This window comes from Talpa europaea (assembly GCF_964194135.1).
Source record: "Talpa europaea genome assembly, chromosome: 2".
Lineage (NCBI taxonomy): Eukaryota > Metazoa > Chordata > Mammalia > Eulipotyphla > Talpidae > Talpa > Talpa europaea.
The window spans coordinates 77,902,216-78,046,394 of NC_140068.1; the positions used below are offsets into that span (position 1 = coordinate 77,902,216).

At 34.9% G+C, this 144,179-nt stretch overlaps 1 protein-coding gene across 2 annotated transcripts; it reads left to right on the top strand.

Annotated features, from left to right (window-relative positions):
* Window positions 1-19,057: 19,057 nt before the first annotated feature.
* On the top strand, window positions 19,058-106,928 carry COL21A1 (collagen type XXI alpha 1 chain; the record flags this gene model as incomplete). 2 transcript variants are annotated; one of them, XM_084257451.1, is made up of 29 exons in its annotated part: window positions 19,058-19,145; window positions 22,361-22,912; window positions 24,350-24,518; window positions 24,605-24,821; window positions 26,834-27,007; window positions 28,188-28,265; window positions 28,706-28,714; window positions 29,286-29,369; window positions 36,508-36,570; window positions 50,638-50,691; window positions 50,782-50,835; window positions 55,824-55,877; window positions 56,631-56,684; window positions 57,281-57,334; window positions 57,439-57,492; window positions 69,458-69,511; window positions 86,368-86,412; window positions 88,223-88,276; window positions 90,015-90,068; window positions 92,607-92,660; window positions 94,330-94,401; window positions 96,919-96,954; window positions 99,945-99,989; window positions 103,093-103,125; window positions 103,614-103,760; window positions 103,841-103,895; window positions 104,391-104,591; window positions 105,365-105,442; window positions 106,741-106,928. In XM_084257451.1, the coding sequence occupies 29 exons, from the start codon at window positions 19,058-19,060 to the stop codon at window positions 106,926-106,928; spliced, it is 2,874 nt and encodes a 957-aa protein (XP_084113577.1). The 2 variants fall into 2 exon arrangements, with proteins under 2 accessions (XP_084113577.1, XP_084113576.1); XM_084257450.1 differs by lacking the exon at window positions 28,706-28,714.
* Window positions 106,929-144,179: the final 37,251 nt, after the last annotated feature.

Genomic DNA, 144,179 nt, shown 5'->3' on the forward strand with positions numbered 1-144,179 from the left:
TAAATTAAATAATGTATGTAATTGCTTCGTCCTTTGCCTGATTCCAGTAGGATCTAAATTAAAAAAAATATTATTCAGGATACTATCAGAAAGAACTTTGTAGCAGTTAGAGTACAGTTGACTTTTACTGTACTCCACAACCACAGTCTGTATTCTTTGTTCAGGCCAATCATTCCACTTAGGTGTGGCACAAAAAGAAGTTACCTCAGAAAGTGCACATGGATTTGCATGCATCTATCACTATTGTAAAAGAAAAAAGTGAGGCAAACTATTTTACAAATGGTGGGTCAACCATTCAAATATTAAACTGATTGACTATAACATGAAAGGCATGAGTGTTTTGGAAGTCAGTGGTTTTAAGCTGTGCCCTCTAGGAACTCATAGCTGATTAGGTGACTACCGGGTGAGTGTATATTACCTAGAGGAAAGTGATTGATCAGATGATATACTATGTGTGTTCAGGAAAGGGGGATTCTTTTCAACTAAAATAATCAGTTGTTTTTCTATTCATATTTTTGTAAATCTTGATGTTAAAATTTTTTAAGGAGAAGGGGAGGAATTATTGAGTTATTTCAGTGAATGAGGTATACTTCAAGGTTGCTTTCATGCCATTTCATGTAGCATTCATCACCATCCACATAGATTTGGTAGATTTATTCCTGATTTTAGAGAGGAGGAATATAAGATTCAGAGAGACTTAGAAATTTGTTTTAATTTATACAATAGGTGGTGCTTCTGTACTTTTATGCATGCTTACACATGTATACTGCCAAAAAACTTATTATTTTATAAATTTTAAAATTTATATAGATGGCATCAAAGTGTTAATTTCCTCCTGGGACTTAGTCTCTTCATCTATTGACATATATAGCTCTGCAGTTTCATTATTAGTCTTGGAATAGGTATGGTTTATTTGTTCTCTTATTGATGGACCATTATGCTATTTTCATTTTTTCCTTGTTATTCATAACCTGTGTGATACAAGTATACACATAATATATGTATATAAAGTCTCCTTGTATACATAGTAATATTTCTCAGAGTGTACTTCTAAAGTAGAAAAATGGGATTATAGGATATGCTTTTTACAACTTAACTAAGCATTGTAAATTGCCATTCAAACTCATACCACTGTATTTTCTATTTAGAAGCCCGAATTTCTATTTTCTTATATATTCTTTTACTTCTGTTAACATATTCTTATTTAAATGATTTCCCCTAATAATGTATATAATTTTGTTCCTTTCTTAATCTTACATCTTATTTTTATTGCCTTATTTTCTTACAATGCTAAATAGAAGTGGTGTTTGCAGGCATCCTTGTATTATTTCTGGCTTTATTCAAAGAATTGTTCTAATGTTTCACCATTACTATGTTTACTAAAGTTTTTGATTTTATTATATTAAAAAAGCTTGTCTTTTTATTTTGAAATGACTGGATGTTGCACATTTCAAAATAATGAATCAATGTTGAAATCTGTATTTTCTGAATCTGTTTAAAATGTTTCTTTTGTATCTGTAGTATGATGGGTATGAGATGATGAAATCCCAGTCTATGACAGAGGCATTGGATATAAAACAAATACATAGAATCTTAGGGATTTTGTTACTAGTTGTGAGAGAGAATGATCAGAAAGAGAGTTTGGAAGACTTTCATGGTTCTGATTTAAGAGAGCTGAAATGGTAGAATCATTACTTGAAAAGTATTAGAAAGAATAGCAACGCTTTAGTACTAAGTAGATTTTGAGCCCACTTAAAGATTTGTTGAAATGATTAGAATGTTGACTGTTTAAAGTTGATGTTCAGCAGACATTTTGATATGGTTATTTAAAAATGGACTCACAAATAAGAGTCAAGTATTTCCTGGAGATAGATTTGTGATTTAATGATATCAAATTAATATTAAAACCATAGGGAAGGATGAGATTGCCCATTGAGAATTTGCATTGGAATAATAAAGGTGAGGCGCTGGCTAACCCCTGAAACCTAAAATCATCAAGGACAGTAAGAGGAACTTAAAGAGGATTCTGAAAGTGTCACTCAAAGAAGAATGGTGTCCAGAACCTCAGGACGAAAATTTCAATCTAAAAGTGCAACCTATATAAGTCAAATGCAAGGAGGCAAAATATGTTGAACAGAAAGGTGATATGATTTGGTACTTAGGAAGTTACTTGTGCCCTTAACAGGGTGGTTTCAATGGGATGCTGAAGTCAAACATTGGATTGTAGTGGGATCAAACTTCAGTGAAAGATGAGGAGGAAAACAAGTGAAGACTCCTCTGAGGAAGCTTAGCCATGAAGAAAAAGAGAGAGGGCGAGGGCCTCCCCGGTGGCGCAGCTGTTGAGCGCTGGGTTGCGAAGCTGCCTGCAGCCTCTGCGGCGCCGGTTTGATCCCCGGCTCCTCCCCGGCCACCGGAGGAGGGTCCCACATGGCGTGCAGGCCTCTCCTGCCGCCCGCTGCTCCCCTCAGCAGTGTACTTCGGTCCTTCTGCCTGCTTAATCTTACATCTTATCTTACATTCACCGCTCTGGCTCTGGTGAATTCTCTCGCCCTCCCGCGCTTCTGAATGTACCCAGTGCTTGTATAAATAAATAAATAAATAAATCTTTAAAAAAAAAAAAAAGAAAAAGAGAGAATGAAAAATACAAGTAAAGAGAAATTATCCTTTAAGAATTAATTGTAAGTTTCTCAGTTTTAGAATTTCCTTTTGACACATATGTCAAAAGTGTCGATTACATTTTACTTTAATATGACTATGAGAGAGTCACTTTAAGTGGTGGAGATCTAGTCAAGTTGTATGATTTTATTCTGAGTTGATTTCTTCAGGCCTATATTTACCTGTCCCCTTGGCACTTTTTACTTGTGGCTAAAATCTCAGTCATGCAAATGAAATTCATATGAAGCAAATTCAAAGCCTAGAATCAATCCCTGTATAACAATGAAGTCCTTAAATAATAGTAAAACTATGAAAAAAATGTAAAATATAGTATATGATAATTTAAAAGTCATTAATATGAAATATAAACTTTTTGATATCTTATTTGTGGCCTAAAAACCATATGGCAATGATCAAATGGATCTCTAACTTGGGAAAAAAAAATGAAATGAAAAAATAATAGCTTTGCCAGTTTGGGATAAGCTGTGGAGTCTATTTTGGTTGTCATGATTCAGTAAAGCTATTAAACCCATGGACTCTGTTAGCCTGAAACAGAGGAAGTCCTTGTCCCTGTTCTTGCTCCAACATTAGAATCAGAGGACAACCATATTCTAGATTCTGTTTATTCTGGCACAACTTCGTTCATTGGATTTATTTCCATTTTAAATGATATCTTTGCCAGGTGATGTTGGTAATGATTACAAAAATATAAAAATATGTCTTTAATTCTGTGAGATATTTTCCATATGTTTAGCTATCATTTGAAAATTATGTTCGTGATACGATGAACATTTTAAGTTGCCAAATTTATTTTTATAATTTTGTGAAAACTACTAACTTAAGTTGGGTTGTAACAAACCAGTTCAGTGTTCCCATGGAAGCATGATTTCATCCCATCTATGAAAACTGGTTTTGTTTTTTCTCCTTTATCATGGAACTTGAATCTCAGCAATGTTTTTCCTGTAATTCCTGCTCCAAGAAAAAGAATACAGGTTTCCAATTAGATGAATATTCACTTTTAACCCTAGGGACATTTTCATTCAAGGAGATAAACAAACAATGGCCATTGTCTGACATATTTATGATTTAGGTATTTTTATTTTAAATTTTTTTTAAAATACTGCGGTCAATCTTCTGTCATGGTTATTCCAAATTATGTTTAAATTACTTAATACTTGCTTGTTCCTTATTTTATGTATCAAACTGATTTAGAACTCTTAAGTGAAAGACTTGTGACATTTTCTTCATTTTTATTTTCTCCCCATGCCTACCCCAAAACCTATTAGAAGCTGCTTCTCAATAACTTTTTATTGAAGCAATAATGATATAAATATTTTAGTGTCCCTAGGGTAAATGGTTTTCAGGCTTTTCTGCCCCTCTGCCAGTAGGATTGCCCTGCCTCATCGGGTACCTGCATTTGTTACATTGTTATAAGTTATGTTGTTTACTTCTGTGGGCCATTGCAGCGGTATTGAGATATCTGCCCAGAGACCAAGAAGCAAGAGAGAGACAGAGGAGAGAGAAGGGGAGAAAGAAGCCAGAGAAGCCCAGAGTGAAGACTTGCAGGGGGCTTAGAGGCACCCTTGCCTGCTGTGTAGCCTGAGAAAGCCACCGAGGGCTCCAGGACTTTCCTTTACCCGGTCTGCTCGAATCATAGAACCTGCTCAGTGCCCATCCTGGCCCTACAGTGCCTCTGTGGAGCCAGCTTTCTCAAGGTTCTGTGGCTACAAAGACATATAAGATAGTTTCCCATTTGTAATTAGGCATCTTGGAAGGGTAAAGAATGAAATGTATGTGCATGCTACTTACTGTTTAACCCCAGGGAAGACTGAACTTCACTATCTTAGTCTTTACAAAAGTCCTAGAAGATTGTACTATTATACTGATTTTTCAGGTGAAAAAAAACTAAACAAGGTTTGAGAACTTTTGATTGGTAGATCAGGGTTTGAATATCAGTTCTGAACTGACAAATGACAAATTTATTAGTTGGAGAAAGAATTCATCTGCACATAAAGCAAGTAGTAAAAAATAAACATGGTTTGTGAGGAGTTCTGGTAAGGAAAAAGTTATGTGGAGTAACCGTGGATAATGTAAATGAAAGCATTATTTATGACATGATAGATTCTTCAGTATGTCTAATTAGCACTGCATTTCTGTTTTTTATCTACTGGAATAAATATTTTGTCTCTATACTTGCTTTTTAAATGTCTGTTTTTTTTAAAGCACACTACACAATGGTATATATTTTGATTTTAACAAACAGCAACAAAAGGAATACATGTAAATTGATTTTGCTCATTACCATGACTTTACAAAATGTCAGCACGCTCAGCCTTTCTTTTATAAAAAAGAATACCAAGTCCCAGGAAACAATCCAGTTGACTTTTTCTTTCTCTCTTAAATTCTTGATAGCAGAGTTAGATTAAATATAGTCTTCCATTTTCCAATCTAATATACTTTAAGCCAAATAATGCTTTTACTCATTGATTTGTAACTTATAAGGTATACATTTTTTATAAATGCTAAAATAATTATTTCATTTTTTTTTCATTTTTGCACAATGTATGCATTCTCATTTTGGTTATATTCCCCATCAGGTATATATTATTAATGAATAAATATGATTCAAAAATGTTTAAGTCTATGCTACTCATTTTCTCGTGCTTCAATAGCTATTATGAAAATAGGTTTCTGTGGAAACTATGCAATTCACATCCATGTGCAAAGTTTTCTTAGAGATCACCGAACACTTTAAATTAATTATTAAATTTGGTAGTAAATTTCTCTGTCTCCTTTGCCTGTATTTTTGTGCCTTTACCTTGGGGATGCTTTCTTCCTGTTATCATTGACTCCAAGTATTAGTTTATATCTTAGTGATCTGGGCTCCTTGTATGTGCCAGGCATTTTTATTTTCTTTGATTATTTGATTTCCTTGGAAGGGAAAAGTTGTATGTTTAGAAAGATAATTGTAAGAATTATTCTGTTTAAATGCTAAGTCTTTATCAACATGATAACATCGTGATAAATCTAGAATTTCTCCTATAAACAGACTACATTAGAGTAGAACTTTTACTATATTGCAAAAACATGTTATAAAATCACTTATTTACTGGTTTATGTTCTCTTTAGGATTATTGTTATTTGGGATAGGGCTCTACTGCTGACCAGCAGTTAATATTAAATAATATAAATCAGTGGTTGTTTGTCAGTAATAGTCATAGATGTGATAATTGCAAGTAGAAAAAATAATGATCCAAATATTTTAAAGTGAAGCTAAGTATATATCAATTATGAGAAGCTCCAAGTTACCCTGAAGCATTTCCAGGAAACCCTCTAGTATATCATAACCACAGTTTGACTGAAGAAACATATTTAGAATTGCTGATGTAGGTTTAGAGATTCATTGGGTTTTTGTAAATGTGGCTCAGATTAAGGGATTTTATTGATTAGTCAGCTTTAATTAGTTTAATTTGAAACTGGAAGTGGACAATCTCATGAAGAAAATAAGTAGTATGAATTTTTGGGGAATAATTCAGTGAAATAATGTTTGCTTAAAAAGGGTAATTTCACTTATGTATATCGCACAGATATTTAAGCTACATTACCTCCTCCCACATTGGATTAATCAGTCTAGAAACATTGCAAACAAGATGAGTTGTTGTCTTCTTTGAACACAGTAAATAATTTAATGTAGTGTTTTCTTCCTACTGTAGCCTATCAGGCATTTGCTGTGAGTGTACTGTTGTAATTAACTGCAACTAGGAATTTTGTTTGTGATATATTTTTCTAGTAAATCCTGATAACTAAAAAGGGTTAAAGTAAGAAAATGACAAAACACTTCGTAGGAAAAATTTTGAATAGAAAATTTCTGATCAGGATATAATCTTTTATTTATCTTATATGTTACTTATTTTCTCCCATTGTGTACTTTGCACTTTTATTATTTTCTTTTATTAAATATTTATGCATACAAGAGCTGGGGTACAGGCCAAAGTTGTGGGGTTGGGTGAGAGGATTCACCAGAGACAGAGTGGGGAACAGAACAGGCAGACTGACTGAAATACACTGCTGAGGGGAGCAGCGGATGAGACAGGAGAGGTCTGCTGCGCCATGTGGGTTTCTCTCTGTCCAGCCGGGGATTGAACTCGTGCTGCAGAGGCTGCAGATTGCTTCATAGTATGGTGCTTAACCCCTTGTACCACCTGGAAGGCCCGCACTTTTATTATTTTATATCATTATTCTTTGAGTAGTTTATAATCTAAAGAAAAATACTATACTGTATCACATCCAAAAGTTGTTTAAAGGGTGAATATCATCAAATACCCAATCCATGTTCAGTTTTCTCCGATTGTCTCAAAAATATCTGTGTACAGGTTGATTTTTTTTTTTAAATCAGGATCCCAACAAAATCCACAATTGTGTTTAATTGATGTGTCGCTTAAATTTCCTTTTATTTTTATAGCTTTTCTTTATTGAGTGATTGTACAATATTCCACTTTCTAGATTTTGCTGATGTCATCTTCTTGGTGTCATTTGACACATGCTTGAATTTCTGTAGTCAGGCTTTATTTTTTATTGACCAAAAACGACTTACAGATGGAAGTATGCTCTTCCTAGAATGTCCTGTAAGTGGCACATAAATCTTATTTGACTTTAGTAACAGGAAGGTAGGTGAGTGGGTTCAGGTATAGTTGAATCTAATGCATCTCCTAACTCCTCTGTAACCTCTCACCTAATAATATTAGCAGCACTGGTGATCCATGACAAGGTCCATTATTTTGTTAAGGGCTGGAAAATATGATTTTCTAATTCTATTATTTTTCTGGCTTTTATTAACTTTTGCCTACTCAACTGTTTTATTACCCTGAAATATCGTCTATATACTTGGCTAAATATTGTACCATAAATATATTCCTTTTTTGAAGAGCTATTTTCTTTTGAATTAATGGTTGCGTTTTTTCTCTTGCTATTTTTGCCACCCACAGATTCTTAGTATTTTTCCAAATGCTCTATTGTATTGTATAGTCTATTGTGTCATCCTCAAGTTTTTTTTCCCCGCTGGAAGTAATCTTTCTGGAGTCCTCTATGCTGTTTCCTTTGAGGTCAGCTCTTTTCTGCACTTGTTTGTAGTCATTTTTCTTTGTATCCTGGAGCATCCTTTTTTGTTCTTCTAGCTTGGTTTACTGTGCTTCTGGGTGCCATGACTTTCTCTTCCTTGATTTACATAAGTATTTTTAATAGGAACATATCTTCAGGGATCTTTTAAAGGTCTGTTTTTATAGATTTTTGTGTTTCTGAGTCATATGTGATGAATTTGTCTTATTTGATTTGGAACATAGGGTAGTGTGTTTTCAGAAAGTATGTTGCCAAAGGCTTCTCTCCCCCATCAAACTTTCCAGGGCCAGGGTGGGAAGACTTTTAGGGTCCTTGGTGTTTAGGATGATGCTAAAGCAATAGCTTCTTTGAATCTTTTTTTTTTTTTTTTAAGATTTATTAATCTATACAAGTACTGGGTACAGTCAGAAGCGTGGGAGGGTGAGAGAATTCACCAGAGCCAGAGCTGGGAGCAGAACATGCAGACTGATGAAGTGCACTGCTGAGGAGAGCATAGGGCATGGCAGGAGAGGTCTGCGTGCCATGTGGGACCCTCACCAGCAGCCGAGGATTGAACTGGCGCTGCAGAGACTGCGGGCAGCTTTGCAGCCCAGCGCTCCACTGCTGCGCCACTGGGGAAGCCCACTTCTTTGAATCTTTAACCTGTCTATCAAATAAGGGTTTTAATGATCAATCTACTTACCATACCAGATTGTTGTAGAGAAATAGGATAACAAATATCAGTTGTTTAGTTACCACAAATGCCATACGCTATCCAGGTAGCAATAATTAATTCATATTTTGGGGGCCGTGATGTGGTCTGTGGAATTCCAAAAGTTCTAACTGTAGTACAGTTGTTTTAATGATAACGCAAATAAACCAACCTCTAAGGTACTTCTATACATGAATTAATTCTTTATTTTTACCAGTTTGCCATCAATCTGTCGTAATTGATGCTTCCTTCTACTACATTAGTAATGGAAATATAGAATACAGTAGGGGTGTGTGTGTGTGTGTAAAAGCTAGAAGAGCAGAGATTAGTATTTCAGTTTCCCAGTTTTTTCTGTTTCACAAATTTTGTTCAAAGGCAGAGCCTATAAATAAGCATGAGGGTTAGTGTCTCATGAGAGGACTATTTTTAGTCTTCACTTTTATTTGAAGGTTTTACAGCCAAGTACAGCAACCACATTTTGAGATGGCTTCTTTCCTGATAGTCTCTCATTTTGAAAACTTTTGTTACATTCCTCTTACCAATTTCCATGCCTTTTCCCCAGCCCCACTGAAAGATACACTAACTGCAAGGAGACAAGGAAATTTCCTTTATTGTTGTCTTCCCAGAAATTTACTCATGAGTATTTTGATTTCAGTAAACTATTATAACAACAACAGTGGAAGATCATATAACATAAGGTAAGGAAATGGGAAATATGAAGAGTAAAAGAGGATAATGATTAATTTCTCACTTGATTTCCATGAAAATCAATTCTTAAATCTCGCAGGGCTTGTTGATTTTAAAAGTGGAGTGATCTACTAATGAGAACCAAATTATGGACTCATACTTAAAAACCACCATTAGATTCACTTTGCATTTAGGAAAAACATTTTTAAATTTAATATATTCCACGTGGTGCTTGCAGTTTCATTTTATCTCCTGCCATTTTTTCTGCCTGCTCTCACCCTTGTGCAGACCTTCCTTCTGTACCTAGAATAAGACAAATTCACTTCCTAGGAAGAAAACGTTTGTCCTCAGTTCTGGACAAGGGTGGCTCCTGCATATCGCTCAAGTGTGAGCTCAAATGGCACCATTTCAGAGACAACTTCCTTGACTTCCAAATCTTACGGTTCCCCTCACCTCTTTCGGGCCCCAAGTTTGCATTATCCTAGTTCCCCTTATCTTTGGCTTTGCTTTCCATGGTTTCAGTGATCTGTGATGAACTATAGTCTAAAAGTAAAACATACAATATTTTTGGGAGACTAACCATATTCACACAACTTATCATAGTATTATTATAATTATTCTGTTATTATTATTGTTAATCACTTACTGTGCCTAATTTATGAATTCAATTTTATCATAGGTATATATTCATGGGAAATAGTATTTGTAGGGTTTGGTACTATCTGTTATTTCAGGCATTTGTGGGGATATTAGAACATGTCCCCATGGATAAGGGGGAACTGTTGTGCGGTTTTCACTTGTTTATGGCATTTACTGTTATCTGAAATTGTCTTGCCCAATTATTTAATCTCTGAAACATAAACTGCATAAAAGCAGACCACTTCTGAATTCCGAGCACCTATAGTAGTGTCTGTCATATGGCAGGCATTCAATGTATATTTGTTGTTTAGTGAATATTTTGGGAAGAGTTCTGGAGTCAGAACCTTAGTTTAAGTTTTGGGTCTCTGCCTATTACAGTAGATGTGGCAGGTAAGCCATGTTAGCTAAAGAAACCTTATTTTCCTAACTCTTCCTATGATTAAATGATTAGTGTTATCTCAGATAACACTGGGTAGAATCTATGAGTGGAAATCCTGGGTCGCGTGGTACATATACTTTTAATATTTTGAGAAACTTCCATACTGTTTTCCATAGGAAAACATTCACAACAACAGTGTACAAGGGTATACCATGTATGCCAATGATTTTTCTGGTTCTTAAGTTGGTGAGCTGGAATCTCATTTTGGTTTTGATTTGCATTTCCCTCATTTTCAGTGACAAAGAGCATTTTTTTTTACATGACTTGGCCATATCTATATCTTTTTTGGAGAGGTGTCTATTTCGATTTTCTGCTCAATTTTTTATTGGCTATTTATTTTCTTTTCGTTGAGTTGCCTGAGTTCTTTGTAGATTTTGAATGTTAGTCCCTTGCCTGATGTATGATGTGAAAATTTTTTTCCATTCTGTAGGGTATCTTTTTATTTTAATAATAGTTCTTTTACTGTGCAGAAGCTTCTCAATTTACTGTAGTTTCATTTGTTTATTTTGTTTTTGTATCCCTTGCTGTTAGAACCAAGCTAAAACGTCCCTGAAGCCGATTTTGTACCGTGTTTTGCCTGTTTTCTTCTATGAATTATATGGTTTCAGGATTTAGAGCAAAGTCTGGAATCTATTCTGGTTGATTTTTGTGTATTTTGCCAGATGGTGGCATAGGTTCATTCTTCTGCATGTGACTGTCCAGTTTTCCCAGAACTATTTATTAAAGAGATTCCCTTTCCCCATTGTATGCTCTTTGACTCCTTTGTGGTGGATAAACTGTCCATATAAGTGTGGGTTTATTTCTGGCCTCACAATCCTATTCCATTGATCTGTGTATTTATTTTTATTACAATAGTGTGCTGTTTTGATTGTGATAGCTTTACAGTATAATTTGAAGCCTGGGAGTGGTTCTTTTTTTTTTTAAGTCAGAATTGATTTAGCTATTCACATTCACTTATGGGTCCATATACATTCTAGCAACATTTGCTCTATCTCTTTTAAGAATGCCATTTAAACTTTGATTGGGATTGTGTTGGATCTATATATAGCTTTGAGCAAGATTGCTATTTTAACAATGTTAATTTTTTCAATCCATCAGCAAGGACTATCTTTCCAATGCTTCATGTCTTCTTTTTTTTTTCAATAATATCTTAATGGTTTTCATTGTAAAGGTCTTTTACTTCTCTTGTTATTTGTAAGTATTCTGTTGTTTTTGATGCAATTATAAATGGGATCTCAGTGAGAAAGTAGAGAAGCTGTGATATCACTGAATGTCTTAAAAATAGATCTAATGGCTTGACCACCTTGGTTTCCCTTTTTGCGCCCTTTTACATGCCTTTAGTCTATTGCTTGCACTATCGGCAGTGGAGGTTTGTATTTTTAGTGAGCTATTGATAAATAGATTTTAAAATGTCTTGGTACATGTTCTTAGGATCAGAGTCTTGTCTCCCACCCTGTCCTCTGCATTTGTTTCAGAAAGACACAGACACTAAGCCGCAGGTCGTTAACAGTAGCAATACTCTTTCTGGTATTGTAGAAATGTCAGCATTATATTTATATCTGGATAAAGCAACAAAATAAAAGCCAAAAACTGGAGTGTCTTTTAAAGCCAGTTATTCAAATTGTGACCTGTGGTTCAACACTAACAGTATCAACATCAACAGGGAGCTTGTTAGAAATGAAAAATCTCAAGTCATTAACTGAACCAACTTAATCAAAATGTGCATTTTATGGCAGGTAGTAACTGGCAAACAGAAAAGATTGTTTTGAATTTGCAAGTGTAGGGGGGGAGCGGTCAATGTTCAAAGAACTGTTGGATTTTAAAAACCCCTAGTAAAGAATTCAGCTGTCATATTATTATGAAAATTAATCCTAGTGTCAAAACTAGCTGAGCACTGAATATCAGATAGGTAAATAAGAGCTCTTGTTGATTCGTATCAATGATAACAATTGAGAAATGAAGATGTTAAAGGTTCCTTGCCTCTCTATTGAGAAATGAAGATGTTAAAGGTTCCTTGCCTCTCTCAGTGGCAAACCTTTAGAAATGTCTGCATGAAGAAATTCTCTTTATGCTTTCCTATTTGGGATAGCTAAATTCTCTACCATAAGAACCATTCTTATCATTTTTTGCATCGCCTTATACAAGGTTCTAGAAATTTGATGTACATTAGCATATGAGAAGTTTTTAAAAAGTATTTGGTCATTTGCCCTACAATCTAAAGCTAGGATAGGACTGGGACATCCCTATGTCTAATGAGCACCCCATCTATATGTTTAACTAGATTGAAGTAGATACTAGCACTTGATATGTGTTTATATGTGGTATATAAGAGTATGTATGGTGGGCCTCCCTGGTGGTGCAGGCGGTTGAGCGCAGTGCTGTGACGCTGTCCGGAGCCTCTGCAGTGCCAGTTTGATCCCTGCTGGCCTCAGAGCAACCCACATGGCTAGCAGACCTCTCCTGTCTCACCCGCTGCTCCCCTCAGCAGTGTATTTCAGTCAATATGCCTGTTCTGTTCCCCACTCTGTCTGTGGCGACTCCTCACACCTTCCTGCACATCTGGCCTGTACCCCAACTCTTGTATAAACAAAATAAATCTTAAAAACAAAACAAAACAAAGTAAAGGAGTATGTATGGTGAGATAGCCATAAACATTTTAACATACCAGTTATGTTTCAATGATTAAGTAACATAGCAGTAATATGAACTTTATACCCTTTTTGTAACTTCTACTGTTTATCAATCTAGAAGAAAATAAAGTTAGACAATTAGATTTAGCCCAAGAATTCTGAATGAATTAGATACTACATAGAAAAAAAATTAAATTTTTTTTTTTTTTTTTTGGTGGAAGGACAAAATAAATTAATCTTGGCGTTTTTGGAGATGAAGTTAGTATTTATTAGTACACATTGTTGCCATAAAACAGCACATCCTGGTGATGACTCACCCAAATATGACTTTCTCTGATATTTTTTGGCTTTTATGGCTCTTTGTTTAGAAGGACCAGCTGCATTTGAGAAACAACAGTGATATTATTGGAGCATTTCTTGCTGAGTTTCAATATATGTGACAACTTACATAGTTGTCGGTCATTCAGTTTAATGGCCTTAGACAAATTTACGTACCCAAATGTAAGTATTTCTACCATCCAGCAGGTTTATTTGTGTTACTTTCCAGTTATCTTCTCCCATGAAAGGCAAATGTTTTCCGATTTAGCACCATAGGTTAGTTTTGCCTGTTTTGGACTTTATATATCTGGAATTGTGTTGAATCCAGATAGAACCTTTTGTGTTTGGCTTCTTTAATAGAATATATTTAAAATTTATTCATGTTGGGTATAGCAACAGTTTAGTATTATTTTGTTGCTATGAGATATTTCATTTTGTAAATATAATACACAATTTATCATTTTCTTGTTAATATTTGAATTGTCTTTACTTTGGGACTATTATGAATAAAACTTCTATAGACATAGTTAAAGTCTTTATTGGCCCATGCATTCATTGTTCTAAGTTATATAAGTAGGACAATTGCTGGTCATAGTTTAACTTTATAACAAAGTGAATCTAACAGTTTCCGAAGTGATTACATTTTTCACTTTCACCAACAATGTATGAATTCTGATTTCTGTAATTAGCCATGTTAAACATTTGACATTGTCAGTCTTCTTAATGTCACACCAATTTTAATGGATGTGAAGTGATATCTTATTGTGTGGTATCAGTTTACATTTCTCTGATGACTAATGGTGAGTACCATTTCATAAGCTTACCGGACATTTCTATGTATTCTCTCGTAATGTATCTGCTTGAGACTTACCTATTAAAAATTGGATTGTTTTCATTTTTATTATTGATTTCTAGCAGTTTTGAAAATGTATTTGATATATGACAATTTTTTAAAAAAAGATTTATTTATGCATACAAGAACTGGGGTACAGGCCAGAGGGTGTGGGCGTGAGAGGATTCACCAGAGACAGAGTAGGGAACAGATCAGGTGGATTGACTGAAGTACATTGCTGAGGGGAGCAGCAGCTGAGACAGGAGAGGTCTGCTGCACCATGTGGCTTGCTCCCTGGCAGGCCGGGGCTTGAACTCGTGCTGCAGTGGTTGCAGATAGCTTCATAGGTTGCGTCTTAACCCCTTGCGCCACCAGGGAGGCCCTGATGTATGACAATTTAAAGAAGTATTTTATTCTTTTTTTTTTTAATTGTAGGTCTTTTTTTTAATATTTTATTTTATATAATTCTTACATTATTTTTCATTTTTGCACAATGGATGCATTTCATTTTGGTTATCTTCCCCATACAATTGCACCCCCCCATTATTTTGATCCTATTCCTTCCTCTCCCCACCTACCCCCCTGTAGTGTGTCTCTGGTTTATAGTTGCTTATTGATTTTGATTTTTACTTTGTATTAATTAATAAAACCCTTATTTAGGTTTTCTAAATTCCTGCTATGAGTGAGACCATCCAGTATTTTTCTTTTTCTTTCTGACTTACAAGAAGGATTTTATTCTTAATAATACAAGAAGTATTTTATTCTTAATAATAATAATACAAGAAGTATTTTATTCTTAATATCAGCATGTATGTTCTGTAGTACAAATTTTATTTTTGTTCTGTTTAGTTTATCTGTTTTCTCTGTATACCACGCATGAATGAAATCATACAGTGTTTGTCTTTGTCTGGCTTATTTCACTGAACACAATACCCTCTAGGTCCATTCATGTTGTTTAAACTTGGTAAGATTTCATCTTTTTTTTTTTTTTAATCCCTAAATAGTATACCATGGTATAGAATACATATTCTTCACCCATACATTAATTGATGGGCACTTCCTTTGTCTTGTTTTGTACACTGTAAATAGTGCTACAATAAACATGGGGGTGCATCTATATCTTTGAATTAATGTTTTTATAATTTCTAGATAAATATCCAATAGTGAAAGAACTAGATCATACCGAATTTCTATTTTTAACTTTTTGTGGAATATCTATCCTGATTTCCATAATAGCTGCACCAATTTAAATTCCCAGCAGCTGTGTATAAGTATTCTCTTCTCTCCACATCCTCTTCAACATTCATTCCTTCTTTTCTTTTGGCAAATAACCATTCTCATAGGTGTGAGGTACATTTCTCTAGTAAGAGATGAGAAGTTATCTTTTCATGTGCCTATTGGTCAACTTTGTGCCTTCTTTGGAGAAGTCTCTATTCAGGTCCTCTGCCCATTTATTGACTGAATAATTTGTAATTATATTTATTTATTTTTAAAAAAGATTTATTTATTTATACGAGAACCGGGGTACAGGCCAGATGCACGGGAGGATGAGAGGATTCGCCAGAGACAGAGTGGGGAACAGATCAGGCAGACTGATGAAATACACTGCTGAGGGGAGCAGCGGGCATGGCAGGAGAGGTCTGTCGCGCCATGTGGGACCCTCGCCTGGTGGCCAGGGATTGAACTGGTGCTGCAGAGGCTGCAGGCAGCTTCTCAGCCCAGCGCTCAACCGCTGCGCCACCAGGGGAGGCCCCCTAATATATGCTTTTTAAACAGAGCTTCCTATTCACTAATATAACTGCATTATAAAATTTTTATTTTTTAAAAATATTGTTGATCAGTTTGAAATATTTTAAAATACTTTAAAATTTCCCCTCTGATTTCTTTTTTTTTTTAAACTGGATTATTTAGAAGTATGTTGTTTAATTTCCAAGTATTTTGGAAATTTCTTCTTTCTTTTTTCTAAATGAATGTCAAATAGGTTAAAAACATAATCTGTGTAATTTCATTTCTTTGGAATTTGAGGCTTATTTTCCCCCTTCAGTATGTGGTCTGCTCTGGTGACTATTCAAAATGTATTACAAAAGAATATATCTTCTGCTATTAGTAGGTGGAATGTCTGTAAAGGTCAACGAGGCAAAGCTGGTTGGTAGTGTTTTTTAAACCTTTTGTTACCATTATTAGATTTTATGTCTAATTCAATAATTACTGAAAATTGGATATTAAAATTTCACATTTAATGATAATTCGCCTATTTTTTTATTTTTTGCTTTGTGTATTCTTAACCTTTATTTTTTGATGTTTACACATTTAAGGTTTTTAATATCCTGGTGTGTTTCCCATTTTATTATTATAAATTTCATAATAATTCTTTTTTGTTGCCTTTCTCTATGTAATATGTCCTTTTTCTCTGCCTAGTTTATATTGATTTTCAACTGATTGAGTATGATGCTTTTTATCTTGCTTGGGACTTGTTGAACAAGGGGGGATTTTTCTGCTTGTAAAAATATGCTCATTTTCTCGGTAAATATTTTTCTTTCATTTTTTCTACTTGAAAATTTAACTACTTTTATGTGGAATCAAGATCATTTGATATTGTCATGTAGATTTCACACGTTTTGCTTTGTTTCTATTGATTTGTCGTCACATTTATTGATCTTTTCCTCTCATGTATAAAGGTAAACCCACTGCATGAAATCTTTTTTTTTTAAGATTTATTTTATTTATTTGTGCATATAAGAACTGAAGTGTAGGCTATAGGTGCGGGGGTATATGTGTATGTCTGTCTGTGTCTATGTGTGAGTGAGAGGATTCACCAGAGACAGAGTAGGGAGCAGAATAGTTAGATCTACTGAAATACATTGCTAAGGGGAGCAGCGGGGCAAGACAAGAGAGGTCTGCTGCACCACGTGGGTTAGCTCCCTGTCTGGGGATGGAACTCTTGCAGCTGTGGCTGTTGATAGCTTGATAGCACTGAGACTTAACCCCTGTGCCACCAGGGAGGCCCTGCGTGACATCTTTTCTGATATAGTTCTTATTACATGCATTACAGTTTGTATTTTTTAAAATAGTTTTTTTCCTCTCTTTTCAGAAGTTGCCAATATTTTTATACATCATTTTCCATCTTATTCAAGATATCTTTTAACATATTGATCATAGACATTTTGTAGGCCCTATTTGATGTTTCAGTTATTTAGATCATTGCTGCATGTGCTTATATTGAGTGCTTTTCTCTTATTTAAAGTTTGTTTTCTTCTTATATGTTAGGATATATCTTCCAGGGTTTTGTATTTCCCAATTCTATTTTCCTCTCTTGTTCTTTTTATTTTCTTTCTGCTTTTTGCTATTTCTTGCTCCATTATTGTGAAGGACTGGAGTGTTTGGAGACACTTCTCTCAGTATTTTTGCTTCTCCCCAAGCTTCCAGCAAGCCACTTCTTTGTATTTGAGGAATTCCTGCAGACTTGAACAGGGAAGGGGAGGGAGATGTCTCTCTAGGCTGTTACACACTTTTCTCAATTTTCTCTGTATATTTACTCCATGGGCTCAGTTAAGGCTGGTGGGGAAGTGTTGCTGAGTGGGGGTCTTATTCACTCTTTAGCTAGAACCCCTCAGCATTCTAATTTGTCACATCAGCTTTAATTGGTTTCTTGGATGTTAAGGCATGTTATGGTAATTGCTTTCTTACATAAATGCTATGGTTTCTTGTATTTATTTCTTCTGAGGAATGCTTAATTTCTGCTAGGAATAAAAACAACCTTGAACCTCTTCTATCTTTAATCCTTTATAAGATATGAGGAGTTAATACTCCATTAAAATCTCTCTTCTCTACTGGGTTTGAAAAAAGGCTTTGGTTTTGTGGTTTATACGACATGTTTTCATTCTTGGGAGTGATGGCTTCTTACAATTTACCACATACTAACCAGAAGTGAAGATCTACGGTTCATTTAAAACACATTAATGTCCAATGACTTGAATGTTTATGTATCAAATAAAATAGATCTTAGTATTTATAGTTACACATTATTGAAAAATTAAATCCTATAACTTGCTTTTGTCATATAAACATTTTCACCTGCTACTCAGTATTTCTTAAACATAAATCCATATTTACAAGATTTGCTAACTCATTATTAAAAATAATTTGATAAGACTCAAAAGGGACACGAAAAGGAGGAATTCTAGTAAATATTTTGAGCAAAGTTCAATAGTTGAGAAAAGTTATACTTTTTTCAGGAAAATAATACAAGATTATCCAGAGTCATCTTCAAAATTTAAATTATTTTAATTCAGGTAACATTAGGATCTTCCCCATCAAGTATCACCATTGTAGTACACCCAGTACCAAATCACCCATAGTCCTCACCATAGTTGGTTGTGCTTCTTTTTTTTTTTTTTTTAAATAGAGGCATGTTTTATTTATTTATTTGTTTGTTTGTTTGTTTTGTTTATACATGCACTGGGTATAGTCAGAAGCGCGGGAGGGTGAGAGAATTCACCAGAGCCAGAGCGGGGAGCAGAGCAGGCAGAAGGACCGAAGTACACTGCTGAGGGGAGCAGCGGGCGGCAGGAGAGGTCTGCGCGCCATGTGGGACCCTCCTCCAGTGGCCGGGGAGCAACCGGGGATCGAACCCGCGTCGCAGAGGCTGCGGGCAGCTTCGCAACCCAGCGCTCAACCGCTGCGCCACCGGGGAGGCCCTGGTTGTGCTTCTTTTTCTTTGTTCTTGCCGCTCCCCTTCATGCTCACCCCACCTGGATACTTACATTCTGTAGTCAGTGCTCAAGGGTTACTTTTGAAACTCGTATATCTAACCCTTAGTTTGGTTTCCCTTTATGCCACATATTTGCTGGCTCTTAAAATTTGGCTATTTAAGAGATAGCTAAATTAATTCTAAGGATTGTCAAATTTGATGGTACACTATTGGGTAATAGTTAAAAATTAAATTTATAATGCCTTGGTGTTTGTCTTTATTTTTAAAATATAGTTAAGTTTACTTTTTTCTTTTTTCTTTTAGAAATCCTGAAACCAACATATTAGAACAAAAACAAAACATGGCTCACCATATTATATTTCTTTGGATCGTTTTGGTCCTGCTGCTTCAGCATTCTGTATTAGCCGAAGATGGGGAAATAAGATCAAGTAAGAACTATCAGAACTGTCCATTTTTGCTGTCTACAAATTGTTTGTGGAAATCAATTTAGGGGAGTACAAGCAGTGGCCATAAGGATCTTACTGTCTTTGGTGCTGTACTTCCCTAAATAAATGGTTATATTATGCACTAACAGAGGAAAAACTTCATTCGAGATATTGGGAGAAAATGCCATGGTAATTGTTTATTCTGTTAGCTCACCAGATTTTGGAATAAATCATCTGGTATAAAATCCATGTTCAACCATTTATGAAGTTCCTGATATGAAGAGAAAGGAAGCATCTGTCGCCTCATAGAATGGTTTTCAAGGTTATCACATTTGGTTATCTCATAGAGATAATTAGATAACCCATGTAAATGAGATGATGTATAAATATGGCTTGGCACAGTGACATTTCTCAATAGGTAAATGGTGACATTAATTCAGATTGCCTGTAGAAAGTTGGCACTGGAGAATGAGAGCAGGGTTAAATGTAGTTCTGCTACCCAGGCCATCCTTTACAGATATACTGCTTTTTAAAAAGTTTGCTTATCTCCATATTTATAACTAACAAAGGCAAATACCTTAATATAAATTAAATATGGTTTCTATAAAAATAGTCATTTGGTTTGAAAACTTGATTTAACCAGCATAAAATTTATTAAATTTATTTAAAATTTGCACACTTCTTTAGTTTCATCTACCCAAGCACCTTTCTGATTTTGTCATTGGCAAGAGATTCACAAAATTTAGGGGCTTATAGCTGGTTAGTGTCATATAGCTGGTTAAAGCTGGAGCTAGTATTTAAACTATTCTTTTGATCATCAATACATTCCTTCTGCATGACACCAGCAATTCATCTCACTAAGGAGGAAGTCCCTTGGAGTGGTATTTTGTCTGGGGTTTATAAATGGCAGTACTTGCTTTTGTATCCATGCTCTTGGCTAACCTTGCAGTTATGAAATATATGAGCAATGGCTCTGGAAAGGGGTTGGAAGAGCCAAGAATAACCTTGTGAGAATTTATAACCACTGAATTAAGTGGCATACAAACATGAGCAGGTTCAGACAATACTGATTCTCATAGCATTTAGGAAGGACAACATTTCAAAGTTCTTCAAATATAACTTTCATGTCCTTTCTTCTTCCCACAAAAACCCCAATAAAAGCATATCTCAGCCTAGTTTCCAAAAATAATAAAATAACTCTATTCCCTTGAGTTAGAAAATCTACCTCTGGGCATAATTCCATTCTCCTGTCCCTGCCCTGAACCCTGGCCCTGTCACCATGGCATGGTTGTTGGAACAGTGTCTCTCACCCTTTTGGATTTTACCACCACCTGCTCTATGCTCTATGACACTTTAGAAGTAATGTCATAATTATCGTTACAGTTTTGAGACAAATTCTTGTTTTGGGTAACTTCTTGAGTTTTATACTTGTTCACATGACAGTAGTGTTCACTTTTGCTGATCACTCTAATGAGTGAGTTGAAATCACTCAAAAATTGAGACCTTTTCATGTGAACCTTGTCATTATCCCAGCTTTATAAGAAGGTAAAGATGAGGAAAAGAATGGAAGGAAAGGAGGGAATGAGGAAGGGAAGGGAAGCGAGTGAAGGAAAAATGGAACTGTTATGGAGATGCAAAAGAATGGTAATATTGTCACTAAACCCTTTTGCAGTACCATCCCTTATAATTATTATATATTATTTGCAACATGTACAGGAAATAAATCATAACTAATTATAATTTCAAAGTGGGCACCTGATCACTACTTAAGGAGAACTTTAATATGAATAAAAACAGAATACCTAAATTTATTATAATATTACCTTGCTTCATCTCATAGTCTTCCAACTTATCTCCAGGGAGATGTGGGTCTTAAACAATAGTAATCTTACTGCTTTGACTGCTGAACTTAAAGAAGAAGAAGGCAGGTGCATCTCTTCCTGCTGTGGATCAATTTGTCATTTCAAACTTTTGGAAAGTACCCAAACCAGTTTGTTATTTGGTCTGTGTCAGTCTCTCATCTTTGAACTTTTGACTTGGCTCTTCCGTATGATGAAAATATCCTCCTCCTCATTTGGCTAAACCTTTCCTCTCAGATTTCAGATTGCCTGACGGTTTTCCAACAAAACCTTCCCTGACTTTCCACATTTGAGTTTTAAATGTTCTCATAATACTTTGTATTTTCTCTAACCAGAGAGTCATATGTCTCACTAGGCACTGAGCTTTTTGAAATATCTCATGCATCTTAGAAACTAGTACATAGTATGGCATCAGGCACACGTTAGCTTATTCAACATAGACAATGAAAGAATAAAATAGGGTTAGAGAGTTGCTAATACTACAGAAAAGAGAGTGAAGATTGTTTTCTTTTTCTTTCTGCAGATAGAACTTGTCTAGGTAGACCTTGCACTAGAAGATAGTCTTTTCCCTTGATAATTTAAAACAATGATATTAGTGTATAATGAAAATTGTGCATTTATTTTTTTTGTGTTTTCATTTATTCAATGGAGAAATAAAATAAAATGTTACTTAATGGTAATATTGCAGCTACAAAGAGATATTTGGATACCATATTCCTATACAGCCTGCATTTGTTATTTCCTGTTTTAAAGATGAACCATTGATCCTTAAATGATTAAAAAAAAGAAAAATATCAGGGGCCTCCCTGGTGGTGCAAGTGGTTAAGCACCACACTATGAAGCAATCTGCAGCCTCTGCAGCACGAGTTTGCTCCCCCGCCCACCAGGGAGCAACCCACGTGGCGAGGAAGACCTCTCCTGACTCACCCACTGCTCCCCTCAGTCTGCTTGTTCTGTTCCCCACTCTCTCTGGTAAATCCTCTCACCGCCCGCATCTCTGGCCTGTACCCCAGGTTTTGTATGCAAAAATAAATAAATCTTTTTTTAAAAAAGAGAAATATCAGCAAAAACAAAGCCCTTATTTATGAAGAATTGTTACTGAGCAAGACAGCATGTCTTATATAATCCTTGCAAACCTGTTGTGAAATGGTTACTGTTGTCTTTTTTTAGTTTCAGCTTTATTGAAGTACAATTGGCACATCAAATTTTAAAATATTTAAAATATATACTGTGATGATTTGATGCATGTGTATATTGTGAAAGGATTTCATCCATCCAGTTAATTTGAAAAGACCATGCGTTGAAAACCTTTTGCTTTGTATATAACACATGTGCTTTGATGCTTTCTTTTTTACCCAGGTTGTCGTACTGCTCCAACAGACTTAGTTTTCATCTTAGATGGCTCTTACAGTGTTGGTCCAGAAAACTTTGAAATAGTGAAAAAGTGGCTTGTTAATATCACAAAAAACTTTGACATAGGACCCAAGTTTATTCAAGTTGGAGTGGTCCAGTATAGTGACTACCCTATACTCGAGATTCCCCTTGGAAGTCATGATTCTGGAGAGAGTTTGCTGACAGCCATGGAATCCATTAACTACTTAGGAGGAAACACCAGAACTGGAAAGGCCATCCAGTTTGCACTTGATAACCTCTTTGCCAAGTCCTCGCGATTTCTGACTAAGATAGCAGTCGTACTAACAGATGGTAAATCTCAAGATGAAGTCAGGGATGCAGCAGAAGCCGCAAGAGACAATAAAATAACATTATTTGCTATTGGTGTTGGCGCAGAAACAGAAGAAGCAGAGCTTAAAGCTATTGCCAACAAGCCTTCATCTACTTATGTGTTTTATGTGGAAGACTATATTACAATATCCAAAATAAGGGAAGTGATGAAGCAGAAGCTTTGTGAAGGTAAGCCTTAATATAATTTGGAAACAATTGGACTTTCTTACATTTTAGGATAACCATTCCTTTACACTGGTATAAATATATTTAATGCAAGTTATTTATAATAATTGAAGAAAGCACAAATTTTTGTATTATAATTAGTGCATATAACTTTTTTAAAAAATCACTTTCTTATGAAACCTATAATTGGAAAATAATAATTTTGTTATGTCTGTTGTTTTTTCTCTCCTTAAATTACAAAATACTTACTGTGGGCATAGTAGAAAATAAAAGTTGTAAGAATGAAAATATATGTAACATATGATCATATACTATTGTTGATGAGTTTTTACTGTTTTAGTTCAAAACTCAAAATCTTAGGGACTGAAGAGAAAAATACCTCTTTTTAGCAAAACATACAATTTATTCATATTAAAATTTAATTTCATTTCTACTATGGTACAAGTATGGCTGTACTTTTTATTAAATTACAAGTGTGATACCTTTACATTTCCATCATGTTATATAAGAGGGTGATTATCTTAAAATAAGTTTGGTAGAATTTGCCCTTATTTATTCTGTTAATTGCTCTGTAAAATATAAGCTGTGTTTCTCAATGTGAAAATTACGTGAAAGACCTTGGAAAAATCTGAAAATTGCAATATTTCTATAGTATAACAACTTAATAGGATTTCAACCCTATAAAAATTTTTCATGTAATTTGAGACACTAGTTTCTTAGAGAAATGAAAAACAAATCATGTTTTTGCATATTGGCTGTATAATGCAAATCTTAATGATTGTTAGGGAATAGTCTTTACTTGTTTATAAATATTATATATAACATAATTAGTCATAGGTGATACAATATAGGCATTTGAAGAATTTCCATTAACAGAAAAGACCCAGGTTAGGTTTTCCAAAATGATAGAATCAAGGATATTTGAACTGTAGAAAATATAAACTGCTAAAACAGGCAAGAATATCAAGAACAATATATATATTTTACACTTCAAATGCTGGAAATGCATGAAAGGAATCTTAGTTTTCATCTAAAGTTACTTAAGATCATGTGATGAATTAGCAGCAAATACTGCTTTAGGATAATAAATCCTATGCCAGTGTTCATCTATCTTCTAGATGTTGGGTAGGCTCATATTCAAAGTAGGGAATTATAAACCTCATACTAGTGTTGCCCTTAAAACAATCCATTTACAAATGCTCCTCTTATATATTTGCTTTACTTTTTAATCACCTCTTAGGGGAAAAACAGACATTGAGACTTGACACTCAGATGCCAGAAACACTCTCACATATTTTCTTGGAAAATGTATTTTCATTTGTGTACATACATAGATTTTGTCTTTCTTATGTTCATGAATATTTACACCTTGGTTTTTCATTCCTTGTTGAAGTAAATAATGATTTACTGACTTTTACTGCTTTTGTGTTTCCTTTGTAGAATCTGTCTGTCCAACAAGAATTCCTGTGGCAGCTCGGGATGAGAAGGGATTTGATATTCTTTTAGGCTTGGGGGTTAAGAAAAAGGTTAGGAAAAGAATCCAGCTCTCACCAACAAAAATAAAAGGATATGAAGTAACATCAGCAGTTGATTTATCAGAATTCACAAGGTAAACATTTTATGTTGCTACATGAAGTTTTACGTCTAAAATGTGTTGACAGTACTTTAAGCTTACAAATGTTCTTCTTTTCCTAGCAATGTTTTCCCAGAAGGACTTCCTCCTTCATATGTATTTGTCTCCACTCAAAGATTTAAGGTCAAAAAAATTTGGGATTTATGGAGAATTTTAACCATTGATGGAAGACCACAAATAGCAGTTACCTTGAATGGTGTGGAAAAAACTTTACTATTTACAACAACCAGTGTAATGAATGGCTCACAAATTGTCACTTTTGCTGACCCACAAGTTAAGGTACAAATGCCTGGGAATGATCATTGTATTCTTTGGGAAACACCTCTTCTTGTGTATGTTGGCGAAAGAGAGCCACAGTTTTAATATGACTGAGAGGATGTTGACTTCATCTTTTAATGGTGCGTTATTGAACAAAAGCAACAAAGGAAGGAAATATGACATTAAGGTATGGGGGAATTAAACATCTTTTTAGTGCCTGCTCTTAGGTGCCAGGTAGATTTAATTATAATCATCCACAAAAAGAAGATACTGCTCTCATTTCAAGAACAACGCCACCAAAAAAGTTCAAGTATTAATATCCCCTCGAAGTATTATAGCTAGTAAGTGGAAATGTCAGAAAATGAATTTAAATCTCATCCAAATGTCAGAAAATGAATTTAAATCTCATCCATATGAAATTATGCATTTATGAAATGTCTTTATTTGGTAAGGTGATTACGTGAAAAATAATTTATTTTCTGTTATAATTAAAGACAATATGCTAGATTCTGTAAGAAATGGTAAATAAATAAGGTTTGTTTCTTGTCTTTAATGAACTTATTGTTTAAGATGAGGGAGTCAAGATTTCTGGTATCTAGCAGAGGTACAATGTGTTGGTGGAGTATGGAGAGAAAAATGGATTGTAGTAAAAGCTATAGGGAGTTCTTCAAAATGAGATGGTTTTTGAATTGGATTTTGAAGAAAGTATGGGATTTTGATGGAGAGGGATACAACTTTATTAAGTCAGGGGTTCTGTATTAAGCAGTCATACATAACAAAATACAAGGTTTTTGTTTAGGGAATGAAAAGTGGTATCCTCTGGAGCATAGATTGATGAATGAATAAGTATGAGCTCAATTTGTGGAACCTAGAAACCTTTGCAAGGAGATTTGGACTTCATCTAGTAGATGACAGGATTCCCATCTTCATCATAGACTTGTCATGGTCAAAATTGCGCTCGCGCCCCCCCCCCTTTTTTTTTCCTTTCAAAAACAATAGTAACAATACTTTCACCTAGATTGTGGAGTTTGTGCTAGGTAATATGAATACAGAAATTAATGAGATGATGCATCCTCTCTGACAAAAGTTTAATGAGATAGATTAGTGGCATTATGAAGGCACTCTCAGAGAAGGAGGAGTTGTAGATATGTCTGAAAATTACTTGAATTTTTTCAAGATATTCATGATCCCTAATTATGGCAATGAGAATGGAAATGGATCATTTTTAAGAGATGTTTAATAGAACTTTAAATATAGATGTTATTGCAACTGAGAGAAAGGTAGGAGTTAATGAAACTTACTATGGTTTAGGAACTTAGGATACTATTATTCAAGGGAAATAGGAGAGAAAGAAATTTTGGGTTATAGTTCAAGTTCATTTTATCACATATTATGCCAGGCTGATTGTGAGTCATCCTGCCAAAGTTATTTTAGCCAGTGTTAGAAAATTAGGTACTATATCTAGGCAAAAGGTCCAAGTAGTTGATGTAGCTATGGAAATTGTTTCATAGAAGTAATTTTTGACCTGTAGATATTGGTGGTATAATAAAAGGGCAGAATGAAAGAAGTCATGCACAGATTTCTAAGGAATGCCCTTGACTGAGGGAGGGCAAAGAATTATAGAAGGAGAAGCTATGGAAGAAAATAAGTGATGATTTTGAAGATTGTTTGAATCATGGAAACTGAGTAAGAATATCAAGAAGGATGGACTAGTTGCAGGTCCAAAGTTGCAAATAGATGAGGAATGGGAGGTCATTTGGATTCAGAGGTTAGAAATTTATTTATGACTTTCAGGGAGTTGTTATGATAAATTATTTAACACAACTACTGGTGGATATTGAATGGAAACTAAAGTGGGTATTAATGCACTGATGGGTAGCATTTGAGGTCCTTCCTGGGTGAGGTAAATTATATTATAAAACAACCAGTCTGTATAGTGTGAATTTTCTTAGCAATGGTTGCTGGCAAAGGAATGGAACAAAGAAATAAGATCATTAGAAATTAAATTTGTGATTCTTTCATACTTTCTATAGACACTATTTGATGAAAACTGGCATCAAATTCGCCTTTTAGTAACAGAAGAGGATGTTACACTATATATTGATGATCAACAAATTGAAAACAAGCCCTTACATCCAGTTTTAGGGATCTTTATCAGTGGGCAAACACAAATTGGAAAATACTCCGGGAAAGAAGAAACTGTTCAGGTAGGTAAATAATGATTTGCTTTTTGCATTCTATAAAATGGAGGTTTTGTTGTCCTTTGTAATAGTATTTACTTATTTTGGCTGTACTTACTTAGCTGTGTTTTCCTCTAAGATACTTAATAAGAATGCATTAACTTCATTAATAAAGTTGAGGCTAAATTAAGTGATACATATAGATAAAAAATGTGATTAGTTTCAGAGTAGGAAGTTATAAAGGATTCTTAGCAGCTGTAAGGATAAAATCAGATTAACTCACTGCAGTTCCTCATAAGAAATATGATATTTTTGTTATCTCTTTAAACTGTTGAATATATGTATAGTTTGAGAAGTGTGTAAGAGATGATTAGTTCTTGAAAAACCTGTATTTGAAAAGTATGTTTTTCCTTTTTTGTTTCTATTAAAGCAAAGACTGTGACATTGAATTGTATGATTACATATGTAGTCACTATATGTTAATAGCACATGTCAAATTGTGGTAAATAAATAGTAACAGATGCTGGGCCTCACTCATCACACAGCAATCATTCCAGCAACTAAATCTCTGAAACTAAACATGGCTTTTTTGCACCCACCCTATACAATCAGGAATGTAATAGAGTTTTAGAATAATCACTGAGAGCCTGGGAAAGCTTTTCAGTGATGTAAAATGCTCTTTAGAATAGTTGTTATGCTGTGGAAGCTTCAATAGTTTCCTGAAGGAAATCAGAGATATCTTTTTGGTTTTAGGGAATGTTACTAAATTTGAGGAGCTAGGTGAGCTTGTATCTTTGTACTTTATGACAACATTCAAATACTGCATTTTTATTCCTATGATGTAAACCTCACATGATTACTACTATAGTGACTCTATGTATCTGAGTTGCTCTTATAAAAGAATTAGCTTGTGCTTCAACTTGAGATTTTTTTTATTTATGTGTAGAAGATCTGGGGTATAGGCTGGAACTTTGGTGGGTGAGAATATTCACCAGAGACAGAGTGGGGAGCAGAATGGGTGGATTTACTGAAATACACTGCTGAGGGGAGCAGTGGGCAAGGCCGGAGAGGTGTGCTGCGCCTGTGGGTTAGCTTCCTAGCCGGGGATCAAACTCAGGCCGTAGGGGTGATAGTGCTGAGACTTAACCCAGAGGCCATGATTGAGGCCCTGTGTATCAACTTTGACATGTTGGGTTTATATTCTTAGTTTGATGTCCAAAAGTTGCGCATCTACTGTGACCCAGAACAGAACAACCGGGAGACAGCATGTGAGATTCCTGGATTTGTGAGTAGGACTGATTATTTTTTCCAAGTGTTGCCTAAATACTTATAGAAAAATACATAACAATCAGATAATATGTGAGCCTTATTTAAAATATAAAGTTAATTTGTTCTTTAATTTTTAATGAAAGCAAACTATCATGTGTTCCATTACTAAAATAAAATTATAGTGTCATTGTGTACATTTGAATGACAGACTCCAAGATAATGTTTTTCCCACATCAATCTCTGATTGTGACTTTTCCTATTATAAATTTGGTAATTACATGTATAAGAAATTTTTTAGAATGGTTGGAAACAAATATTTTAGCTTTTGCTGGTTTAGATTTTTTGGTATTTTGTACATCTTTAACCTGGACAATGAAGTAGCTCTACCTTAAGAAAATAATTTAGACATTTAATTAAATGCATGTTTTAATGCAGATTTGTTTTTGATTCTTTCAGAATGGCGAGGTAGGCATGGATGCTATTATTCTTAAGGTAATCTATGCCTTGTGGAAATGTTTCATTTCCTTCCATCAACTGTAAGTATATTAGACAAATAGAACCCATATTTTATGTGACTTAAGTGTAATTGATATTCACGGCTCTTTGTGATTTGGAATTTCTTTTTTAAATAAAAACTAGAAAGCAATGGTAGGCTATCTTACTGTTTCAACCAACCTGCAGACCCATACACATGTACATAAACACATATGTGCATTTTCTTTTTTTTTAAGATCTATTTATTTATTTATACAAGAATCAGGGTACAGGCCAGATGTGTGGGAGGGTGAGAGGATTCACCAGAGACAGAGCGGGAAACAGAACAGGCAGACTGAAGAAATACACTACTGAGGGGAGCAGCGGGCCTGAGAGGAGAAGTCTGTGTGCCGTGTGGGACCCTCGCCGGCTGGGATTGAACCTGTGCTGCAGAGGCTGCAGACAGCTTCACAGCGCGGTGCTCAACCGCCTGCACCACCAGGGGAGGCCCCATATATGTGTAGTTTCATGTTCATTGTTTATTTCCATTTTGTCTTTGTAGTGCCTGAATGGTCCCAGTGACGTAGGTTCAACTCCAGCTCCCTGTATTTGTCCTCCTGGAAAACCAGGACAACAAGGTCCCAAAGTGAGTAATACCCAACTTGCTATTTTTGTTAAAACATACAATCTGAACTAAACAAAGGCTTACCGTTCTTAATCACCTTTGGGTCTATTGTGATATTTCCACCTAACTCCTTAGGACACTAAAAACTTGAGTTTTAATGATTTTTCTGAAGTGTATATTTGAATCTCTAATCTTGGAACTTAAAAATAATACCCCCAGCCCACAACCAAGTAACAGAGAGTTATTAATTTGTTGATTTGTCTATTTTTTTCCCCAAATACTACTGCTTGAGTCCAAGAATTATACTTCCTTGCAACCTGTAAAAAATGAAAGCACATTTGTTTTAAATTTTTAAATGTCTAAATTCTTAAATTGTCAAAATAATTTTCAGATGAAAAAATGAAGTAAAAAGCTTGGGGTGAATTAAATAAAATACTCATAGACACAAGCACAAGACAGACATGCACATGCAACTCTAATGAATGGCATTATTCTGGAATAGTTTATCACCCAAACTCAACAGCAATTTAGGCTAAGGATACAACTCAGATTCGACTGTTAGCTCGGTACTGACAAAGTCTCCTTATCCGTGATCCACAGAAGGTGAGCCCAGAACTCCTAAGCAGACTACACTGTTTTAGCAGATCCTATAAGAATCTGTGAGTTGGGGAGGAGATGTTCTAGAGTTTTTTTCTCAGAGTCAGGTGAAAGAAAAGTTACACTGAATATCCAGACCAAAAGAAGCTAGGCAGAATCTCTCTAACCCTGCTGTCATCAAGTATGTCCTCAAGAAGTGCTGAGTGTATATTGTGTGGGACATGAGGCTGACTTCTCTGATCTCATACTTTTCCTGAAGATAATGGAAAAGGTGAATAGATCCTTTCTTTTTTTTTCTTTTTAATTTCGTTTATTTTTTGCAATGTTTCAGAGATGGTTTAATATCCTTTTAGATCTCACAGTTTTTTGTTTTAAGAAGGAAAGAGAAAAGGAAAAATATATAAAAATGATTTTAATGTCAGGAGTTTGATGTTTAATTCTTTGAGGCAAATATATTTATTTAGTTCACTTAATCATGTAATAATAACTTAGAAGAATATATGCTTTTAGGTGTATTCATAAATGCAGATATGTGTATATAATATGTGTAATCATTTGTATATGGGGAACCATAACAAGTATACTACATTGTAACCAGTAATGGCTTATATAATGCAATGTTCTGAATATATTTCTGTGCTATTATGTATGAATTAGTTTGCTATTATGTAAATTGATACTAGCTATGGCATCACTTAAGACACTGTCTGAGATACTAAACCGTTCAGTGGTTTGTCTGTTACAGGTAAATCTCAGGGGGGTGGGGAGCTCAATGGATTATGATGGAGGCCTGTGGGTGCTTCAGTGTGGAAAGGCTATGGTGACCACACCGGAGAGGGGAAATCCTATACTTTCAAAATACTAGCCAGGATGTAAAACAGAGGTACTTCAATAACAATTAAAAAAATCTTGTTGATTTAATTTTATTTTAAAATATTAAATAGAAATAATGGCTAACTTAAAAGAAAATATGATTTTCTACCTGAGAGGAATGGTTTGTATATTGATCTTCTATTATTTGAAGTAATCATAGTAATTTTTGTTAAATATGAATTGTATTGTTCATGACTTGGAATTTTCTTAGTGTTTCTGTCACCACAGCTGAAATTTTTAGATTTTGGAGTTCAGGGCAAACATAATTTACTCTTTGTCTATTTTGTGGATGTTTCTCTATTCATTTTCATGTGCTTGTACATGAGGTACTTCAAATCTAGCCATTAAAATCAGAAAAGAAACGTAATATAAGAGGGGCCTCTCCAGTGGTGCAGCGGTTGAACGCTGGGCTGAGAAGCTGCCCGCAGCCTCTGCAGTGCCGGCTCGATCCCCGGCTGCTCCCTGGCTGCTATAGGGGAGGGTCCCACATGGCGCGCAGACCTCTCCTGCCGCCCGCTGCTCCCCTCAGCAGTGTACCTGGTCCTTCTGCCTGCTCTGCTCCCCACTCTGGCTCTGGTGAATTCTTTCACCCTCCTGCACTTCTGACTGCACCCAGTGCTTGCATAAATAAATAAATAAATCTTAAAAAAAATGAAATGTAATATAAGAAATACAAGCATTGACTCAATATTTCATTTCAAGTAATTCTACGTGGCTTGGAATTTGAGTTTAGCACATGATAGTAAATTTATTTTGTAAACTATTTTGAGATTACGTTTAGAAAAGTGAACCCAAGCCTTCTTAAGTAACCATGTTTTTCAGGATGCCTTGACATACAGGAGAAATATCTATATGGTATAGGAGAAAACATGTAAGTCAGCTTGGTGTGACCTCCCAGAGGACTTAAAAAATATTTATACAGTTTATTTAACTCAGAATGTAATATATAAAAGGACTTGATCTGAAAGAGATACATGTGGAAATCAGTCCGTTGATGTGTGACCTGTCACTGCCCAGGTGTTTTTCTGACTCTCAGTGAGGTTCCGCTACCCCTAGTGTCCCTAAGGAACTGTCCATTTTGGGGGGGAGGCACCAGATGCCTCTGGTGTTTTCTAATTCATTAGTGATTCACAAGTAGTCCCGTAGTGATACCAATTTTCATTCACATGTTTCTGCGGCAAATTTTTAGCACACCCTTTATCTTATCTGGCAAAGCCCCTGATTTCCAATATTTCCAAGCTTCATGTGTTCCTCATCTTTTTCTTCTTTTCTTAGTCATATTCTAGCCCCACAGCCACCTACTACTTTAAGTGAAATTGCAGTTTTCCACCAATCTTCAAATTGGCATGCCTTCTTGATCTGCTTTCCATTTTCTTCAGAAAATCTGGCAGGAGGACAGGAACACACACACACTATTCCATCCTTTTAGGGCTCTTTCCCCTGGAGGTGGTTCCTTACCCAGATCAGGGACCTGTATGTGAAAAACAGAATCCTTAGCAACAAACTAAGTTGTACTTTCTTTAGAGAATGTTCTGGCTTGGAAAATTGATAGGGTTTTAATTGGCTCTACAGAAGTTGGACTAAAACAGACAGTGATTTTACTACAGAGCCAGCCAAGACTTATTGCTCATTTTTGTTTGATGCTCTCTGGAATGTTTTGCAGGTATCTGTCAGCTACCTGTAAAGAACAGATCTAGTCTATTAACCAGAAATAGAGTTTGGGATGCTCAGTGTTGAGTCATGAGACGATCACAGTGGACAGATGAGTATGAAAGTACTTCACAGTGAATGTTAATACAATCTAATTTTTTCTTTGTTAGTTCAGTGTCTAGCTTATTGCTTAGTAGTAATTTTTTTATGTAAAAAATAATGAAATCTCTGAAAAAATAAGATTGAAGATTGACTTTTCTTCCCACTTATGCTATATGAAATGTCTTTGTTCTATATGAAAGATCCATTCAATCCCAAAATAAGAACCCCCTTTCAAATGACTTGTGCGTGCAAATGGCAGCTTCCTCTCTTCATCCCACTTCAGCAACCATATGAAATATTTGTGGGGACAAACTCCCAACATTTGATCTAACCTTGAATGTTAGCTCTATTAGTTTAGAAGTAGAAAGAAAACATTCTTTTTTCTTTTTTTAGGCAGGAACATTCTTAAATAACCTTTTTTTGCTCTGAAATACCACTCTTTCTATGTCCATATCCCTGCTGATTGCCTTTGTTTCACCCCAATAATTCTACCAATTAGATATTTGAGCTATCAAATATTTTTTGATAATTTGATTTTATAATACCTCTATTTGTAATATAAAAAACTTTGGAAAATTTTAGGGGTCTCTCAGCATTTGCATTTTTATGCTTATTTTCCTAGACTAAGTAGATTATTCTAGCATAAGAGAGTGACTGTTTGAGTTTTGAAGAGATTGGTTTTGTAATCTGGACAAGGTCAGATATTTACATCAGATAATGCTGTGGAGGCTGGAGTGGCATGAAGGTGCAAGGATTTTGTGAAGAGGACTTACAAATATGCTTTGAACTCATGCTGCAGTGTCTATGGATGGCTTCATAGGTTGCATCTTAACCCCTTGCACCATAGGCATAATAAAATAAATCTTCAAAAAATATATATGCTTTGAGCATAAGAATTCCACAGACATTTGTTTTCAATGAGCAACTTAAAATTTTACTTTTGTAAATACAACTGTTTCTTACTTTAATCATTCATATTTACATTACCAAATGAGTTAAGAGGACACATTCAGAGGTGGTTTAGTTTCATCCATGAAATTTCCAATCTTGTCAACAACTCAAAAAATACTGTGGCACAAATCAGCTCAACATAAATAAGTATTGCTTTTAAGCTGAATATTTTTAAAAATTCAAAAAAGTATAAATGGTTCAATTAGAATATATTGGATTGGCAATTTAGTCATGGATGTATAGTAATGTCATATGCCCAGTTTAATGTGTTTGGAAATCTTTTTCTATGTTAAATTTGTTAGCCATCACCATGTCTGGTTTTGATGAGTGTAAGCATTTAACTTGGGCAGAGATATAGTAGTATTTAAGAGCACAGACTCTGAATTGATGAATTTCTGTTCCCATCTCCACCAGTGTTGTGCGAACTTGGGCAAGTTATCTTACCTTCCAGGGCCTCAGTTTTCCCATGTATAAAATGGGAGTAATGAAAGTACCTGCTTCACAGGTATTAACTAACTTAATATATAAAAATCTCTTAAAGCAGTAATTACCATGTAATAATCAATGTTGGATACCAGCTTTTTCTATAGTAATAAACATTAGTTTTTATTTAATTGAACTTTTCTCCAAAATTAGTTTGTTTTACCTTTTTCTTTCAATTGTACAGAAGAAAAAACAAATCTACCTGTCTTTGCAAATAATTCAGGATAGCATTAGTCAAAATAACCAATAAAATCTACCAGCAACACTAAAATCTGTCAAAGAGATTATTTTCCTTCTTGGGCCTGTTGACCACTGTTATGGCCCTTGTACAGTAACATAGGATTTATATTGCGGTGATTTCTTTTTTTCCTTGAAGCTTAGTTTTGATTCACTTAAGATGTTGTTAAGTATGTTTTGTACTTTCATACAGTCTGAAAACACAAATCCTTTTTTCTTTTTATGCCAAAGCTTTATTTGAGTTCCTTCGTAGTAGAGGTTAAATACCCTCAGATCCTTTTGATATCTTAGATTTTTGCTGATAGCTAATATTCTACAAGTGAAATTAGTCACTACCAGGAGATTTGATTTGAAATAAGTCAATCAGAGTATAGTTATAGCTCTACTTGTTATGCAGCACTCTCCAGAGAGAGAGAGAGAGAGAGAGAGAGAGAGAGAGAGGGAGGGAGGGAGAGAAGAAAAGAAAATAAGGACCCTGTTTTTAAGGTGTCTCAAATTCAAATGACAAATAAACACTAAGCAAGGGAAACTTTGAGAAAACACTAGTTATGAAAGGTAAATAGTGATATAGAAACTGCTATAACATTTAAATAGATGAAGCCATCAGAAGAAAATAGAGTAATGTGAATGTAAGTACAGTGATAGAAATTTTGGCATACAGAGTATTAAGTGGTAAAGGAAGAAAATTTCTTCCCAGAAGAAAAAAAAAGATGAAATTTGTTGAAAGGCAGCAGCAGTGAGTACAATCTGTACATGAATAAAGGATGGCAGGGAGGCTAGAGATTAATTTGGATTCTCTAAAATAAGAAGAAAAACCTTGTAACTCCTTGGAGGCCAAGAATGTTGTTCCCTAATGCCCAGCTCACACTGGAAGTCCTTGGATTGGAATTACAAATTACACTTCCTCAGCAAGACATTTCATGTGTCAGCACGGCTTTTCTCCCTGGATTGATTGTTATTCTTTATCTCCTTTTAAAATGACATTTCCCTTCTTCTCAGTCTTTCCTCATGCTAAGCCTCTTGAGACAGCTCCTGAGTGAAAAGCCCATCCCTTCTTTATTGACTCTTATGGAGTTCACTAAGTTCTTTTCATTTTTCCTGTTATGTTTTAGGAACAAACCTCCCCAGCCAATAATCTGAAATAGTCTTTTAGACCAGCAAATTTGGCTCTGAAAGTACCCTCAGCAAAAGTGTTTAGTTAACGTGTAATCGCTGTGATCTATCTTCTGTGAATGATCTCCTGATGAAAATAATGAAAAATTATTCAGTTGAAATTGGTTTCCTCTGGGTAGTAGTTTATTGATGTTGATGATTGAGGTCTCATGGTTTTCAACAAGATACCCCAAGTGGACCAAATAGCCTCAGAGATAGATGAATGTGATGCTATTTTTCAGGCTTTCCTTAGAATTAAGTTATAAAGCACCCTCACCTCACAAAAGAAATATTACTCTTACTACTTTTTTCATTGGTGGGGGCCATCTGAATGGTCTACACTGGTCATAGAGCAAATAAAGACATGCTAGAGTCCCACAAAATGTGTCTGGGCTCTTTGCCATGTTTTTTTGAATAATGTTAGTGAGGACGAAAGTTGTTTTCACCTTTTCTTGGGTAATACTTGTATTTAAGGACTATGGGGGTTAGACAGGATTGCTTAACCTAAGTCTATTTCTTATAAAAACACTCAAATTTTAGAATTCTAACATTGTATTACAATGAAATTCTACATATAGGCTGAGACACATTGACTGTATTGAAAGAAATGCCTGTTGTATAGTTTTAAACTTGCATCCTATGTGTAAGATGGCCTGTAGACTTTTTTTTTTAATTGATTACAGTTGAGTTAGTACATCATAGTTCACTAATATCTATAGTGTAGCATTTAGAATAGTCTGTAGACTTAAGAGTGAAATATTGTTATAATGAGACCGTATTTGCTATGACACTTCATAGTTTCAGAATTCTGAAAATGCATCTTACCTTAAAAATTGACATTTTTACGTCATTGAGAGGTATTTTACTTGTTATTCCTGGTGTGCTCAAGGAAAAAAGTCATTGAAAGTTTTATATAGTAAGTGGTCTTTGTTTGTTAATGATGGTATTTAAAATATGAAATCATCTTTCTAACCTTATTTTGGGACTTCTGTTTGTTTATATTTAAATATACAAAAAGCCACAAAATAATGAAATTCACTTTAAACCTCAGTGGGACTCTGACTGCATCACTGTGGTTGGCTCTTACGTACTGAGAATTTTTCTTCTTCTATAGGGTGACCCTGGACAGCCTGGGAATCCTGGCTACCCTGGACAACCGGGTCAAGATGGTAAGCCTGTGAGTACTGAAAGCTTAGTCATCTCCAGTACTGGGATTACAGTATCAAAGGGAAATTTGCATCAGGCAGAGTTAAACACGCAAGAAAGACATTGTTCAAGACTATTGTAATAGCGAAGAGAAACTGAACCTCCATTAGCTAAAACAGAGGGAGGGAAGGTTTGGAAATGGATCCAGTGGAAAATACTGGAGTACTTCGGGAGGAAAGTTGATAGATGGAATGGAGCAAATTGAAATTTTCCAGAGTTTAGCAATGTTTTTTTCTCTGATTAGCCGATCTGTTTTTGCTAATGATTGCATTTCTAAGGGATGGCTCCCAAGTCCTTGAGAAAGACTTATCTGGGTTATAAAGCTGGCAAGAAGCTTATAAAATTATTTGTATCTCAACTGGGTAGAAAAGAATTTATAATTACTAGTTTTCTGAAGTAAATTTTCTAAGAAAAGAGGTCAGAAGCTAGAGTCAGGAAGAAGCCTGTCTAAAGTTAGCCAGTACTTACCTGAAAGGGTAGATGCCATCTTTATGAATGCCTTTTCTCAGCGCAAGGCTTAATCCATTGCACTCCCTATAAGGTAATCCCTTGTTTTCCCCAAATCCCTTGACTGCATAATTTGTGGGGGACTGTGTTCACTCCATATACTGAAGAAAGCAAAACCTTTAGTCCAGCTGAGGGAAATGCTAAGTCACTCTGTCAATAGATCAGTGTTATGGTTGCTTTTTGGGTGTCTTACTTTGAAAGTGCTACATTTAATGCTACATTTAAAATGTGAGTTGAGTTCTCATTATCAGTGAATAGCTGAGTTCAGACATCTTTTAATCTTTTCCCTTTAGTGGAAGTTTTCAGGTTAAAAATCTTTTTAAAGGTGTTACTATTTCCCTAAAAATACATGCATTGGTATGTACTTAAAATACTAAAAAATTAATAATTTTCATGGTATAGGGTTCAAGAGAACTTAAAGGTCATTTATGACTTATGGAAATGTGAAACAAACCTACTTTACAGCACTTTAGGCAAATATTTACAGATTAGTCCCCTATCAACTTATTTATAACCATCATAGACATTAGGAATTAGCATTTGAATGTTAAAAGAAAATGTCATCAAAAAAGTTATTACATTTTTTATTATGATGAAAATAATTTTTCTTTAACATGAGCTATTAGCTCTTTCTATATAGCAGTGGGTAAGTTTATTTTATGGGTCAATAATATTCAAGGAACAAAAGAACCATATCAGTATCACAACCATTAGGATAGAAGAGGATCTTTTCAGGTCCCCGAGAGAGATTTGCTGATAACTTTAACACAGCCAACTATTGAAGAAGAAGTGTTATGCTCTGGCCTTTCATAGGAGCTTTGCACAGGAAGAAGTCAGATGCGCAGTTGAGCCTTTCTAGAGAGAGATCCTCAAAAGAGTCTGAATTGGTAACAAAATGGTGATAACTGGAGCATCAGTGAGCTGAGGGCCGTGGGTGACTGGAATAATGTGCTCAGCTGATCCAGTGGATTTCATTCTAGGAATGATAGCAACCCATTTGTAAATTTTGAGAAAGGAAGTAACTTGATCTGCCTTACTTTCTTGAAAGATAAATGTTAATATTAAATGGAGAGTTGGGGTTTTTTTGGGGGGGCTGGTAAGGAGACCACATAGAAGGTTATTTCAAGATTCTAAGAGTGAAGATTGGCTTGGAGCTAGGGTGATGTGGTTAAACAGAGGAGAAATAATCAGTTTCTGGATTATTTTTCAGTGTAAAGTGGACCGGATTTACTTGCAAATTATACATGAAGCATGAGAGAAAAAGTTAAGGGATACTCAGAGAATCTTAGCTTGAAAACTGGATGATTTCTGGGTACCACTTACTGAGCTGGGCAAACTGGGAAAATTTAAGTTTTTGTATGAAAAATCAAGAATGCATTTTTGGACATGTTGGAGGTGTCACCTAAGAGGTTGGATATAAAAATCTTCAGGTCAGGAATATGTTTGAGAATGAAAACACATAGTAGGGACTCTTTTGCATGTAGGTGTAACCAAAACCACACCAAAGTGGATGATATCATTTAAGGGACTAAGTAGGGAGATAAGAAGGGATTCAGCTTAGGACTCTCTTACAGAGGGTGAAGTGAGGGTAGAAATTGGGAAAGAATGATTAGAGAAGTAGGAGCTAAATGAAGAGAGTCTTGATTCCCCAAAGCCAAGTGAAGAAAGTATTTCTAGAAGGCGTGGTCAGAGTGTGTCATTGTGTTATGAGGTTTTTTAAAAATGAGGTCTGTACCTAGATAGTTGGATTTGGTGTAGGGATGTCATTGAGGTGTTAAGGAGGGTAAATATAAAAGTTGGTTGAAATAGGTTTGTGAAAGTGGGAGAGAAGACAATGACAGTGAATGTAGATGTTTCCTCTGTAGGATATAATGGAGCACAGAGAAATGGAGAAGTGTGGGGGAGGATTGGAAGGTGGGGATATTGTAGCTTCTTTTTTAATGATGAAAATGAGTCAGAGGAGGACAATTGGTGATTTGGGAGATATAAGATATTTGCTGAAAGAAAAATCTTAGCAGGTGGGAGAACATTGTTTCCAGACATTGTTTCCAGAGTTTGGTCTCTGACAGTAAGGACAATTAAAAGTTATATGGCATAGTCTCAGGCCAGCAAGTACAGAAACATTTAGGTGGTATATTTGTAAGAAAAAAGGATGAGAAAATTATTATCAGATTGCCTTGTTTAAATTGAATGAAAAGAATAGATTCCAAACCTAACATCTCCTCTTTTGCCTTTATCCTTAACTGTTCTTGTTATGTGCCGACATTACCTTGTGACTTCCCTTATAACCCATCAACTTCAGTTTGAAGTATCATGGGACTTTGCTGTATTCCCTCACTGACTGCAGCCCCTTAATCTACCAAAGATACTGCCCTGAGGGCCTATGTGAGTTCCGCCTTGATCACAGTGGGTAAGAGGAGTTTTATCAAGGTGAGCCCTCTGCCTGGAGGCCCCTTCCTTGGGGATTTCTCAGTGTGTACTGGCAGCTGCAGCATCTTCCCACCTCCAAAGCAGGGACAGCTGTCATCTGTTAACTACCTTATAATGACAGTGCTGCTAAATTATTTAAACTTTCATTTTTTCACTGGGGAAAAGTCCTGTGTGGTGTTCAGATATGAGAAGTAAACAGATTTTACGAAGGCCATCAGCTCTAGCTTACTTTTTTTTTTTTTTTTGCTTTTTAAAGTGAAGCACTGGAAATTAATTTTATTTAGCTTGCTGTAATAATCACGGACATTACTCTATGCATCTTATTTAAACCATACTAGACTTACTGTCTCATCTCATCCAATATGTATATATGTGTTTTCATGAATGTGTGTATAATTTTATGTATAGCTATACACAGTATCGTTATAAAAACATTAAAGAAAGTACAAACCAACTGTGGTAGATAACATCCACATGCTAATCTACAAGATTTGTGAGTGTTACTGTAGGGGGCAGGAAGGACCACAGTGCAGGTTTTCTGATCCAGCAGACCGGGTAAAGGAGGAGTCAGAGTCCTCAGTGGTTTTTTGCAGGTCTTTTATTGGGGTTACCAGGTACACAGCAGGCAGGGGTGCTGGGGGCCGGGAGGCTGGCAGGCCTCCCAAGTCTTCACTCTATCTCTCCGCCTTTTTTCGGCTTCTGCTGCTCTTGCTTCTCTCTCGGCTTCTTGGCTTCTGCTGGCGTCCCCATGACGCCGACCTTAAAAAGCACAGTCTTAGCCCAGGTGAATCCCATCTACCTATGCCCACACCCTACCCCAGGTGCCCCCCCATCAGGCATGCATTCAGGACCACAAGGATCCATCATCTATCCTGATAGCGGGAGGGCAGAAAAGCCTGACATTTTTCCTTACCCTACAGTTACCTTGCAAGGCAAAAGGCACTTTGCACATATGATTGGATTTAGAATCCTGAGATGGGAATATTATCCTGGCTTACCTGGTTGACCAAATATAATCGCCACCAGAGGTAGGCAGAAATTTCAGAGCTAGAGAAGGAGATGCAATGATGGAAGCTGAGATCAGAGTGATGTGGTCATAAACCAAAGAATCTAGGCAACCTCTGGGAGCTGGAAAAGAGGAAACATAGAATCCCCATGAGACCTTCCAGAAGGAGTGCAGTTCTTCTAATACCTTGAGTTTCATTCTGAAACCCATTTCAGACTTCTGGTCTCCAGGACTATAAGAGAGTAAGTGTGTATTTTCTTAAGCCACTATGTTTGGGGTAATTTGTTTCAGCAGCAATGGGAAACCCATACACTAACCCAAATTCCGTTTACCCAAAGCATGACTTTTTTCTTAAATACCCCACCAACCCCCATTTCTTTCTCTCTGCAGAAGATAGGAGGTTGGGTGGTCAGGCAGGCAGGGCGAGCTGGCCTGGGAGCCAGAACAGCTGAGGGTCATTAGTGTGCAGCCAAGGCAAGCACACAGCGGGAGTGGGAAGGTGTGGGCGGGGCCTCTGGCTGGTGATTGAAGCCATCTGGACTAAGGAAACTTGGATGGAACAATTTGAAGGGAATTCTGCTTTGTTTGGATTTGGTTCTGTGCAATCCCCCTCAATAAGCAATTTGAATCTCTTTCACATTATAACCAGGCCAAGTCAACTGAAGCTTTAAATAGGAAATTATTCCACTCTGGAGAAATACTAATTTTCATAAGGAAAATGCCTTCAACCAAAATTAAAGAGTTATTTTCAAATCCTTCCACTCCTTTCTCGTTTCTCTATCAGTTAAACATCTATCAGCACAGTGTCAGAGCATATTACTACTTTATCATTTTAAAAAGGGATTATAAAGACAGAGGCTGAGTAAATACTTAAAGATCCTGATAGGCTATTCAGAGTAGTACAACCCTTAAAGACAGTATAATGATATAAAATTGACCCTTTTTAAAAAAAGGTCTTATGTGGAAACATATACTAGGACTAGTTTATGACTTTGTAGTTGTTTGCATTTTTATACTGCTCATTTCAGCCTATTTACTGTCATTACTAAATATTCTTTCTAAAAGTTTAGCTGAAGTAATAATACATTATAACAGTATAAAAATCTGAGGTGTGCATCACTGAAAAATCTCAGTGCACCATTGAGAGTCAGTGTATTTACAAACCATATTAAGTTCACCATCAAAGTTGATTTCTAACCTCACCATTTAATTGTCCCCTTTGTCCCAATTTACCCAATCATCCCTCCTTCCTTTCTGGTAACCACTAATTGGTCTTATAGTCCAAAAGTTTATTTTTATTTGATTTATTTCATTTTCTGTTTTGTTTTTTCTATATGCCAAATATGAGTAAAGTCTTACAGCATTTGTCTTTCTCTATATGGCTTATTTCAATAAGCATAATCAACCATGAAAAAGGATGAAATTTTTGGCCTCCCCAGTGGCGCAGAGGGTTGAGCACAGTGCTGTGAAGCTGTCCACAGCCTCCACAGTGCTGGTTCGATTCCCGCCCAGGGAGATTCCCTCATGGCTCGAGAAACCTCTCCTGTCTTGCCCGCTGCTCCCCTCAGCAGTCTATTTCGGTCCTTCTGCCTGTTCTGCTTCCTGATCTGTCTCTGGTGGATTCTCTCACTGTCCTGCGCCTCTGGCCTGTACCCCAGTGCTTGTATAAATAATTCTTTAAAAAAAAAGTAAAGATGAAATCTTGCTATTGGCAATAACATGGGTGAACATAGAGAAAATTATTCTTACTAATTATTCTTCATGTAGTTAAAGTAGTTAACTGAAACCAAAGTCCTAGCTGGTTCTGAAGAGATCTCAGGGTAATTTTGCACTCTGCTTTGCTTTTAAAAGTTGCTTTGCTTTTTTGAGCCTCAGTTGCTTTATCTGGAAAATAAGATGGTGCCAGATGAAGCCCAGATTCTCTTCAATACTGATTATTTTTAAAGTTTAAAAAATATTTTTTTCATTTTTTTTTATTTGAGGAAACATTGGTTTACATCACTGTATATGATTCAGAGTAATAGGTTTATACTTGTGAGGTTTATATAGGTTTATACACCTCCTGAGGTATACATCACCACACACCACCTACCCCAGAGCACCCATATCCATTTATCTTATACCTTGGGCCCACTCTTTCTTTGTTCCCACACCCCTTCTCCTCTAATGGATTCAATTCTGCAGTCATTTCTAGATTTTGTTTTGGCTAGTTCTATCAGTTCCTTTGTTCTGTTCCTCTATATTCCACGAGTGACATCATTCGGTATTTGTGTTTCTCCCTCTAGTTTATTACACATAGCACAACCCCTTCTGAGTTTTTAAGGTTTCATATTTGCTGAGAAGGTGGTCATATTTGCTGAGAGAGGAGTTGAGCCTTAAGAAGTGGTTGAGGAAGACTGTATACTGCTCTCAATAGACAAACAGTGAAATGGGTGGTGGTCTCACTCAGTGACATAGTGGTCCCTTAGTCCCTGCCCTTCTACATGTGCCCTTACTGGTTTAGAGAATCGAGAATGGGGCCAGCTTTCTACAGAGGGGGAAAACCTACAAGAATGGTACTCAGTGCAGCTGGGGAATTTGAAAGTATATGACTTTATCAAATTACAAGTATAAAGAAAAAAGGGTTGGCAAAGATTAGTGGTAGGTAAAGTTGGGTAGGAGGGAAAATCAAAGGGAGATTGCAGAGTCCATTAAATGATTATGATGACTTTAGCTTTCCATTGGAGTGAGTTCAGAAGCCAGTGGAGGGCCTTGAGTAAAGGAATGGTGTACTAAAACTTGTTTTTAAAGGAGTTTACTCTGACTTCTGAATTGAGAATAGGTTTTGGGATGATGAGGGCAAATGCAGGGAGATGTATGAGAAGGTCCTTTAACTCAGGAGCTTAGTGATGGCAGCTAGCGTCAGGATGGCAGTGGTGAAGTGGTGAGAACTGCTTCCATTCTGGGGATGTTTGCAAGTTAGAGCTGCCAGGATTTGCTGATGTACTGGATCTGTGTTTGATATGAAGTGAAGAAATTTTTGTGATGAAATGTGAAAATTTGGAGTAGATAAAATTGGGCAAGAGGAATAAGGAATTGGTTTTGGTTATATTCAATTTTTACATTAAATGTCCAAGTAGAAATTTCATGTGTGTAGTTGAATATAAAAATCTCAGATTCAGGATGTTTTCCCTTCTGGGAACATCTGCTTTTTGTTCTTTGCCCATTTAAGAGATGTGGTATTTTACATACCTATCCATTAGAATTTTTTATACATTAAGATAATTTTTTAAGTGAGAAAATACTGATTTACAGCACTGTAGAAGTTTCAGGAATACATTTTCATACCTCAGCAAATATATATACCATACCAAACCCACCACCAAATTCTGGTTACCCTACAGCACCATCCTGTTGGCCCCTCAACTCCCCAACTTTTTCCATTCTGGAATCTACACAGTATTTTGTCGGAATTGAAGAGTATATTTTTCTTTTGATTTGTTGTTTTGTTTTGTTTGTTTTCTTTCTGTATCTTCCACGTATTAATGGAATCACAAGGTCTTTCTTTTCCATTTTACTTAATAAAATCCTCTCAAGGTCACTCCATATTATCACAAATGGCAAGATTTCATTTTTTTATAGCTGACTAGTCTCCCATTGTGTAATATAACACAGCCTTTTCCACTCATCAATCAATGGGTACTAAGATTGTTTCTATATCTTGGCTAATGTGAATAGTGCTGCAGTAAACACAGCAGGGCATGTATTCTTTTTGATTAGAATTTTCATGTTATTTGATATATATGTTGTGATTATTTCTTCTAGCTGTTTGCATGTTTTTACTTTTTAGAAATATAAAATTTTCTACATTCAAATGTTTCACTTATTTCTTTCAGTCTTTTTTGAGCACTATAAACTCTAGCATACATTTATTACTTTATTTTGTTTTTGAAGAATTTTTAATCTTTGATTTCATTTTTATATTTTATTTTAATATTTGGGGTGACATGAAATTATTAAAGATCTGCCACACTTAGAGAATGGCTGTTCTTATGTAGTGAAATCCAACTAGTATAAATGTATAACTCTTACTTGTTTGGGAGATGTCATTTAACTTTGGTGAAAATGGGAGTAATATATTTAATGGGACTGTTTAAAAGACTGATGCAATTTTTGGCATTGTTAGAAAATATATGATAGCTATATTAAGAAAGATGACAGTCCTGTTTTTGGAGTGTTGCATTTGGGTTAGGATACTACACATTAGGGACATGGAAGTTCTGGAATTCATTCAAAAGAGAGTAACTGGGAGAGAGTAAGTCCTCAGAATTTAGCATATGGAGCAGGATTTACCGAAGTTAAGGTATAATCCAAAAATGAATGCTGTTTTCAAATACTCAAGAATGATGATTGAAAACAGGAGGAAATGAAGGAAAACTAGAAGATAGGTTTGCAGAATAAGCTTGACAGGGGATGAATAATTAGTAATAGTACAATAGGACCCACGAGACAATATTTTTATGCCTTTCTCTTTTCAGGCTCTTAACTGAATATGGTACCAATTGTGAACTCAACAGTTTAAGAGCTGTGGGGAATTTGTAGCTGAGTGCCATGAAGATTAAAGACCTGGAAAATGGGATACATTAGGATACAAGCCAAAGGAGTGACTATTACTTAGGCTTGGGAAAAAGAATCACAAAGGGCAACTTAATTATAAGTGTAGGAAATATCCTTCTAGAGAGAATAGTGTCTACCTCAACTCTCACTTCACCTCAGTCAGGATTACTTAGCAGAAAGATTTATTGTCTCACAGTATTCCACTACCATTGAACACACACACACACACACACACACAAACACACGTCTATCCTCATGAGAGTTTCACTGATAAAACTAAAATGTGGATCATATACCATGAATGAACTATCGTAAGCTTGGGCATTTTACTTCCTTTTCTGTAAGCAATGTTATTTAAAAAATCTCTTCCACAAAGCTTTCCTAGATAACATTTATCTGACTCATTTATTTTTCTGCAATGTTCCTCTCATGTAAATCTCATATTATGGGTCTTTCCAGATTTAACTTATGTGTCTTTGAAATAGGTTTCTTATATTTTATGTTATACTTATTATGTAAAATAATGGTAATAAGTGCATAGACAATATTATATGTATTAATATTATTTGTATATTTATTTAAATTATTAAAAGAATTGTGACACATCTAGCATATATGAGTTTAAAGATAATTTCATGCTTATGTTGTCTTTCTTTGACTATAATCTGCATGAATGCAAGGTGCTTCTGCCATTATTTTAAAAGCCCTCAGTAAAAGTGACTAGTTTGGCTTAATTTATACTTATATGTCTGTGTGCTTGTTTATTCATTCTTTTATTCATATGCCCAATATGTCTTTGGCATATATTTTTTTTCCTGGAGCTCTTCTAGGCTAAGGAAATTTAACAATGAACAAAAACTTGCAATTTTGAAGTTCATATTCCACTGGGAAGAGACCAATGATAAATCCAAAATAATAAAAAAAGCAAATAATATAAGATGGTGGTATTGTGGAAAACCATTTATTTATCAGATTACAAAAGAGGGAATGAAGATAACTATTAGTTGCCTCCCTATGAATATAAAGTGTAAGTACCAGAGATTTAGGTTGTGATGTAACAGTTACTAAAAATGGTATCAATTATTTAAGAAATTTGCTCAGTCTCCTTTGGATAGACCTATAGTATACCTTTAAGTATAACGTTACTCAGAGAATGAGACAACTTACCTACATGTAAATAATTTTGTGACTCTAAGAACTGAGTGATATCTGTAGACATTATTTGTCATAGGTCAGCAATGTTTTTCTTCCATGCGCAAAGGCAAATTATTATAGGAAACTAAATAATATTGCTTTGAATTTATTATCCGTCTATATCTACCTAAGGGAGGTAAGATTAGATTTAGATTAAATTTCATTTATAGTAAATGTAGTTTCCTTTATTTGGAAGAGCATTTTTATTTTTTTCCCTACTGAAGCATACAGTTTCTCATTGTCAAATATAACATATTTACATTAGTTCATAAAAAATATATTTGAAATATTCTTCCTACTTCATATTTGCAATCAGTTTCACAATATTTTTCTCCAGAGTTCCTCTCTGCTAGGGATATCACCAGCATCCTGCTACATTAGCCAGGAACATGTCATCATTCCACATCTCTAAACTTCTCACCTCTCTCTATAAGCCACAGTCAGGTTAAACGAAATATACCTTCAATGGACTCAGGTTCTACCCACCATTTTCTTTCACCAGCAGGAACCTGGTGTTCAACCTTTTCCTTTCTCCTTTAAGCTTTCATCCACATTATAGCAAGTGAAATTTTCAAAGCTTTAGTCTAATTGTGTGATGACTTGGACAAAAGACCAAAGGAATGACCAACAAGTTGTTCGTGTACCTGTAACCTGATGCTCCAGTCTTGTTTATGGCATTCTTTCCAATGTTCTTTTCTTTTATCTTTATGACCATGCCTCATCCTATCATGCTGCAGGGCACACTGAAGGACTTCCTCTTATATGTTATGCTTTCTTTAGTATTCCTTTGAGCTTGTTTCTTCAGAGAGCTTTCCCTGATTGCCTACTCTTCATCTCCCTTAGAGTTCAGCTCCAGCATAATTTTACATATTTCAAAATTTAATATTTTAAGATAATTTAATACGTGACCCTTTACAAACTAATTTGAGGTATCAGTTAAAGCATATCAACAGTTATAGTTGGATTAGGTGGCAAACAGACCAGTTTTCATATTAGTGATATATGGAAAGGTGCAGATTTATAACTACTCTTGAAGTTTAATTGTACGGAGCTGCCTATTACTAGAAGAATCCACGGTGGACATTAAAGTATATACTTGATTTTGGTTACCTAGTTACCCTGGCTGTATACTTAGGAATATCTGTTGGAATTTTGGAAAACTTTGAAGAAAATTTCATAATAGGATAAACTTTAAATTGCATTCTTACCTATAAAAAAGAATATCCAGAATGATTTCTCTGGGTTTTATTGTCATCTTACATTTAGACTATTTAAAAGAAACCAGTTTCTTTAACCTCCTTACTAGCTAAAAATTCTATATATTTAGATTGGCAGAATATTTTATGGGATGATTAGAAATGGACTCAGAAGATTTTGTGACCCTTGCACACTTCATGATTTAATTTCCTTAATTTCCATTTCAATGCTATACATCTTTCCTGGAGCATTGTAACTATGAATCATGGAAGAAAGTTTAGTTGATTCTGTATTATTCAACCCTACAATTTGGCAGTGAGAATATTTTTTCCCTAAAAAATGACTCATTTACAAGGAGACTTTCTGTTAACATGGAAAAGACTTAAATACTGTCAAAAGTCTTTGAGATGGGGGTGGGGTGGGTATTTATTTGGACCTGCTAATTGCAAAATGGCAAAATTACTGTTGAAAATACAAATAAAAATCATGTGAACATTACATTTCTATTAAAAAAAAGCAAAAAAATGTACATTTAGAAAAATAAACCCAGTTAGCTATTTGAAAAACCTTATCATTTTTACTATTTAAGGGCATTTTCTTGTTATAATGTGCCCTGCTTGAGTCAACTAATGTTGTTATTTTTTCCTTGCTCTTCTTGGAAATTATTCTGTGTTGTAATGTTTCTCCCCATTAACCTTTAAGTCCAAAATTGTGTTTGTGAATTTCATCCAATTTCTCCTGGTGATTTGCCCTGGGATCCCCCAGCTTGGTTATGGTTTTGGTTTTGTTTTACTTTGTTTCAAAGCATACTTCCTCTAACTTCTAAAATAATTAATTTTTTTTGTACAACTAGTTTTTAAGAATACATTTCATGTAAGTTAAAAAAGAAAATAGTAACCTGATGCACATATTGTGGGAGGCATTTATTACTTTTGTGTTGCAAGACAGCAAAAACAGGCTACTGTAAGAACACTGAGACCATAAATACCTTCAGTTTTAGGTTGGTGTGACTGTTTCAAAGGGTTAAAATCCTATCAGCGGTGTCTGTTATCCTGATGGTTGTGGAAAGACCGGAATAACATTCTACAGAAGTGTTCTCATGGTTTTGCACAGTTGTCATTAAGTCGGAAGAAGAAAGAGGTTCACATTTATTGAGTTCGTATCATCTACCAGACAAGTTTACCTGTGACTCCTTTTGTTTCTTTTTAGAAGTGAAAAGAATTATCCTGATTTATGGTAAGAAATTGAGGCTAATGAAATCCCACAGAAAGTAAAGGGAGGAACAAAGATTCAGCCCCCAGATTTTTCCAGTTTCAAAATTCATTGTCTTTCCACCTCATTTTGTTGCCTCTCAGGATTTGGGGATTTGATGACTCTGCCTGAGGTCACATTATGAGTCAGAGGTGAGCTGGGAACACAGTCCAGGCCATCTCTATGTTGCTTTAATCCAATAAAATGTGATGCATACAGTATAGCAAATGCATCACATTAATTCTCTGAAGAGGAGAGACAGTGTGGCAGCTTTTGATCTTCCACAAGATTAACTTTCTAAAAATCTAGTAACACAGATATGACATTTGGCTTAACTTTTGAAAAAATGTGAAAGAAAAATTATGCAGTAAATGTGAACTTTTCAGATGACCAATCATTTTGATAAATAGCCAATCTCCATGGTAACTTTCTTTTGAGGAATTCTATGAAAATTCTTTTCCTCTGGGCACTCAAAATTCTAAGCAATTTAAAAGTAGTTTGGCAAACCAACTTCCTTCTGATGAGCCATCAATAATAGGACATCTGATCCACCAGTAAGCATTTTCTGATATAAGATTACTGTCCTGTCAACTCAATAGTTCTGCAACACTGGGCCAGATACTTAATCTTCTGTTCCTCACTTATGTGAAGAAATAAATGGGTTTGAAGGAAAAGATGAAGTGTGATAATAGAAAATCATCATCATCCTGGAAGTTACTAAGCGTATTTTAAAAAAAAAACAAGAAATGAAAGAATTGTTAAAGGGGAAAACAATGATCTGCGACTGATCTTTCTGAAACAGACATTATTATTGTTGTTGTCAGTAGAGCAACAATGAACAGTAAAAGGAATATTTGAAAATTTGAATAAGAAAACAGATTTTGGTGTTTCTAAAATTATGGTTAAAAATGTGATAACAAGTGAGCTGGTGAATATAAAGACCCTTAAATAGCAATATGGAAATGAATGTTTTCAATTTAAGAATAAAGATAAGATACAAAGATATCTGTGTCAATACTCCTAACAACAGAAAGCTGTATGCAAACAGTAAGACAGGAGGAAGCTGAAGTATGAATAGAATGGTCAAAAGATGGAACCTACAGAAGAGTTAAATGTGCTGTCAGGTGCCAGGTGATCAAGTCAACCTGACTTTGAGCTTGGGAAACTAAGAAAACTGCTCAGAACTTACAAGCTTGATTGCAGTTTAGTTACCATGTACTGAGTGAAGAATTTTTTGCCTATCTGAAAAATTGTGCCATTTACCAGGGGTCTAGTTAATGAAGAGATGTGAAGAAGCAGTGGAGGCAGAAGTGATCCCAGTCTCAGCAGTTATTACAACCTTTGGGGCTTGGGGAGTGGGGAGCATGTTACAGCCACATTCTTGGTGTTAACATTAGCATCTTTCTGAAGTGAGCTGTCCAAAAGCTGTTACAGATTTACTCTGAAGAATTAACGTTATCAAGGTTTAGTTTATTTCCAAGGTTATCATTAATCTGGCACTTTAAAAATGTATTACATTTATTAATCTTCCAGTCTTAGGTGTTTTTCTCTTGAATATATTTGTAGTGTGCCAAGCATTTCTTGAGAATCTGTAAACACTGGCTCTGTATTTCCATGCCCAAACATTTTTAATTGAAGCATATCTGGATGTTTTTATTAATCTAGAGATATTTAAGACCTTTCTCCTACCTTTTAAAAGATTCCTAAAGACTGAAGGGTAGTAATTCCTTATTAAGCATTTTAAAACTGTCAACGAGTGGAGTCTTGGGTGTAAGAAGACAGGAGTGAATCCTGAAATGAGGGTTGCTATTTCTGAATATAATGAAATAATAACTATTTCTTGCTACTTGTCTTTAGGGATATCAAGGAATCTCAGGATCACCAGGTGTTCCAGGATCCCCAGGGATACAAGTAGGTAATTTTTTAATATACATTTTAGAAATACAGTTTCCAATTACCAAAAATCATTATTAACAATATTTTACATTGTGATTAATTTAGGGAGCTCGAGGACTACCTGGGTATAAAGGAGAACCAGGGAGAGATGGTGATAAGGTAAACACATACAAACAAAAATGTATACTTCCTCTTAGTCACTTAGGGCAGACAAAGAAGTATATCTTTGGTAACTCTTATTCTTTCTATTGCCCTTGGTAAATTCCAAGACTTGGGGGCTCAAAACTTTGTCAGTGGCCATTGGCTGAATAATACAGACAGAAGGCTTTTATCACTAAATGAAAGTAGTTATCATTAGATACCCAATGTCAGATGAAACAGGTGCTGGCATTGTCCTGATGCCATATTCTCTCCCTGTGGTGAAGCTCAATGTAAGCTCCTTGTGGTCAAACTACCTTCTTAGAGGTTAGTGAATTGTATGAATGGAATGTTACTTGTTAGCCTCAGAAAACCCTAGTATCCATCTCCAGTATAGGTGCCAATCTGGCAGGTGACCTATTGGCTTAACTTTACTAGACTTTTCTCTTCAGGTGTCTATTGTATTGCTGACTCTCTTTTTTTTACAAGTCTGAGATATGCTAAGCTTCCTGTTGAAGAACATGGCTTTGAATGTCAGTAACTCCCTCTGGATCCAAGAAAGCCTATTGGCCCTGGTAACTGGTCTGCAAATCAGATACTTATTTATATTTGCTCAGACTCCCATGCAGATTTGTTGGCTTAATTCCTAAAGCACAGTAAATTCTTTAAAGACATTTTTCTGTTTGTTCCTGTAAACACACACACATACAATTTGTATTAACTTGTATTAATTATAAAATTATTACCTTTTTAAAATAATGTACACAACATTAACATCTGAGAAACACTAATTTAGGCTATGTTCATGTTTCTATAGTTGCTTATGTTTGTGCAGAAAATTATAACTGTTGAAATTTCATCTCTGGAGTCTGATAAATTGCTACTTTTAAGCTATTTGATCTTTGGCATGATACTGAATATCTCTGAATCTTTCTTCGTTGACACAATATTGATTTCCTTACTGGTTTATCAAGGGGATTAAGTGAAATAAAATATGAAAAATACTTAGCATGGATCCTGGTACAGTTTTTCTTTAATAAATGATTGCCATTTTATTGTTCTGTTTTGTTCATTAAATAACATGATTGCAATTGGGATGTAGATTGAGGTGGTTGTGGTGCCATGGGCAAGACATTGGTTAGAACAGTCATCAGGGCAAACAGGAGGCTTAGTGACTGGAAAAGAAACAAATAAGATGAAATAGGTCAGGGCAGCTTTATAAGCAGGAAAGGGTTAGAGGAAGTAAAACAGTATGGCCTTACTTGGATAATTCCTGAAGTATAAATACTCTTCTTTTTTTTTAATAATTTTCTTTTTTTTGAAGATTTATTTATTTATACAAGAACTGGGGTACAGGCCAGAGGCGTGGGTGGGTGAGAGAATTCACCAGTGACAGAACGGGGAACAGAAAAGACAGACTGACTGAAATACACTGCTGAGGGGAGCAGCGGGCGAGACAGGAGAGGTCTGCTGCACCATGTGGGGATCTCCCTGGTAGGCTAGGAATCGAACCCGTGCTGCAGAGGCTGCAGACAGCGCTGCACTCAACCCGCTACGCCACCGGGGAAGCCCTAAAAACTCTTCTTACCTGCCGAATGGCTGTGGGCAACTAAGAAGTTTCTGCCCATCTAAATGATGGAAAAATCTTCAGAGCCCATAGGGAGGAGGCCAGACCCACAGGAGTGGGAGAGATCTTTTATTTTTTTTTTTTTTCGTGATTTCATCAGAGACAACCTGACCTCTTCCAGGTGAGCAGGGGATTCCACTAGGAAAGTGAGGAAATCTGTCTGTCGGAGATCCTGTGCCAGACACCTCACATACATTCTAGTCTACAGGATCTTTACTATTTCTTTAACATTCTCACAAATAGCCTGAGTTGGTAATTGATAGAGGGATGCAAATAGTATGAATGTGTGAATGAATATATCTGAATGGGTGAATAAATAAATTTGGGTTTTAGAGACCAGATATAAAAGGGGGAAGACTATTTGCTCATCTTTAGAGATGAGCTAGAACTAGAGTAAATTTTTTTGGGGGGGGAGAGAGATTGATTTATTTAAAAATAAAGGAATTATAACAAAATTTTTTAAAGATTTTTTTATTTATTCATGTATACAAGAACCAGGGTACAGGCAGATGTCCAGGAGGGTGAGAGGATTCACCAGAGGCAGAGTGGGGAACAACAGGCAGACTGACTGAAATACACCACTGAGGAGAGCAGCAGGCGAGACAGGAGAGGTCTGCCTTGCCATGTGGGTATCTCCCTGACCGGCCAGGATGGAACCCACGCTGCAGAGGCTGCGGACAGCTTCACAGCGCTGCGCTCAATGCCTGTGCTACCAGGGAGGCCCAAGATATTTATTAGTCATATCTTAAAGTAACTGCTCTGTTGCTTGGGGTTATTGTGATTTCTTTATATAGACGTATGTGAATTTTATAAAGCCATACATTTTCTCAAATATATATATATATATATATATATATATATGATAGGTGTTTATGTAAAGGTATCTGTTTTCAGCTAGTAATGATTTCATCCAGAGTTGATTGTTTTCTGAATTGCATTAATTGACAATAAAACTCTGGTGAGACACAGTCATCGTGGGTCTAAAATCATAATCAATATATGCTACCATCTAAGTCCCTATTCACATTCCCTGTGGCTTCAGAATTAGCTAGTGTGATTATCTAGAGTTAAAATAATACAGTTAAGTTAGCTTTTCCTTGATTCTTCCTGTGCAACATAGTTTGTTAGCTTTTAGAATTGATAAGGTTAAAAAATAAACCTTTGAGTTGGCCTCGACTTGTGACTGTCCAGGATATTTTTTCCAGGCATTACACAGTGATCTTTGAGAGCTTGTTCCACACAATACTGTTCTCCATTAGGATATTTTCCCAGAATAATTTTCATTTTGTGGATTTTCTCCCAAAACTTCCATAGTAGGAGTTTCCACTTAAGATGATTAAAATTAGATGTATTTTCTTGCTGACTTTAACATTTGTTTTTCACATGTCAGAGACTAGAATAGATTTTACAGGGTTTTTCCCTTTAATTTATAAAATTAATTGAGACACTTATCCACCAAATGAACTTCAATATGTAATTCTTTTTGTAATAGGCTTTAAAGCTACTCCTGGAAACTAAGAAATACCTTACATATTTAAAAGCACTTCAATTTTAAGGAAACATATAAGCTTTCTAAGAAGAAAAGAAACTATAATCACCACTATGCCTGCAACTAAAATAGTAGGATGCACATAAATATTTAAGTATCAAAACATCTCATAGGTGACATTTAAATACAAGCCTCAAATGTTCGAAGGAAAAAAATATCTATACTTCTATATGCAGATGATCAATAAGAATAAAGATATCTTCAGAAATCTAAAGTCCCTGAAAGTTATCTCCTATGAATTCCTTAACTAAACAAGGGAATAAACACAATCAAAGAGAACAATAAATCTATATTGAAACAAAAGAATGTTCTAGGAAATGTTTATTAAAGATCATGAAGTTTTCTCTGTAAGTATATTTAGTATATAAGTGTATTTAGAAGTAGTTCTGATAATTGGAGACAGTTTGGGTTTCAATATTGCAATAAGTTTACAGGGAACTAAGTAGTCTAAATTGAAAAAAAAAGACAAATTTGAATTCTAGGAAAATAAACCTTTGAGCAGCAGGGCAATCTGTTTGTTTATATTTATAGCTCTGAATCTTAATGTTATAAATACAGAGTATTGATTTAACCAAAGTTGTAATGGAAGATTAAGAGTTTGTGCTTCTTAGCCATGGAGGTGGGATGAGTTGTTGAATGATGTGAGGTTAATTCTCTTCTTGTACTGTGGGAATTAGTAAATGATGCTGAAAACCAAGTAGTGGTAATGTAACCAAGTAATTTGGTGAATGCATAGCTAGGAAGTTTAGAATAAAAAGAGAATTGTATAAGCCTTGGATAAACTGTATCACTCTTTAAAATGTGAATAAAAATATTTATAAAAAATCAAATTTTAAAGAATTATATCAAGCATAGAAAACTAGTTCCTTAAACTTTCTCCCTACCAAACAAGCTAAGAGTATAATTACTTGTATGCACTTTGCCTAAATAGAATTTGCTTAAATAGAAGTAAGCCATGCCTGTTACTGGTCCTCTCTTTACTGTGTTTCACAATTAAGATTTTGAAGCTAAGACAACAGCACCCATCATTTTTCCATAGAATTAGGTATGAAAACTATGTCTATTATATGTCATACTGTTAAGATTTTCCTTCCTATTTCACCTTTTTTAAGCTAATGTGGGGATTTTCATCCCCATAGCACTTATTAATAGATACTTACTATGAACAATTCATAGTATTAGCAATTAAAAATTTTGTAGAAACTAGAGTGTGTTGAGATTTTATTTATTTTATTTTTATTTTTTGTTTGTTTTTGTTTTTTTAAAGATTTATTTATTTATGCACACAAGAGCTGGGGGAACAGTCCAGAGATGCGGGGGAGGGGGGTGGTGAGAGGATTCACCAGAGACAGAGTGGGGAACAGAACAGGCAGACTAACTGAAATTCACTGCTGAGGGGAGCACTGGGCGAGTCAAGAGAGGTCTGTCACGCCAGTGTGTTGAGATTTTAATTCAGGGTCTGTCTGTACTGAGCTGGATGAGATCTCTTCAGAGAGTGTTGTCATGAAATCATTTCATCAGTTAATCTTATGCCTCATTATTATAAGATAGAGTTATTTTCTAAGTAAGTGACTGCTCTCTAAGAGTGGGATCAGAATTACTGATGAAGTTCCTCTAACCCCCACATACTTTCCCTGTGTAGTCATAAGTGAAACTGATAAATGGAAATTCATCTTTCATAGAGATAGGGCTTTAACATATTGTAGATATGCATTTTAATGTTTGCAGGTTTATTTCCAATGGAATTTTAACCTGGGTGAGGTTGAAATATATGTGATGATATTGTTTTAGCTAAAATGTTTTCTCTTTAATAAATTTCAGTTTTATTTTTAGGGTGATCGTGGGCTTCCTGGTTTTCCTGGGATTCATGGAATGCCAGGATCAAAGGTTGAAGAACTCTGTTTCTTTTAAGCTATGCAATCCATATTTTACCTCTATTCGAGAATACTTGATGTTATAAACGCATTATAAATAAATGTTCATATATAAATTTAAGATTAATATATTAAAGTAAATAATTAGGCTAAGATTAACAGTTTACATGAAGTTTAAAAATATTTCTTTTAAAATTTCTAGTTATTTGTTTTATAAATGTTATAATATTTAAAAATTGATGAGTAAATTTCACAATGAAAAGCTTTTGTTAATTATAAATCCTATACTCTAGTTTTTTAATAGTGTTTATGTCCTTATATTTCTTTTTTTTAAAGATTTATTTATTTATACATACAAGAACTGGGGTATAGGCTGGGGAGGGGGGTGGTGGTTGTTAGAGGATTCACCAGAGACAGAATGGGGAACAGAACAGGCAGATTGATGGAAAGAAACTGCTGAGGGAAGCAGTGGGTGAGACAGGAGAGGTCTGCTGATCCATGTGGATTGTTCCCTGGCTGGGGATCAAATCTGTGCTGCAGACCCTGCGGATAGCTTCATAGGTTGCGTTTTAACCCCTTGTGCCACCACAAAGGCCCTGTCCTTATATTTCTTTATACAATCCAGAAAATAGGACCTTTTTGAGTAAACTTTCAATTATTTTACTTCTACTTAGTGATGTTGACTTATTAAACTTGTTTATAATTGATGGTAATTTTTTGCTAGGGAATATTTCTCTCTAACTCAATTCTGTATTTTGTCTTTTAGGGAGAAATGGGCCACAAAGGAGATAAAGGGTCACCTGGATTTTATGGCAAAAGGGGAAGTTTCAGTCATAAAATGAAGTTTCCATATTGAACTTTTAGTATTTTTGAAATAGAAATACTGAGTTTCAATTCCAGCCTACCATTATAGCAATTAGCTTTGTGTTCACCTTTCTTAGAGGATTTATTCAGAACAATGATAATGGAAAAATAACTATAACTATTGGACACATGGTATTCTGTAAGAGTACATTGCATTATTGATTGTTCTGACCTTCATAAATATTTACAGTTTCCTTGGGAGTGGTAGTTACTTAGTGGTGTGCCCATTGAGAATCAGTATTACAGGCCTTGATATTTCTTTCACATTGAAGGAAGATAATATTCTCTGTATGTTTAAAACTCTTACAGCTTTTAAATTTTGCTAATATGTAGTTTCTATGTTTAGGTATTTATAATAATTATGTATCTATTTTCACTATGTTCCCTGGCCTGGTAAAATAAGATTTTGTCAAAAGTTGCACAAACAACACACCTGTACTTCCATGAATTCTGTCCCCACATAATGAGGTTCAATTTTTCACTTTCCTATTTAGTTGGAATTTAAAACATTATTGTTGGGATTGTTTTCATAAGTGATCATTTTTAATACAGGGTGCAAAAGGTGAAAAGGGTAAAGCTGGTTTTCCTGGCATTCCTGGACATGCTGTGAGTTTGATAGAAAACTTTCTTAAGTATTTTTCTTTAAATAAAAAAGTATCTCATATCTTTCTTGAAAAAGAAAGATTAAAATACATCCATTTATATTTCAGGGAGAACCAGGAAGAGATGGAAAGGATGGATTAATGGGCAGTCCTGGTTACAAGGTATTTATCAAAAAAAAAATAAATAACACCAAAAATATTTCTTTAACTTATGAGTGAACATTGGAAAAAGTACCAATGTTAAACATTATTTTGCATGCAGCACTGGTTATGAAATTAAAGAGCAAAGAGTTGTTTGACTGTAATTTAGAAATTAAACTAAATTTCTTTTGAGTTGATTGTGAATTAGCAAAATCCCAGAAGTTCAATAAAGATTGACCTCATTTCATGATCCGTTCACATGGATTTGTTGGGCTAGTGACAGGCAGAGATTCTTAGGCCAGTGTCCTGAGATGGAGGGGGGGGGGGCGTGGAAAGAAAACTGAACCTTATCCTGACACCTTTATCAGTTGTGTAGAAGAGTATGAGAGAATTTGAGCAAGGGGAACTGGAAATAAAATGCCATTCACCAGTCCTGAAAAATCTCAAAGGCTCATGCTCTGATGATGTTGGATTAGCACTATTATATTTTTCCATAAAGAAAGGTTTTGGGTTATTTCTCAGTTATCAAATAGATGGACAGCCTATATAATAGGCTTATATTTTTTGAATATTGACTCTACCAGATTTATGACATGCACATATTTTCTCCCATTCCTTATGTCTCTTTGCATTTTGTTTTTTCCCTTTGTTGTTTGGAATTTCTTGGTGTGATATAATCCCACTTGTCTTTTGTTTTTGTTACTTGTGCTTTTGGTTCATGGATTTTTTTTTTCTATGTTTGGGAAAAAAAAAAAACATGCTGGGATTTGTGTAGGGTGCATTGAATCTGTAGAATGTGGTACTATGGGCATCCTAACAATATAAAATGTTCCAGTCTATGAACCAGGGATGTCTTTCTAGTTATATGTGTGAGTGTGTGTGTGTTCTTGCTATTTTTTTTTTCCCTTAGCAATGATTTCTAGTCTTTCAGATCTTTCACCTCCTTAGTTCAGCTTATTCCTAGGTAATTCTACATTTTTCTTGCCTCTGCAGTTGAGAATTAAATTCATTTGTTTTTATTAATTTACTATTTTTTTGCTCTAGATATGAAATAATATATATAGTTTTGATTATTGCTTCAATTTTACACTCTTGATTTTAATGTTGAGGGTCTCTGTTAACATTATATTTTAGAAATTCTGCATTTTGGTTACATTTCACTTTTTTTTTAAGAGTTGTTTAAAGGTTTGAGGATTTTTTTTTAGGTTGAAAGATTTTTTTATTTTGATTGTGTTGTCAACTTCTTGTCTTATTGCACTGTATATAACAGTATATTATTTGTAAAATTTCTAATTTTTGAGATTTATTGAATTTTTTCTTTGATTTATTATATGTTCAATTTTCAGGAAAGTTCCTTGTGCATATGAAAAAGTAAATTTATATTTTGAAAATGTGAAACTCAATATACATTCACAAGATGTGATCTATAGAATATCTTGTTTAGCTCTTTTGTATACTTAATTTTGATTTGTTTGACCAGTCTTAGGCACAGTAGTATGTTGGTATCTTATTAGTACATTTCTATATGCTATTTCTATTCTCCTTTCATCTCTTGTTTTTTTGAAAGACTTATTTATGTGTATAAAAACTGGGGTGTAGCCTGGAGATGCAGGAGATACAAGGATTCACTGGAGACTCAGTGGGGAGCAGAACAGGCATACTGACTGAAATATGCTGCTGAAGGGAGCAGTGGGAGATACAGGAGAGGTCTGCTGCGCATTTGTGGGTTAGCTCCCTGGCCTGGAATGGAACTCAGGCCCTTACATTGATAGCACTAAAACTTAACCCCTAGGCCACCAGGGAGGCCCCTTTCATGGCTTTCTATTTATCCTTTCATCTTCATCTATATCTGAAAGTGGTTTTATGTTATTTTTGCAAAAATATTCTTAGTTGTTACATCTTCATTTTGAATTGTGGCTTTAGCATTACAAAATTGTAATTTTGCATATCCTTTAATAATTTTTAGCTTGAATTCTAACTTCATTTTTATCTGAATTACATTCTTCCTTTCTGATTATTTTTATTTGCTTACTGTACCTTTGTCCATTCTTATTTATTTAGCTTTAGGTTCTGAATTACTTTTAGTTGTTTCTCATATCAATCATTTCTTTCTAAAGCAATCTAAGATTTTTTTTCTTAAAGAGATTAAATCTGGGCCTCCTCGGTGGCACAGTGGTTGAGCTCTGGGCTGCGAAGCTGCCTGCAGCCTCTGCAGCGCCTGTTAGATCCCGACTGCTTGGTGAGGGTCCCTCATGGCGCGCAGACCTCTCCTGCCACGCCCACTGCTCCCCTCAGCAGTGTGTTTCGTCAGTCTGCCTGTTCTGCTCCCCACTCTGGCTCTGGTGAATTCTCTCACCCTCCCACACTTCTGACTGTACCCAGTGCTTCTATAAATAAATAAATAACTTTAAAAAAAGAGATTAAATCTATTTTTATTCATTGACTGATAGATTTGAGCTTACCTCTATTATAATTCTTATAATTTTGTTACACGTAATAAGTGCATTGTGCTATATTTGCTATACTTGTTTCTCAGTGCAGCCTATTGCTTTTTCTTTTTAATTTCTGTGTGATTTAGGAAGAATTTTTTTTCTTCTAATGGTCTTTGTAATTCCTTCAGTTGGCCATAATAATATATTTCAGAATTCTCATAGCCCCCCCTTCGACTTATTGAGGGATCTACTATTTGGTTTGTTAACATTAATGATATTCTCTATCATCTATGTGGCAATTAATTTAATAAGTTTTATTATTTCTGTTACCCTTATTTTTTCCTATCAAATTGCTTCTACTTTGGCAGGTCAAATAGTATTTATAATCTATTTTCCTGTTCCTTTCCCCACCTTTTTTCAGATTTGCAGTTAAATATATTTAGTGTTCATCACCTGTCCTTTTGCCCATGTTCCATGGTCACTGTTAGGGTCTGGTGAAATTTCTTCTCTGGTATGTTCCTTAGGAAGGGTTTGTGAACACTGTATTCCCTGAGTGCTTTTATTTTAATATTTTCCTTCCTATATTCTTAATACTTGAACAAACCATTCGGTTAACTACAAAGCCCTTGTCTGTCTCACTGTTTTTTCCTTGTATTTCTTAGAAATGTTGCTCCACTGCTGTCAAGTATGTTGCTAATGCTAACCTAACTGGCTTTCTTTTCTAAGTGGCTTTGTCTTTTTGTATGGAAGCCCAGAGGATTTTAAAACTTTACGTTTAATGTCGCAGAATTAAAGAATCTAGTTACCAAGAAATCCTTTTGGTAAGATCCTTGGAGCTTCTTTAATTCTCAAATATTCTCTTAGATTTTAGTTTTAAACAAAAGTTTGGTTACATTGTTTTGATTTACTTCTAAAGACACCAATTACAGATACATTGAGATTTCTTTGGCTGTCATGTAACACTATTACTTTCTAATTCTTCTGTAATTATTATTGTCTATGTTGAGTTTTCACCTGTGATTTTTCAAAATTTAAGTTATAACTATCCAACTTGGTGGTTTCTAGTAACTTGATTTTAATGTCAGAGATGATTTTTATGTTCATTTTCTTTCCTGAGTTAATTTAATGCTTATTTCATATCTTCCCCTTTTTTGCATCTAAAAATGCTCATATGATGTTAATTCAGGTTACAACATTTTGTTGTAATTTTCTTCTGTTTCATGTTTATTTTCATTTAAAGGAAACTTACTGAAATATTCCTGTTTTCCTTTTAGTAGTTTTGTTTGGATGTTTGCTAATAGGCAAGAATATAAATGTTTAAGTGGTTTATTTGGCTTCTTAATTATAGAGCACCTCATTTTTTCTGTCTTGAAGTCAGAACTGTTTTTAATTGGGTGAATTATTTATTGGACACAGTTTAGCATGTCTTCTATTGGGGAGGTAGAGAAATGAGAAGTTTAATGTGCTCGTTTAATATTCCTGCAGTGCATCCAAGACTCTAGTTCCAGTAAGTTGTCAGAGCCAGATGAATAACTTCATCTCACTGAAGAGGGAAGGAATGGGATACTAAATAAAGTTGGAAGGGATTATTTTATACTGTTTGAGGGACACTTGTTTTACTGTAAAACACAAACAAAAGAATGACTGGGTACAAATGCAGGGAAGTGCAATGGTCAGGTGGCAGGATGTTTGAGTTCTGTTTTCTCTAAGGAAATGGCAGTCATCATCTGTTGAGAGAGGAAAAAGATTTGTGATCTGAGAAATTTTTATATAGCTATGTGGAAAGTGTGTCAGAGAGGACATCAAGGAAATTGAAAGCTATATTGAAATCTAGTTGAAGCTGAAAATTATAATCTATATGATACCATTTTTGTCCCTCATAGCCATTATCATAGGACAGGTTTGTTCTGAAGAGGCTTTCGGTTTGATTTGCTCAGTATTAAGATTAGAATTTAAGAGCAAGGTAAGCAAGTATAATTTTAGTTAGAGAGGAGTTGAAATACTAAAATGTGGTTTTAAAATGGGGAAAAGAAGTAAGCAAGGAGAAGACAGATTATTACAAGATACTTAATTTATTGAATACTTACTACATGCCTGGCTCATTTCCCAGCATTTTATGTGCATTTTTCACATTCATCTCATAAATCACTTTGAATTATAAGTAAAAATTTTTAGTCTTTTACAGATGAAGAAACTAAGGAACAGAGAAATTAATAATTTGTTCAAGGTCAAGTAGTATAATTTAATAACCAATGAAAATTTATTTCACCAAGTTCTTGGAAAATCATGTCAGACCCAAATAATCTTTCCTAAATATAGAATATATGATAATGAAACTATCGACTCTATTTTGACATTTATATTATAACCTTATTTGAAGAATATTCTTTTTGTGCCTAAATTATAATGTAAAATCATAGCAGTACAGAGTTATAAAAATAACTTATATTATTTGACCATAATGCAGCCAAAAACAAATAAGAGGAGTAAAGAACTTTTAAAACCCTAGCTGGTGGTAGTCGGGTAGCCAACTTTTATGAATCTCCCTTAGTTTTTTGAGCTGTGCAAGGCATTTTCACAATGGCTCTTATTTTATTTTCCTTTTAAAAAAGGGGGTTGGGGGCATCCCCTGGTGGTGCAGCAGTTGAGCGCTGGGCTGTGAAGCTGCCCGCAGCCTCTGCAGTGCTGGTTTGATCCCTGGCCACTGGCGAGGGCCCTACATGGCATGCAGACCTCTCCTGCTGTGCCTGCTGCTCCCCTCAGCAGTGTATTTCGTCACTCTGTCTGTTTTGTTCCCCTCTCTGGCTCTGGTGAGTTCTCTCGCCCTCCTGCACTTCTGACTGAACCCAGTGCTTGTATGTATAAACAAACAAATAAATAAATAAATCTCTTTTTTTTAAAGGGGGATTGGAAATGTTATATGTCATATATATCATTTAGAAGTCAGCATCAAATTAAGAGAGTTTAAAAAATTTACCCAAAAGTGCAAATTCAGTTCCGTGGCAGAGCTAGAATTCCAGGCCTCATTTGTGTGATCCCCTCTTTGCTTGAAGTCTTCCAAATGTCTTGTCTGTTTATTTGATCAACTACAAGTTTCCCCAGTCTTCCTACTCCAGTATATTATCTGGCACACTAAAGATTTGTTTATATACTAAGAATAAACCATGTGGTACGAGCAAAGTCAAAATAAAGTGTTTAATAACAAAGTAAGAATTTTCCTCAAAATTAAATTATATTTTAATAGATTTTTCCTTGTTCCTCTTCTGAGACTGTGTTTAGAGGCATTCAGAATGCTCTAGCCTTTGACATACCATCATAGGCTATCTTACAGCCTCTGACCAAACTAGACTGTCTCAACCCCCTGGAAATAGAATTGTTTGTCTTTATACAACGAAGGTTGAGAAAGCACCAAAATCTGCATGTGGTGTATATATATATATATATATATATATATATATACACACACTTAGGCCTACTTCAAGGAGTTTGTATTATGAGACCTAAAGTTATTTTTTTTTAAAGATTTGTTTATTTATGCATGCAAGAACTGGAGTGCAGGCCAGAGGTGAGTGTGTGGGGGTGAAAGGATTCACCAGAGACAGAGTGGGGAACAGAACAGGTGGGTTGACTGAAAATTACTGCTGAGAGGAGCAGTGGGCAAGCCAGGAGAAGTCTGCTGTGTCATGTGGGTCACCTCGCTGGTCAGGAATGGAACTACTGCTGCAGTGGCTGCGGATAGCTTCATAATGTTGCATCTTAACCCCTTGCGCACCAGGGAAGCCCTATGAGACCTAAAGTTCTTCTGAGGTGCTCTAATATGAAAAAACAAAACAAAACAAAACATGTCTGCCAGACCTGTGGTGGCTCCCGCTGTGCTAAATGTGTCAGGGACAGGATCAAGTGGGTTTTTCTTTCTGAGAAACAGGAAAATTATTGTGAAAGTGTTGAAAACACAAACATAGAGTTAGAAAGTTAAATGAAAAGTGAAGCTTTTCTAAGTAATAAAAATAAAATTAAAATATTTTTTGCTGGTCACATACTTTACCTGATTTTTATAGTTGCTATGGCCACAAACTAAATTACTTTCCATCCTTTTATTTTTTGCAGGTAATTGTGAAAAATTACAGCATCAAAGGATGCTGTGCAAGTTTTACTGTCTGTATTGGTTATACTTTTTTTTGTTGAAATAACTGATCTATTGTGGAAAAACCACCTAGGTTATTTGGCTTTAGAAACTGGATTAAGGAATAATGTTTAGCATGGCAGAGTCTCAATTATTTTATGTCAAAAAAGAAATTAATAATAGAATACCAAAATGATAAATTAAAGGGAGAGACATGCTACATGCCTTTTTGCTACCAGCCAAACAAATTGACATGTAGCGGGTGCTCTTGGGTCATGAAAGAAATCAAGTGGTCAGGTAAAGTTCTGGTTATAGTACTGAGTCTCATAGGTTAGTTGTGTACTGCATTTGATAATTTTATGGATGATGACCAAGTGCAAATCATCCTTTCCTCTTACACTGAAACATCATTAAGAGAATGAAGAGAACATTCCTGGGTGAAGATTACAGACCATCATCTTTTATAACTATCCTACATAATCTCCCACAGCAAATGTTTTTCCCATTTCCTTTTTCCTTTCAGAATCTCACATTTAAAAACAGGTAATCTATTCCACTTTCTTTGGTTAGCTTCACTGTTTTTAATCTATCTATTCATGGTGATAAAGACCTCAGTTAAGATAAGGTTTCCTGCCATTAAAGAATATGTATGCCAAGAAGACACCTTTGTAAACAAGATACCTGCTGAACAACTTGGACATCAAAAAATTCATTGAGAAGTGCAATGCTATATATGCCATTGTACTTCACACTGAGAGTGATGGAAATAGCAGACAAGGAGATAGAAGTATCTTGAGACTTGGATTAGATCAGTGGTTCTCAAAGTGTGGTCCTCAGACCAGCCCAGTCAGCATGTCTTGAGAACTGGTTAGAAATGCAGGTTCTTGGGATTCACCCTACATCTGCTGAGTCAGGAAACATGGGGTCTGTTCCACAATCTGCAGCTTAACAAATTTTCCAGGTTATTCTGAGGCTGTAAAATTTTGACAAAATGCTATAGTTTATAAAGATAAGTAGTGTTTTATTCTGCATCATTATATGTCCTACCAAGAAATGGAAAAATAAGGATTAAAGTATATCTTCAAATAATTATGGGACTTCATTATTGTAAATCTTGTTAATGGTTGCTTTTTTATTTTATACATTTTTTACATCATTTTTCATTTTTGCACAATGTATGCATTTTCATCTTGGTTATAATCCCCATACAATTCCCACCCCCTTGTTTTGATCCTACTCCCTCTCCACCCCCCATTTATAGTTGCTTGTTAATTTTGATTTTTACTTATTATAAGGGATCATGCTCAGTGAAATAAGCAAGAAAGAAAAAGAAAAATACTGGATAGTCTCACTCATCGCAGGAATTTAGAAAATCTAAATAAAGGACCAGGAAAAAACCTAATTATAAATGGTTACTTTTAAAAAAAAAAATCTTTCACTGACTACAATACAGTTTGATTTGATCAGTGGTCAGAGAAGTAAAAGGTATGATTTTTATCAAAGACATGCCATCCTAAATTTTTTGTTACTATAACAGCTGTCCTCCCCCCTTTATTTTGTGTACAGAAGAACAAAAGTACACATTTACTTAACTCACCGTGGCAGTAGCTGGAGGCCGGGGTAATTAGGTGTCCTGTTAGTGACTTACTACTAATTGTGCCTTGCTTTACAAATCCTCAGAATCAGCTGGAGATCTAAAACATTGCTGAGTTCTAGAATTTCTGCTTTAGTAAGTCTGTAGTAGGTCCTGAAATTTTGCATTTTGAAGTTCCCAGGTGAAGTGAAGCTGATTGGCTGGTGCAAGGCCTATATTTGAGAACCACTGGCTTAGATCCTTACTCATGACTATTGACATGACTGTTGAATTCAGATATTGTTATTGTATTTCCCTGATGTACTAGGACCTGACATATTGCTTCTGCTAGTTGTTCAGGTTTTGTTCATTGTAATTTTTGTGACTCTAACATATACCTTTGTTTCTCTATGATATTTTTAAAAACTTTTTCTAAAACCATTGAGTCATCAGGTCTCCCCTCTCCTCAATGTGGTTAATTTACAGGAAAACATTGTTCTCAGCTCCCTTTAACCTCAAATGTCATCTAGTATTTGTAAATAAAATTGGGACAGATGAAATTTTGGCTTTAGTTGGTGCTTACGCAATGTAAGTATTCATAAAAATGGGAGAATCAGTGTTTACATGTGATATGGTTAGATTTTTTTTCTAAGTGTTGGTTATGTTAGCTAAGTTTTCTTCTTTCTTCTCCCTGTGGTTCATTCTCTACAGTTTTAGGAAATTCTTTAGTATATGAAACTATGGAAAACAGTGTTAGCTGATGCTTTTGTGCATATATTCTGCATCACTTTATCCCTTAAACCTCTCTTAATTCAGGTATTTCCAAGAAAAATATTTGTTTTACTTCTGTCTTGTTCTCATGTAGGATGAAATGCTCTCTCTGATATGAATCCAGTGTAATATAATTGTTTGCAGATAATTTTACTTGTTATGCTGCAGTGCTTTGCTGAGCAGAAAGTATTTCATGGCTCTTAATGACTGCTAGGTCTCAGAAAATTTAAGTGTTGGAGGATATGTGTTTGTGTTGTTCAAGAGACTGAACTCCAATGCCCTTTATTTTGTGCAAGCAGTTTAATAACTCACTTGATCTATGAATACTGCACATGAAAATTAAATTCAGTTAATATTTGTTTAGTGAGTATAGTACTATGCAATTTTGTATATATACCAGCAATTTATTCATTTGGGAAAAAGCATTCTAAAAGATAGACACATTAATAAGATAGACACATTATTAAGATAGACACATTAATAAGATCAAATTTGGGTATAATAATTTAAAGATGAATAACTGAAACCATAATTTTGACAGTTATCTTAAAACTATTTTAGATAATGATTTTAAATAAATTTACTAAATTAAAGTGTCATATTATTTCATTTCATAACCTATAAATAACTCAAATTTTATTTTTATTTATGTTTAATAACTTTTTAAAAAAAGATTTATTTATACAAGAACTGGGGTACAGGCCAGATGTGCGGGAGGGTGAGAGGATTCACCAGAGACAGAGCAGGGAACAGAACAGGCAGACTGATGAAATATACTACTGAGGGGAGCAGCGGGCCAGACAGAAGAGGTCTGCTGCGCCATGTAGGATCCTTGCTGGCCGGCCAGGCTGTGGACAGCTTCACAGCGCGGCACTCAACCGCCTGTGCCACCAGGGGAGGCCCTAACTCAATTTTTAATAATTTAATGATTCAATGTCTTAGGCACCAAACTAGATTTAAAAATTTCATTGATTTTTTTAATTTAAATTTTTTTAGTGAGGTACTCTTATTTTACATCCTTGTAAATTTTTCACAGAGTTGTTTAAAATCAAAAGTATACTTTCATTAAAATTACTCCGTGAATAAAAATTTATTTATTCATGCATACAAGAACCGAGGTACAGGCCAGATGTGCGGGAGGACGAGAGGATTCACCAGAGACAGAGCAGGGAACAGAACAGGCAGACTGACTGAAATACACTGCTGAGGGGAGCAGCGGGTGAGACAGGAGAGGTCTGCTGCGCCATATGGCTATCTCCCCAGCTGGCTGGGCTCCATCCCGTGCTGCAGAGGCTGCTGACAGCTTCACAGTGCTGTGCTCAACCACCTGCGCCACCAGGGAGGCCCAAAATTATTCCACTCTTAATGAAAGTGTTCTTTTGATTTTTACAGTACCTCTTGAAAGGCAAGATAAATTAGGTTCAATCATTTTTAAAATAAAAGATTAATTTTTCACTGACCTTCATTTATTACTTAAATATCATGATCTTTCAAAAGAATAAACAAAAAATCCCTTTACACAGTGAATGTTATGTAAATGTAGACATGTACACCTACTTCAAAATTAAGCAAAATAGAGCCTCCCCCGTGACACAGCGGGTTGAGCCCTGCACTGTGAAGCTGTCTGCAGCCTCTGCAGCACAGGTTCAATCTCTGGCCAGCCAGGGAGATCCCCATATGATGTGGCAGACCTCTCCTGTTGTGCCTGCTGCTCCCTTCAGCAGTGTCTTCAGTCCATCTGCCTGTTCTGCTCCCCACTTTGTCTCTGGTGAATTCTCTTACCCTCCCATGCCTCTGGCCTGTACCCCAGTGCTTGTATAAATAAATAAATCTTCAAAAAAATTAAACAAAATAAACTTTTAGGCACAAGATAAAAAAATTATTGAAGCATGAGACAGTGAACTAAGACAAAAATAAAACACACACACACACATTTAATAATGTTTCATTGTTCTTGTTTTCCAACCTACTGGTTAAAACCGAGTTTCAGAAATCCTATCTGCCTTGCCAAATGGAAATAATTCACTGGACTGTACGTAATATATGTCCATATTAATATTACTCTTTCAAAATAATGTAATAAATATATAATACTCACTTTGTCTCATACACTCTCTCTCATACATACCCATACTTAACAAGTCTATCAAACAACAATAACAAAAAAGAAAATGAAAAAATGAAAAGACTTGGGCCTCCCCTGGTGGCACAGGTGCTTGAGCGCTGTGCTGTGAAGCTGTCCTCAGCCTCTGCAGCACCAGTTTGATGCCGGCTGGTGAGGGTTCTGCATAGCGCAGCAGACCTCTCCTGTCTGGCCCGCTGCTCCCCTCAGCAGTGTATTTTGTCAGTCTGCCTGTTCTGTTCCCTGCTCTGTCTCTGGTGAATCTTCTTACCCTCCCACACATCTGGCCTGTACCCCAGTTCTTCTATAAATAAATAAATAAAATAAATATTTAAAAAGGTCTTTAAAAAATGAAAAGGCTGATAGAAATCTTGGTCATACTTATTTTGAACAAAGAATAATGAAAGTTCTATTCTCATAAGAATGAATATATAATACCAGAGTTATTTTTTTTACTTAGACAGTTTATTTATTTTCTTAAATTTAAATTTTATTTTTATATTCCCCATACAATTGCAACCCCCTTATTTTGACCCCAATCTCTCCTTTCTCCGCCCCCCCCACCCCCCATAGAGTGTCTCTGGTTCATAGTTGTTTGTTGATTTTGATTTTTACTTTCTTATAGTTATTCTTTTTCCTGGTCTCTTATTTAAGTTTTCTAGATTCCTGCTATGAGTGAGACCATCCGGTATTTTTCTTTTTCTTTCTGGCTTATTTCACTGAGCATGATCCAGAGTTATTTTTTGACTCAATTTTCTGCTGATATGTATAAATTTGGTATTTGTATAGTCACTTTATGAATTTCAAAATATGTTATTTGATATCAGGAAAAGTCAGGATCTCTAATCTCAAAGTAATTTTTTTCTGTATCTAATGTGTTTTAATGTATAATGTTATAATGTTTACATTTATGTTAGTAAGCGTACCTGAAAATTGAATTCTCTATTACTTTTTATCATTAAAAGGGAGAACCAGGCCCTCCAGGTGCTCCAGGGCAGGATGGATCACGTGGAGATCCTGTAAGTACCTACTTGATTTTGTTCTAGGGGGTCTTTTTCTGTCATGGAATCCTTTGACTGTTTAAATCCTCCCCTAGATACCAGTCTTCTTCAGTGACTTCTGCATTGTGATATTGTGGAAAGTCCTTGTTTTCACAAGCTGTAAAATATTGAACTGTTTAATATTCTTTTAGGAACCAAAAAGAGTTTTGCTAGTAGGAAATTTAGGTGCAGTGTGAGTAACAGCCATGAGCATTTATGCCCACATTACAGAGTGGTCAACATGCACACGATTGTCTGTTGCTGAACCTTCAGTCTAATGCTCTTTTGCCACTTACTCATTGTTTATAGTATATTCTTTGGGAATTGTGTGATAAATAATTCAGGATAAATAAACTTATGATTGAGAAGTATTGAACCTGAATCCCAGATTCCTGTGGATTTTTAGCAGGTGTGTCAGGCGACTCAATTTCATTTGACCTTTGGAAATATAGTTCATTCTCCTCCTTTCATTCATTGCTAACATTGACCACTTGAATGCCCGAAGACCTCATTTTTTCTGTCAAAGTACCTATCTTCAAGGAATTTGCAATTTGCTTTACAGGGAGGTGGTAAAGAAATTAAATCAAATTTCTAAGATATAGCTAAGATATTTATCATAGTGTTCAGTTGAATGTTCAGAATCTAAATATTGAATGCAAGAGAGAGGTTATCACTGAGGCTTCATAAATGGTAGTGGATGGATTGAAAAACTCATAGAATTACTCAATCAAATAGTCACTGAATTTTCATTTTTTGTGTGTTCTGATATCCTGGGCCAAGTTCTGTACAAAACTATTGCCTTCAAAAAACTTACTATCCAATTTTCAAGATGGCAAGATATGGTGTGAAGTTTGAAAGCACCCTCTGCTACATTCTGGTGGTCTGACCTTGCATAAATCACTTCCCCTTTCTGATGTGAACATATGAAATGTGTACATGCTTACTGTGTTTTCTTCATGTTATTCTGAGACATGCCTGAGGAAACATATGGCAGAATCTGTGAAAATATTATACAAATGCATGGGGCTATACTAAGTGCTGCAGTAGTTTAGGAAAGCAACCTTGTAACTTGAAATGGTTGACAAATTTTTGTCTAGGATTTGGCGATATATTTGGTTATGAAGCGATGATGAGATGAAAGGTAGACCAGAGAGAGAACTGAGAGGCTAAAGGTATGCCCATGAAATAATGAAATGATCCTTAATGAGATCCTGAGGCTGCAGTGAGAAGGTGGTTAGTATATTATGGATATTCTTGGCGATGACTCTGAGAAGTAATTTTTTTCACCCAATTAAAGATTTGGGTGAAAACAAGAACAACATGATGTAAACTGTTTTAAGACAGTTACAAGCTACTGGTACAAGCAGAATGGATTGAAAGGAGAAGGGAATGGATTCAGACACTAAATAGCTGACTGTTTTGTCAGACCTTGCATGGAATAATAAGGCCTCAACTTGGTTGTTAACTGGAATAAAGAGAATAAAATAGAAATAGCGTAAGTTCAATATATCTGACCCACAATTAACACTACTAAGGAAGAATTCTAGGACTCGCTAACTAAATATGAAACTAGGTATGTTTATTTGTTTATGTTCTGGTTTCTGAACTTATATATATATATAATGTATCTGTGCATGTGTGAAGATGGATGGGGCTGGAGAGGGGAAGACAGGTGAGTAAGAAAAGTGAAAGGGAGAGAAGAAAACAAGGGAATAAGAGACAATGGAATCGAGAACTGGGTTTTAATTTGAGTCAGTAATATTCTAACTTATGGTGAATCAGCTATTTGAAATCTGTGACTCATTTTCTCATAGAAATTTTATTACAAAGGGAAGAGTGATGAGCTTATAAACTATACTGCAACATGAGCAGCTTATATTTACTTTGAAAATAATATTATTAAGATCCTATTAATAAAAACAAAAAGATAAAATAACAAGTAGGAAATGAGGAATGCTTGTAATGATGTTTTCTGTTATTTTGATGGTCAGTGAAAATTTGGTTGTTAAAAATATCCTGTAAAGATTGACCTTTACTATTTATGGAAAAGTTGTGAAAGGAAAGAAATGAAAGTTTATGTGTTTGGCCATACAAAGAAATGAAGACTCTTCTGTTGTGTGTAGATGCTAATTTTATCTATTTTTTCCATGCAACTATTTGATTATATATATATATATTTATTTTGGGGGAATTTGCTTTTTTAATTTTTTATTGAGGCAACATTGGTTTACAACACTTTATATTTAGAGGTACAAGATCATGCCCTTCAAATGTATATTACTACACCATATCTATAATCCACCATAGTCCACTGTTGCTCTCTCCGCATTCTACTCTTCTCAGCTTCAATTCTAGTCAGATTTCTGGGGTTTATCATGGGTTTGGTTTTCTCTGCCCCTTTGTTTAGTTTCTTCATATTCCACACATAAGTGAAATCAGCCAGTATTTATTTCCTTCTGACTTACTGTGCTTAGCATAATCCCCTCCAGTTCCATCCATGTCATCACAAATGGCAAGAGTTTATCTTTTTTTTTATTACTATCATTCCATTACACACACACACACACCCCCACCTCTTCCTAATTCACTCATCTGTTGTTGGGTATTTAGGTTGTTTCCATAACTTGGCTATTGTACATAGTGCTTCAGTAAACACAAGAGTGCATACATCCCTTCAAATTAGTATTTGTGCTTTCTTTGTATAGATACCCAAAGTGGAATTGCTGGAAAATATGGTAGATCTATTTTAATATTTTGAGAACTCTCCATACTGTTTTCCAAGGGGGTTCCACCAGTCTACATTACCAACAAAGGTTTATATGTCCCTTTTCCTCAACATCCTACCCAATACTCCAATACTTGTTTTCTTTTCTTTCTTTTCTTTTCCTTCCTTCCTTCCTTCCTTCCTTCCTTCCTTCCTTCCTTCCTTCCTTCCTTCCTTCCTTCCTTCCTTCCTTCCTTCCTTCCTTCCTTCCTTCCTTCCTTCCTTCCTTCCTTCCTTCCTTCCTTTCTCCTTCCTTCCTTTCTCTCTCTCTCTCTCTCTTTCTTTCTTTTTCTTTCTTTCTCTCTTTCTCTCTTTCTTTTTGAGATGGGCCCTTCTTACAGGTGTGTGGTGCTACTTCATTGTGGCTTTGATTTGCTTTCATTTCCCAGAGGATAAATGATGATGAATATTTTTTTGTGTGTGTCTGTTCACTGTCTATATGTCTTCTTTGGAGGAGTGTCTAATTGGATTTTTCTGCCCAAGTTTTGATCGGGTTATTTTCTTTTTGGTGATTTGTATGAATTCTTTGTAGACCTTAGATCTGTTAGCCCACTGTCAGGTACATAATGCATAAATATTTTCTTCCATCTGGTAGGGTGTCTTTTAGTTTTAATGATAGTTTTTTTTTTCCACTGTGCAGAAGATCAGGTATAAGACAAGGATGTTCACTTTCACAACTACTGTTGAAATAAAACTATCACTATTTGCAGAATGACATGATTATATATATAGAAAACCCAGAAGACTCCACTAACAAACTAATTGAAACAATAAATCATTACAGCAAAGTGGCAGGTTTCAAAATAATTTATAAAAATTGATTTGCAACCTATATGGAAACAATGAGCTGGAAGAAAGAGAGGTCAATAAAACAATCCCATTAACAACCACACCAAAATAAATGAAATACCTAGGAATAAATTTAGCAGTGGAGATGAAAGATCTTTATAATGGAAATTATATAGCATTATTCAAAGTAGAAGAGAATACAAAGAAATTCCCTGCTCATGGTTTTGGAAAATTTACATTGTTAAAATGGTTATCTTTCCCAAAGCAACATACAGACTTAGTGGATGTCGATTTTAAGTATTTAGAAGGAATGATTTAGCCCCAGTAAATAGGATACTTTCACCTAATTTATTCTGTAATGTGGCAGCCAAGAATATTAATGGAGCTTAAATTGAAACAACAGAAGCTCTAGAAAAATACTCTAATTAAATGCAGCTATAGCAGCTGGATCATGATTCATCCCTGTAAGCAGATTGATGAATAGAAACACCAACTCCAGGAAATCAAATTGAGGAGAAAGCCTGTATGTCATTGGGAAATGATTATATTGCTTTAAAACACATTTACATGCCTATACTTTGAATTTTTAAAATCTAGTATTAGTTAATCCTTAAACTAATTCATTCCTAAGGGTAACTTCCTTTCTAAATTGCAAATTACACCCACTTAACATCAATCCAGGTATGTATAAACTCAGTTCTAAACTTGCTGGATTTATTATAATTTGTTTCAAGCATGTATCTTTCTGTTTAAGGATTATAACACTTAAGTGAATTCATATGGAAGTGACATTAACTGAGTGTCTGCTTTGAGTTAGACATTATGTTAACTGAAGGAAATGTGAAGATTAATTTGTAATGGCCCTGCACTAAGGAGTCTGAAGCATTGATCGATAAGCATAGATCACAATATCATACTGATATTAGGGAGGTAGGCATGTATTTGGGGGCTTGCAAGTTTGAGATGTGCATAACACTAAATGTTTGGAAGTATCGAAAGGGATTGTTTTATTTTTTAAAAATAATGACAGCATTATTGAGAAATACTTCACATACTATACAATTCACTGAATTAAAGTCTATAAGAATACATTCTTAAACATTGGATTATCCTGATCAAATTGGCAAGATAAATTAGAGTTGACTAGTTGTTTGGCCTGGCAAGGTAGGTATATGTAGCATGTTCCACAAAGAATAAAAAGAAATGATACTTTTGGATAAGCTGACATTAGTTCAGACTGCTTAGGGTATTTGGAGGAGATAGGATTGAAATATGAGATAAGTTTGGGAATTTAGCATAAGAGTTAAATGTAAAGGGAGATTATTGGACTTTATTTTAGTCTTAGGTATATATTTTTTGGTTTTTTAATTTCCTCCACCAAATTTCCCAAACTCCAATAAATAAATAGCAAACAAAATATAGCATGGAAATAACTTAGCAAAAACCCCCACATTTTATCCCCTTCCATTTTCCCCAGACCTTTCAGATTATCAAAGAATATTTTTTTATGATTGTGCTACAGAAATTTATTTTACTAATCTTATCAGTCAAAAGCTCACAATGCTCTCAGATTCACAGTGCTTTCTAAAATGTTATTCTGGGATCAATTCAATTACTATGAATTACTTTATGTATGAATCTGATAGTTATTAACTAAATGTTTTGTGTCCTGTGAAAATTGATATGTTGGAAAACAAACAAATATGTGATGAGGTTGTAGGTAGGACAAATGACGAAACCCCTAAATTGTGCTATTTGAACTTATATCTGAGAGTTACATGAGGTATTCAAAGGTTTTAAGTAGGCAAAAATATTTGGAAAGCTTTAGAAAAATCACAGATGGCAAAATAAAGAACCAACTTAGAGAAGACAGCTTAGCAGCAGTTTTGCTGAATTCTGTCACCTCCAGTACCAACTAAGACAAAAAACATTCATAGTAGGGTTGAGACTCATTGGAAATGAACTAAAAAGTTGTCAACTGAGCTTTAGAATCAGTTGGATGTGGATAGCATGAAAAAGAATAACTCTCAAAGTTTTACTATGTGAATATGGAGGTACAAGAACACCAAATAAATAGGAAAAAGAGCAGGAAGAATCAACTTTGACTGAAAGAGATGAATCTAAGATATGTTTAAGTGGAATATAGTTAGATGATAGTGAGGGCATTTAAGTAGGAAAGCCATGATTTGAATAATTAATAAAGAATAGATGTGTAAAAAATAGTGACTAATACAATTCCAGTAATAAACAGTGGATCAGAGTCAAGAAAATTTTAGAATTTTTATACATAAATAGGTGTGGTAGGTTGCAAAGTACCATTCCAGAGCCCAAAATATATCTGAATACCCCAAATCTGTACATTTTAATCTTACTTGTATATGGGCCTTTGCTTATGTGATTAAGTTAAGGGTCTTGTGTTTTGGAGATTATTCTGGATTACCTCGGTGTTTCTGAACCAGTTTGTCCTTCAGCAAAGAATAGAGGCTTCAGAGGGGGAGAAATTTTGTCCACAGATCATGCCATCAAGGGTTTACAGTCTGCTTTTCTTGATGGTATGCCCTATGGATTGGAATTGCCTAGTACCCATAATTGTGGAAGTCCATTCCTTATAGTAAATCTCTTAATATGTATATCCTACAGATCCTGTTTCTCTGTTGGTACCCTGATTGATTCCAATTTTAGTTCTGAAAGTAAATAACTTAATACCTTAAAATGTGGAAGTGGCTTTGGAATTAGATAATTTGGTGAATTAGATAATTCACCAAAGCAGGGAGCAGAACAGGCAGACTGACAAAATACACTGCTGAGGGGAGGAGCAGTGGGCGCAGCAGGAGAGGTCTGCGCACCAAGTGGGACCCTCGCTGGCAGCCGGGGATTGAACCGGCACTGCAGAGGCTGTGGGCAGCTTCGCAGCCCAGCGCTCCACTGCTGTGCCACTGGGGAGGCCCAAATGTGGACTTTAAACACATTGCTAGCGAGTACTCAGAAGGAAATGAGGAACATGTTTTGGAAACTGGGAGAATGGCTGAATTGTATCTAGTAGTTATGTGGGCAAACAGGACTAGTAAGTAATAAATTTGGATAGTTAGCTGAGATTTACAAACAAAAAGTTGAAGGTATGACCTGGTTTCTTCTTGCTGTATATAGTAAAGTATGAAGTGAAAGAGATAAAATGAGGCAAGAATTGTTAAGTGACAGGCACTGATATTTCATACTTAGGGAAATTTTCAACTTACCCAGATTGTAAAGGATCCTAAAATTAGGGAATTCACTATTAGGAAAACAAGTATGTGGCAGGACACACTTTCAGTGAGTCTTGAAGTGATGAGGTGTGTGACTCATGGGTTCACTCACCCATCCTAGTAGAAGTCAGAACTAAAGATGACATTATCCAGGAGACACCTATGGAGAAGCCTCTTATCTAATGGTGTAAATTTCCATGCTATACATAGGACTCCTGAAAGATCTTTGAGAATATTTTATTAGACTTTTACTTTATTTAAAAATCAGTCTATTCTAGTTACTTTAGACTAGCAGCTACAGGGACAAGAAAACATGAAGGAAGACTTTGGCCTGCCCAATTTCAATGGGCAGTAAACAGACTAATAGAAGTATTCAGCTGTAAGCATATATTCTTCTTAAAAAAAGGGTGAATGATTCTGAGGCTGGAGTTTGGGTGCAGAGGCCAGGGCCACTGGTCCAGAAGGTAGAACTTCAAACATCAGAAGAATATTCCCAGCCCTTGAGACAGTGGAACTTTCCTCCTGGGATAAAGACTGCTTATTGCCACTAACTCCTTTCTTCCTTTCATTTCCTTCATTTTGAGATGGAGGTGTTTTTAACTTTTTCCCTATCCTGTCATATCTTTGTAACTTAGAAGTAGATAATTTGCTTTCTAGTTTCACTGGTTCACAGATGGAGAGTTATTTTCCCCAGGATGAATCATACCCACACATGAGTTAAATAATGACTTTGGGACTTTCAAACTGATGGTATTTAGATAAAAATTTGCTGTAAAGGGTAAAGACTTTGGGGATGTTAGGATGGAATGAATGCATTTTGCATGTGGGATGGATGTGACTGTGTGTGGGCTAAAGGGAAGACAAAAAATGACACCCCAGAAATATCAGGCCTTAATCCCCGGAACCTGTGTTACTTTATTTGGAAAAAGAGTTTTCACGAATGTGAATAAGAATCTTGTGAAGGCTTTTCACCATTGAGAATGATATTGGCTGTGGGCTTGTCATATATGGCCTTTATGATGTTGAGGTATGTTCCTTGTATTCCGAGAATTTCAAGGGCCTTTATCATAAATGGGTGTTGTACTTTGTCGAAAGCTTTCTCAGCATCTATGGATATTGTCATATGGTTTTTATATTTCTTTTTGTTGATGTGTTGGATTACGTTGATTGATTTTCAGATGTTGAACCATCTGTATGTCCCTGGAATAAATCCTACTTGGTCGTGGTGAATTATCTTATGGATGCATTGTTGGATTCTGATGGCAAGGATTTTGTTGAGGATTTTTGCATCAGTGTTCATTAGGGAGATTGGCCTGTAATTTTCTTTTTTTGTGTGCTGTCTTTGTTGGGTTTTGGTATTAGTGTAATGTTGGCTTTGTAGAACATATTTGGTAGTATTCCTTCTTTTTCAATTTTTTGAAAGAGTTTCCACTGCTAGGTATTTACCCAAAGGACACAGAAACATTTATTCCAAAGAGCACCTGCACCCCTGTGTTTATAGCAGCACAATTTACAATAGCTAAGCTTTGGAAACAACCCAAATGCCCAAAAATAGATGACTGGATCAAGAAGATGTGGTACATATACACAATGGACTATTACTCAGCAATCAAAAAAGATAAACACATGCAGTTTGCAGCAACATGAATGGAGCTGGAAGGGATCATGCTCAGTGAAATAAGCCAGAAAGAGAAAGAAAAATACTGGATGGTCTCACTCATAGCAGGAATCTAGAAAACCTAAATAAGGGACCAGGAAAAACAATAACTATAAGAAAGAAAAAATCAAAATCAACAAACAACTATTAACCAGAGGCACACTATGGGGGGGGCAGGGAAAGGAGGGATTGGGGTCAAAATAAGGGAGGTGCAATTGTATGGGGAACATAAAAATAAAATCATAAAAAAAAAAGAATCTTGTGAAGGCAAGATTGTATTGCCTTTCCCAGATGGCCCTAAATGTTACTACAAGTATCCTTCTAAGAGAAAGAAAAAGGGAAATTTCACACACAGAAGAGAGGAAGAGGCAGTAATAACATGGTGGCTGAAGCTGAAGTAATGTGACCACACGTCAAGAGAGACTGGCACCTGCCAGAAGTTGGAAGAGACAAAGGTTGGGTTCTCCCCTAGACTCTCTGGGGATAATGCATTCCTGTTGACTTTGAGCTCAAACTTCTGGTTTGGAGAACTGAGAGAGAATACATTTCTAGTTTTAAGCTACCAAGTTCATAGTAATTTTTTTTTTAAAGCAGTCATAGGAAAGTAGTCTCGTCTTTAGCATGGTGAGACATGTGAATTTTTATAGCTGTATGTCACAACTTTTGGTATCATAGTATCAAAAACATGTACTTAAAGTAGAGAAACAGATTTAAATGGTAATTTGGTGACACTTCAGTCACCACTGTTTTCTGTGTCTTCAGTGTCTTCAATTTACTTGAACTTTCATGATTTTTTTAAAACTTGTTATATCCACTTCTCATTTTTCTATATTTTTGTATTTTTTCTGTTTAGTAACTTTTAGCACATGTATCTCTGGTGTGCAGTTCATCATATTGTAAAGTTGGAACAATATAAGGGTCTGATACTTAATGTGTTGGTATATAAACCACAGATAAAGTATAATATATGGATATGTATGTGTAGGAAAGGATCAGCATGGGAAACATGGTTTAATCATGTTCCAGTTATTAGCTTACTCTTCCCTTCATTCTTTTTGGCTTTTATGTGTTACGTTCCAATTTTCATTACTTGTGTTTCATCTTGTGAACATGTTATTGCTTTGGTGATACATTATAAAAAATTAGGGCCTGGCTTTTGAGTGTTTTGCGTATTTCTTTCTTTTTTAACGATGTTAATCTTGTCAGGTTATGTTTTCACTTTTGTGCCAAGGAATGAAGAACAGTCAAGATTGCTTCAAAGGATCCTCAATTGTTGGAAATGTGTTTCCTGACATCTCACAAAATCACTCTGATTTTATCCTTGGGAGGTTAGGTCGATGGGGAGGGAAATGGGTAGTACAGGAGCAGCAACACACCAGGAGTTGAAAAATATCAACTGGAAACACAAATTTAATTAATTAATTAATTAATTAATTAATTTGTGGGACCCTTGCCAGTGGCTGGGGAACGAACCGGCGCTGCTGAGGCTGCGGGCAGCCTTGCAGCCCAGCGCTCAACCGCTGTGCCACCAGGGGAGGCCTGGAAACATTAATTTTTAACAAAATCTGCTTTAGCATATTGGTTTTTTTCTTTCTTTCTTTTTTTTTTTAATAGATTTATTTATTTATTTATACAAGCACTGGGTACAGTCAGAAGTGTGGGAGGGTGAGAGAATTCACCAGAATCAGAGCGGAGAGAAGAGCAGGCAGACTGACGAAGTACACTGCTGAGGGGAGCAGGGGCTGCAGGAAAGGTCTGCGTGCCGTGTGAGACCCTCGCCGGGCAGCCAGGTATTAAACCGGCGCTGCAGAGGCCGAGGGCAGCTTCACAACCCAGCGCTCAACTGCTGTGCCACAGGGGAGGCCCTGCTTTAGCATATTGTTCAGCTACTTTGCTCTGGCTAATCACTGCTGAGCACATTACCTGCAGTATCAGTGTTTCAATTGCTTCTTTGTCATATGTATTTTTTGCCTGGTGATCATTTCCAAGGACATTTTGTATTTAGTGTAACATTTTCCCTCAGGTCATCTGAGCCATTTATTCATAAATTTGCTAGTTTTCTCCTCAATAACCAGTCCCATTTTGCACAGGGAGCCTTAAGGCTCACGGAGAAGATTAGTAGGCAGGGCATGTGTTCTCCCCTTTGAGCTGAATTCCCTGGAGCCACATGAGAATGAGAGAGAGAGGAAGCCATGTATTCTGGATCTGTGGAGGTTAGTACATGTTTCTTTGTTAAGGATGTCTTCAAAACTTTTATTTTGAAAATGTTTGCTGTATCATTTTTCTAGGGATGAAAACTTGGTAATAACTCTTCTATATTTGGTAGCATTGGCTCAGAGAGGCTTTTGTGTTTCCTTTCCTCATGCCTTTCAAATTCTTGTTAAACCACTTGAATACTTGCCTTTATGGTGTAATGTTAATTGCTGAGGCTGTCCAAGTCATCATTTACTTAAGAAACAAGTAGGTCTTTTGTTTAATCACCTTTTCTGTGGAGTGCTTATGTGGCATTTCATTTTTATTCATATAGAATAAAATATTAATAAATTCTTGGGAAATGTTAATGTTGTATGACTATGTGATTTCCAACACGGAATGACCCACTTTATTATGCTTGCAATGTGGAGGTGGCTTTATTTGCCCACTTGACACACTTTGTTCAGATCAAGAAGAAAGGTAAGCATGAAAAAAACCCCACTAGTTCTGTCATTGTTCTTATTTGATTTGTTTATAGCAAATTTTTTAAAGTCTTTTGTACAGATTTGTAACACTTTTTTTCCCACTCTTTCAGGCAATAGGAGTGGCACAGCCTTGGTATGTGTTGAGTGAAACCTTGACCTGTAACTGCTGTTCAGAATTTCACACAGCACTTCTTAGTGTGAAGGCAACCTGCATTTAACAATTCAGAACATTTTGGAAATTCAGTTGTAATTATTGTGCTAATATCGACTTGCTAGTTCCAGAGTTATCTTTTAAAGCTTGATTGAAAGTACCTAGAACAGTTAGAGTATATATTTTGAAGTTGTTTATATCTCAAGTAAATAATATCAGTCTCTGATTTATCTATAGAAGTAACTAAATTTGGTTGCAATATCTACAAATATGGCATTGTAATGACTGCAAAAATATCTTTTTCTTTAACCTTACCAAGCAATTATCTATGCAAATTATATAATAAAGTCCCAACAGGGTTAATCATTGATCTGTTTGATTCTTTCTTACTGATTTACTTGGCATAGTAAAACCAGATCACCATCAAAAAACTTTATAAAGTAACACTGTAAATTTTAAATGTAGAAGCTCTGCATCTGTGGTACTGCTCATTTTTGTTGTTATTCTGAAGAAATTTTTCAAAATGTCATTGTAAGACCATTGATATACATTAAAATATACTTATCAAATCCTCCTCTTCTGTGTTCATTACTTTTATAATGTAAAAGAGCTTTACTGAATCTTGAAATGTCAAGAGGCATAAATGCAGTGGAACTTACGAAATTGTGCATAATTCTGAATAACATGTCTTCTGAGTAAATAGAATGTTGTTGCTGCTTACATAGGTGCCATAGTCTCACGGGAATGGGGGCTGATTACATCCATCTCTGTTGAAGAAAATGGTTGAGAGAAATTTAAATTACCATGTATATAGGAGATTGAATCTAAATTTCAAGGTTTTTAGGAGTTCAACTCTATAATTATCTTATTTAGTTATACAGGGTGTTGGGGTGGTTTTTGCATACTCTTCATTAAAAACTTTTGATATAGGTACTCATGATATTCTTGAATTAATGAATTAATTCTCCACTTTCAAAACTTGAAAACTACAGAATTAAGAAAACAGTGTTAAGATGAGGTTTATTTATTTTAATAATTATATGATCTATATAAATCACTAATTTAGCAGGTAAAATGTGAATGTTTTACATTCATTCATTTTTACATTTCATACTTTCTCATTGACTGTGAAAACAACTACAGTTTTTATGATTTGGAGTGCACATTTTGATAACTAAATCATTTCTTTTTGTGAATGCCCTTCTTATTTTTTGGTGTTTTAGAAATTATTTTTAAAAAGCTTGGGTATGGTTATCATAGTGAATGCTAGACAAATGCTTGATTATCTCTAAGAATTAACACCATAAAATTATTTATGTTCTAGGTGTATATAAGGGGATATTGTAATACATGGGGAATATCTGAGAAAGCACACTTGAAAATAATTTGTTTATATCAATATGCATTTTTTTGATAATCAGGTATGTACATTACAGTTACTGGTTATAATAGTACTAGGTACTTAAATGGCTTATAAAAATCACTTTTGTATTTGTGAATACTGAACTGAATATTCCTCTCTTTGAAGTAGATATGCCTAGTTAAGTCATGCTTTGTTTTAATTTTGGTTCTTTGGAAGATTGTAGCTTTGAAAGGCTCTTGGCATAGACACACTTTTGGGGTAGAAAAGGAAAAGGTATATTTTTACCAAAGTTATGTTAATCATGAGTAAACTAGAATTTATGAATACATTCCAGGGCCATGCAACTCTAATGGCTCACAATGAATTTAGTCCAGTGGAGATTATCAACACAAGATATTAAAATATAAATTTCTTTTAAAATTTTATAGGGTCTAGGGTCTAGGCTTTTATGATGAAAATCTCTTTCTTACAAATTAAGTATAAAGTATGTCTTGATAAATTGAACTGACTTAAAGCAAAGGATCATTTATCAGCTCTGAAAACAGTGTATGACTCATGCTTCCCTTAGAATAATCCTCTCTGGTTCATTCATGTTGCCGCAAATGGCATAGGCTTATCTTTTTGATGGCTGAGTAGTATTTCATTGTGTACATGTACCACATCTTCTTGATCAACTCATCTGTTTTGGGGCTTTTAGGTTGTTTGCACCTCCACTGTGGACATTTTGGTGGTGGGAAAACTGGTGACCACATCTGAGTGGAGAAATCCTATATTGTGAAAAAATTAATGGATATTTAAAAAAACAAAATAAAACTATTAAACATTTAACAAATGGAGATATTGTGAACTTAAAGTTTGTATAACTGGCATGAAGTCACTTAGCCACTACTGAATAATGGACTGGCTGACTCCAGTGTCTAAACTTCTAACTGCTTCCTTGCTTCTGTTTTGGCTTTCCCCAGTTTCCACTATGCTCTTTAGTAATAATCTTTGCCACCTTTGTAGCTAGTAAGAATGATACTTTCAACATTAGGACTTTACTTTTATTGAATCTTTTGGAGTGAACATATATTTTTTGAAAGCTTAGAAGAAAATATAATGTGTTTCCAATATTTTGATAACTGTGTGATATTGTCTTTACCACTGTCTAAAAAAGAGGAAATTTTTTATTTAAAAATACTACTTATCAGTTAGACATGATTTTTAGTACATTGAAAATATTGCATTAATTAAAAGCAGATACAATTCAAGAAGCTCTAATTTTGGAAGTAATGTATACACATTCATGGTATGTGGGAAAGTATAACCTGATATTTTGTCTTTATGAGTAATGTACTCATAAAGGCACTTTTTCTTAATGATAAAGTAGTCTATAGGATATCAGGACCAAATCCTTTATTCTAAATTAAATATTTCCATTTTAATAACTTTTTTGCTATGCAATGGTGGTTTAGTGGTCACAGAAAAGCTTCTAAGATATTTTTTCATGTCAACATTCTTTCACTACAACATTATGCAGGATTTTCCAGATTTTCTTCTCTTCCTCAAACCCAACTGAAATTGCAGAAGCGGAGAAAATGTCTGTTTGCTCTTTCCAAATAAAATGTTTGTTGCTTTTGTTACTTACACATTTTCACAGTTCCCTGAAACCAAAACCGCACTGGCTGAAAAATTAAGTATAAAATAGTGCTTGGACAAACATTTTCTCTATGAAGCAATTGTTACTAAATACCTTTGGATCAACAAACTGGTAACTTTCAAAAGCGTTTGAATTATATTTCTCCTAGTATATTTGACAAAGCTCAATCAATTTCAGTAAACTTATTGGGAGCCCAGAAAAATTCTAGGAAAATTTTATTTATTAACTACTATCGCTCTGAATGATTTCAGTTCTTCTGAATCATTCTCCCTCTTAACAGTCCTTTATCCCATGAGTGCTCATGCTATTATGTTAGTTTTACCAAGAATTACATTTACAAATTAGTTTCACATTTTTAAACATAATGTTTTATGTATCTTTTCCTTGGTATTGATAAAATAATTTTTATTGTTTGTGGTATAATTGGCTATAATTTCATAACTAAGAAATGCATTTTGATGCATTTAACTAACTTAAGACTACAGGAAAATGACTGTAATCTGGAATGTCCTTCTCCCCAATACACTCAGTATTCACTATATTGAAGTAGTATATAATTTATGACTTCACTAATATAAAAATAACAGTGTTGGAATTAGATGAAAGGGTATCAAATCAGATCCAGATTGTAAACTAGGATGCTCAAGGACTCCTGAGATGTGGAGGTGGGGGTTCTGATCAGGGATACCTGGGTATGACTTTCTTTCTCAGGGTGACACTGCACGGATCTTCAGAAACAGAAGTAGAGTCAGAATATCTGTAACTAATTCCCACTTATATCATAGATCCTTGAAAGGCAAAGGACTTAAATAATAATGCAACCCTCAATAATAAAGGAATCTGCAAGAAGATCCATTTCTCAGATCTGACAGTGTCATGGGCAATTGCATGGCTCCTTAGGGATTCCCAAAGCCTCGGGATACTGTATTGACACAGCAGCTCCAGTTCTGGAACAATGTGTGGCCACCTTGTATCACAGAAGATTTTATAGACACATTTTACTTAAGTTCAGCACTTAATCTAAACAGGGAGTTTGCATCTATGTGCATGTGTGTATTTGAATGGGATAATTTCATGCCAAATATTATAGGAAGCCCTTTGCTCATGTTTTATGATGTTAGTTTGAATTATTTTTTTATATTACTCTGTATTTAGTGCTTTTAAAGACTTTCTTTCAAGAAGACTGAGTTCGTTGTTGATCGTCATTACTCACATACAACTTTTGATCTCTGCATAGGACATAGTGCCATGGCAAATTGAGCTGAACAGAATCAAATTGAATTCCAATTTATGATTCAAGCTTAGATTTTAAAACTAGAACTATATGCTTGTGCCTTGCACTGTAATTATGGCTAACACATTGATGAGTTTTGTGTTAGTAAAGTTAAGGTGTGATAATCAAAATAATGGCAAGCTCCCTGTAATGGAAGATACTGGATCTCATTGATAGTGGCAACTGAACAGAACAAGTGTTAATTTTCAATTTAAGTATCATCAGGGAAGGAGTGAAGAAAAATGAATAAGAAATGATTCATTGATTAGCACTGTTACTGTTTGTTTTTGGTGATGAATATTCATATTGGTAAGTGTATTGAATGACACTCTTTCCCACTAATAAATGTGCTTCTTATTTTCAATTTATAGAATTTACATTATTTTTTTCTGAGTCTTGTTAGAGAACTTATACATTTGGGTGCAGCAATGTGAGAGTTCTGTGTCATTTATTTTGTCTCTCAGCAAACTGATTTGCATATTCTTTATGATTTTATCACCAATGGAATCACTTAGCAAAAGATTGCAGTTTTATTTATTTTTAAACGTTTTATTTTTTTAAGATTTATTTATTTATGCATATAAGAACAGGCCAGAGGTATAGGAGGTGAGAGGATTCACCAGAGACAGAGTGGGGAGCAGAACAGGCAGATCCTCTGAAATACACTGCTGAGTGTAACAGCGGGCAAGTCAGGAAAGGTCTGCTGCACCATGTGAGATCGAACTCGTGCTTCAGAGACTGCGATAGCTTCACAGTGCTGTGCTTAACTCCCTGTACTACCAGGGAGGCCTGAAAGATTGCAGTTTTAAACATAGTTAGGTTCCTGGGTCTTTCAAGGTATACAATTTGATGAAAATATTTAGTTTTAGTAGTTTTTAATTAAGGTTGCTAGTGTAAGTGCCCTTGAAACTTGTATTAAATATAGTCATATCGTTTGATAATTTTTCTTGCTTTATTCGTTGCAATACAGCAATATGCTTGTATGAAATATTCTTTTTATTTCCCACTTATGTTCTGAAAGAATCAAGATTAATTTCCTCATAGCTTCTCTCTGTAAGCCTTTATTTAAAACTTTAAAGATCAGTAACTCTTAATATAATACTGAATCTCATAAATCTATTTTCCAAAATTGCTTATAAATGGTAATTTTATACTGTAATATAGATGATATGTTTGTAATTATGCATTATGTACAACTTAAAAGTCCAATAATGATTGATTCTTCTTTAATGGCTGTCTATAAATTTTTTATTAAAACTTGATTTTTATTTCTTTTCAGGGAATTCCAGGATTTCCTGGAAACCGAGGTTTAACAGGACAAAAGGTGAATGTTAATGAAAGTTGAATGACTTATGCCTGAAATTACTTTTAAGAGGATAAGGTTGTTGATATCTTCACATAGAATACATTTCTACAAATTTTTGGCCACTGTTAACTGTTTAAATATTATTTCAGATGCTATTATTTTGAACTACAATGTTAATTTTTTGTTTGCTTTATTCAGATAATATTAATTTGGATTTGAATATGTTTTTTGTTTTACTTATTTATTTTTCTATAATGTTCTCTTGGACCTTCATTTGAGATGAATTTGCTACTTCATGAGCTATACCTTTAGAAGTTCCTTTAGTGCAGATGTGATTTTCTCTAAACATGTCGAAATTTTCTTCTACTGTCTCCTGACTTCCATTATTACACACAAAGATTCTGCTCTCACTCTGTCAGAGTGACCTGTTCCTTCCTTTTGGAGTCTTTAAGGGGTTTTGTTTTGTGTGTTATAATTATGATGCATCTAAGCATGTGTTTCTCTTTATACATCCTGAAGGAAATTTTGTTGCTGCCTGGCTTTGTGGGATTATTTAACTATTGGAGCCATCAACCTCTCCCTCCATATTACTGCTGTTCATCCTCTCTATTGTCTCTTACAGATTTCTAATTAGACCTAATTTATTCCTCCTACTTTTGTCTTCTGCATCTTTAAATACTTTCTTATTTTCATATCCACTAGTCTGTGTTAAATTATAGTTAAAAATTTTGGACATATTTTCTAGTGAACCACTACTATCTCTAATCTGTTTAAACAACCAATTGATTTTAAAAATATCTAGACAATCATTTTTCATTTCTGAAAGTTATAATTTTTGATAACACCTTTTTATTATTCACACTCTATTTTCAGTCCTAATAGTCTTTCATAATTCCTTTATTTAATGTGCAAAGATGTCATAAATTTAAAGTTTATTGTTGACGTTTTCACTATCTCCAGTTAATATTCCTGTTGATTCTCAGTCTATAGTTTGCAGCCGCCTCTTTCTTTATTATTGATTATGAGCTCATTGCTTCATTTTAATTGGTGGGATTCCTGTCTTCCTAATTGTGGTTTGGAGAACTGTCTCCTGCTGGTAGCTAAAGGTACTGTTTTAGCCCCCTTGAAATGTCACCACTGGTATTAAAGATTCCAGTCCTCTTCCCACAACTGCCCTAATATTAAGTTTACCAAGAAATGAGTGTGCACTCTCAGATACCTACCAGTCTTCTTGACCCCTACTTCGTGAAAGGTTCCTGCACAAATCTTCATTGCCCCAAATCAGAGTATATTTTATTAAAGTAAGAGATCTTTGAAGACCTCCTCTACTATTCATAAAATCAGCACTCTCTCACATAGGCTGCTCCTTCATTTTTTTTTTCCTAAATTCAAAGAATCCTGTGGAGCACCTAGTCAGCCACATTCCTAAAAGTTGCTGTTATTCCATACCATCATTTTTTTTCTTTATTATTTTGTGCTTTTAAATTCTGTGGTAATAAAAAGTATATTCTTGATATTTTTTTTCCTGTTGTCTCATCTCACCAATACTGTGTGAACTGCTAGGTCTTGCTTTTAATAACTAGTAGGGATGAAACCTGACTTCATAATTCAATTTTTGACACACTAAAACCACAGACACAAGTAAGGTGTTAGATGCCTGAATTTTTGGTTTTCAGCCATATCTTGTTCCTTTCTTACAATAAAGGGAGAGAAAGTAGAAAAACTGAAAAATTGATACTGAATATTTATTCCATAGTACTTTGATAAGAAATTCCTGGAAATAAATTGATAATTTGTAATTTAATTTTGATCTGTATTTTGTTTTTAGGGAGAAATTGGACCTACAGGACCTATGGGGAAAAAAGGAGCTCCAGGGATACCTGTATGTGAATGTCATTATTATCAAGATGTTTGAGATATTGTTAATGTGTATAAAGAACTCTTATTCTGGAGTTCAAAAAGCTGGAGGGCAAGCAGTAATCAGGTATTTGGGGCCAGAAACTCCATGCATTTGTATGAAAAAGAATGTGTTTATTTATGTCCATTTTTCTAGAAGAGTCTACATTTCTTTAAATTCTCAAAAGCTGGCTACCCAAATAAAGATGAAGAACACTTACCATAGCTAAAATAAAACCAGAAGGCAAATATTCTAACTATTCACTAATATTTACTAAGTACAAGTCTAAAACTCAATGTTCTTTATAAATTTTAATAAAATTACAAATTTATTACATTAATGATGGAAAATACATTAGAAGACATAGTATGGGAAGATCCCAAACTAGTGAACAAACTATTTTGAAAGTTTTGGCTGTGGAAGGAACATATTAATTTGATATTATGTATTATGAAAATTTTATCTTGCATGTGCAAGTATCTGTTACTGCTAGAATTAATAGCATTAATAATAATTAATAGTTAATATTAATAATTAATAGAATTAATACTTTTTTCCTTTAAGTAAAACAGGCCATTTCTTCTCTTAATGGGTTATGACTTTTTGATTTAATTATGTGAGTTAGAAAGAAACATTTCACTTAGTTCTTTTGTGAAAGATTTGGTGAATTTTGCATGTGAAGTAGGAACTAAATAAGAAAGATATTATCCTTTAACTAGGGATTCAGCTTGTCGGGACATTAAAACAAGATTCTTATCCCTTATAATGAAATACTCTTCATCCACCTCCACCATCACTAAGCATTTTATTTGTTCCTTAGAATAATAAAACAAAACTATTTATCAGTATCTGTTAGCCACCAGAAAATTAAGTTATTGAAATATAATGTCATTCAACTTCAAAAATATCTTTATTTAACATTTCTAACTTTTTATATACTATACTGTGAACTGGTATATTTTGCATATTATACTTGCCGTAACCTCATAAATGGATAGCAAAATGTAGTAGTGATGACATATTTTCAATATAACTATTTGAGTTTGTTTTCTGATGATTTTAGTTGAATATTTTTGCACATCACATTTTTGTCATGTTTAAGAGAATGTTTTTGGTATATATTGATATATTAATATATAAGAATATTAATGTTTTTGTTTTATTATACATTAATGTTATTTGAAATGGTATTTAACTTAGATTCTAAATTATATCAGATACTTGTTACTGGACCAGTTATTGCCTTATTTTGAATCACCTGTTTAAAAATGTTAAAATGAGATCATCTTGTAACTTGAAGAAAGATTATTAATATATCCAGAGAATTTATTAGATGGTATCTCTTAAAATATTGTTCAAGAAAATAGAAAATGTAAGTAACATTGGCTAAATAACACCTGTGCAGAAACCTAATTCTTAGCCATCATAATGAAAGGAAAAAAGTGAGACTGTCCTAAAAATAAGCTTTTATTTACATTTGTCTTACTAGTTCTACACCAACTTTTACTGTTGTATGTTAGTTGAATAACAGAGTATTAAGGGTTCTGCTGTCTTTCATGACATTTTGGGTAGATTGATTCCTTATTTTTCTTTATTGGAATCTGTGTGTGGGGGAAAATTTATCTTTTGTGAATTATTATAAGACTGTATAACTGGGAGATGGATTAAATATTTTTATCATTGTCCTCTAAATGACTCTTGAAATTCTTATTCAAACATATAGGGCTTGATGGGAAGTAATGGTTTGCCAGGTCATCCTGGAATACCAGGACTTAAGGTAAATACAAGGAAATTAATAAGATTGAGAAATTGTTGCAAAATGATCATTTATGTATTTTGTAAATGTTTTAATAGCATTGATTCTATTTTGAATGTGAGCTTTTTTCCCTATGATCAATTACTTTTAAATGTGAAATATGCAAAAACTAAGCACATAAAACAGGCTGAAGTAAGCAGGATTGGCTTAGGCTAGTAAGGGTCTACAATCCCTTACTACTTCTGTCTTCCCTTATTGCCACCTCAGTGGACACTGAAGAATATATAATGTTCTGTAGAGTTCAGTGCCAAACCCACCTTACTATGACGTCTGGACATAACTCTCACCAATTTCCCAGTCTTGATATTTTTACTTAATGGAATGTATATGGAATTTTTATTTGTAAATTGCATTGCAGTGAATTTTATTAGATTATTCTTCCCTGAGGACCCAAATAAAATAGCCTATAATCTTTACCCCAGGTTTCCAAAAAGTAAGATAAGCTTGACAAATATATTTAGGATGTTAGGTTTATTATTGCCAGGGTGAAACTGAAATTCTTCCATCATGGTTTGCCAGTTTTCTAGATGTATAGAATTCTGTATTGATAAGTAAGTTTTTCCTTGGTTTATAGAACATAAAATCAAGTATATTTTGACAAGACTCAAGAATCTATTTTTTTTTTTTTAACAAGTAGAGTCTAGGACAACCTTCCAAAAGAAAGTGATGGCATTGCAGATTTAGAAAATGATGGAATTGCAGATTTTGAAGCATTCAACATTTAAACAGACATACTCCCAGTGGGATAGACCCTGGCAAACAAAATGAGTAGATGACCTAATCTACTCTAAAGTATTAAAATTTCTAAAGTATTTAGAAAAAGGTAAAATAACATGTCATAGTAGCTCAACATTTCGGGAAAAGCAGCTGTCCTCTTACCAGAGGGGGACCCTGTGTTTACTGCAGCAGTGGCAGGTCTGCACATTGATATAAAACCCATGAGTCACTGAACTTACCCAGCAGAAATTCCCCATAATTTTTCAAGATATAGAATAGCTTTATGCTCTGTATGGGCTGTGGTGTTGTGGTTGCTTTAATTTTTAAGAAAGCAGCCTAATATTTCACCAGTTTTTTTAATAACCACTTCCCATTGTTGCCGCACACAAAGCTGGTGGGCAATAAAAATCTTTTTTTTAAAAAAATATTTATTTATTTATACAAGCACTGGGGTACAGGCCAGAGGCGCAGGAGGGTGAGGATTCACCAGAGATAGAGCTGGTAACAGAAAAGATAGACTGATGAAATACACTGCTGAGGGGAGCAGCGGGTGAGACAGGAGAGGTCTGCCTCGCCATGTGGAAATCTCCCTGGCTGGCGGGGAATCTAACCCGTGCTGCCGAGGCAGCAGACAGCTTCACAGCACTGTGCTCAACCTCCTGCGCCACGGGGTAGGCCTGAGGGCAATAAAATCTGCTGGATTTTCCATAAAATACTTTAGAACAATCTATTTGTGGCAATGACCACTTGGGGAGATTCTGCTAATTTTTTGGAGAAACAAGTAAGCTGTTTCCAGGATCACAGTTTGTTGATTTTTACAGCATTGCTATGAAGTTTGATTCCCTTCCACTTGTACTTATGCACTTATTTTGTTAAAAAGGGATTCAAGATGTTAAAATTATATCTGTTAAATATAATATTTTTGATAAAACATCTCAACCTACTTATATGTAGTGTATTAACTCAGCTGTTGTACATTTTTTCCTGCTAAGTAAATAGTATTATTTCAGTCTTTGAAGGCCATATAGTCTCTGCTGCAACTCTTCAAACCTGCTGTTGTGTTACTAGAATAGTTATTACTGTCTTGAGTGTCTCGCTGACTTGATTCATTCTGGACTTTGCTAAACAATGACTGGGTTGTGATTTTAGGTATCAAGTATATTTGAAAACCTAAAATACCTTTGAAAAACTCTCCTTATTAACCTAGGGGCACTTTTACTTTTTATATATACAGTTCTTTTTTCCTGTCCTAAATTCTTTGTCAACTTGGTCTTATTCTCCAAGTTTCTATATATTAGGAAGGATTGTGTTGGAATCATAAAAAAGTACATAAAGAGTTTGTGATTTATGTTTCATCAAAAAAGATAATGTTCATCTCAGGCTAATTTTCTTTCCTTCAGCTACATACTACATTAAAGTCATACTGAGAAAGTGAATAGAGCAAAGATAAAAATTGTTGACCCCGGGGATACTGTTAAAATGTGTGGTTTCAGCTTGTACATTATGGAGACATAGCTAATCATTGCTGGTTTCTAAGGATCTGACTCTCCTCACTTTTATTTGGGGTTGCCAGCTTTCACAGAGGCTTTCGGAGAGCTTTATAAATGTGTGGAATCATTATCTTGTTCAAGAGTTTTTGTTAGTAAGGCTGTATGTATAGGGTCTACATTTCAAGCAATTGGAAAATTGAAAAGCTACAATTAAATAAAATCTTTCTTTAAATGTTTATGTCAGCTATATTGTGACTAATTTTTTAATTAAAAATTTTTAATGCATTAACAGGGAAGTAAAGGTGAACCTGGACATCAAGGGATTCCTGGAGATTCTGGACTCAAGGTAACTATGATTGGATGCATTTACAAATACGTTCAAAGAATTATAAGTTCCCCTCATTATTTGATGAAATTAACATTTTGTATCACTTAGGAAAGATAACATGAAATTAAAGATTACCTATGTCATAAAAGGAAGGTATGTTAAATAAAATATTCTGGGTGGAATTTCATTTCTGTTTTCTGTACTTTGTCATAATTTGTAATAAACACACAAAATATACTTTGCCTTGATTTTCTAGAAATGATAAAAGTTGTATGCTAATATGAACATGTTCTCTGGTTGAGAGAGCAGCCTTCTCATTTAACTGAAAACAGAGTATGGCTCCTACAAGCTGTGCTGTCCCTCTGCTGGGACTTTATTTGATTGATGGGACTTTATTTTCAGTGTGTGAATACACAGATGGTTTTATAAGTGTCCTCCAAACCAAGTGGTTGATATTTATTTCCAGTGGGATTTTAAAATATCTTCTAGTTTTTTTTTAAAGTCTAAGTTAATATTCACCAGCTCCAGGAGGAATCATAGTGAAAACAAAGAGCAAAATTTGGTTTTCACAAAAGAGAGTATCTTTAATTAACATGATAGCTTCTTGGACTAATAGTAAAACACAAAACAAAACAAAAATCATGAATATTATGTAAATGTTATGGATACATCATTGCTAAAGGATTTCAGAGAACTTCCTTTTTTCAGACTTTTAAGAAGGTATATTTCAGGGCCTCCCCTGGTGGTGCAGTAGCTGAGCGCTGGGTTGCGAGGCTGCCCGCAGCTTCTGCAGTGCCGGTTCGAGTCCTGGCCACCGGCAAGGGTCCCACAAAAAAAAAAAAAAAAGGTATATTTCATAAAGGAAATTATCTTTATGGGATGATAGAGAGTGGAAAAACTGAGACTTGGTAACTCATGGAATATTCCCTGTAATAATACTCCATATATATAAAGGAAAAAACTAAATGTGCATAAAATCTAATTATGTTTACCAGAATATCGCTTATAAAAAATTGTGACAACTGATGTTTAACAGTAAGGATTTACTGAAATATAACAATTCAGTACAATTGAATACTCTTCTGTAATTTAAAATCATATAATAAAAATATGACATATAGACTATCACAAGATTAATCCATTTTGAAATGAAAGACAAAAACATTGTAAAATTTTGCATACAAGGTGAGTGTAACCAAGTCGTGTGTATGTATGAGAGGTAGAAAATTCATAACAATTTAATAAGTGGGTACTTAGTTTTTAAATAATTTTTTATTCTATTACTTAAAAATTTTGTGATAATAAATTAAGTTCTTTAAAGTGGCAGTATGAGAAAAGGAAGTTTCAAGGAGGAAGAGAAAGTGTTAGTAAACAAGTAAAAAAGAAAGCTGCATTTATTATTTTCATAACTTTTTATTCATTGTTGAAGTTATAAAAACACCAACTACTTACATATTTTCTTAATATTCTATACTATCAGAAGTTTTTAATTAGCAAAGATAGGAAAAATAAAAAGCTGTTTGAGGATTCCAGTAAACATTTTATTCTTTATTATTTCTGTAATAACAACCCTGTCTACAATTTATTTTAACCACCAGTTCTTAATTTAAGACACACGTGGAGATAAAAAACAGTGGTGTTTTTCATAACAGCTCTGTGATCTTTATGTAATTTTTCTGTTAACTAGGGAGATAAAGGAGCAATGGGTCCACCTGGAGAACCAGGACACATGGGTTTACCTGGGATTCAAGGAAAAGAGGTATGTATCATTTGGGAGATAGAATCCATTTTTAATCAACTATCAACATGTATTTTTTTCCTTTTGTGACAGTAGCATTGTTGGACTGTTATTACTTTTAATGACAATCCAACTTAAATATTTGATGTGTATGGAATGTATTCGATCTGCCATGTTTATAGCTGTGGCATTTTTCATGTCCCTGTATGTGTATTGTCTTCTAGATGAAGACTTTGGAAAGAGGGCATGCAGATCAGAAAATATAGACATGCAATTAAGCAGTATTCTGTAAATTCAGATTGTTTTTCAGTCACTCCATGTGAGTCATAAATTTTTTAGGAAAAGTATTCAGTGTCTAGCATTCTTAGCAAAATACCACTCTTACCTAAACTTGGGTAGAAGTCTAAAAGGATAGAAGTTAGGCCCAAAATGTTTGATAATGAGATTCCTATCTATGAAACAGTTGCAACACAAAGCAGTTCATTTAAAATTAATTTAAGGGGCCTCCCTGGTGGTGCAGAGGGTTGAGAGCCAGCCGCACTGTGAAGCTGTCTGCAGCCTCTGCAGCGCCAGTTCAATCCTGGCTGGCCGGCAAGAATCCCAGATGGCTAGCAGACCTCTCCTGTCTAGCCTGCTGCTCCCCTCAGCAGTGTATTTCATCAGTCTGCCTGTTTTGTTCCCCTCTCTGTCTCTGGTAAATCCTTTTACCCTCCCACACATCTGGCCTGTACCCTTGTTCTTGTATAAAAATAAATAAATCTTTTAAAAAAATAAACTTAATTTAAGGAGCTTAAAACACAAATATTATATACATATATACAGGTTTTACTATCCAAAAGTAGCTACATTCCTATTTAATATGATTTGGTAGGTAGGTTTTGGGGTCTGGGAACACTGTTGAAACAAATTCTTTCTTTTTTTTTTTTTTTATAATAGGGTTGAAGCCATTTTATTTTTAAGATTTATTTATTTATTTATACAAGCACTGGGTACAGTCAGAAGCATGGGAGGGTGAGAGAATTCACCAGAGCCAGAGCAGAGAACAGAACAGGCAGATTGACGAAATACACTGCTGAGGGGAGCGGTGGGCATGGCAGGAGAGGACTGCGTACCATGTGGGACCCTTGCCCAGCGGCTGAGGATCGAACTGGCGCTGCAGAGGCTGTGGGCAGCTTCCCAACCCAGCGCTCAACCTCTGCGCCACCGGGGAGGCCCTGTTGAAACAAATTCTATGGAAAAGATTTTTAGTGTTCGCAGACCTAAAAACTAACCTACCAAATCATCATATCAACTAGGAAAGGTCTGCTTTTGTATAGCAGGGGAAACCTGTAAAATGTTTTTGGTGAGGAAAGTAGCAGAACTGCTTTAGGTTTCTCTCTCTCTCCCTCCCCCTCCCTCCCTCCTCTTCCCTCTCTCCCTCCCTTTCCCCTCTCCCCTTTCTCTTTCTCAATGAAGAAATCCCAATTGTATCTATATATTATTATTATTTATTTGGAGATTTTAAGCGACAACTGACCATTTATTACAAAAATCCATGCCATTGTAAAAATATAATTTCATGTTAGAAATAAATATACTGTCTTATGTTGGAAAACATATCTTCTTCATATCCCTGCTCTTTCAGCTTTTCCTCTATTTCTTTTTGTATCCCTTGTGTATTATCCACTTGACCCCTGGATTATGATGTCCAGGATGATTTTTGACCCTTTGTGTCATGAGCAGTAGACAGCACTTGCCAGACTGAGATCAACCTCAGCAGCAATTAGGTGTGAATATTAAGTGTATCTACTATGACTATATGCTTGGATTTAGAGAATTTTCCTGTTTAAAAAAATTGCCATTTGAATGAACATCTGTATTTTGTTTGCTGTAACACAAAACTCTACTCTGTTTAAATTGCATGATGAGGTAGAAATGAAATATAAGAATAGTGTATTCCAAATTTTGGAAAGTTAAATTTTGGACAAGCCTTTCAGTTCCTGATCTGCAGGTTCAGTGTTTAGAAGGACAAGGACATTGAAATAAGTTGGGCTGTCATGTCTCTTTTGGCTGAGAAATTCTTTAAAATGCATTACTATGGAATATAAATTTCCCCTCATATGTTCATTTTTGAAGCATATGTTTTCTAAAATATCATTTCAACATTTGGTTTTACTTCATAATTTCCTATAAATTTCTGGTTGCTGTTAGTTTAATAGATTTTCAGTTTCATTTCATAAATGTCAAATCCTCTCTTATTTGTGTGCTTATCTTCATATTGTATTAAATACAGACAAAATTTATTCTTGGTGAAATAGCTGTAGTAAATTTTCTTTCAAATGGAAGAGCACAAGAAAGTGTTCATTGAAAACATCATTTCACCATAATGTGGTTTTATTCTTTCACCAAATATTGTGTTGGTGTCAGCTTCTTTATATAGGCCACTTGTGGAATTTATATAAGACCACGTATTTTTCTTTGTTGAAGAAAAAAAATATTTATTTGAAAAGATACCGAATATACCAAATTATAATAAGTGCTAAACTGCTTCTTTTGTAGGGGGACAAAGGAAGTCAAGGAGAAAAAGGCATTCAGGTATGCTGCTGGTTTGTTGGGGGATGCCAGTCACTAAAATCAGAGCTTTGTTTTTTGAAATTCTTACACTGATTTCCAGCTCCTTCCTGTTTTAGCATTAATAGCTAATGGTTATATCCCAGCCTTTTTGCTGCTAATCTTCTTAGATAACATCAAATCTAAAGCTAAGATTCTTTACCACGTTACTGTTAAACTTGGAAATCAAGTGATTCAACAAAATTAAATATAGATTTTATTATGTGATTCTAATATGTATTTCTTTGCATATTTCTAATGTGAATGTTTCAAATAATGATCTAAAATGGCTTAGGGCACAAATTAATTTTATGAGAACCACTAACACCCAATATAAACATATTCAATGGAAGGAGAATTATGGCAGGAAATTATATCAGCCTGAGGAAATATAGAGTGATTTAGAAGGACATTTGGTTTTGGATGTCTTAGGAACAAAGGCAAGGCAAAGAACCAAGGTGCTACCTTGGGAGATAATTTCACTTTAGTTTAAATGGTTGTGGAATTTTTGTTGTTCACTAACACTTATGAATAGGATACCACTAATTGAATCAATAGTATACTTATCTGGAATAAATTTTATCTGTGGTCTTTTCATCTTTTAAGTATTAGAAACATAAGGCTTTTAAAATCATAGATCACTGATCTAATGCCCAGACATTTCTTTAATGATATTTTCAAGATTGCAATCTTGATTTTAGGTAATGTGTTAACATAGATCTGAAGAGGTGTGACCCTATATGTCTGAATCACATACATTGTTATAAACCATTACTATCTCAGTAATAAATAGCACTGCAAAATTCTGTTATAGTATCTGAGTTTTGCTATGTAAAATAAGCTTAAAGTAATCAAAAAAATACTTTGCAGAATTTCACAGAATTTTGAAAGTTCTAGAATTTCTGTAGGTGGAAAAGGGAATTTCATATTGAAGTAATACTGAAATCAAAATCTGCTAATGTCATCATCTCACCAATTTTTTTGTTACTGTCATTTTTTGTAAAGCTCTGTTAATTGAAGCAATGTTGATTTATATCATAATATATATCTTAGGGCTATAGGGTTACACTTCTGCAAATGTATGTTATTGTACCACACCCACCACCAAAGCACCAGTAATCTGCCATTGGACCTCACAACCCCCACCCCACTACATCCCCCTTCTAGTAGCCTTATCCATAGTCTAATGTGTTCTCTTGCTTTTACCCCTTCCTCTGTTCATCCTCTTCCCCTTTCTCATGTCTCAGATTTATGGTTAGCTTTCAAGGTTTGTCTTTGACCTTTTGTTTGTTTTCTCTATATTCCACATATAAGTGAAAACATCCATTATTTATCTTTCTCCTTCTGACTTATTTCACTTAGCATAATCCCTTCCAGCTCCACTCATGTCACCACAAATGTAATGAGTTCATCTCTTTTGATTTCTGAATAGTATTTGATTGTGTATATACACCTCATGGAAGATATTCAAATATTATTCCTTTAAGTTAATATTGAAATTATAAGTGAAGTAAATTTTAAGTAAGTAGTGAGCTCTTTGTCTGTATATACCAATTTCCTTCTTGGTATTGCTTCTGGATGTCTCAAGTGCACCTCCCCAACTCATAGATTCTCTGAGTATACCACCAGTCACACCAAAAAAAAAAAAAATCATGGATTTCATAGAACTCAGTCTCCATTCCCTTCACATCTAAATGTTTATTGAACTGGGTTCCTTCTCCCTATCCCCACAAAGCTAATAATTTATTATCGTGGCTCCTTGGTTACTCTATCTCTTAACTGGTGTTCTGGAGTCTGGTCTTTTCCCTTCTTCCACACTTTACCAGCATGCAAGATCTAAGATACATCAGTTTAGGAACCTTCAATGGAGCCCCACACATGTCAAAACAGAGTGTATTGTTTTAAGTGCCCCCTGATTTGACTGAATCTTCTTTTGTCTCATCTTTTACCATTTCATCCTCTAATTTCCACTCCTTCCCCATTGTTGTAACCAAAAAGAATTACTTATCTTTGTCCTGTGTTTGCTCTCCCCAGTACACCCTCCAATCTTTTCTCTACTATCTACCTCTTACTCAACTCATCCTCCTGTCTTCACACAGGGTGAAGAGCTTTTCTCTACCCTCCTTAGATGTCCCTGGCTATGTTCCAACCCAGATATTAAATTGTACATTGTACAGCCATCATACATTGTTTTCATCATTCCTGGTTTAATTACTTATCTTTTCCACCACAGAGTAAGCAACTTGAAGGGAACAATGATATTTTTGTTTATGTCTCAAATGTTCCATTAAGTACATATCATTTAATAAATATTTGGAATTCACTTGGTTAAGGAAATAAGTAAAACCACTATTCAAGAGCAATCTAAAATTTTAGCCACTAAATTGTGAATTGATTAAATTATTTGGACATTATTTTCCTAGAAAATCCTAATTATCTTTTATGACGTTGGGATGAAGTACTAATATAATAGCTTATGTATGAGGGATATCCAAATATACATCTTGAGTGAACAAATGTGTATATCTTTATTAATTTTTCTTTGCTTATTTGTGCTCATTTAAGGATCTCTGTTCAAAATATCTTTACAGCATGCTTTTAATAGTGAAAAATGTCTTTAGAGACATATTCTAGTCCTCATATATCAAGACTGAATATAATGATGTCATTGAAATTAATAAAATGTCCACAGCTGCTGGATTTTAAATTATTTTCATGCTGGTAATGTGGATTCAGTAGAATATCCTCAGCTACCTAAAATAATTTACAAGTTCCTCAGAGTCAGTACTCTATCCCTCATCTGTATCTGTTTTGACTCTAAGATTCCGTTGCTTTTCATCTTGCTTTATTTTCTGTGAGAGACTGCTGTCCTATCGCTTACATCATTGACATTTTTTATAGACAAAAGGATACTATTTTGTATTTATATGTAATTGCATCATGTACAAGCTAATTATATTTATTAATTTTTAAAGGGTCAGAAGGGAGAAAATGGAAGACAAGGGATTCCCGGACAGCAGGTATTTCTTTTTTCTTTGACAGAAAGTAAAATAATGAATCATGTAACTGGACATTGCTGAGATAAGGTTACCTGTTAAAAAAGAATGGGCATGGGGAAGGACTGATCTAATCTGCATTCTAAGCACATGAGTTGAAAATACTAAGTAGAGGCGGCGGTGATAATGGTTTACTTTAATTGTGTTGTATTTTCATTTCTTTATGTTGATGCTGTTGTTGCCTTCGAAACTTGCTTTTCAGTACTTTTTCTGACCAAGTGATGACTGATGGTAGATAATTCCACACATATCTTGGAGGAATTATTGACCAAAGTCTCTCATACAAGGGCAGTCTTTCCATAACTATTGTTTAGTTTTGATTCTCTTTTTTTTTTTTGTAATTTTCTTACAATGTTGTTCATTTTTGTATAGTAATTGGTTTCTCCCCTCAAGTGTAAACCCCATATTTTCCCACCACCACATCACCCATGAACTATCACCAATATTCCCTTTGCTCTCCTCTCCCCCTTTTTTGCCACCTCTTTCCACTCCCTTGCTTGTATGCCTCAGATCTATTGTCAGCTTGCTAGTAGTTTTGATTTTCTTCTTGAAATGTTACTAGTTGAGGCCTTATGTAGTAGAGGAATATACTTATTTACCTCTAGTTTATTCAGAGATATAATTTACTATACTAAAGACCTAATAAATACTGTCTTGAGGGACTGCTTTGTTTCTTCCCTGACCAAACTCTCCTTGTTGTAGTGTTTTAGTGAGATTGACATGTGCATGTAAAGTCTGTCAAAACCAAATTGAACCTGAGATATATGTATGTGTATCTATATCTGTATCTATATCTATCTATATATAAAAGTAATTTGTATTTACATAGTATGTTTTCTACTGTACTCTGTAATTCAGAGTTGAACTCACTCCAACTTGCTCTGCACTGAAAGAGAAGCTACATGTGAGTTCTGTCCCAGAGGTGCCCATTTCAAGCGTGGTAGAGAGAAAAATTCAGTAAAATATATGGGCTCTGGAGGCAGATAGGGGGATTACACTGTGTAATGTTATCTCCAATGATGGGGTCTCTCTGTCCCTCACTTGGAGGAAACTGAGAGACCTAAGGAAGAGTGTTTGAAATCACAATGTCCCAATGTTGTCTGTAACACAGAGTAGAAGGTGAGTCTCAAATATTAAGATATTGAGAATTAGAAGCTAGCAATAAAAGCAAAAGAAATTGAGAGAAGACATGGTTTGAGTTTCCCTGCATACAATTATGTTCAATAAAAAAAAAAATCTTTTAATTATAGCATTCCTCCACTCAACTCAAACCCACTGGATGACACAATGAACTCTGTTCCCACTTCCCTCCTTGGCAACATAGACTGGCCCCCTTCATTTGCCTAGGTTAATCACACTATGTCTATAAACAACAATTCTCATAAAAGATCTTCACCCCTTCATCCATTCAACCTCCACAACCCAGGCCTTTCACCAAAAATTGTTATTTACAATAACTCTCTGAAAAAAGGATGTTCCCTTTGGAATCTGAGCTCACAACTGAGCTAGCTTACTAGCTTACAGATGACACTCTCTCCAAGGTTCCCTTAACTTGTTTTTCTCTCACATCTCAAGGAAAATAACAAGTCAGCTCCCCTGAGGCAGATTTGGGTTCCCTAGAAAGCTTTTGCTCTGGATTTTTTGGAAGCCACATTTCCCACCACCAGGAACTGAGCCTATGGAGGACCCAGGGGCCAGAGCAGCTGTTGCTTTTCAGCAGCTGAAGAGCCATCCCAAGCTCTCTAAGTAAACAAAATCTTAGTTACCTGTCATCCTAAGTGCTGCACGTGTTTAATTTTCCATCTTCGTGTTGTGGATGGAGTCCAAGTAAAAGATTTTCTCGAAAAATCGTCTCAGTGGATTCTCAGATGACAGCTGTTTTTAGCTTCAGGTCTAATTCAGTTTTATTCACTGTTTTATCTTTTCCTCTTTCATTGCCTCCAGTTGCAGGAATATGTCTGCTAAGGATCACCCTGCATTTCTTGAGAAACAAACCACATTCTGACCTTACAGAATGTTTAACTCACTAGTAGATTTTCATATGAAAACTAAGAATTAATATGCTCACATTTTGAGATGTGCCACATATTGGTTTTACCTAACTTTTATTTCCTTTCTTCTAATTAGGGTATTCATCTTTAAGGAAACCAGAAATAAATCAAAATAAATACTCCAACATCATTGTATGAAGCATTTACTCTAAATTTCATAATGAGTCACAGAATGCTGATTTCTAATTTTAAAGTTGAATAATAAGTTCCTACCTGTATGTGTGAAATTTGTATGCATGTTCCTGGAACTATATTTTGGAAACTGAGTGCACATGAATTTCAAAAGTGGAATATTTTAATGCTTTCCCTTCAAGTTCCTATCATCTATAATATATATCATTAGAATCAGTATGTGAAAGAGATAAGTGAGAAATTAACAGAAGCTTCCATTTGTATCCAGTGATTGCCTGGTGTTTATATCACTGTGCAAGAATGTCACAGTGGACATCACACTGCTTCTCTAATCTCTGAATTACCAGCAGCAAGTGATTTAGACATATGATAACTAGTATTTTCTCTCCTAATAATCAACTTTAATGATATCTTTGCTTTACCTTATCTTTTTTCTATAATACTCAATCAAAATTTAATTTTCAGAACATGAACTTAGGAAACAGAACATTCATCGTAATTACAGAAGAAGACAATAAGTATATTATGTCTACCTGATTTGAGGTTTAATTTTCATTAAAATAGTAATATATTTCAAATTCAGAAGAGAATTTAAATAGAATTCAGATAGAATGCCAAACTAAACTACATATTTGAGCCACATCATTTGTAAATAGTTGTGTCTAAGAAAGAAGCAGTTGTGTAAATTAATAATTTACTGTTATCAATTTATTACTCTTTTAAAAATGTGGGGGGTGTCTTACATATTACTTTGTCGCTACTACTATCAATATTTTCCAAACAAAGTAAAAGTTTGAGTAAAGATGTGGTAATAGGTACATATCACATAACTAATACAGTAGCTTTTGCATTTATTACAGTTTTTTTCCTATTAACTTTTAAAGGGAATTCAAGGCCATCATGGTGCAAAAGGAGAGGTATGTTTCTTCCTGATTATACTGTCTTTGTTCAGTCTTTATTGTCTGAATGTCCTGTGCTATATAAATCTAACTATTGGCGTCCCAAACAGAAAATATCTTGCATGTTCTTCAGTAGTTTTTTTAATAATGATTTTCAGAATGTGTAGGTTCATTAAATTGGGTATGAAATGTTATGTATTTGCCAATATTATTGGTTCACCTAGATTGGGAGTTCAGTTTTTCTGCTTATTTTTCAGTAAGAATATTTTGTGTCTCCTCATTTGTCTGTTTCTCTAAAATTTAAGGACTTGGGAAGAGGACTTTGTCACAGGCATTGCATTGCATGCTTTGTGCATACTGCCTATATAGTATCCTTGTAGATCAAATGGATAGTCAAATGGATACGTGTAGTTTGATAGGAAATTTTCCTCCCAGTCAATACCAATACTTCCAGCTGCATGATGTAATTATAGCTCTTGAATTTTTAATTTTTTTTTTGTTTTTAGAGAGGTGAAAAGGGAGAGCCTGGTGTTAGAGGTGCCACTGGACCTAAAGGAGAATCTGGGGTGAATGGTCTGATGGGGCCCATGGGTCCCCAGGGGCAACCTGGGGAAACAGGTCCTCAGGGACGTCCAGGATTGGATGGGAAACCTGTACGTAATCTTATTCTTTTATAGTTTTCATTGTTTTTGCTTGTTATATACATGTTATAACCCCTAATAATTTGATGCAGGGAAGAGAATTTTCAGAACAGTTTATTCGACAAGTTTGCACTGATGTATTAAGAGGTAAGTCTCATGAGTTTTTAATTTTTTTTTAAATTACAAAAGTAATACAATTTTTGGTAGAAATTATTGACCGTATAAGTAAGATAAAGTAGAAAATGTTTATGGACTCATGTTCTTTTTTCCTACATGAGTATTTTCGTAGCGATAAAATATAAATAAAATGAAAATCTCATACTCTTGTAATATTGTAACAAACACTTTATCATTATTTTCCTTTTCTAATGTAAATCTCATAACTTAAAAATATATATGGTTTTCCATATTTTACTTTGTCAATTTCTTTTATGGGGGAAATTTTATCCCTCCTGCCTATATTAAAGCAATTTTAAAAATAAAATTATTTCACAGTATGTTGACCATTTCTGTATATACGCACCTAGAAGTGAAATTGTTGGCCATGAGATAACCACTGTAAACTTAAACAAAATTTTTAGAGGTCTTAGAAACTCCAACTTACTATTTAAACATAAGGTGTGGGATTTCTTTGTTTCAAAGCCGAGTTGCCAGTCTTACTTCAGAGTGGAAGAATTCAAAATTGTGATCATTGTCAGTCCCAACATGGTTCCCCTGGTATTCCGGGGCCACCTGGTCCGATAGGGCCAGAAGGGCCCCGAGGATTTCCTGGTTTGCCTGGGAGAGATGGTGTTCCTGGATTGGTGGGTGCTCCCGGACGCCCAGGTGCCAGAGGATTAAAAGGTACATAATATGAATGCACAAGCAAATGAACAACAACAAAAAGGTATTCTTTATATTTACAACTTAAATACATCTCATAGGCAAGAGTTCATCTTTGTTTTCATGACAGGACATTTTTGTAAATCCCTTTTGTAAATTTTTATATAATTTGTAACTGTGTGAAAGAGCAAATACTACATCTTGAGCAATATTCATTCTCAAGTGTAAAGAGAGGAAGTGTGTGAAGTTACAAATTAGAAAATGTTAACAATGTACTTAGAAATGTTGCATGTGTCTAATAAAATCTTTACATAGAAGTTCACATACTACAATTCCTTAATGGTGTTAACTCTTTGTTACTTTATTCAAACGTTTTTATAGGAAAAATTATGTTTTATGATCAAATTTCCTAATAGTTCACAACTTTTCTTTGCTTTTAAATGTTTATGTGAATTGCTGGTTGACACTTCTATTCTTATTAATATTTATTATATGAAAAATTTAGGTGTTTCATCAAAGTAATAAAAGAGCAACTAGAATTAACAAAAAAGAGCTAATAATTCTAAGCATTTTTTTCTTAATATTTAAGCCCCATTAAAGCTAGACCACTGATAATTTTATATTTTTTTGCCTGAAAACCCCTGTTTTCCATTGGTAATAATAAACATGTGGTAAGCTATGTTTAAAAGATTTAATTTTCTTTCAATATATATATTATACTAGTTTTGAAACAATGTAAGAGACAGTAATTTTATAGGTAAAGTAAGCTCACTTCCATCTTTGACACTCTGTAGGCCTACCAGGAAGAAATGGGGCAAAGGGGAGTCAAGGATTTGGGTATCCTGGAGATCAAGGTCCTCCTGGTCCCCCAGGTATGATTTGGTTTATGCACTAAGTGTTGTTGCACATTTTACTTTAGGTAGATCACTATAAATCTATGTCAAATAATGCAAAACGAAGACATGCGTTTTTGGTTTTTTTAGAGATTCATATTTAATGCATTGAGTTCTAACCTACTAGAATTTTAAAATATATTTTCTTATCTTATATTCAGGAATCATGCTGGATTCTCTTATCATTTAGAGTCTAACATCTACTCCTTAGAATTGTTCTTAAATGTTTTGTCACCCATGCTTGTCTAGTGTATATCACTATTTCATCTTTATGACTCTCAGGAAAGCAGAATGAGGAATGCTGAAGTAGACTAGGCTTTTTATCTTCACCATACCTCACTTTCTGCATTTATAATATGGTCATATGTTAACCACATCATGACATTATTACAAGATTAAATGAGCTAATTTAATCTTTTATGTGTTTTCAGAATAATGCATGATAATGAGTTATGTTTTTAATAAATGTGTGCTATTATTTTAGTTGTTATTGCCTCCTGAGGCTTTTGAATGAATAAAATGATTTAACACTATTTATGCAAACCTTCAGAGCAATGCTTAAATTTCTTGTCAAGTTTAAATAAATGTTTACTACTAACTAAACACAGTTATAGTAAGAACTGATAGTAGTAAGAAGTGCTATAAACCACTGCACTCCACTGCCAAATATGAATTTTGTTTTATTATTTTGAGCCATCAACATTAAAAGGCCAAATCCTAAGTTAATTCTCCTTTTAAACATGCCAGTTGAATTAATCAGGCTATTTTTGACAAATTAGTTTTAAATAACATTTGTGTGTATTCATCATAATGACCCTGTGACAATATATTTAGCTACTGAATATAAATTACTGTGTGCAAGATGTAAGTAGTCATTTTTATTGCAAATGCAGCACAGAAGTGACTTGGAGCTTTAGTTTAATAGTCCATTTGCTAATTTATAATGATAATTGCCAAAAGATGGAAACTTGATGAAATAAGTTGGATAACCCACAAATTGAAATATTAGAATTTAGCATGATGTTTTAATCAGTGTCATGTTTACTATAGTAAAATAACTTTGGCTACTTTCATAGAAATTAATGATTTGGGGAAATTTTTTTCAAAATGGAAGGTATAGATACTAAATGAGAGAATACCTCTTCCTTTTATGGGTAGACATAGATACAATTTTCTAGAATTTTTTTTTTCTTCAGTATGAGCTCCTTACAGAGTCAGCTATATCACCTTCGAATACGAAACCCCACTGCTTATACATTGCTAATGTTCCTTCTTAGGTCCAGAGGGTCCTCCTGGAGTAAGCAAGGAAGGCCCCCGAGGAGACCCCGGTCCCCCTGGCAAAGATGGAGATCATGGAAAAGCTGGAATCCAAGGACAACCAGGCCCTCCTGGCATCTGTGATCCATCACTGTGTTTTAGTGTAATTGTTGGAAGAGATCCATTTAGAAAAGGACCAAACTATTAGTGTCTGATGCCTCATTCAGCAACCTGGGCGTGGTGCTTTTCTCTGTGGTCTTTTGCATCTCAGGAAGATAACCCACAGTAATCCCTTGAAAAAAAAACTAATGTACCTCGGTGTTTTTATTATTATTATTTCCTTAAGGAAAAATATATAAAAAGTCTCATGTACTGATTTTAAAGTCTCCACAGTAATTTGGAGCCTTCAAATTAGTAGCATTAAATTGCAAGGGTTTCTTGAAAGTCTGTTTGCTTTGGTCAAAGCTGAATATTAAAAAATAAACAAAACACCATTGCCTATTAGCCAGTCCATTTTAGTCACTGTGAAATATTTCACATTCATTCTTCCATGAATCCTTCATAGAGTATTTGAGTTCACTTTTGCGTCTGTGTGTATTTCATGTTTTATATCTCATAGCTCATGCCTCTACATTAGCCAAAACATAAATGTGGTCATTGGAAATAAGGTCAGGGCTGATATTCAGCAGGGACAGGTCGTATTGCCACACTCGTCAATCATCTGGTGTCTGTGCTTACTGGATATGGGCATTGGACTGCTGGCTGGTCAGTGTTTTGAATATCACCTGTGAATAAGATCCATATGTTTCTTATTTCATTGTAAGTTCTCAAATTTGTTCAGTGATTATACTAAGACAGTGTGTTGATTATGATGGGAATGGCCAAAATTACGTAACATTAAAAACATTTCGAACAAGAAATATTTTGCAACACATGGTCAATATGTTTAAGGAAAAATGCCTGTTCAGAGATTCTAAAAGGATTTGGCTTTTCAAGCTTACTGAGGAATTAGAATGTTATATGACTCTATTTTCCATTTCACTTACATGTGTATGTTTGTATATGTTAACTTTGGTTGTAACAAAGCTAAAGGGAATAAATACTCCATTTGAAAGGAAAGATAACTCTCCACAGATCCTAGTATGTCTTGATGTTCTTTTTAACAATCTTTGAAATATTCTGAACAGCCTTGGTGCTTTTTGCAAGGAACGTTAATTTGAGATATTTCACTTTTATCATGTTCTAAATTTTGTTACATGCTTGTTACTCAAAGTACAATAAAGTTTTGTACAGAAATGATTGCATGGTCTTTTCTTATACTTAATTTTATTTGATTGTTGAGTACATTATCCATATTACATCGTCACTTATTCAATGGATATAATTTATTAGATGATTTATCCTATTCTCAAGTAACTGCTTCATCTGAAATAAGAACTTAGAAATTCAGTTAGTAAGATACTCACCTAAGCAGAGGAAACTCCTGCTTTCTCATCCAGGAATGACTGTTGGCCAGTGTTTCGCTTTACTGACATGTCATCCTACCACTTTGATGAGGACTTTGGAAGAGACTGAAATCCCATGAACTGGATTAACATAGCCCTTTTTTTGAGGTTCTGTCTCCAACCAAGATCCAGGTATCTTCTTAGGCCTAACTATCCTACTACCTCTATGAATTATGGCATTTGCTGTTAAGACCCAGTAAAGGAGCAGTTAGGGAGTTGATATTTTTTCTTTCAATCAGCCAGCATTGACCAGATGACCAGTTAAGTGTGAGGTAGTGTGCTAGAGATACTAGGACAGTATAGTTAGAGTTTGACCTGCGGGAACTTATGTCTAATGAAGCACAGGTAAATAAATAAGTGATTCTAATACATTTAATCTGAGAAATGAGAAAATGTTACAAATATGTAATAGAGTGTTATGGACTGAACTATATCCATCTCAAATTCACATGCTGAAACCCTACCCCTGCTTGATCATATTTAAAGATAGGGTACCTATAGGAGGTCATCAGGAATAAATGAGGTCATAGGAAAAGGTCCTAATCCCATAGGATTGGTGATCTTATCAGTGGAAAAGAGAATTTATCTCTACAGGCATTCAGGATAGGCTACATGTGATGGCACAGTGATAAGGTGACCATCTTCTATAAGCAGGGGAGAGTATCCACCCTGGTCTTGATACTCCAGCCTCTAGAACTATGAGAAGATAAATGTCTGCTGTTTAGAACACCCAGTTTAGGATCCTTTGTTATGGCAGACCAGATTACTATTACAGATGAGAATAGAGTCCCTAAAGCAAAGATTATAAACTGATTTTAAAGACTAGAAGCCCTTAGTATAACCAAGTCAAGTCAGATAATGAAAATGAACAAAGGCTGGAGCTTTAAAAAAACCTGGAAAGTTCTAAGAACACCAAAACCTATAGCATATAAATTCTATATATATCCAATATCCCTGCTTTTAAAATTGGCATCTCAAGTTGTTATATTTCTGTAATTTATCATGGTTATATATATATATATATATATATATATATATATATGTTATGTCCTAATATATTTCTGCATTTCTGCATTGGGCAAATTTAAGACTAGCCTAGGATGTGCTGATTTTTACGAAGGATTAGGTGAATGGATTTTTCCTACAAGTGTATTTTATACCATAGTGAACATCAGCACCATGTTAAACTAAGGCCTATTCATGTAGTAGGACAATTTAGGGGAAAAAATCAACAAATTCTTGGGGTCTATAGGCTTGGGATATTTTACCTATATTTTTATTTTATTAACTGTATTTATTTTATCAACTACATTTTATCTCTGGTTCTTAGAAGTTTACCAAGTAATTATTTAGTTTTCCTTATAAGGAGTTTCTTAGTTGGGGAACTGCAAATGGATTCTTAGCTCCCTATACACACCTATACATAGGTTTATACTACACATAAATACATATACTCTTCTTAGACAATATCATTATATATATTTATATAGAGTTAGATACTTAACCTGAACATTTCTCGGATTTGTAAGTACAATTTTATTTATAGCCTTCAATTTTATTCCAAAGAAGAAAAAATACATTTTTTTTTAAATTGAACACTTAAAGAAGTGAATGAAGCCACCTATAATCTTACACTTTATCTATTTGCTTTTCGTTTGTATAGTTCAGTTTGTCTAATTAAAGTGCTTTGTTTAGGGGCTTCATAAAGTTCTCCAGGTTGATATCTTTGTTGTCAAAGGAGAGGTTGAAGTTCACTCTTGCTATACCTCAGTTACAGATTCAGCCCATTGTACTGTGTTGTGAGTGGGGAAGGCAGAAACTGCTTATCATTAGCTAGAGTTTACAGGGAATTAGGAAAACCTCACATCCTATAATCCTGGTTCTGTAGATTGCATAAAAGGTCAACAAAGAGAATTACAGCTCTGTGGCTAAAGCCTTGAGAGTCTAGTCTCTGAGGGCTGTGAGTCATAATTGGGAGCAAAAAAGAAAACTTAAGAGTTTTTATGTAGTTTTAAGGGAAAATACCAGAAATAAAGCCATATGTTAGTTAAATCCAGCTGCAAAGATTTTGCTGGAATGCTTTCACAAAACTTCATCTTAAATATGATATAGAAAAATTTTTTTGCCTCAAATAACACATTTGAAATAACATTGCCACTCCTATTCATTAATTATTTCTGGGTTCTGCCTTCCTCAAAGTAAGTTCTCATTGGCTAATTTTGAATAAATGGATAAATTTTAAAAGTCTTAAACTAGCAGTTGAAAATGACAATTTGAAATAGCTGGGCAAAGTATTCATTCTAAGAGATTGAGAAAAAACAAGTGTTTTTCAATCACATCCCCAGTTCAGTTGCTTTTTTCAGATAGTATCACACTTGGAAGGTGTCTCTAGCTCCAACAGAGTAAAATTCATATTGAAATTTGGAAATAAATCATTTTGACACATACTGAAGGCAAAGAGAGTTCTGAGACATGTGACTTAGGATCAATCTGGTAACTTACCAAAGTTCGTTTTCCCATCTCTAAAACAAAGAGTTTAAGTTACTGTGGTTTCTAACCTAGAATGTTCATTAGAATCATCTAGGGACCTTGCTTAGTCCACTGGAGATTCTGGTGTAATTGGTTTGCCTAAAAGTCAGAAAAAATAGTTGCATAAAGGCCTTGAGCAAGAGCACACAGCTCAATGGAAGTAAAAGTAATTCTATATTTTTTTGGTTTTAGAGAGCTGGTGCTGGATAGTGGCAAAAGATAAAGGAAGAGATGCTGGGAGTGGAAAGAGAAATGGAAGAGGGAAGGAGGAGATATCAAAGAAAATTGCTTAAAAGGTTTTTAAGGAGGAAATAGCATGAAGAGATTTGCATTGTGGCTAGATCACTCCGACAGCAGTGATAATAGATGAAATCAGGTAAGATTGGAGGTAAAAAATGAAGTACCTGCATAATAATAAATACAGGTCTCCCCTGCATTTTGAGTTTGTTATGTCACTTTGCTTTTATGAAAGACCTACATTGTACCAGTTATTGCTAACCAAAAGAAATTTGAAGAGAATATTTACTTTTACGACAAAAGTCAGAAAGCAAAATCGGGGCCTCCCTGGTGGCACAAGGGCTTAAGTAGCAACCTATGAAGCTGTCCGCGGTCACTGCAGCATGAGTTTGATCCCCAGCCAGCCAGGGAGCAACCCACATGGTGCGGCAGACCTCTCCTGTTTTGACTGCTGCTCCCCTCATCAGTGTATTTCAGTACATCTGCCTGTTCTGCTTCCCTCTCTATCTCTGGGGAATCCTCTCACCCCCTCCCCCGCCACTTCTGGCTTATACCCCAGTTCTTATATGCACAAATCTTTAAAAAAAATAAAAGCAAAAATGTTTTCAGCATTTCTTTCGCCCCTGTCATTACAGAGGCCACAGCTGCCTCAGGGAGCATGACCCCACCAAGATGCTTCTCTGGGAATCACTTTATACCAGATGTGTATTTATCACATCACTCATTTTTAATGTGTTAGTGTTATTTTAGGTCTTATGTATTTTACAGTATGATTTGGTGGGTTGTTTTTTGGATCAAATATTGCCTTTATTTATCTCTTCCATCTGGCTGTTTTAAATTATGTCCTTTGATAATATACTAGTGATCTGGTAGGTAAAATATTTCTCTGAGTTCGTTGAGCTGTCCTCAGCAAATTAATTGAAACTCAAGAGGAACATCCAGGGAACTCTGATTTACCAGTTGAATGGAAGTACAGGTAACAACCTGTATGTAAACTGGCATCTGAAATGTGTGTGTATATGTGAAACTGAGTCCTTTACCTTTTAGAATCTGACACTACCTCAGCTCAGAATTGGGTTAAATTGTAGGACACCCCTCTGATATCCCCGGATTGCTTGCTGATGGGGAAAACCGCTGCTCACTTTGGAATTGGTACCAGAACCAATTGGTTGTTACACACAGGATGATCTTGTTTGCAGGGCTCTGCCTTCATCTTCTAGGGGCCTCCCTTAAAAAAATGTTTGTAGGGTGAGTGTGGAAACCATGGTCTGGCATATGAAAATGAAAGGTATTTGTTCCAGGCTTCTGCTGGGGCAAAACATGTTAGTCTTTTTCTAACTCCACCTCTGTAAAGTGACCAGAAATCTCCCCTCTCAAGTCTATTTACACCAGTCTTGCACTGATAATAGCAGTGAATTGTGTCCATTTTTCCTTCTCTGTGATTCAGGAGGAAGTTATTTTATTCATGCTGTGCTCTTCAGAAACATTTGATAGTTTGAGGATTCAAACCTAAGTCATCTGTCTCCAAAGACCTGACCATCTGTCATCCCATTGAAACTGAAAAATAAGTTATCCTAAGTATGTTTCTCCTCCATTTAGGTGATTTCCCCTGTTTTTCCTTTTGTGACTTTAGTGATTGCAGAAATCTTTAAAATAAACTTAAGCGCTCAGCTTTCCTTAAGAGTTATCAAAAGGGGGAAATACTTAGTCGACAGTGCTACCAGTCATTCCTTTATGATATTAAGAGATAAACTGAGGCATACTAAAAATTTCAAGTTTATTTGAGCAAAAATTAACTCAATGGGTCAGCACCAAATCAGAAGGAATAGCCCACCAACAGGAGCTGGAGGAAATATTTTTAGGGTGAAGAGGCAGAAGTAAAGCAAGGAAATGGTTTGAATGACAGTAGTTTAAGCCTTAATCTGGGAAAGGCTAGTTGACTGCGACTTGTTGTTCATAGGTTTCAATTATTTGACCTTAAGGCATTGCAGGCTTAGGCTTAGTTAGGCGAGTCACATATGTCTCATGACCTCCTTGTTTGATTAATTTAACAGTGGTTACTCCACAAGGTTCCTAGTAGAAACTTCTTTCTCTGGCAGTAGAATAAGAAACGTATATATTTCCAGATGCAGACATTAAGAAATGTGTTTAACTACTCATACTAAATGCCAAGTGAAATGACAGAAACCAGGAAAATTAGGAGTATTAAATGTTATTTTAAAAATACATTTAGAAATATATTTCTTTTTTAAAGTCCCATTGAACACTTTTTCTGAAATTATTTATTAGACAATTGAGCCTCTGAAAATTGTTCTGTGCTTTGGTAAAAAAAGGATTGTTTGGGCCCTTTACAAAGAAGAGCAAAAGAGAAGAGAGAGATTTGCTTGATAAGTAGTGGTTCAGTGAGGGAGCTCATTCTTAAAGGTAATAATTCTGGAGAGGCTTATCCTTAGTCCTAAAATAGACTTTAAATATGATTCAAAAAAGAAGTAGTAAAAACACAGTATGGTACTGATTGGAGCTTGGATGGCTTTGCCTTAAAGAATAGACGTTCATCATAGCAGTAGACTTGCATGCATTCAAAACTGAAACTCTTTGAAGACTAGACAGTCTACTCTCCCACCAAGGTAATTTTTTCTGTACACCCTCACAAATCCTTCTCATTGTTTCTGTGTATTTTTAGTTGGTTGTTTTTATATGTGGGTGCACAGATATGAGGTGATATCTCATTGTGGTTTTAACATATATTTCTCTGATAATAAGTGATGGTGAGCATCTTTTCATGTGCCTAATTGCCATGTGTACATTTTCTTTGGGGGAGCCAATTTGACTTTTCTGCTCAATTCTTTGATTTGGTTATTTTCTTATTGTTGAGTTGTGTGAGTTTTTGGTAAATTTTTGATATTAACTTCTTGTTGGATATATGATGTACAAGTACTTTCTCCCATTAAATAGTGTGTTTTTTTTTTGTCTTAGTGATTTAGTGGTAGTTTCTTTCTCTGTGTAGGAATACAAATGGAGGTTTCTCAAACATTGACAACAGATCTAACATATGATCCAGCAGTCCCTCTCCTAGTTATCTGAAGAATATTAAAATACTAATTTGAAGGCATATTAGCACTGTTATGTTCATTACAGCACTATTTACAATAGCTAAGCTGTGGAAAAGAATCTTTAGTGTTTAATAACAGATGATAGATATGTGGGTAAAGAAGATATGCTGTTTGCACACTTAGGGCCGTAAGTCAGAGGGAAGATGACTATTATTGATTTATTTCAATAAAGATCTGTCTTTGATATTTAAATATTTATAAATATGTATATTTAGGTAAATGCCTAATGATTTCGCTGATATGTGGAATATAAATGAACAAAGCAAATGAATAGATAAGAGCAAACCCTTGAAATCTGACTGCAGAATTGAGACTGGTGCTGGGGGTGGGGAGGGAGGTGGAACGAAGGTGGGGGATGGATTCCAGTGGAATATGGTAGATGATTAATGATGTTTTGGTGATGGGTGTGATATCATAATAAACATTTGCAGAGATGTGGACCTATAACACTAAAACATAGAGTTGTAAATCAAATTACTTCAATAAACATATTTTAAATAATTAACAAGATGAACCTTCCTATACCCATATAGGTGAAAAAACTGAAATACAGTTCACACTTGAACAGCAGGGTTTGAAATCTCTAACTTCCCTTATATGCAAATATTATTGTTAACAGATAATATAAACTGATAATACAGATAAATATATTACAGATAATGTGGCTAATATGAAATCATAGTTCTATACAAATATTTACTCTTCCTTATAATTTTCATAATAAAAATTTTCTTTGGCTTACTTAGTTATAATAATATATAATACACATAACACACAAAATATTTGTTTATCAGCTCTTTGTTATGGGTAAGACTTTAATCACTAGCAGGGTATTAGAAGTTGATTTTGAGGGAAATCAGAAGTTATACATGAATTTTTAGCACTCCAGTCCCCCATTGTTCAATGATAAACTGTATAGTTAATATTCCTCATTTTTAGTTCTTTAATTATGAGTCCACGATCCATAATACTGCAAGTCTAGTTTTTAAAATATTGGAGGGATAGAGAAGAACAAGTAGCTGAGTGTAATGTTGGAGGATTGTTTTAACCACGGATCTTGTGAGTTCCTTGAGACCATTTTTAGATGCAAAATGTTAATACTAATCAGCATTTTGTTTATACAAATGAGTAATGTAGAAGACAAAGAAAGTCTGTGGTCAAAGATGGTGTTTGTTGTGGATAAAAAGGAAAGAATGTTAACAACCAAACAGACATTTTCCGAGTTTTTTCTTTAAAATTTCAGAAACATCTAAGACTCTTTATTTCTAGTTTACCTGATATTATATTTAGCTTCACTAAAAATGCTGAATTTTCCTGCTCAGATTCTCTAAATGTTAGTGTCGTCATCCATTCTGGCTTTCATTTTACTGACAGTAATCCTTCATGCCTTATCAAGAAATGGGGAGTGGGGAAGATTGAGTGGCATTCATGTAGTAAAAAGGGTCTGGGGGAGACAGTTAGTTTTATGCCCCATTGCACCATGATTCTGTTCCTCATTTAAAGACAGACTACTTAGAATTTTAGAGCCATTTGCTCTCCTTAGAAATGAACATGGTCTCCGATAACAGAGAGTAAAAGAGTGCTGTTATCTGTCCTTGTGAAATGTTAATGTCCCCAGAATAACTATAATCCTAGAAGCTGAAAGGCAATGAAACACGGACCATCTTACTGAATTCTGTCAAAGAGAATGGTTACCTTAGGAAGCCAGGAGAGAGATGCTAATAGCAACAGCAACAATTGATTCAGTGACTATGAAAACATTTCTCCTTTAGGGTTCCTAGTTTCTTCAGGAGAAGGTCATCTTATATTCATTTTATAAATGAAAACACTGAGCTTCATATGAATACATAGTGATGAATCCAAGATTTGAACCCAAATCTACAACACTCTAAAGCCCATGTTTTCAGCCTTACCATAATTAAAAAGTGCATTCTACGTAGTCCATGTTGCAATACAATGTGAGTTGATAGCTTGAGGCCATTCCATCATTCTGAAGCTGTGTTAGTTTTGCAGAATTTTTCACTGACTAGTGTACCTAGTTCAGTAGGCAGACACACTGCATTGCTCTTTCCTTTGCAATGTTATATGCCGGCTTTATATTCAGAGTGACTACTCCAGGTTAATTTTGGACTGTTTCACTAATGTCTTACACATTCCTCCATAATGGCATTTCTGGCTGTAACCCTCTTTGCAATTGTTCTTTTTCACTCTCCGTTATGAGACTGAGCTTATTAAGAAGAAATTTTATACAGTGTTTGAAAGTATGTTTTCAACTACCCCTCTTGCCAATGTTCGATTTGAATTTTTCCTGAGCCATATTTGTTAGTATGTAGATTATATAAGGGTGTATGTGTGTAATGGTGGAGTCTATAATCCTAGCTGCTGGTGAGTTAAATTCTTCAGAGGAGTACTGGGAAATAGGCATTATACAATAAATATTACCTGTCATTATTAACAAATTTCAGACAATTGGATTATTCTATTAAATTCCCCTGGTGATAAGAAGAACACAATGCAGGTTTTGGACAGAAATGCCATCATTTATTTTCTAGCTGTGTGACACTGAACTTGTGGTGATACGCCCAATATTCTCATCTTTGAAAAGAGAATGGCAACAGTATCTCAGAGGATTAATTTTAAATGTGACGATTAATTTAAAAATATATGACAAGTGGCCAACACATAGGAGGCAGCCATAGAAGTGAGGCGATTTCATGGTCCCAGTGGAGCTGGCAGTGTTAGGCTAGCCACCATTGTCATTTATGGTCATTGTTAAAGTAATGCAACAAATTCCACACAAGTACTAAATCTCATCTCGAACTTGGGTCTTAACCTTTTCTAGCCCTTTATATAACAGAATTAATGAAGCCTCTTGTTAAGAATATCTTAAATATTCTGAACAGAGTATCTTAAATATTCTGAACACATATTCTCTACATATTCCTTAAATGGGAGTGTGTAAGTCAGAATTTGGTATTTTCACCCTTAAGGTCATCATCTGCATTGATTGCATCACTATTACCCCAGCAGAGGAGGCAACTGCTCTCTTTTTATAGCAACTAGAAAGGTTGTCTGCAATCTAGATTGTGGGGTCTGTGGTCACTATCAGCAGCGCCAATAGGCTGTGTTACACACTTCCTCTGCTTCCTGAAGTCGGTGATAGCATTTTGTACTGAATAAATTCATCTGACTTGAACTAAGATTATGTGGAATTATGCCTCATAGTTTCTGAGAATTGCAACTAATTGGGAATTTATTACTGTTGGGGGTATGCTTTTCAAACTTACTTCTATTTCATCTACTCATTAAATTCATCCATTAAATACTAATTAGATATAAATGAAGGTATTTTTGTATGTAATTCTGGAAAAATTGATTTTTATTTGAATGAAAGTTACTGTTACTTATATGATAAGCAATATGCTCAAACATTCACATTTTTAAATTTGTAAAAACCAAAAAATGTTGTCTTTTAACACACCCAAGCTCCTTACTGTTTTATAGTAAATAGGAAAATAAGACCTCCAGGAATTTTAACAGTCAGCCTAATTTAATGCCTTGAAAACTAGATACAGTATTAGTTTGGGGTAAAAATGGGGGAGTGGGTAATAGGAAAAACTACATGTGTTGCTAAGGAAAATGGTAATTTACAGCTTCACTTTTTTTTTTTTCTGTTCCACTAATTTAATGCTGGTGTTTTCTAAGGACATGAACATGTTGTCTAATTGTCAGTGGAATAATGTAATTTCCTGGTGCCAGATTCTGCATTTTGCAAGGCTAAGTGCAGATGAAATTAGAGTTGCTTGTTGAATATTAGAGATTCTGGTCTTTTGGCATGGAAATGAAAGAAAAGTATTCAGCCACATGACTTTTTATGCCTAGTATTATCTAATTTCTGCACTGGAAATTGGCAAGGAAACATTCTTTCCCAAATATGTATTTACATGAAAATTTGTCTAAATGCCTATGAAATGAAAATTTGTATATAATGTTACTCAGGGGAAAGAAAATTCTGAGGGCAAAAATGATTGCAATGTTTCTATAATTCTGATTACAAAAAGATGCTTCAAATACAAATAAAGGTGCAAATTCAGACAAATAACTCTCCATTTCACAATTTTGAAATTGCCTGAAAATACTCTGTATTGTTTTTTCATTTCCTGTCTTTCTCATTTCTCTCCTTTTTTTCATTTTTATACACACATAGGCCAAAATAAACTAAAACTTTACCTCATTTACTATATAACAACTCATAAATGTAATTGGCTAATTAAGAAAAGCTTTATTGAAGTCTAATTCACATTTAATAGTCAATTCATTTTAAATGTATATTTTTATGAGTTTTGACACATGTGTGTGTCTTATGAAACCAACACCACAATTCAAATATAGAGTATTTCCATTACATCCAAAAAGATTCCTTGTGCCTTTCCCCACAAAATATACTTCTTTCTATCGCCAAGTAGCCCCTGATCTACTTTCTATCGCTTTAGATTAGAATTTTCTTCTTTAGTGTTCTATATAAATAGAATCATATGTAACTAATTTTTTTTGTTTTTGTTTTTGACTTTTTCATTCAGCATAATATGTATGAACTTCATCCATGGTATTTTGCCTGTCAGTAGCCTAGTGCTTTTTAGTTGTTGCATAGTAGTCCTTGTTTGAATATGTATCAGTTTGATTACTTATTCACCTATTAATAAATAGGTTATTCACCTATTAATAGCTGGGACTATTATAATTAACATAAATATCATGTATAAGACTTTATGGAGATATATTTTCATTTCTCTTCAGTATTAGGAAGAGTTTCTGGATTGTAGTCTAAGTATAATTTTAATTTTGTAAGCAACTGTGTTTTCCAGATTTGGTCCTTATTTACATATTGGAAATATTTACCTCCTCTTTGATTTACACTTTTATTTTCTTAACCCAGTTCCTCAAAGAGTAGAAGTTTGAAATTTTTGTGGAGTAAAATTTACACTATTCTTTCATAGTTTGTAGGACTTCCAATATTACATTGAGCAGTAGTAGTGGAAATAGACATCTTCGTCTTCTACCTGATCTTCTGCCCAGTGAAAGAAAAAATCGTTAAAATAAGACACCCTACCAATGGGAGAAAATATTTGAACGTCATACAACAGACAAGGGGCTAATATCCAAGATCTACAAGGAATTCATATAACTCAACAACAACAGCAAAAATCAAATAACTAAACCAAGAAAATGGACAGAAGTGTTAAGCAGATATTTCTCCAAGGAAGACAGAGTCCAACAGGTACATGGAAAAATGTTCATCATCATTTATCCTCAGGGAAAGGAAAATTAAAACCACAATGAGATAACACCTCACAGCTATCAGAATGACCCATTTCAAAAAGACCAGAAACAGTAGATATTGACAAGGGTGTGGTTAAAAAGTAATCCTTATACACAGTTGGTAGGCATGTAGATGTATTTGTTCTGTTCCTCTGGAAAACATTATGGAGTTTTCTCAAAATATCAAAAATGGAACTACTATGTGATTCAACAATTCCACTCCTAGGCATCTACCTGAAGAATGCCAAAACACTACTTTGAAGGGATATGCAGTCCTCTGTTCATTGCAGCACTGTTTTACCCTTTCCCCCCCCTAAATTATACACCTAGAAAAAGTCTAAGTGTCTAACAACAGATGAGTGGATAAGGAAGATGTGGTATATAGAGACAAAATGAAGTACTACTCAATTACAAGATGAAACCTTGCCATTTGCCACAACATGCATGGAACTGGAGGGGATTATGTTTAGTGAAATAAGTCAGAAGGAGAAAGACAAATACTGAATGATTTCTCTCATAAGGAGAATATAAAGAAACAAAGGAACAAACAAAAATAAACAAAAATAAACAATAGGAATCTGACTGCAGAATTGAGGTTGCCAGGAGGGGAAAGTAGGGGTAGGGAATAAAGCAGAGAAGGGGCTTATGGACTGTGGTGAAGGACTATGGGTGCTTTGGTGCTTGGCATGTTGTGGTAAGGTACACTTGAGGAGGTGTGATCCTATACCCCTAAAACATACACAGCATTGCAAACCATTACCTCAATAAAAAATAGTACAATTTAACATTATACACACCATTTGCCCTTGAAAATTACATGTATACTGCTGTTATCTTGTGGAATGATCTATAAATTAAGTCATATTGATCAATAGCACTATTCAAGTTTTCTTCATTCTTGATTGCTTTTTTGTGTCCTTGTTCTTTCGTTTGTGTTCTTGTTCTTTCATTTGTTTTGTGTCCTTGTTCTTTCATTTGAGCATACAAATGTCTGGCCTTAATGGTGTCTTTCCTCTTAGTTCAGGCGGTTTTGTTTAACACTCTGTAGTGTAGTGGTACATTTAGGAATTTGTCTTCCCAAATATACTGACACCTTTTCTTTTGTTATTATCTGTGCTCTTTATCCATGATAATCATCCTTGTTCTGTTATACTGCATCTGACTTTGACATAAACAGCTGGAATTCTTTTGAAAATAATTTGTATGATAATACATTTGTCACGCTGTGTTTTTATACACATCTTTACATCAAAAGTGCAGATTCATTGTAGGCAGTATACAGTTAAATCTTTTGTTTTTTTTAGCCAATCTGATAATTTCCTTTTTTAATTGGATTGTTTAGACCAGAGGTCACCAAATCTTTTCTGTAACGAGCTGGATAGTAAACACTTAAGTTTTTTAGGATATAGTATACTATATACTATGTATACTCAGCTTTATCATTGTTGTGTGAAAGCAGATATGAAAAATGGATAACTGAGGATGGCTGTATTACAATTATACTTTATTTTGCAAAACAGGTTTTGGACAGGCCATAGTTTTCTGATCCGCGGTGTGGACCATATAATTCAAAGTTATTATTAGTCTGGCCATGTATATCATGGCAATTTGTTTTCAATTGTTTGTTTTATCTATTCTTTTTTAAAAAAAACACATTTCTTTATCTTGTGTTGGCATATTCTTACTTTCTAGTTTATCTCCATTACGAACTTATTAACTATACTTAAATTTTTTTATTTTTTTGAAGTACCTCTAGGGTTTACATCTTGAGTGACTGTATTCTTCCTTTGTTAACCCCAGGAAAAGTCTAGGTTCTATACTGTCTGTATTTCATAAAGAGATTATATTTGTGTATACAGTACATTTTAAAGTTAATGATATTCATCAGTTTACATAAATGACAAGAAAGCCCAAATTTATTTTATAAGTACTTCATTTTACATAAATTAAAAAATAAATATTAGGAAAAACTAGCAGCAAGCTTACAGTTTGAAATGTCATTAAATATTTAGCAAACATAGTTGATCATGAATAAAAACTTAGGCATAGCAAAGCAACAAAGAAAAAACGCAATGAATAAAGCATTTAAGTGACTAATAGATTCTATTAATAAGCTGCCCTAAATTAAACAAGAATTAAAAAATGAGTTCTTATTTCTACAAGAGCATAAACATTTTCCATCTCTACACCAAAATGTGAACTCTGATACCAAACCCAGTAAGACTTCTTCATGATCATGTTTTTACAATGGGAAATCAGGACTAAAAAGGCAATGGCAGAGAAAATCAATAGCCCCGTTGTGTCTGATTGTTTGAATAACCCAAAGGAAAGCACTCAGATTTGCTTCTAAAATGACTCCTGGATTAAGTATAAGCAGATGACAACCCCACACTAAATTATCCAACCTGGGAAGCTAACATTGCAAATCCCTTCCTTCCCTGGAGTCTCCATTGTACTGAAGTCCAGCTTCTGATTCTGCTTCCCAATCACAGCTTGGCTAAACTCTGATTGGCTCTGCGCCTTCTTCCAGTGAGTTTCTTCTCCTGTTAAGAAGACATGGTCTTAAGCTGACTGAAAGCAAACTCAGTACAATATTACCTGTTGTCATTATCACACATGGTGGCACATAAATGAAACAAAATTTCAGAAAAAGATTGGATTGAGGACATATTAGGGTAGACACAACCATTTCCCTCCAGTATCTTTCAAGAGAAAGATACTGTTCTCTCCGCTTGTGAGAGAACAGAAGGAGAGTCAACAGTTTGTTTTCATATAGTTATTTTGAGAAAAATAGAAGCAGGACTGTGGCAGAGTAGAGGAGGGGGTATGCAGAGAGAGTCCTTTCAAAAACCAAGTACCATCCTTACCATCCTATCTGTGGACTTTGGTACAGAACACAGGAATTGGCTGAACTTTGAAATGAGGACAATGGGTATCTCTAAAATTGCTGTAAGCAACACAACACTATATTTCAATCAGTGTGTGGAGAGAGTGGTGAAACCCATTTGGATGTGGCTGACTGGAAAGAATGACCTTAGTCCATTGTAGAAGACCACGGCTCCCTCAATGTTTATAGCCACCAAACTCATTATGCATTGAAAACTCACCCTTATGAATTTCAGAATGCTATTGCTTTATTTTAAATTCAAAATGTGTATGTCTGGAGTTTTTGCAAAGGAAAGAAAAGAAAAAGAGTAAATTATAAAACACATATTTGTTGAGAACAGCCTGTCACAAAGATGGTATGTTTAGGAGGAAAATGTTATTGGTATCTTTTGAGAAGCCTCATTTTACAAAGAAAGCTAACAACCCCTCTGAACTAAATAGGACACGTATTTTTATCTCATTTTAGTGAAGGATGCTGAGATAAAGAATCACTGACTTCCTTAAAACCAATAATCTATTTAAAAATAGAGAATATGCTAGAATTTTTTATTTCTTAATTCCCAGTGCTGTTTATTTTTCTCTCAAATATATACATCAAAATATTCTTAAATTTTTTAATTAAATCTATGTAGGTATGAAAGTCTAAGGTAAAATCAATAAACAGTTTATTTTTCATTAGCCTTTGAATAGGTGTAGCAGTACAGTGAAGACTAGATTTGAATAAGTATTTAATAAAATTTTTCATTAGATTGGTATGCAAGTTGATTTCTTGAAATAATTGTGTTTCCCAGTTATGAACTTCATGCTATCATTTTTTCCTAATTATGAGAATTAACACATTTGATTGTTTTTTTGTTGACATTTTTGACAACTTAGCACATTTATAGGATGCTTTGACTCTGGATATAACAAGATTTTTTTACTTAGATTTTCAAGATATGAGAATCTTGTTACATCTTCAGTAATATGTATCCCAATAAATTGTCTGAATATCAAGAGATTGAAAGAAGATCATATTTGGAAGTAATTTTACTTCAGCATCTGTTTTTATAGAACATGCAATCATAATTCCTCTGAAATGTGGAGTTGCTCAAGCTCCTTAACAAATTGAAAGATAGTATGACTGGAGCTTGGAAGGTCAGAATAAAAGGTTAAAACTTACTACCAATTACTTTTTGAAACCATGTCCTGACTTTTATGCAAGTATGTTAGATGAAACAAGATATCTTTGAGAAAACAGGGAAATTAGAATATGTACTGGTATGCTATGATGCTGTTAGTTTGTTAAATTTGATGTCATATTGTCTCTTTCAAAAAAAACCTATTTAAAGTTGTAGATAGAAGTACTTATGAATAGAATAAAAAGGGATTACAACTGCATTAATAATTATTGATGTCATATTACAGCTCCCTGACAAAAAGTCTTTATACCATTCTAATTTTGTCTATGTGTTGGAAATTTTCCACAACTCAAAGCTTTTTAAAAATCAGTGAGGAATAAATGGGGAGCATGGATTGACTGTGTAAGCAGTTTCCAAGACCAAATAGATCTCTGAACAAAGACTTGAAGGAGAGAGCTACAAGGATTTCTGGGGAGGAATTTTCCAGGCAGAAGTAGGACCTAATGCAATACTCTGAGGTGGGAGTGTGCTGGGTCATTTTCAAGTAACAGGAAGTCTAGTGACTAGAAAAAAAAATGTATAAAATTGAGGTGGTGTCAGAGAATAAGTAGGCAAAGATTTTGGAGAAGAAAAAAAACAAAGATTCCATAGCCAAAAATATATATATATATTTGAGAATACCTGCAAGCCAATACAGAAAGGTAGGCGGCTGGGCAAAAAAACTTAAATAGGAACTTCAGAGAAAGGAAATAACCAATAAGAATATGAAAAAGCTGGAGAAGAAGCTGGGGAGGAGACTGAGGAAGGAAGGCGGAAGCAGGATGGAGAGCCAGAAGGAGATTTAGGGAGGCACGTGGAGCAGAGAGACATTTGAAGAAACTGTACTTGCTTCTTGGTCCTGGACTGGTTGAAACAGATGATGCAAATATCTTGTGAGTGATGGGGAAGGAAGAAGTAGATTCCCTATTTTCTAGGTATACTATCGTGTTGAAGCAATACAATGACTATTCCAATGTCTTTTCCAGAGGCAACTGTTAAAGGAAGATGCCCCCAGAGGCAGTTATCACACTGATGTCATGGGATGTTGCACAGGAACTTTGTTGCTACTTTGTGGTGGAAACGAGATGAGGGACACAGCAATCCTGGAACAAGTTTGTAAGGCAAGACTCTGCTGCTTGAGTAGAAGTTCTTCTTTTTTTTTTTTAAAGATTTATTTATTTATTTATACAAGAACTGGGGTACAGGCCAGATGTGTGGGAGAGTGAGAGATTCACCAGAGACAGAGCGGGGAACAGAACAGGCAGACTGACGAAATACACTGCTGTGGGGAATAGCGGGCGAGGCAGGAGAGGTCTGCTGCACCATGTGGGATTCCCTCTGGCTAGCCGGGATCGAACTTGCGCTGCAGAGGTTGCAGACAGCTTCACAGTGCGGCGCTCAACTGCCTGCGCCACCAGGGGAGACCCTTGAGCAGAAGTTCTTGAGCCATTTATTGAAAGCATACAAGTTAGTAAAAGCTGATCCTGTGACAATGGTATGAGGAATAAAGTCTGAAGGGTGAGATAGGAATGGGGGACAAAGTTTTACAAGGGACAGGGAAAGGGACATTGTGACCATTTGTCAAGAGACATTTGCGTCAGCAAAATATTTGATGTTATCACAGGCAGAGTTATCTGGACCAGCATGGAGATAGTCATGTAATCAGGTCAACAGCATCCTAGGCATTTCCAGTCTTGCCTCCTGTTACAGACTATACTCCATAGGTTGTCAAGGAATGCTCTGCTGTGATTTGCAGATAGCAAGTAGGTTACAGTTGTCCATGAGTGGTCAGCTAGTAGCCCACTCATAGGAACCCACAATGGCACAATGGTGGTCGAGGGCTCAAACCACTACTGTTGTGCCCACAATCAACACACACACACACACACACACCTGTTGCCAAAATTTAGTTAGAATTAACACACTACAGTTCAATTCTGATCATGTTAATTTCCCACTAAGGATCCTCCTATGCCTTATTGTTGCCTTTATAAGAGAACACTTTATCTCTTCATTAGCATTCTAAATTCTTACCTAATTTACAAACTCATCCTGAGATTTTTCTCTCCATCCATTAAGAAAATGTAAACAGATCAATCAAATTTCAGTTCTCAGACAAAAATCAGTCCATATAGTTGTCTGAACATTGACATACTGCTATCAATGCTATACATTTTCTTGTTATGATCTAACACCGATGTATCTATTACACACTAAATCACAAATGAAAATGTCTTTGTGGACATACTAGAATAGATTTGGTTTCCTGTTAGATGTTTTCATATCATTTTTACTTTTCTACATTTTACTTCTCCAGATAATTGAAAGGATCATAATGAAATAATATTATAAATTTTCAATGCCTTTCTTCCTATAATAGGCTATGAAGCATAATATATATGACCATATTTCTTCTTTTGGTAGCAACATGTCAGTCATATGAAGAGTATCTAATACAATTTTATTGAATTACTTTTTATAAAATTGCATAATGGTATTTCCCTCATATGGTTGTTGTGAAATTAAATAACAAATATAAAAAGCCCCCTCATAATTTGACTCTTCATATATGACCTTGGCTCATGTAATTTAAGTCTCATAATAGTCTAATTTGTTATAGGCATTTAATCATTTTCTGCAGATTAAATGAAAATTTCTATTTCAGTCCAAATTCTGTTTTATAGTCATTATAATCCATAACATTTTGTCTCTTTTTTCATGTCAGATTAACTGTGATTTGAAAATGTCATCCTCCGTACATGGTTTTTTTTTATCATAATAATTACCTGTCCTTTAATTTTCTCCACAATAAGCATAGTTGCTAAATTCTAGATTGATTGATTCCATATTGTTGGAAAATCATCCAACTCTATAAATTTCTGGAATTTATCAGAAGTCAAAACAAAGGAATAAAACATTTTTCTACCAAAAAAAGAATATGAAAAAGTCACTGTATTTCACTAGACCTCAGAGAAATTCAAATTAGAGATATAGTGCCACACCACTACATACCTACAGAAAGCTTAAAAATTTAAATGCAGGGCCTCCCCGGTGGTGCAGCGGTTGAGTGCTGGGTTGCGAAGCTGCCCGCGGCCTCTGCGACGCCGGTTCGATCCCCAGCTGCTCCCCAGCCACCGGAGGAGGATCCCACATGGTGCGCAGACCTCTCCTGCCACCCGCTGCTCCCCTCAGCAGTGTACTTTGGTCCTTCTGCCTGCTCTGCTCCCTGCTCTGGCTCTGGGGAATTCTCTCACCCTCCTGCGCTTCTGACTGTGCCCAGTGCATGTATAAACAAAACAAACAAACAAACAAAACAAGCAAATAAATAAATAAAAAAAAAATGCCTCTAAAAAAAAAATTTAAATGCAGGTAACACTAGATATTAGAGAACAACTAGAACTCTTACAAACTGGTATCTGGTGAGTAAATTGGTGTAAATGGCAATAACTACTGATATTAAAAATATGAATGATTTATAAGCCAGCAATTGTATTTCTAGTCTAACCAACAAAGCGTGTATGCTCCTCCCTCTCCCTCTTCCCCTCTCTCATAAGGCATTCCTGGGACCAAATGTGAGAAAACCACTGAGAATATCCCCAGCCTTGATACTTGATAGGTGCTCCTTGCTCATTGTTAAGGAATTCCAAACCCCTACTTACGGTCTTGGCTAGGTCTATCAATGTGGCCGTAGCTCAGAAAGCTGCTTTTCTGTTACTTGAGGGATTTTGATTGAAGTTTGCATATGTATTTCTTAGCATTGTGGGTTTCTTGATTATTTAGTTTATTATTTTTTCTTTACACTTTTTTCTCATTTTTTTTTCCTTATCCTTTTCTATTTTCTAATTTCATTCTTCTTTTAAATTTCAGTTTGCTAGTACTTCAATGGGGTATGTGTGTCTGAAATTGCTTTGATTCCATTATATAGATCAGTTTGTTAGCTGGGCTTTGGAAGTGATTTTTTTTTTGAGGTGTTTAGGACCAAATTGTAGGCTGTCCTTGGGATATCTTCACTCCCAGCTCAACAGTAAGTGCAGTATGCTAAAGTGCCTCTTAATCAGCCCTGTCTACTGAGGAGACTTATACTGTCAGCTGCTAATTATTCAAGGACATTGCAAGGCTAATACCACCAAGGTTAATATTGCTGAGTTGAGGTTGGGAACAAGTAGGTGTGAAGGTCATTGAAAAGACTCGACAGAACTCAGCATCCAGAAACTAAGAATCAGGAAGGCTCTGAGTTATCCCAACACAGAGAACTTAAGTTTTTAAGTATAGAAACTGCAGAAACACTGAATCTTGTCATGAAGTATGTTTTTGGAGAAGATGTGTTTGAGTACCTGGTGGTTTACAATAGGAGGAAGGAAAAAGAGACCCAAGTAAAATTCTACCAGATAGTACTTGTGGGTGCTTTGATGGGGAGTGTACTTCGGTTACATCACCTGAAGGGGAAGAATTCTAGACTTCCAAAGCATGCTCTACTCATGACAAAATCATCCACCTTTTAAAATGTCCTGTTAGAAACACTTTTGGACCTTGTGATAAAGACCACAAAATCTCTCAATCTACTTGTGCTTCTTATACAAGAAGCCAGTAAACTCAGAGGAGGCTGAGATATGAAAGGTTGTATCTTCCATTTTATCCTGGAAGGGATTGGTGCATAGGTCAAGCTCTTTGTGTCTCTGGGTAAATTTTTAACCTCACCACCTTTGATAGTTCCCCATTTAGGGTAAATTCTTGTAAATGAGGCAAGTGTACCCATGGAATGAAATGATGATTAGCTATGCTAGGAGAAACTTTGTCTAGTTATGTTCCTTTCTGCCATGAAAGTTACGGGTCACTAAAGTGTAATGAGATGTCACGTGGAAACAATTCCTTGACTGGGAAAGAATTTGTTCCATTTTGCATAGAGTTTTACCATTCCTTTCTCTCTTCCCTTTCTAAAAGTGGGGAATGGAGCCACTTTGGAATATGAAATCATTTATTAGATCCAAAGCATCTAAAGTTGATAAACTTCTGTCACCAGGATCGTTTGCCTTTGAATGTGTTTATCACATCAACGTTCTGACACCAAGCTAGGAGTTTTCCATTTCTCTCCTACCAAGTTTTCCTAGGTGAGTTTTGACCCTAGATATTTGGCTAAAATTTATGTTCTCATGAAGGATACAAATTTAAATTTGTTTTGCTCAAGTTGTTTTAGATTTCTAAAATCTATCATTTTTATAAAATGTGGTCTCTTTCCCTTTTTAATTCCTTTACTGCACCCACAAATGATATGTCTTTATGCCATTACTCTTTCTATATTATGATAAACTTGCTCATGGAGTATTTTGTTTTTGTTAAATGTCTTACTAGCCAACAACTGAAGTAAACCATCCAGTGAAAATTTAGATGTGCTCATTCTCATGTGTTTGTGGAATTTAATTGCAAAATCTTCAGGCTGAACATTATTTATAGATTGGGGGTATCCAATTTTTATTATTTTCTTAGTGGAAGAATCCAAAGACATCTGAAGTGTCTAAAGACATCTAAAAATTGTATCCTGTATAAAGCTCTTGCTGGAAGAGATAATCTCATTTTGACTTTCTAGATACTTAAGACTAAGTCATATTACATGCATGTAATATGTTTTCCAATTTAATGAATTCAAAGAAGTCAGTGTAAATAATATGTACCTCATATCATTAAGGGTTAAGCACAGCAATTCAGTAGGTGCTTCAAAAATGCAATCTGGCTTAGTGCTAACTAGATTCCACAGTCTTTCTTGCAGCTCTGTGCGGCCATGTGAGTAAGTCATGGACCATGGGAGTGCTCAGAAGTGACATAGGTTGCCTCCTTTCTCTACTCTGCTTCACAGAATGTAGGGATTATAGCAAGTCATCTTAGACATGTAGATAGGACAATGTGCTCAGAACCACAGACCATCAAGATGACTTGAAGTAGATTGTTCCATTTATGGTTCAACAGTGTTGAACCATTTATGGAAAGATTGTTGCATGACAGAAAAGTAAGCTTCCAGTTTGTTTACACCACTATTAGTTTAGAAATCTATTACATATGATCCAGCCTGTGTTCTATCTAATATACATCAAATTAACTATCAAAATGTTTGGTTTGTTAATATACAATAATAGTAATTATTTTATGTGAATCTTTCTGTTTTTGACACAAAGCACAATAATACATGTGCATATTTTAAGTGCATATTTTAAGGCACTATTTTATTTTTTAAAGATTTATTTATTTATGGATACAAGAGTTGGGGTACAGGCCAGAGGTGTGGGGGGTGAGAGGATTCACCAGAGACAGAGTGGGGAACAGAACAGGTAGAATGACTGAAATACACTGCTCTCTACTTAAGGATATTGTATCTCTTTTATTTGCTGATCTAGTTGATTTTCCCACTGGTGAGTAGTGAAGTCACCTACCACAAATGTGTTTTTTCCAATATTTGTTTTCAGAGGTGATAGTAGTAGGATTCTTTTAGCTTCCTGGATTTGCATAATTATTCTTTTCTCCTGGTTCAGGTAGTTTTTCTCCATTATCTCTTTATATGCATTAACTGTTCCTTTCTCTCTCTCTTCCCTATCTTGTATTCCCAATATTCTTATGGTGCCTTTTCTCATGGAGTTGGGGCTCAAACTCTTGGTAGTGTTTCTTCACTTTTTACTTCATTTTTATCTTTCCTTCTCCATTTGGATTCTTTATATGTTTGCATCTTCACTTATGATCATTGTTCCACTTCATCTATTCTACCTCTGTGACTTTTTCCTAAATTTTTGATCTCCTTCATTTCTCTTTTGAAATCCTGAAACTCCATTTTTATCTTACTTACATATTCATTTGCTATCTCCAGCTCTTTGATTTTATTTCTAAGGACATTCATTTGTTTTTCTGAGTTTTCTTCCATTTATTTGAATTTCTTTATCATTTCCATTCTAAGTTTTATATCTGATAGTGAGAACACAGTTTCTTTGTCTATAAATTTGGGATTCTGGAGGTCTGTTCTCTCTCTGTATTATACTATTTCCTTGAGGACTCATGTTGCCACTTTTTGGGTTTTTCTTTGTCCATTATTCACTTTGGAATCCAGTTATTATATGTGGGATTTCCTCTGGGTGTGACTTCTCCCCCTCACTAGTCAGAATTCTCACCTCTCTGAAAAATCACTGAAAGGGTCTCATGGGAGGTTGTGATGCCTCTGGCCACTCTGATTCACTCCCTAATGTAAGTCTGCTGTCTCACTAGTCTGTAGAAGTGCTGGTGGGAATCTCATGGGTGGTAACAAAGGCTTTGTAGTTCTGGGCAGGCACCAGTGGGGTCATGCAGAAGGTTGGGAGGCCTCTGTCAGTCCAGGTGGCCAGTGTCTGGATCTTGTGGGAGGTCACTAGGCCTCTACTGGCCTGGGAAGGGACTGTTTGTGTTTCATGAGGCCTCTGGTCACATTGGTACCCTCCTTGACATAGTATGGGCTCTCACTGGTCTGAGTGGGCCTTGGTGGTTTCTTGTAGAAAATCACAAAACCTCTGCCAGTCCTGGTGGGCACTGAAAATGTCTTGTGAAAGGTCTCAAGATCTTTGGTTGCTGTGACAACTTCCCTAACATGGATCTGGTGCCTCACTGGTCTGCCTGGTTTGATTTAAAACACTCCACATTAAGTTGTCTCTCTTTCCTTTCATGTTATTATCATTTCCTTTAATCCAACATATCCTTTTTTTTTTTTTAATGTAGGACATACACAAAACATTGGTAGATTTTGATGTAAAAAACCATCTCTGTCAATAGTGCCTTCCAAGGTTAAGAGTTGAGGTAGTAGTAGACTCTTCTTAGATCTCTAAACTATGCTCAATGTTTCTTGCTAATGTCATGAGACCTTTTTTTGCATTTATTTTAGCAACTGGTGTGAAAAACAAAATACAATGATTTCTTCCTGAAACACTTTGACATTTTGTTTTAGTAAATCCACATGTGGATTTTAATTGTAATTTTACCCAGTATGCACAATTCTAACAGGCTTCTGAGTTAGAGTTTATGACAGTCCTGAATTATTTCTGTTAATTCAATTTTCTACAAAAAGTCTCAGGTTTTTTGTTTATAATCGTTTCAAATTAATTTTTTCTAAAATACATGAGTATACTCTGAACAGATTTAAAATTATGAAACTGAATATAACCTTACATATAATGTAGTCTGACACTGTTTTACAAGCATAGAAGCTAGACGAAAACTTGGGGTGGGGGAGCTCACACTGCTGGTTAGCTGGAGGCAATATACATGTTCACTCTTTACTCCCTCACCCCCAAACAAACTTCCTTCCAAATTATCTATAGATACATTACTAATTCATTTTTTCTCTTATGACCTCAGTTATGATCCATAATATATTCTTGATAAAGTGTTCTAGGTAGTTCCTGTTATTTAGAATTGATAATTGAGTTGAAGCCATTTGCTAGCATTAGTCTAATTCTTTGTCTTTTGAATTTTAGTCTAGCATCTTTATACTTACTACACAATGCTATTTTTATATAAATCATGTTACTTTATTTTATATTTATAGCCAAACAGTTATAATTTTCTAAAACATACTTATTTAATTAATAAAAAATTGTCTTCTTATGTAATACTCATAAGTGCAGAAGTTTGCCTCACATTTTTACATTGGATTATGTTACACTTGAATTATTTTGTTCTTGAATTATTTTTCTCTTCTTGAATTATATTAGCAATGGATCTCTTAAATAAGTAGATATCCTACAACTTTTACCTGCATAGGAAATCCACATGCATAAACATGACATGCTAATGATTAAAATTCCCACACTAGAAAATTTGTGTGCTAAACTGAATAATATTTCTTTGTTCAAACTTCTTTACACAATTTTAGTTTTTTTCAGAAAATGCTAACATATACATCAATATATGAAAATTAAGGTAATGGCTCTTTGAGCCAAAAAAATGCAACAAAAAACAAAGTGGGATTGCCTATTGTGTCCTATTCTACCATAAATCCACACATGAAACTTTCAGTAAGGCATCATTTCCACAATTAAGAGTACAATTTAGATTTTGGTGGTTATGTCTGTGTATAGCCTAAGGGGTGAGAAAAGAAAGGGTTTGAAATAATTCAGAGTTCTACCATAGTTCTTTGCTATGTTTTTGGTAGACCATGTAAACAGTTTGAATTAGGCTTCAGGAAGAAAGACCACACAGAAAAACAATCTTGCATCTAATTCCAACTTTACAAGTCAGTTTCTCCATCTCTTGTGATAATACATACACATTTAAGACAAGGAAAGTGGCTATTGAAATTTCCATGCTCTCACCACCCAGCAAGGAATGCTATGCTATTCAGATTTCTGTCTCTGGATTCAGAGTGACTGCTGCCTCCTGGTGACTTGAATTAACATTGATGTTTTGGATATAATTTTATGGTTAGCTGTGAACCAAGAACACAGCTTCTTTTAAAAAGGAAATTGAAATTAATTCCCCATTAGATTCTTGGTAATTTTTGTGTCTTAATAATTGTGCTTATGGATAATGTAGGATTCATTATAAACCATAATAAATAGTAATTCAAGTTTATAACATTATATTATACCAAAATTCAGTTTGTAAATATTTCATTAAATATTTTCTTGGTTTTTAGCATCTTTTTCTTTTAAGTTGGTTTATGAAATTCAGTGTAGCTGCATTTCTAAGAACTTCAAAAGCGAGTGTTGTCTTCCATCCTCAGTGCTGCCCTCTTCTGGAAGAGGATGTAGTGGTAGCAGTATAGATAAGGGAAAATTTTTTTTTCAGTTTTTCCCCCTTACAGTGAGTTCTTGGTTGAATCTAAAAAGTTACAACTTCAAGGAATGTAGAGATACTTTCTGTATCATCTATTTATTTTAAAAATAGATAAATGGATTTTATTTCCTTATCCTTTTGGTAGTTCCAACTCCTGAAAGATTTCTCTGAATATTTCTCATATTTATTCTCTAGAAATTATAAGTAACTTCCATCATCTTCCACTTGCAGCTTCAACTTCTATCACTAATTACTTTACCTTATCCACAGTCCCATGATTAGGGATGTACAATGTGTGTTCTCAAATTTCATTGCTACTATGAAAATTGTTGACAAAGTAATTATTATCTTCAAATTTAACTCAATTCTTTCCTTAATATAGAACGAAGGTCTATGGCTACGGGAATACAAATTTCTGAAGTAATTCTCTCATATATGAATTATGACTTTAAAGTTTGAATAAATTCTAGGGTTTTTTTTTGGTCCAAATCTGTAAGATTTTTTTTTAATATAATTTTTTTTATTTTTATATTCCCCATACAATTGCGACCCCCTTATTTTGACCCCAGTCCCTCCCCTCCCCACCTCCCACCCCCATTAAGTGTGTCTGGTTCATAGTTGTTTGTTGATTTTGATTTTTACTTTCTTATAGTTATTCTTTTCCTGGTCCCTTATTTAAGTTTTCTAGATTCCTGCTATGAGTGAGACCATCTGGTTTTTTTCTTTTTCTTTCTGGCTTATTTTGCTGAGCATGATCCCTTGCAGTGCCATCCATGTTGCTGCAAATTGCATGTGTTTATCTTTTTTGAATGATGAGTAATATTTCATGGTGTACAGGACCACATCTTCTTGATCCAGTCATCTATTTTTGGGCATTTGGCTTATTTCCAAAGCTTAGCTATTGTAAACAGTGCTGCTATAAATATAGGTGTGCAGGTGCTCTTTGAATTGATGTTTCTGTGTCCTTTGGGTAAATACCTAGGAGTGGAATTGCTGGATCATATGGAAGCTCTATGTTTAGTAGGTCCAGAAATCTCCACACAGCTCTCCATAGTGGTTGGACCAGTTTGCACTCCCACCAACAGTGCAGAAGAGTTCCTTTTTCTCTACACCCTCGCCAACATTTGTTGTTGCTAGTTTTTTTTAATATGTGCCATTCTCACTGGTGTAAGATGGTATCTCATGGTAGTTGTGATTTGCATTTCCCTGATTACAAGTGATGTTGAACATTTTTTCATATGCCTGTTGGCCATTTGCATTTCCTCTTCAGAGAAGTTTCTTGTGATCAGTCCTTTATCATTAGTGTTGTGTGCAAAAATGTTCTCCCAGTTGGTGGGGTTTCTCTTTGTTTTTGTTATTGTCTCTTTTGCTGTGCAGAAGCTCTTTAATTTGATGTAGTCCCAGCTGTTTATCTTTGCCTTCACTATCACTGTTTTGGGTGATGTGTCTGTAAATATGTCTTTGATATGCATATCATGTAGTGTTTCGCCTATATTTCCTTCTATGTATTTTATAGTTTCAGGTCTTATGTCTAGCTCTTTAATTCATTTTGAGTTGGTTTTTGTGTATGGTGTGAGGTAGTAGTCAAGCTTCATTCTTTTGCATGTAGCGACCCAGTTTTCCCAGCACCATTTATTGAATAAATTTTCTTTGCTCCAATGCATATTCTTTGCTCCTTTGTCAAAGATTAGTTGACCATAAATCTGTGGGTTTATTTCTGGATTTTCTATTCGCAAATCTGTAAGATATTTTTAAAATCCACCCACTTTGCTGTTGCCATTGACAGAAATGTGGTTTATTGAATTGAATCCTCAGCCATTGGAGTACCTAGTTCAACCCTTTCTTCCAGAGTAGGACTAGTCATGTGACTTAGCTCCACCTCATTATCTCTCTTTTCTAAGTGTTAAATTCTTGGGAGACAGATTCAGAATGGTCCAGTTCACATCAGGAGACTATCTCAGATTAATTAATAGTGTGGCCACAGTGCCTTGTTTCATAGCCCAAATATGACTGTAGAACACCTACACCTGTGATCAGTCACAAGAATATATTCTCAGAGAAGAATTAGTTTGAGCTGCACCCTCTCCCCTCATAATATTATTTTTCTATTGTTATATAATAAATTGCTACAGATGTAGTGGCTTAAATGAGCCTGCATTTACTACTGTGCAGTGTATGTGGGTCAGGATTCTGATTGTGACTGTGCTGACTCCTCTGCTTCTTGGTCTCAGGAGGATGCAATAAAGATGTGGCCAGAGCTGGGGTCTCATCCAAAGGCTTGACTGAGGAAGAATACACTTCCAAGTAGAAAACTGGCAGAATTCAGTTTGACTGGCTGCTGGATTGACAGTTTCAGTTCCTAGCTGGTGGCTGGCCATACCTCCCACGTGAATCTCCCCAACATGGTTTCTTGCTTCATCAAAGTATACAAGCCAAGAAGGCAGCACAATGGAATAGCATGGACATGATATTCCATCACATTTTGGCTTACTTTCTTGGTTAGAAACAAGTTGCAGATTTTGTCTACACTCAGAGATAGATTACTCAAGCATGTGAATACTAGGAGGCAAGGATCCTTGAGGGATAATGCCACCATAGGCCCCGTCAGCACTGTTAGTCAACCATAAAGGCATTTTAGTTCAGCAAATACTATGTATCAGGCACTATTTTAGATGATTGGAGATTTTTTTTTAAAGCATAAGTTTCTGTCATTGCTCTTAAAACAGAGTCTAGCATTTGAGTCAAGAGTCTTAAAACAATATACAAAGAATAATTCAGATCATTATTTATCTGCTTAAAACTTTTTAATTGCTTCATGTTTCTCTGAGATTAAAATGTATCATTGCTCAGAAGAGCCTGTGCTATCTAATCACTTCTTACTTTGACATTTTTATCATTTCTTTCTCCTATTTTTCCACTATTGTCTTCCCATTTAGTGTCTGTCAATTCCTAGAATGATTGCATGTTCAAAAAAAAATTTTTTAATAAAATTATGTCATTCAATTCTCACCATTAAAACTTCAATTACACAGAGTCTTTAGCTTTAAACAATATAATTACATATTATGGCCACTAAGATAAAGCAGTTGTCAAAATGTACCTTGATAATGAACTGTACTGAATTCTTTTATAGGATTGTTAGCTGTGTTGAAAACACCTTATAAAGATGAGTGTTTTGATTTATATAACTTATTCAACTAGACCTCAGAGTGCTTGGCGTTCCTAGGAGGAGACCCATATCATTCATTCATTCATTCATTCATTCATTTTTTTCTCCATCCCAAAGTATCTTCTCATTGAAGTACCACAGAAAAAAATTCTCTTAGTTCCATAAGAATCTTAGTCTTAGTAATTTTTAGTTCATTGTATGGACACATAACTGCTCAAAGTCTTATTTCTCTTTGTTAAAAAATACATTTGAAGTCAGCCGCAATGCAAATCTATATATTCCCACGACAAAGTCCACAGGTTTTCTTTTATATGACGTTTATATCTTTTTCCCCTAAATCCCTGTTTGTACTTAAAGTTCACTGTAGTCAATAAAAAAATCTCCTTTTCCTTTCACATTTAGACTCCCTCAAAGTAGTAACTTGATCCAGTTAAGATTCTGGAAGATTTGGGGTGACACATATTGTTGCTCTGTACATTTTCTCCATTTTTTCTTTGTTATTTTGATGTGAAGAATCTGATTGAAGAATTATGAATAGATAAGTAACATAAAAGTTTCTTTCCCCCCCCCATCTGACTTTACTCTCTTACTCGCTCCTCTCCTTTCTTCCTTACCCCCCTCCTCTTTCTTTAATCTCTTTCTTCACCATCTAGTCTACATATGGCATTTGTTCAAATTAGGCTCAAGGTGGAATACATAACATTTGAGCCAAAAAGCTTCATGTCCTATCATGTCTATGAGGTTGGAAAATTATGCACATACTTGTGACTCTCCACGCTTTCCTATTTAAGTAACCTGGGGACATTTTATAGATGTGCCTGGTATGGAAGAAAAAAAAGGTGGAGGGAAAGGAAAGGAGCAAGTAGGACGACTTCATAATTGAGGATTTAGGCTCTCTGAATGTAAATTACATAGGGACTGATGTTTTCAGTTAAGTGGAAAGTGACATGGAAATAGATTTAACTTTATGTCTTAGGTCTCTTAGGAACATTGATTTTTACTTACACGCTTTAAAGATGATTGCTCTCGGGGGGAACCGAGTTGAGGCCAAAAGAACAGGGCTCCCCTGGCTCCCCTGAAAGTGCTGAGATTTATTTCTCTGTGGTGGCCTAAGTGAGTACTGATTCATTCCAACAAATCATACTGTTTTCATTTAGAGATTAATATGTTACAATATAACACCCAAGGAAAACGAAAGGAATTATATTTCAAGAACCATCTTACCATAAAATAAATCGAAAACATAGGGCCTATTGTATGTATAGATATGCAGAGAATTGTATGAGATTACCTAAAGGAATAATTTTGAAATCTAGGGCAGAGTGTTAAAGATAAAGTATTTTGGTTTCATACAGATTTATAAGAAACCACCAGAGGAGTTACATTTAGGATTAACAATCTGTTATACAGATTTACCTTTTTACTAATGGGATCTGTTTACATCAATTTTTTTCCTATTTAAACAGGATTTGTCCTATTTACACAATTAATTCAATAAATGTGTATCATGTGCTAAATATGTGCTAGGTGCTTAGTATAGAAAGATTAGTAAGTATGATCTCTTGCGCCTAGGAATTTATAGACCATTTAGAATGTGAATATTTGAAGAGACTTGTCTCCCTTCTTTACCCTGTCCTCTCCAATGTTGGGAGGAATAGAGGAAAATAATGATAAAATAAAATTTAATGCTGTTTTGTAAGTAATAGATATGCCTGGAGAAGAATCCATGGATAAGATCATATTACTGAATTTTCTCAAAATAATACAATTTTGTTCTTATATTTGCGTTAGAGTTCTCCCATTCACTCCTTGAGATCCACCTCCAGTATCAAGTGATTTTCTCAATATCTGACTTCATCAATGGAAAGCCCTACCTGATCAGAAGGACCTAGGAACCTGAAGTCAGGTATTTATTCCTCCCTCCCTTGGGGATCATCTTGGGATGACGGTATTTTTCCACCAATGGTTCTTATGTTCTCTGGGTGCACTTGTCTACCAGACTCTGATTCTGGGTGCCATTAACAACCTCATTCCTATGCTTTATGCTTCCAAATAATGAAGTTCTGTTGTTACTAATTCTAAATGCTGCTGTATTGCTGTGGTTACTGGATGCTCTGCTTATGTCATTGAAAAATAATTCTTTGTAAATAAACACTCGAAGAATTGTTTCCAGTTTTAATGTTGGGACTCTGGTTATTTCAGTCCTCATTCAGTCACCTTATCTTGTCTTCTTTTTTTTTATTTTAAATTTATTTATTCATGCATACAAGAACTGGGGTACAGACCAGAGGCATGGGTGTTGTGGGGATTCACCAGTGAAAGAATGGGGAACAGAACAGGCAGATTGACTGAAATACACTGCTGAGGGGAGCAGTGGGTGAGTTAGGAGAGGTCTGCTGTGCCATGTGGGTAGCTTCCTGGCTGGCCAGGGATCAAACTCATGCTGCAGTAGATGCAGATAGTTTCATAGGTTGCACCTTAACCCCTTATGCCACCAGGGAAGCCCTCATGTCTTATTTCTTTATTTGCTTCCTGCATTTTTCTAAAAAGCCCTAAGAAAATTTATATCATATATTTTATTGGCTTTTATTGACTTAAATTAGTAAGTTTATTCTCACCTATTATCAAATATGTTTAATAAGTATCAGTATTATCAATTAAAATATAAATCTCACACACAAAATGAGATGCCTAAAATAGTGTACTAAACAGAAATAATTGCTCTTTGACCTTTGGGGGGGCATTTCTTATTTTTTATTTTTTTTATCCTTCAAAACAGAAGTGGCACCCCATTTCTTTTCTTTTTATTTCAACATTTTTGATGGCCTTCTTTAACCTTTTATGGAGCTTGTGCAGTCTCACAGTCTGACAAGTCTGGCAAGGCTTCTTAAAAGAAACAGAGGTAGCACTGCTTGACCAACAGGTGTTTTGTTATTCTCGCAGGCTGAATCAAATATCTGAGTTAAAGTTCAAATGAAGTTTAGCAAACTTGCTTCAGTCTAAAGAACATTTTTTTAAGATGCCCTGACCAGTATTTATGAAAACCATATGGTAAATTAAATGACTTTTTAATTTTCATGTTTTATAAGTATTTAATACATACATTTCTATTTACTTTATGGAATATTTTCATATGTGTACAAACAGATGAGGGTTTATGGACAAAAGAATTAGAGTATACTCTGGTTTTAAAAAAATATGCCCTTTAATTCTATAAAATTTACAAGAACCTAATATTTTCCTATTCCCAGAGCTATAGGACACCAAAGCTATACGATCATAAGTTTTTAACCTAGAGTCTGTGACTTTTGCTCCTTGGGTAGACTATAGAGATTTAACAAGAGCTACAATATTATATGAGAAATAGTATTATTAATAATAATATTTCTCATATAAATTTATTTTTCTGTGAAAATAACATAAGAATTCAAAAAAGGTTAAGAACTATTAATTTAATTTTTATTGAGCATGGTAAAATTTGCTATTATTGAATCTGTGCAGGAACCTTACATATAGAACCCTTCCTTACAGGGGTCTATGTCCAGATAAAAATAGGTACATGTCTAGTTTTGGTCAAAAAAAAATAGGTGAATGTGATTTGTGCCATATCTGAGCAGATGCTACTAAACATACTGCAGTTTCTGATTTACCTCTGTCAACAAACTACATGTATCCCAGGTGGAAGTTCAGCCTTTATTCTATGATGGAGCAATATGTTTTGAGGGATTTCTTTGTTTCCACAAAATGGACTTAAGCTGACTTATAACCAGGATGGTCAAATTTCACATCTTTTCTAGACTAGACTATATCAGTTTCCTGTGTCATAATTTACTGGGTTAAACAGTAAATTATTTACATTTTACATCATTATTTTCCATAGGATTCTACAGTGCTTGGTATGTCATCATCTACAATTACCTCAATGCAAAGCTATCCCTCTTCCAAAAACTTTCATGAACATTTCCTTGTTAAAATCTGTTCAAAAACTTTGCTTCCAATCTAGAACTAGTAACTGGGATCATATTTACTCCCTCCCCCAAGCAACAACAACAAAAAACACAGACAAAATATGTGCAACAAATATATTCATGAGGGTGGACACCAGACAACAAAAAACAATGGTTCCTAAGAGGCAGGAAACAGTTAAAGTGAATCCTAGCTGATAAGCATCCTTCAATTGATTTCTTACACTAATATTTAAAGTTGGAGGTCAGTAGCACATGAAATAGGGAGAATAAACTCCAAATCATTTTTTTTTTTTTTTAGTAATGAAGAACTTTTCATTGCTTGGCTAGCCTCATCAACACTAAGTAGGAAGTGAGTTAACCATATGCTGACTTGATACTAACATAGCTGCAATAATCTATTCTGCAGCTAACTTTCAGTTTGTTAATCTATAGAATAAATCACATTGAGATGACAATTAAACAGCTCCTGAGTGTGAATCATCTTTGAGGATGCTAACTTGAAACATTCTCATCCACATGTGTTGGCAAAATCCAGTTTATTTCTTGTTGCCATGAGCACCACATTTGAATGCTCATATTCTGTCCTAATGTTAGATTGTGATACTTCTGCTATAAAAAGAGTAAGGACAATTGGAAAATTTTTCATTGAAATGAGAGCTTTTATGGGCCTGGGATTCTTTTAGGAAGTGATTCTCATGGGAATGATTGAATGGTATTTTTATTTAGGAAATCATAAAAGTTGAAAACATGTAAGTAATGTTGAATGTGTAAAGTTGTTCTCAAACATGAAAATCAAGTTGCAAAAGCAAAATGGAAAATTACTTCAAGTGTTTGAGATTTATTTTGGAATTGGAAGATCTCTATAATGAGGCATAAAGCAGGAGAGAAATGGGGGGCTGAGGCTCAGGATTCTATTCCCAGATTTGCCATCTACTCTCTTGAGGTTTATGAGCAAGGCAATTTAGTCATGCTTTTGGTTTTTTTTTTTTTTGGATTCTTAAAATAATTGTGGAAGTCTCTCCCAATTAAAATATTCTCTATTTGTCATGAAACAACATAAGATAGCTTTGAAAATGAGTAAGATATAACTATCAACAATGTCATAACATTAGTTTTCAACTAATTATCATGTCATAGTAATAGGTGAGAAAATTAAAATTTGCACTTTTCATTTTGAATTCATATTCTTCCTTATTCATAAATACATTTCTATAGTACTATCAAATCTAGTTTGTCATAGATAATAATACTATAAAGGATGAATTTAGACATTCTGCTTTTTGTTTAAAACAAATGAACCTACATTCATGGACATAAATATTAGGTAGTGACATTAGTCAGATATAGACCATATTTCTAGCAGTTGCATTCATTCATTTCTAAAGAATACAAAGAGAGGTAGCCACTTAAATATACACCTTTGCTAGCCTAAAATTCAACTGAGTTCTGGGAATGAATGGGAAGACAATTCTCTTTTTCTTGTTTTGACTTGAGTTTTCTTACATTTCCTTTAGTTTCCAAGAGGCTACTATTTTGTAATCATTGAACATTTTCTAGTTGCTACTGTATAAATAAATTGATGTACAGTTGCCAGAAATATAATCAATATTTTGACATCTTAGTTGGAATAAACAGGTAATTAAAAATTGAGACAAAGATGATACTACAAATGCATTTTTAGCTTATATTTGAACATGCTTTGATCCTAGTGAGGTGACTTTTTTGATTTACCATATACTGAGCATTTTACCTTAAAACTATTTGGGTCAAATAATTATAACGGGAATGCATTAGTAGGAGTTGAAACTAATTCCCAATTTAAAGCCAAGTTCCTTGAAAGGTTAGAAAACTTTTATTTAAAAACAAAAGGGAAAGCTTTATTACTGGTATTATTCTGCTGTTCTTGATTTTGGAAAATGAGTCTTTTAAAAAATGTTTGTTCTCAAAAGAAAACTAATTTGATATTATAGCATATTAAAAGATTCAAATATTTGAGGAAATTATCAAAATATTAATAAACTATTAATCTACCTAGGAATTGTTTTAATTGGTTTATACTTGATGCTATTTCTTCTTTTTCTTTTTTTAAATTTAATTTATTTTGCATAGAAAAACTGGGATATAGGCCAGAGGCAGAGGGGCCAAAGGATGAGAGTATTCACCAGAGACAGAGTGGGGATCAGAACAGGCAGATTGACTGACATACACTGCTGAGGGAAGCAGTGGGTGAGACAGGAGAGGTCTGCTGCACCATGTGGGTTAGCTCCCTGGCTGGGGATCAAACTCAGGCCATAGAGATGATAGTGCTGAGTTTTTACCCCTAGGCCACCAGGGAGGCCTCTCTTATTTCTCTTTATAAAGAGGTAATAGCAATTTACAACACTGTATATGACATAGAGAAATAGATTCACACTTCCTCGGATATATACTACTACACCACCCCTGCCATTGTTTTCTATTTTTCTTTTTGTTTTTTTCCAGAAAATATCTGCTTTCAGGCAGATATTGAATTGTCATTGGTCCCTGTCTCTTAATAATTCCTTGCTTTGAAAGAACTTAAATCTCTTGGGCCTCCCGGATGGCGTAGTGGTTGAGTGCTGGGCTGCGAAGATTCCCGCAGCCTCTGCAGCACCGGTTCCATCCCCAGCCATGGGTGAGGGTCCCACATGGTGTGACAGACCTCTCCTGCCACGCCTGCTGCTCCCCTCAGCAGTGTACTTAGTCAGTCTGCCTGCTCTGCTTCCTGCTCTGGCTATGATGAATTCGCTCACCCTCCCATGCTTCTGACTGTACCCAGTGCTTGTGTAAATAAATAAATAAATAAATAAATAAGTAAATCTTAAAAAAAAAAGAGCTTAAATCTCTTATAGAAAGACTAAGCTGCCTTGATTCACTATAAATGAATGCTCCAACTCTGGAAGTGATGGGTTCAGTCTATGTGTTTTGAGCAGTCACCCATACTAAACGATCATGGATCTCTCAGATAGCAGAAATCTGTTATTAACCCAAGATCCGCAGAGACATTCTGAAATGAGAGGTATCGAAAACTTGTATAACTTCAAGTTGGGGGTATTGTTCATGAATAATTGAAATGTTTGATATTTATTTCTGATAAATGAAGATAATTTAAATGGCATTCAAAAGTAGTTAAAGAACAAGTATCAAAGATCTTGGGAGCAAACCATTCTTGTTTTTTTCTGGGATAGTTCTTAAGCCAGTTTTGCAACAGTCTTCTGGGAATAAGGGAGTCATTAATCGTTCTGATTAGAATGTCAGCATGTTCAGAGAACACCTCGTGCACATGAGACCTCTTTAAACCTTCCCAGTTTCAGACATTTTTGTTCAATGTATGAGGGAATAGTAACTTAATTATGACACTCCCGGAAATCAATATGAATTCACTCAGCACTCACTTAAAAATTCCAAGGAACCTTTATAGTCTTGTTTGACCAATTGTTCAACCCTAAAAGGTCCAGATCCATCACATTCGGTTTACTACATCATGTGAACTATGTGTAAGAGTTTATTCCATTGAATAAACTTCCACCTAACATTTACCTTTAGGCTATATAAGGCAAGGAGCTGTTACCCCTGAGAACATGGTAGTGAACAGTTAATATAGAAAGGTTGGTCACTTGAGTGGAGATTTTATTTTTCATATCACCAAAGAGTCAAATGCTGTGTTTTCTCATGGGAAATTGCTTTAAAAACATCTCTACTATGGGAATGGCTTTGGAATTCACACACCAAAGTTAATACAGAATGTCTTGGACAGTATTAAAGTTATTTTAAT